Genomic DNA, 140,703 nt, shown 5'->3' on the forward strand with positions numbered 1-140,703 from the left:
AACTGTAATGGAAAGTAATTCGGTTAAAAAAACATCAGTAGTCAAGTTCAGTGAATCTCCATCAGGAACCATCTCAACATGACTAAAGTAGATAAAGATGTCCTCACCCCCTCCTCCAGAAACATGAATATCTGGTAGAGGAATGTTCTTTATGATTCACTTGCACTCTGAAGCCGTGTCTCTTTAATTATTTGTTTTGGGACCTTGATCTGTCTTGTTTCTGATTTTTTTAGCGACTCCCTGTTATAAGTTTCAAAGTGTGTGTCTGGTGCCGTGACTCACACTCGGGCCGGTGGTGGCGCCTTTCCTGCGGTCGGGGATGTCGGCCTTGTTGGGGTTGTTGGCGTTGCCCAGCAGGGGGCTGGCGGGGGGGGCGCCGCGGCTCCCCGGGGTGCTGGGCTTACGCAGCTGGACGCCTCCTTCCTCCTTCACGCTGTTCTCGGCCGTGGTGGTTTGACTCCTCTTCGGGTGAGCCGTCCCCGGAGGATTGTTCTGACCGACTGAGAGAGAGAGAGAGAGAGAGAGAGAGAGAGAGAGAGAGAGAGAGAGAGAGAGAGAGAGAGAGGAAACAGAAACAGAGACGAGTGACTTGAAGATTCTGTTTAAACCAGATTCAAACACTGAACAGGCTTTTTTTAATTCAAGTGCTTTTATCTAAAATGAGACGACCTACATTTGGATTAAGTATAATATCTGAAACTGATTTGAACTGATGAACAGAGACGTCAGCCCATTAGAAAACTGTGCTTTAGAGCTTTGTATATTTATCTATCTGTAAGTATTTATCTAGTATTTTTTTTCATATAATTTAATCCAGTTATGAATCTATCATCTATCCATTCTTGCACTGTTATTACATTAATACTGTATAATATATACTCCCACATAAATAGCTTTAATTTAACAGTTAGTTCATTCTTCCATGCAGATGTTTTCCTGTGGCAGTTGCTGAATACAGATTGTTCATTTCCTGTGAGTGCTGCAGCTCCAGAGGTTTCTCTCTCTGAGTGTAGATGTCTGAGCTGCAGGTCTCAGACAGGAAGTCGTACAAACTGATGTTATTGACAAAGTGTTATATTACAATAGGCAGCACTGAGCTGAAGGTTAAAGAGCCTCCACCGTGTGACTGATTTTACTGCTTTGAACGAGCTCCTGACACAAACCGACCTTCATCAGGAGAGAGAGGCAGCTTCATTCAACTCAGAGGAACAACAACAGCCCAGTGGATAGAAGGTGTTGAGTTAAAATGATGTTTCCACACTGTTAACAGGAGGTGGTCCTGCTCACCTTGCTCACTGTAGCGTCTCTGCTTGTGGTTGGACGAGGCGCTCCTCGACACCTTGAGGTGGGAGGGCGACTGGCCGTTCAGCTCGCTGCTGGGTCTCGGTTTGGCCAGAGACAGGTTGCTGCTGGAGGCCGACTCGCTGGGCTCGTTCTGGAGGAGACGCAGAGAGACGGAGTCAAATCACAGAGTGCACGCTCCTCCACCTTCAGCTCGTGTGGAGTCGAGGCTCAGACAGGTGTTAGGGAGGAAAACAAAAACATTCCGGTATGAAGGCAGTTGATCTTCGTACCTCAGAGGCCTTCCTGCCCAGCAGCAGGTAGGTGGCTGTGATCTCATCATACTTCATCTTGGCCAGAGACTCCTGGATCTCCTCCAGGTTGTAGCCCATCCCCACCATCACATCTGCAGCAACACAACATAGTTCAAATTTAAATCACAGGCACAGGTTTGTTATTTTTGCAGAAAAAGGACTCAAACTTCAAACCATCGCTTCTCAATCTTAAAACAATAGCCAGTACGTTTGCTGGTGATTGTTAAATGATCAATTAACTAATTGTTAAAGACTAAATATTGCAGTAATCTGCATATTAACTGTGTCATCAGCCCCCTGCCTCTGGTTCTGCCTCCATCAATCAGAAAGACTCTGATTGGAGGGTTTGTATGAGAGCACACATGTGCAGGTGAGTGGACACGGACACACGTGACTTTGACATGTAACCCCCCCCCGTCCAGCTGACGTATGTAGCACCACGGCAGGTGAAGCCGTGTTTCCTGCTGCAGCTCCGGCCTTTAAACATTTATCTCTGCGTGTGGTTCCTAGTGCCTTTGTGTGCCCCCCCCCCCCCCCCCCCCTAACATAATGCATCACGTGAAAGCTTTTATTCTTCCATTTCCACACTTCACTCCCCTTATTAATATTTAATAAAACGGTTCCATCTGAAACGTGGCGGAGTCACAGGTCTGAGATGGATTCAGAGATGGAGTCGGCCTCAGATCAGAGGTGTTAAAGTGACTCAGTGATTTGTGACCAGCTCAGATTTCCTGCCGCTGACGAACAGGTTTGTTTTTGTTGTCGTGTGATCAAAACTCAGTGAGTGACAGCAGACGTGTTGGATGCAGACACACAACTGCTGCGCACAATCATTATATCATCGAGTGACTCACTGCCCACCAGCTGCAGACTGTGTGAAATATCAATACTGGGTTTTTAATTTGTCGGGTATCGAATTGAATCTCACTCAAGTCATGGTGTCAGTCTCCTTCTGTACCTGGACACTGACACTAACTCAGTCAGACCAGAGGTAGAACTGAGACGTCAGTGGAAGAGAGAGAGAGAGAGAGAGAGAGAGAGACAGAGAGAGAGAGAGAGAGAGAGAGAGAGAGAGAGAGAGAGAGAGAGAGAGAGAGAGAAAGAGAGAGAAAGTGAGAGATAGTGAGAGATAGTGAGAGATAGTGAGAGAGAGACACAGAGAAAGAGAGATAGTGAGAGAGAGAGACAGAGACAGAGAGAGAGAGAGACAGCGACAGAGAGAGAAAGTGAGAGAGTGAGTGAGAGTGAAAGAGAAACAGAGAGAGAGAGAGATGGAGGGAGAGAGAGAGAGATGGAGGGAGAGAAAGAGAGAGAGAGAGAGTGAGAAAGAGAGGAAGAGAGAGAGAGAGAGAAAGAGAGAGAAAGAGAGAGAGAGAAACTGAGAAAGAGAGAGAGAGAGAAACTGAGAAAGTGAGAGAGAGAGTGAGCGAGAGAAACAAGCTCCTCTGCTGTCACCAGGCAGAATCTGTGATAACCATCTCTTCTCATCCATCTCCGTCACTCCTTCCTCATCGCTCCCACTTTCACCCTCCTCCTCCTCCTCCTCCTCCTCCTCAGCACCTTCTCTCTTCTTCTCAGTTTTTGTTCTTCACAGTTTAATACTGTAGCTTTAGATATTATTTGATCAGATTGTTATAATCAGTGTAGCTGTTAACATTCATAAAACTGTTGATCTGAGTTTTGACTCGTATTCACCAGGACCTGGATGTTTTGGTGTTGAAGGCTTTTGTGTTTCTGCTGAACGTCCGTGTCCATTAACGACCTCAGGCTGTAATTACCCACTGGTCAAAATGGTTTCCAGAATAACCAGTGAAGTTATCAGGGAGCAGATGTGATAGTTAAAGACAAAGACCTCTCTCTCTCTCTCTCTCTCTCTCTCTCGTTCGCATCCTTCTTTTCATCCCTCCTCTTCTCTTTTTTGTCGGCTGATTGTGAGTTCGCACTGACACATGTGCACCGACCGCCAACCCCAGCTGCTGTTATGTAACACTCACCCACCCCCCCCCCCCCTCTACAGCTTTCATCCTGAGCTCGATGGGGAGGCTTCACTCTCTTGTTGTGTCTTTGCTTTCAGCCGCCGCGCTCATGTTTATTTCTTCATCATCACGTTTCATCTCCTCTTTTTAAAGCTCTTCAGCTCTGAAACAATGAGTCGGCCTCTCGGTGGTAAAGCTGTGACCACGCCGACGTCTCCTCACACAGAGGAAGCTGCTTTTTAACTCTCGTGCACTTTGCTGATTGCACAGCAGAGTTTCACGAGGCCGATGGTCACAACGCTCGATAAGATAGATGCAGATATGTGATATCAGCAGTTTGACATGAATCAGTGAAATGTTTATTTTACCTATTCTCTTCTGATCCGTGATGTCGAGCTCGGGTTCAGTGTACGGCTTCATCTCGTCCTCCTCGAATCCTGCGTTGATCCATCGATCCCTCATGATTTGCTGCAAATACAGATTCAGACAGTAAGAACCCGACTGACACCGACTTTATTCAACTGTCACAAAGACATGACGGACATTTTCTTTATCATAAACACAGACATGCACCAACATTTGAGATAAGAAACCAATAAATCAGCTTTTTAAAGAGACTTTAAATCAGGGTAAATGTGTTTTACGGATACATATACTGGTAATTGAGATTAAATAAATTTGCTTCTTCTGGTTTCTTCATTTTCTCTGCGGCATAAATTTCTACGTACTTTTTGGCCAATATAAAAAGCTGTAAATCTTTTATACAGGCTTATAGGAACCTTTCCATTAATTATAATCCCTTAAGGAAGTGAGTTCTCGTTCTTTCTTCTAGTTTCTAATTTCTCATCTTATCACCGAAACAGGACCCGACTGTGAAATCACCACGTTCACATCGAGAGCATCAACCAGGACGAGGAGAAGCTTCCCATCAGAACTGTCTCTGCTGCACGTCGTGGTTCTACAGAGCAGCAGATGTTTTGCATCACGCTGGGTCATCATCATTGATTTAGACCAGAGTCGTAAACCTGAACAGGAGAAGACGAGCGGCTCAATCTGTCCAATCACAGTCACCGGCGTCTCTGAATGACCAGAGTGTCATTTACTCCTCACTTATGTGAAGTTGATGTTCTGAGGACAGATGGTGCTTCAGGCGCAGCAGCACCTAATGAGACATCCCGCCTCTAACAGGTCTTTACTGTGACCGCCCTGTTTGTTACAGCTGCTGTTCAGGGACGTGAACTGTTCACTGTGTTGCTCTGGAGTTACTGGGACGGGACCTAACTTCTTAACTAACTCATTGAGGTTTTTATGTGGCTTTTATTTTGCTTTTACTTTGAAAGGAGAGGCTTCAGTAAAGGGGGTTGATGAATAAAACTAAAAGTCATGTCAGAAAACGTCTGTAGAGATGAAACCCATGTGGCTTCCTGTCCAGAACCTCGCAGCACTAACACCCACATTGTTCTCTGCTGCTCTTTCTTTTTTTTGCAAATACATTTTTTAATTTGCACCTGATCAATTATCTGTCTGGGGGGGGGGGGGGGGGGTTTAAATGAGGACCGAGCCAAATTAATTATCTCTGACCGGGCTCTGATGTAACCGGAGCTTACACCGTTATCCAGGGGGAGCGTGTGGCATCTGAGGTCGACACATGTGACCTCAGAGTCAAAGCAAATTTTAAGTTCATTCACTTGCATTTGGAGCCACAGAATTATATTATTATTAACTAGAAGCAATAAAACTGTTTCATTAGCGAAAAATAACTGTTTTTTTGGGTAAAATGGCTCATCGAAATGTTTATATCAATAAACTTAAGAGTGTCTCTAAACCAGATTCCAGTCATTACCAGTAGAACTTTTTAGAGAAGACTTCCAGTTGTGTGTGTGTCGATGGTTGTTCTGCTCGGTGTCAGGTTGATCAGCAGCTCCAGCTAAAGATAATCATTAACACTTTTCACTGCATGAGATCAGCACAGTAATTGATCTGTGGAACAAACTCTCCGTCCTCTTACATAAAAAACTATTTTAACCTCAGCAGAAGCTCTCGGTGAAATAAAACCTCTGGATGTTTCTCTTCTGTCCGATTATGAATTGTCTCAAATTTTGATTTCTTGTTACTAAATGTTGTAAAAACTTGTGAAGGTCACAACAAGTTTGAGAGAAGCTGTGACCCTGAGCATCGTCTCAGTCACGTGTTCGGTGCAAAGGCTCCATCCATCTCCAACCAGGAAGGACAGATTCGGTCCAAACATGACGATGCATTATTCATGGTTACAACACGGGAAAGGAAAGAGGAGAGAGAGAGTGGGCCGCGCTCACAGGAAACAGGACACTGTGGGCGTCGGAGGAGGTGATGCAGGCGGGAGGTACAGGGACCAGAATGAGGGGAGGAGGGGGGGGGGGGGGGGGGGGGGTTGCTGGAGAGAGTGGAGGGTAGATGGCATTCTCCGATGGTGCAGGCGTGCTGGGGGGAGAGTTTTAAGAACTGAGAGGTATATTTACATTTTCTGCGTCCTCCCTCACCTCGAGAGTTCCCCGCTTGGCCGGGTTGAGCACCAGGAAGCGCTTGAGGAGGTTCTCGCAGTCGGTGGACATGTAGAAGGGGATGCGGTACTTCCCTCGCAGCACGCGCTCCCGCAGCTCCTGCAGAGAGGAGAACCACAAGCAGGAGGTTAGAAGGAGACAGGACTGAAGATCTCCAGGAGGTGGACACTGGGCCTGAAGGCAGCATCGTGACGTCAGTAGAACATGTCCTCACCTTGAGGTTCTGTCCATCGAAGGGCAGCGAGCCGCTGACCAGCGTGTACAGGATGACTCCCAGACTCCAGACGTCCACCTCCGGCCCGTCGTACTTCTTCCCCTGGAAGAGCTCCGGCGCTGCGTAGGGGGGGGAGCCGCAGAACGTGTCCAGCTTGTTGCCCATGGTGAACTCGTTGCTGAAGCCGAAGTCGGCGATCTTGATGTTCATGTCTGCGTCGAGCAGCAGGTTCTCCGCCTGCAGGCACAGAGGGGAAGGTCAAAGGTTACGACCCTTGTTTTAGTGAAGTTTTGATCTGAAGGACTTTAAAAACGTCTTCTTGACTTCCGGATGTGATTAATTCAGTTTCACCAGCAGCTCAAACTGCAGATTAGCAGAGTTCACAGTGATTTTGATAACAATGAGTTGAATTAATTAGTGACAAAAGACATTAAAAAGGCTGTCTTATAATGGCTTTACTGTGGATTCAAATTAAACAGATTAAAACTCACGACCTTCATAGAAAAGCAAAACTCATTAAATTCTTGCCTGTACAGTTGTTTCCTGTGTGAAACTGAAAATGAAACCAGATAATGCTTTTTCTTTACATGCATGTAAAGATATTGATCAAGTCGTCTTGCTCATGGTAAGAAAGATATTTCCTCAAAATTATAAACTATTCCTTTAATTGTTTAATATATAAAAATGGTAAAAAGGAAATGCCCATCACATTTGGTCAAGAGACAATTAATCAAATCACTTGTTCCTTAAAAATCTGTCAGAAACCTACAGATAATTTATTTAAAATGATAATAAAGCAGTAAATCCTCACATTGGGAGATCACTGTCACTGTCAGTTCCCTGTCACTTCAGTTCAGTTCAGTTCGGTTCAGTTTGGTTGGAGCTGATCTAATCAAACTGTAAACGTCTCCTCTGTGAATGAAACTCTTCAAACGAAATGAGGCGAAGACTTCAACACAAACAGCTGCTCCCTCACAGCTGTGGGCGAGAGACTAATTAGGGAGCGGAGACAAAACGAGCAGAAGAGTCCACGGAGCCGGAGGACGTGAGGACGAGAGGACGAGAGGACGAGAGGACGGGAGTGAGACACTGAGACACTGAGACGCTGAGGGGCGTCCGCTGCACGAGGGGTAAACAACACTCGTCACCACTTGGCTGGATACAAGGAGATCAAAAAACTAAATAACGCCTCTTCTCATACGCGTCTCACGAAGAGGATTAAAGTCGAGGCAGCTCTGTGACTGTGGAGACGGTCACGTGTTCTATTTTGCATACGAAGGAGGCGCAGGGAGAAGAGGCTGCTCCTCGTGTCCCCCTCCTCATGGATCATTCATGAAGCTCCACAGAGGACACGGTGTGGACGTACAGAGGCAGAGCGGAAACACGGCCTCCTCTTCCTCAAGTGACGCCGAGATAAAAATACAGAAGCATCAATATTTAAACCTGGAGAGGAAGAGTGCGTCACGGCTGTGAAACGGAGGAGGTTCATTTACACTAGAACACGTGAGCGGGTTCTGACTGCTTGTATGTTTGCAGACGCCACCCCCCCCCCCCGCTCACTGTCAAGGTGGTTGTACGGCTTCGGACAAAGTTGGAAAACGGCGAAGCGGGGACTCGTTAGCAGCAGGTGCTGTGTTTAGGAATCAAACGCACCGTGTTAAAGTCGGGTGGGAATCTGGGAGTTTAAGATGATTAATAAAACACTGACGTCAGCTCTCTACACCGTGACCTTTCTATCCAAAATGAGTCAGAGGAAATCAGCCTCAAAAGGTGGAGACACTTTAGTACTAATACAAAGAATAAATGTGGATTTTAGTTGAATATGAAAATTTATATATGAAGCTCCTGCAGCCTGGAAACATCAGACAGCAAATACTCAGATATAAATCAATAAGTCCTGTTTTATATATTATATATGACAGAACAGCATCGTGAACATGCTTAATAACTAATCCTGTGAAACTGGATGATTTTGGTTAGTTAAGATGAAATAGAAAATGTCATTTATTTTGTTAACACTATATAAATGGTCATTACCCCCAAATCTTTTCTAATTATCACTAAATAAGTAATTTCAGATGTTATTTTTGTTTTTAATCTGCATCTGTGTTTTCATTTTGTGCTTCTTGTTAGATTTGATGCTCCATCATTTCATCCTTCTGGCATTTTTAAACTTTCACCTTTCTCAAAAGACCTGAATCCCAAAGAAAACTGATGTTTCTAAAAATGATGACTAGAGACTTTATTCTTTCCATCGTCCCATCATGCAGCTGCACTATAGAACCAGATCAGAGATAATCTGCTAATGACGAGAGTTCCACCCCGGATGTTTTTCCCTGAACTCACCTTGAGGTCTCTGTGAACGATGTGCTTCTGGTGACAGTACTGCACCGCCGATACAATCTGCACAAGAGGAGAGAGAGAGAGAGAGAGAGAGAGAGAGAGAGAGAGAGAGAGAGAGGAGCAGAGTTCAGTTCAGTCTGTTGCTGTGTTCTCGAGCTGTGATGGAGGATGTGGTGGAGGAGGATGTGAGGTCGACGCTGAAGACGAGAAGCAGGCGGCGTTCAACACGTTGAGGGACGGTTTCCTTTGTGCAGAGCTTCTCTAAACAGTGATTACACATTTTAACAGTGGTATAGAAGAGCTAAAAATATGTGGTTTCTAAATTTACATTAAGCATTGTTTTGCATATTGTGTTGAAATGAATCTGGAAAACTAAACATTCACACTTCTTCAACTCTGTAGAAACACATAGGTCAAAATTAACATCGATCACCATGCCTCCTCCATGTCAGCAGAAGTCCCATCTGCTAACATGGAGGAGGCAGGGTTCATGAACTACACTGCAGCCAGCCACCAGGGGGCGATTGAGATAAATGCTGTAAGGTGGACACATAGATAGTGTTTCATAACAAAGTTTCTTGATGAACTAATTTAGAATCTGTTTCTTTGGCTCCTTCAAACATGAGTCAGTGACTTTGGACTGTGGGGGAAAGTCCTTCAGAGACGTCTCTCATCCGTCTCGTCTCTGCAGCGTCTGTGTGAGGCTGGAGGACGGGGGGGGGACGGGGGCTGAGCCGGGAGCAGAGATGTGAAACCAGAACACTGCAGGCGAAGAAAAGCTGGGTACCTGTCTAAATTTAGCCCTGGCCTCTTTTTCCTTCATTCGTCCGTGTGCAACCAGGTAGTCGAACACTTCTCCTGCAGGAGAGAGAGAGAGAGAGAGAGGAGAGAAGAGAGAGAGTGAGACATGGAGTCAGGTGCTGGAGAGGGAGGAAGACTACGAATGAGAAGTCAGAGCAGTGAGGTACAGAGAGAATCAAAACGTCCGTCACAAGCAGACAGAAAGAACTTCACGATTAAACTTCTCCACGCAGCTGCACCATCACCCATGTGCACGGCTCCCGGGGGTTTGATGACCTCACTGAGGCATCTTCCTCACCGAGCTTCTCCTGGAGGCACCGGGCTGCGGCCGTGTGCTCCAGCAGCAGCAGCCCACACTTCAACACTTCCAGGCAAAACGTGACCACACTTACTCATGTGCTAATTAAACTCGAGTGGCTTGTGTGTGCGTGTACGTGCATCCACATTGATGCTAAAAAAAAATAATAGCACAAAGACGCTTCCCCCGCTTTCCCTGAATCCTCGAAACCCTCCCACTCTCCCGGGGCTGACCTGCAGGGGCGGTTCTGTACTTCACGGCTTCAGAGGAGCAACAATTCATCACCGGTCTCTGACTCAACTGCTAAAGACAGAATGTGCCCGACAACACTTTGCGTGTCGGAGCTGCAGGAGCATGGAGAGGAGAGCAGGGATCAGAACCAGGAAGGAGGAGGAGGAGGCTCCACGATGGGAAGTAGAAGATACTTCGAGTCTTAGTCAGACTTGAATTGGAATCATTTGAACACAAGGTCACATGTCACAGCGGTACTCTGAAACGCTGATGTACTTTACAGTATTCAGATGCAATCTGCACCATCACCACTAGATGAGAATAAATCCCACAAACTGAACCTTTAGAATCGAATGTAATTGGCTTTGATCTGCGTTCCTATCTCAGTGCTAATGTAAGTTCTTCCTCCTCCTCCTAAACTCAGAATTGGACCTTTCCAGGAAATCAATGACTTCTTAGGTTCTGTGTATGTGTGTGTCGCTGCATTAAATAAGAAGCCGTCACACACAGACACACACACTACACACCCCGGTATACCTGCACCTCCACACTCCCCCGCTGACCTGCTCTCACTTTACATGTTAACAATAAACACCAACGCTAATCAGAAGTCATTAGGACACGTTTTGATGTTTACTTTGTGTTTCATTGATTGTTAATTGTTATATTTTAAGGAAACTTTATAGAGTTATCATGAAATAACAAACTCATAATTCAACGTTAGGCTTTACTCAACTGCATTTCTCTGTTTTCTGCATCCAAAGTGCAGTTTAATGTATTTATTTCTAATTTCCTTAAATTAAAAACTTCAGAGTCAGATAAACTCTAGATTATTTTGCATTGTACTTTTTAGAAAGAAGTAGAATCTGCAGAGTACACACTGCTCCCTACATCTCTAAATTATTAACACACACATTTATCACATTTGGTGTTAATAAATTATACCTGGACCCAGGGAGCAGAATGTACTGAGCAGACTTCTACTCATTATATCTGTTCATATCTCTACAGCAGCCGTGGATCTGTATTATCTGTTTGTGATTTACAGTCATGTTGTTTTTCCAGTTTCACACAAAATACATGTGAGTCTTGTTTCCGTCTCACCTCCGCTGGCGTATTCCATCACCAGGTAGAGCGTCCTCTCCGTCTCGATCACCTCAAAGAGCTTGACTGGAAGAGGGACAGACAGACAGAGGGGGAATCATTAACTCAATTAGGTCTAAAGAAAGATGGGAGCGATTCAGACAGAGGCAGCAACGAATTCATGAACACGAACTCAAAAAAACAGACACCAGGAGAATCGGGGGGGGGGGGGGGGGAGGGAGTCACGTGGACCGGTGCGGATGTCGTGATCATCTGAGCCGAGCAGCATTCAATATTTACTGTAGAGCCCAAAAAAACGTTGTTCTCACTGCAGTGTGTACAGCTCCCACATATAAAAGACTGTGTGATGATCGGCTGAGGGCTGCTCTGCTAAATATAGACAAGGTGGGAAGGAAGACAAAGACGGAGTACGTGGGAGAGTGTGTGTGTGTGTGTGAGCCGAGAGGAGCTTAACATCATCATCCTGGTAATTGTACTCGCTTTTATACAAGAGGAAACATAAGAGCAACGGAAATTAAAAGTAATGAGGGACGAATCCAGACCTGCTCTGAATGTGAGTTACTTATTGTGTAACCAGGAGAAAACCTTTGTTGTCTAATAACACAATGTTCCTCGATTCATGGAGATATTTATATGATTTACAGCCAACAAAGAGGTTTTCAATTATCTGTTGCCCCCCGTCTTTTTGACACCAGCGCCAATTTCCGAGAGAATAAGTCATGGATTTTTTTATGACATATTTAAGGAACTCCTTTTTCTCTCTGTGTGTGTGTGTGTGTGTGTGTGTCTGTGTGTGTCTGTGTGTGTCTGTGTGTGCGTGCGTGTGTGTGCGTGGATCCGAATAAAAATCTGGACCAAGAGGATTTAAATCTGGTTTTGAAATGAGCTGTGGTTTGTCTTGTTCGGACCGAACCATTTGCCGTACAAATTATTTATGAAGTAATAAATAATCGAGGATATTCTATTTTATTATTAATTCAAAGTCAGATGCATTAAAGGAAACGTGCAGCGTGTTTCAGGGACAGATCGTCGGGGGGGTTTAAATGTCCAGATGAACCTGTGGTCTCATGTGACCGTCCAGGGACAGAAAGGTCAAAGGTCAAGAGCCCTGCGTGAGACAACCTGTGAAAAGTTTAACAACTTGTGTGAATGCACGTTTCCACTCACCTATATTCGGATGATTCAAGATCTTCATTATTCTAACTTCTCTGAAGAGCTGAAACGAGAAACAGAGAAAATACACTTTTATAATTCACTCTGCAGTTTTCAAGATTCAACAATTAAGAAACATTTCAACGTAGATAACAGGAATATTTAGATTCTAAACAAAAATCAAAACCTCAGGACAGAGAAAAACAGTAACACACATACTGAGACATGAAGCCACAACATTTAACTGTTCAAGATTAAAACAAAGATCCTTTAAAAGACAAATCAATCTGACCAACACAACCCGTGTCACACAGGTCAAAGTTTTTAAATATAGACGTGTGCTGTCTGTCGACCTCATGATGTCACTTCCAAACAAAGAGCTCCACAGACAAAATCCATTTTTAGACTCATTGTCAACCTGTCGTCTTTCTCTAATAAACCAGAAGAACAATGGGGAAACGGATTATTAGACAAATATACAGTTAGAATAAGGTTTCTTATAATAGTTGTAAGTTGCATTTGAATGGAATTTAAGAAACAAAAGAACATAAATATCAGATTAATCACTAATGACAGTTTAGGCGATAGTTCAAGTCCAAATTAAATTGTTAAAGCCAGATCCTTCTGTCCCGCTCTCGTGTCTTAAAGACGATGAGACACATGATCATGTTTCCAAGTCAACATTGCAATTCTTCTTCTTGGCTCAATCCTATTCTTAGACAACAGATCATGTGTTCAGAGCCCAGCACGGGTCCTGGTGCTCGCCCATGTCAAAGCTCTGATCAAGAAAACGTGATCAACTTGTGTCGCGAGGACAGGAGTCCCCGAAGCTCAGGGACGGTTTAATCCCCCCCCCCCACAGGATGGAGAGGAGGATGTGAATGAAGTTAAACATGCAGCGTCACATCTTCCCACCTCTCACTAATAATAACACAAGCTGTGGCCACACGCCCGGCCCCCCCCCATCAGCAGTCAGAGACCAGACGAGCAGATCTGTAACGGCCAGGAAGGCTTCTTAGTCTTCTGCTGTACGAGGCACAGAGAGATCTGAGTGCCATTCATTATTGATCCGCTGTTAACTACACCTCCGCCTCCTCCCTTCCATGGAAATATAAAAAGGCATCAATACATCATGAGGCAGGAGCAGTCGGTGCTCTGGTTAGAGGGCTGAGGAGCAGATCGTGGGGCTGGGCTGCCTGAGAAACCACCAACCATCATCAGAGTCACAAATCAGGTCTTATTATTACTCTAGTGCTTTTAAAAACATATTTTAAAAGCCTTGTTAAACAAAGAACAACAGAAATTTTGAATAATGTTCAAATAAAAGTCATCATGAACTGATCAAATCATGAAGCGGAAACCTCTTTAGAAAAACCTTAATTTGATCTTCTGATACCGAACTTCTTAAATACAAAATCTAGTTTTTTATAATATACAATCCCTGGAATATAAAGAAAACATTGTTTAAAGATGCAGATTCTAAAACATCAAATAAATTCTACGTACTAATATTAATGGTGTAAAATAGAAAATCTCATTTTACAGAGGAAAAATCTCTGAATTGAAAATTATATTTTTGTGTGCTATGAATCATAAAATCCTCTAGTTGTTTATTTATTTGTGACCTTTAACTTCTTGAAACAAACGCCAGTTGAGTGAACCTGGAGCCTGAGCGACAGTCAACAAAGGTTTGATGACAGACCAGCTGTCGGCCTGAGGGGCGAACACATGGTGACAAGCAGCAGGTGATGGTTTCACATCCCATGTGGGGCTGCTGGCTGAGCTGCACCAACACAATGTTACACGTCTCCACTCAACAGAGGGGATACACACGTTAGGTCCGGTCCTGTTCTACTGTGACCCTCCCTCCCTCTGGACCGGGTCTCGAACCTGTGTAACGTGTCCTCAGTGGTTCAGATGTTTCATCCCAACAGTCTCACGCTTCTGGATGAACTTGGTGTTGTCACAGTTCCTTTCTAAAAACCACACAGACCAAATGTCACGAGCTAAAGTTCAGACCACTTTCTGACGGCTTTTAAAAGAATTCTGGGTAATGTCAGAATCCATATCCCTCCATCCTTCTGTTCACGTCTAGAAACCGACCTCAACACAAACACACCTCAGTCTGTATCACTGGAAATCACATGATTCCACATTCGCAGCTTAAACAATCAAATTCTCAGAAGAGCGGCGGCTGTCGCTTGATAATGAGATAATAAATCTAATTTAACTCCAGTTTCAGAGACGACTGAAGGGTTAATTATGAACTCAGGTCAGCGAGGCCTTGGGGATGGAGGCGGCCGGGTTGGAAGCCATGTTAACAAACTGAGCCAGGACGAGACTGGCTGCTATTAAGGAGGAAGAGGAGGAGGAGGAGGAGGAGGAGGAGAAGGAGGAGTGAGCCTGAGGTCTCCAGCTCTCCGCCTTTGATACGGCTCCGTCCATCATTATCCTGTAAATCCTCTCCTGAACTGGCAGAGTCCAGTGGGATGGATCTGGTTTACCGTGTGGACACAGGAACCAACCGTCCCTGCGGCTCAAAGACACAAACTGTCCAATCAGAGGACAAGCTTCAGCTGAGCCGCAGGACAGACGTGATGCTGATCGTCCGTCCATCAGAGACGAGCACACAAACGTCTCTCTTCTCAGAAACTCCACCACTGCCACTGGTTTCTTTTGGCCCAGCGGGTTCTGGCCTACAAAGCAGATACGAGCTCTCCAACACAAACAAGTACATGGGAATACTTTGTCAGGTATGTTGCGCAGTAAACAGAATTAGTGTGGAAAAGGCAACACACACAGAGAGAGAGAGAGAGAGGGAGAGATGATTCACTACATAACACAACCATGAGGTCGAGGACAGAAACCTGCTGGTGCTCCAGTCATACCAGCGCGATGATGCACAGCCGTCCCGATTACACAACCCGTCCTGGGATCAATACCCAGGCAGCTCCAGGCCGAGTGACACACAGGTCTGAGGGTGAGGTCGCTCCTACAGTTGGGTTTCTGGGAGTCCACGACTTCGAGGGAAACTCTCCCCTGCTGCGAGTTCCTGTTTAGGGTTAACGTGACCTGATGGGAGGCTTGTAAACAGAATCCCGTGGGCTCCTCCACGCTGGATCGTTTACTTGATGGTTTTTTTTTTGGTTCCATCCCACCGGGTTCCAGGCTTCGAGTTGAATCACAACAAATCAGATTACGAGGCCCTGCAACATCAGCACTGGATCTCTGAAGGGCCCCAGAGGTTATTTCACTGTAGAGACAAACAACCAGGCTGCAGTTTCACCCTCAGCACAACTTTCAAAGCAAGTTCTGTGTTCCCTCTAAAGCCTGAATGTTATTGTTCTCATCTGAGCAGTTCAACCAGAGGGAAGGAAATCTGTGGTTCAAATGTTCTGCTCCAATCACAACAAGGTTTGGGCACTTTAAGGAAATTGGGGGGGTGGTGGGGGTTCTTCTCAGCCATTTGAAGTTATGAAGAGAAGGATTAGACGCTGCAGGTGTAAAGAGAAGAACCAAACTTCTACACAAACTTTCCTTTTGCCAGTTTAGTAGTTTTGTGTCTGAGTCATGAGAAGTTCAATCAAAGACAGAGAATGGAAAGAAAATAAAACAAAAGTTCAAAATGTTGATGTTTGACCAACATTGTTTTTAGTGAAAATTAACCTGTCAAACCTTTTAAATATAAAAGTACATGTTGACTTAAACCCAGATACTGATACGTCTGAGCCGGCCTGTCTCTAAGTGAAGCTGTAGCAGGAGGCATGAGATGATGGCAGCTGCTGCATTCTGGGTAATTAAGGGGAAACGCTGAGCACATCTTCAACCACAGAAGTGAGGACGACGCCTGCAGTGAAATCTAACATTAAACATCAAAGTTTGATCTCTGCAGATACTCAGCACACTCCTTGTAAAGTGTCCGGTGTAATCGGAAACACCGGTTGTTGTTGTTGTTGTGAGTTTATTACCCGGTGATAAACCCTCGTTCTATAAATGACGTCAGAGGCTTTAGTGACGGCTCCTCCAGCACTTAATGAAGAGAGGAGCCTCCACTCAGGGAACAGAGGTTCACCCGTCTGATCGGTGTTTACATTTAATCAAGAGCTCCTGGTGTCACACTCCCTCTGTGACCTTCGACCTGGACGACCACAAGGAGCCTCTGCAGGCTGAATGAGGACAGAGCAGGAGGAGCAGAGCAGAAGAGGAGAGCTGGAGGAGCAGAGCTGGAGGAACAGAGCTGGAGAGGAGAGCTGGAGGAGCAGAGCAGAAGAGGAGAGCTGGAGGAGCAGAGCTGGAGGAGCAGAGCCGGAGGAGCAGAGCAGGAGGAGCAGAGCAGAAGAGGAGAGCTGGAGGAGGAGAGCTGGAGGAGCAGAGCAGAAGAGGAGAGCTGGAGGAGGAGAGCCGGAGGAGCAGAGCAGAAGAGGAGAGCTGGAGGAGGAGAGCCGGAGGAGGAGAGCAGAAGAGGAGAGCTGGAGGAGGAGAGCTGGAGGAGCAGAGCAGGAGGAGCAGAGCAGAAGAGGAGAGCTGGAGGAACAGAGCTGGAGGAGCAGAGCAGGAGGAGCAGAGCAGAAGAGGAGAGCTGGAGGAACAGAGCTGGAGGAGCAGAGCAGGAGGAGCAGAGCAGAAGAGGAGAGCTGGAGGAGCAGAGCTGGAGGAACAGAGCTGGAGGAGCAGAGCAGGAGGAGCAGAGCAGAAGAGGAGAGCTGGAGGAGCAGAGCTGGAGGAACAGAGCTGGAGGAGCAGAGCAGGAGGAGCAGAGCAGAAGAGGAGAGCTGGAGGAGCAGAGCAGGAGGAGCAGAGCAGGAGGAGCAGAGCAGAAGAGGAGAGCTGGAGGAGGAGAGCTGGAGGAGCAGAGCAGAAGAGGAGAGCTGGAGGAGGAGAGCTGGAGGAGGAGAGCAGGAGGAGGAGAGCGGGAGGAGGAGAGCCGGAGAAGCAGAGCCGGAGGAGCAGAGCTGGAGGAGCAGAGCTGGAGGAGCAGAGCAGAAGAGGAGAGCTGGAGGAGCAGAGCAGGAGGAGCAGAGCAGAAGAGGAGAGCTGGAGGAGGAGAGCTGGAGGAACAGAGCTGGAGGAGCAGAGCAGGAGGAGCAGAGCAGAAGAGGAGAGCTGGAGGAGGAGAGCAGAAGAGGAGAGCTGGAGGAGCAGAGCTGGAGGAGGAGAGCTGGAGGAGCAGAGCAGGAGGAGCAGAGCTGGAGGAGGAGAGCAGGAGGAGCAGAGCAGAAGAGGAGAGCTGGAGGAGGAGAGCGGGAGGAGGAGAGCAGTAGGAGCAGAGCAGGAGGAGCAGAGCAGGAGGAGCAGAGCTGGAGGAGCAGAGCTAGAGGAGCAGAGCTGGAGGAGCAGAGCAGAAGAGGAGAGCTGGAGGAGGAGAGCCGGAGGAGGAGAGCGGGAGGAGCAGAGCCGGAGGAGCAGAGCAGGAGGAGCAGAGCTAGAGGAGCAGAGCTAGAGGAGCAGAGCTAGAGGAGCAGAGCTAGAGGAGCAGAGCAGGAGGAGCAGGAGGAGCAGAGCTAGAGGAGGAGAGCAGGAGGAGCAGAGCAGGAGGAGCAGAGCAGGAGGAGCAGAGCAGGAGGAGCAGAGCAGAAGAGGAGAGCTGGAGGAGCAGAGCTGGAGGAGCAGAGCTGGAGGAACAGAGCTGGAGGAGCAGAGCAGGAGGAGCAGAGCTGGAGGGGCAGAGCAGGAGGAGCAGAGCAGGAGGAGCAGAGCAGGAGGAGCAGAGCAGGAGGAGCAGAGCTGGAGGAGCAGAGCAGTTCTCCAGGAGCCGGTGACAGATGTGAGCTCAGCTCCTCTGAACTATCAAGAGCAGAGGCTGAAAATAAACATGTCGGCTTCAGAGACGATTTCCCCCGCTATCAGCCTCTCGCCAATTCCTCCTGTTACACAACGGGTCAGGACACAGCGGTGCCGGCTCCGGTGCAGGTCGGCTGCTTCCACCGAGCAAACCCAGAGGCAGAGACAAATCTAAAAACTAAACACCAGACCCAATCAGACCCAAACCTTTAAAACTCATCTGAATCTAAACACAACATCGGACAAATCGTGAGCCGGCGATGTTCAGTCGACACAAATCAACCACAGTTTTAAAATAGCACGAGCATAAATGTTTTTAAAAGGAGACGTTTTGCTGTTTTCTATTCATCCTTTTGACTCCATGTCCAAGAAAAGACCAGAACGACACGACCACGGTATTTTTCTAACTTCAACAGCATCACTGTGCATTCGGTTTCTCATGGTGCTCTGTTGTACAGCTGGGCACAAATATTCTAACATGGGAATAATTTGTGTAGATTGATGAAAAATACAAATCTGTGTTAAGAGTTTTGCTTTTTGTGACTTTGTTGTGGTTCTAAGGATTTATTATCATCATCATCTTCATCATCATCATACTCCTCCTCCTCCTTCTATCTGGGTCAGGTCATGTTCAGGACACCTTCGAAAATCATTTGATGCAGGTTAAGTTCATTAAGTTTTCCCACTGTTCCTTTTTGGAAAACCCACAACCACATGTTATATGTTCATTTGTTGAATCTGTACAACACAATGCTCTGGTGTCGAGGGGAGTTGTGTGATATTTGTTATCCAGGACCAGAGAACTTTCTTAAGCTGTATCACCTTGAGAAAGAGTCAAATGAACCTTTCCTCTGTTTCCAGGCGTTATGCTAAGCTAAGCTAACTGGCCTTAGCTTCATAATGACCATGATGAGTTTTATTGATTCTCATTAAACTCAGCATGAAAGCAAATAAGTACATTTCTAAAAAACATGTCAAAGTATTCCTCTAACACGAGTGACCTTGTAGAAATGAACCTTGCAAGATAAGGCCCCAGGCTGGAGGCTCGTGAAAAACAAAAACCACAAATCAAATCCATGTCAGGATTTCCTTCAATTCTCAATCTGCGTCTCAGCCGCCGAGAAAGAAAAAGAGAAAACGGAAACCGAACTTTAAATAGAATCACGTGACAGGAGCGTGAACTCTAATGTGTCAATCACAGACCAAGTACTGAGAAGTATTGTAGTTTCTTTTTTTTCAAGCTTGTTCCAATTCCTCAAAATAACCATCAAAAGGAAATCTGTGTTCCCGGTGGAGCGGCCGGAAAAATAACACCACGGATAAAGACATTTTGTTCTCCTTGACTTTAACAAAGCTCCAAACCTAAAAACAACAAGCGCGGCTGACAAAGGCCTCACGCTTTGTGTGTGTGCGTGAACGGCCGCTGTCATGACTCAGTGTTTTTTTGTCCGTGTGGTGTCACAGTCAATGCCAAAGGGCCCGGGCCTCTGAGATACAAAGAACAGAATCAATGGAGCTTTGGAAAAACTGATGGAAAACCACTAGCCGGGCGCTGGGAGGGCCGAGGGAGCGAGGAGCCGGGCGGCGGGGGGGCCAGCTGAGCGCCAACACCCGACGCCATCACCGTCACAGCAGCACCAGCCGCCGAGCTCTGCCCCGGCCGCTCTTATCTATCTGACAGGCAGAGAAAGCCTCCGGAGCCGCGGCAGCCAAGTCGATATCGCCCTGACTTCCCTGAAATGACTTCCACGCCGAGAGACGGAGCCAGAATGCACAGCGGCACAGATCAAAACAACCACACAAACACACACAGACACACACACATCTCCCTTGCTAATGAGTGTACACATTAAAATAAGGGCATTATGGGCTGACTTCAAACTGGAAAGTGAAACTGGGACGCTGGGGCAACATTCACACTCAGGCCGCCTGAGGAATTAGCATTTTTTAAAAAGGAAAAACCCGCTTCCTGATTTTAGGGGTTTTAAACTGTGCCTCCCAGCTACATGACAGCCGAACAGCGGGAACTGGGAGAAGGTGGATGAAGGTGAAGAAGAAGAATAACAGATGTTCACAGAAACAACATTAATTACCACTTCCAGCAGAAAAGCCTCCAGGGGACAAATCTAAACCTTAAAAAACCTTCTTATTCTTTTTTTAATTGGCTCAAACCCTGGAGTTTGCTCTTCTCTTCCTAAACTGGATTGAACAGAAACAATCTCCTTGCATGAGATCTACAGAAGCTTCATGTGAGTGGGACACTGAGCGGAGCTGAATCATCTCCTCCACTGCAAAAAGCATCCGATGAAATAATAAAAGCTCTTAGTTCACACCGGGAAGCTATAAGGAGAACACACACACTCCGTCCCAGCATGCCCTGCGTCCCACTTACACAATTAATACTCAATCTGTCGTGCGTCATGAATTAGTAAATGAATTCTGCCACAGCGTGAGAGAATAAACCAAGAGAGAGAGGGAGAGGAGGGGGGGGGGGGGGGGGGTAAATTACCTTCTGAAGGCTGTTTGGGTTCAGCTGCGTCTTGTCTATTATCTTAATTGCCACCTGTGGAGAGAAAAAACAGCATTGGAACAGAGCTAAATAGAAGAAGAAGAAGAAGAAGAAGAAGAAGAAGAAGAAGAAGAAGAAGAAGAAGAAGAAGAAGAAGAAGAAGAAGAAGAAGAAGAAGAAGAAGAAGAAGAAGAAGAAGAAGAAGAAGAAGAAGAAGAAGAACTGACATCAGGCAGCACAGGAACAGAAACAGACATTAAGGAGCCGAGGCAAAACCGAAAATATGTTGTTTTCATAGAAAAATCACTTGATACATCTACATTTATATCTTTTAGAGACAATCAGAGACGGTTTCCTCCTCCAGATGAATTCAGGCCGACGGCAGCGGAGGAATAATTAACGACAGAATCAAGAGGGACTCGAGCTGAGAAGAGCGACACTGTCACGTTAAGAGTCGAGCTCTAGGATCAGAAGAACTCTTTCTGTTCATCAATTATAAACGGTTCAAACGCTCATCTTGAAAACATCCATTACTGCCAACAAGGTTTAGAGCCACGAGCCGGGTTGTGTGTACGGAGGGTGTTTGTTTTAATATTTAACTCATTCTCCTCCTGAACACTCTAATTTTTAACAATTCTTCCTTTTGAACACACGTCACAGTTGTTGAATGTGACGAGTCTCACAGAAGAAGAATTTTTAAACTGCAGTCTTGATCGAATGGTTTTCTAAAAATGGAAAACTTCTGAATTAGATTAGGAAGCGACTGATCAGGGAACAAAGAAACCACGTTAGACATCCGAGCAGCTTTTGATGTGACGCGCTGCGGACACATTTCTATCGCCACAGAAGAAGCATTGAGGTTTCATTTCCAGCTCTGGGAGTTGATCTGAGCTTCGTTTTTAAAAAAGCTGAATACGGGTCAATCACTGTGATTCTACCCCCCCCCCCCCCCCGATGAAACTGCTGCAGTTTCAGTGCTGTTAACGTAACGACTCGGAGGAGGAGTCACGACTGGGAATAATTTGTGAATTTAAATCTGAAGTATTCAGGGGAAGAGATCTGTGAGGGGACTGTGGGGCCTTGGCAGAGGAAAGAGTTTAAATTTCTGGGACTTTGTTGGGGTTCTTAGGATATTATAATATTAAAATCATCATCATCATCATCATCATCATCATCAAGCTCCTCCTCCTCTTCGATTTGGGTCAGGTCGTGTTCAGGACGCCCTCAGATAAGAAAAAATATGTCTTCGAAAATCATTTGATGCAAGTCAAGTTCATTAAGTTTTTCCACTGATCCTTTTTGGAAAACCCAAATATCAAATGTAATGTATTTGTTCAGACTTGATTGTATGTGTGCATCTAAATAAAATGGCTGCTGATTGCACACCTCAGTAGAAAGAATAAGAAATAAGTTAGGGTTAGTCTTCTGAAGTAAATGTAAACATGTAATCAATATTTAACGGGTGTGAAACTATTTTAACCAGATTTTCTTGTTCAACCAGTAAAAAGTCGGCTGAACACTTGACCCTGACTTCATTCTCTAGAGCGTCTCGGTGCGTCTCACCTCTCTGCCGGTGAGGATGTGTCGGGCCAGTTTGACCTTGGCGAAGTTGCCCTTTCCGATGGTCTTGAGCAGCCGGTAGTTTCCGACGTGCGGCTGCTGCGGCTCCTCCGAGCTGCGCGTCCGCACGCCGGTGCGGCTGGAGCGCGTGCTGATCTCCTGACGCCCATTACTGTGAGACGTGTGCTGTGGGAAAGAAAGAGACATTACTTTAGACAACTGCAGGTGGTGCATGCTGGGAAACATGTACGCGAGTCACATGCACGGTGACTCGTGGTGACCGGCTGCTCCACTCATGATATTTATAGTTCTTCATCCAGGCGAGGAAGGTAACTTCTATCTTCCACCTGCCGCGGACCAACGAGGAGCTCGGTGTTTACAGGAGGTTTTAAGATCTCAACCGTCAGAGCCTCAGAATCAGGGGAATAATGTGACAGTGAACTTCAGCCACAGACATTAATGTGATAATAATAAATTAACGGTCTAATCATTTGATGTCTGAGATGTCAGAAAATAAGGGGAAACATTTCCATCACAAGTTCCCAGGCTCCTCTGTGACGTCATGTCCAAATAGAAAGATCTAAATCCAGAGATTATTAGGTTAGTTTATTTATTCTCTCAGCTCTGAAACCGTTTAGGAACATCCCTGCTTTTCATTTTTGATCAGATCTAAATGTTCCAGACCAGAATCAACAGTTCAATCGTGGCTTCAACACATTAATGAGAGTCACGTTCAAATAATTGACTAAATTGAAGACATGTGACTCAGGGAGTTTTGTTTTCACCGAACAGGATCAACAGAAAAACTTAGTTACCTTTATTTTAAAAGGATTTTCACCGGTTTCCCAGAGAATATTTCTTGGATCTTGATTAAACAAATCAGGCACATTCATAGGACTACTCCTTATGAGTCTGTGCATTGAGCTTGATTGAATTGAAGGAGCCTGTGGGGCCTTGGCGGAGGTATGAGCTCGGCTGAGTTCCATTCTGGTTGCCTCATGTCAGTCGGCTCACTAATAATGTTTCTTTACTTTACTTTACGCTTCACTCGGTTTCAAATTCTGTTCTGAATGAAATATGCATTTTAACTTGCATTAAAAAGATTAAAACAATAAAAGACCACGTGGCTGTCAGTGTTTGTTCCTGTGGTTTTATGAACAGGAAGCGCAGCAGAGTGAACAGAAACAAATACAAGTTAATAAAAGGTTATTGAAGGGTCAAACTATAGCAACAGACTGGTTTAGAAGCTAATGATGTGATTTACTCTGTGAAAATTATCATGTGAAGCTCGTAAACAACCCGGATCCTGAATTATAATGTTTCCTCAGCTGTGTAATTAGCAGAGGACACATTAAACACCATTAACACTCATTAAATATCTGTCATTTGTGGTGAGAAGCTCTGCTCCCTTTTCCCTGAAGGACATTAGACCTAATTTGTCACCACTGGTTTTATGATTAGTTCTGGAATCCCAGTCTTGAGTTTTTACTGGGATGAATCTTTTGTCTCATACGACAGCAGCTGTGTCACTTTGGGGTTTGTTCTGTTTGTATAAAACAATCAGTTTCTGCCTTTTCAGTCATTGAGAAAATTAATGGAAGATTCATTGATAATAAAAAAGTTAGTTGCAGCCCAACCTGACGTCAGTGTGTATTACACATACCAGTGGAGGAGGCCCAGCACTGCTCCTCACACACACAACACTGGAAAATCCTGTTTACCAACCAGCTTTGTCAGCCTCAGTGAGTCTAAGTGGGATCTGAACTCAGCCCACGTCACACGTATGAGCCCGAAACTTAACTCCTCAGGATATTTCACAAAGGCCGCGAACACACACACACACACACACACACAACCTGGTGCATTCTGGGCCGCGTCCTAATCGGTTTTGATGCTGCACAGCTCTGACAGCACCACCAATGGAGGGATTGATTTTTTTGTGATACCGTGTTCAAAAGCAGCCCCCCCCCCTTGTCCCAACAACTATAAAAACTAAATGTGGTGATCGACTGCCCCTCCCGTCCCCACCCAATCCGACCCCATTCACCCCGACAGCAGTGAAAGGGACTGTGATGAAGTGGGAACCTTAACAATAAGAGCGTCACCCTTTAACTTCTTGCTCCTCTAACAGCAAATAAAGCACGTTATAACTCTACTGCATGTTCTCAATCCACAAAGCACAAACCCAGTTTTACCGTCTCTAGGTGACATATGATTCAATCTATACGATACTGTGCAGATACTACAGATAACACGACGTCTCACTGAGAGTAATGGAGATATAACAGCAGATAGCAGGAGTATCAGGTACAAAGGGAAGACAAGGTCACAGTCAACTTAATAACCGCTGCAGACATTCAAAACGTCCATAATAATATTGTGAAGACATCAGGGGACGTTTAAATAACCATGAAAGTCACAAAAGGTCACTTCAAACTCTCCTGTAAGCTGCAGAGACACACTTTAAGTCACTGAAGGAATATTTTAGGATTCTTCAGTGATAGAGGAGATAACAATACCATCAACTGGGATAAGGTCACTGGTGAAGACCAAGTGGGAAGATCAGATTCTCCCACAGAAACATCTCCTCTAAAAGAAACAAACAAGTTTCCATTTTCCCACATGACATGAAAAGAAAGAAAAGGCCAGTTTGATTTGATCCTTTCCTTTTCAGTGGCTACTCACAAAGCTGCGGAGTCTCCTGGCCGCCTGGGCGCCCGTCATGTTTCAACAGGAGATAGATTCTGCCCCGCTGAGGAGGAGGAGGAGGAGGAAGAGGAAGAGGAGGATGCCCATAGAGATTCCCACAACACCAGATTCCCCCAACTCAAGAGCACCGGTAACCAGACAGAGAGGGAGACAAGGGGGGGGTGCACTGATCCCAGTCAAGCCCCATTACAGGCAGACACACCAAAACCGGACACCAGACTCTGTCCTTTCAAAATAAGAGCTTCCAGTCAGCTGCCTTCTCAAGGGTTGGGGGCATAAAGGCTCCTCTGTGCCTTTGTGTAGGATTATCTTGCAAATGGATTTCAGGACTTAGTAAGAAACTCAGGGTTCTCACGATTTACTCACATTTTGTTTAACTCTGGGAATCGAATAGTTCAGGGAAAATCTGCATCTAAATTCACCGACTGTTCTTTTTATCTCTTTGTTTTCACTGTTTGTTTGTTTTTTTTTACGTTTGCAGCCGGTGAAACGTCTGGTTCTCCACCACACGGATGAATAAAGTTCCACCACATCCCCTCAGCGCTCCACTTGTGCTTTGTCTCCTCTCCAGCTGACTCCCTGCTGCTGCCGTGACGAATCATGAGACTTTGATGAAGTCACATGTGCACGTTACGTGGCCGCGGTTGAACAGGATGTGAGCAGAAAGGGGAGATTATGGTGGATAAGCAGGAACATGAATTTTAAAGTAACGTGAACTCAACAGAAGCACGTGGCGATTCGGAGAGTGAAGGTTTAGAAAGTATTAATTACAGCAATGAAAAGGTTCTAAACAGCTGTTACAGGAGTTAAGGAAACTTTACCAGTTCGCTCAGAATTTAAGATTTGAGCGCGAAGTGCTACAACACTTACAGAATCGATTTCCAGCTAATTCATTATTTGACAATATGATCATTTAAATCATCCAACAACCAAAAAATTCATATATTTCCTCTTTCCTTCACATTAGGAGTTCACGCATTGAACAGGCGGAAGCTGGTTTTTATGAGTAATGAGCGAAAACTGTGAGAAAGATGTTTTTACCGATTTAAATTCTGAAAACTGAGCAGATGTTTGAATTAAAATGACCCAAATATTAAAAACGTCCTCTTTTTTGTAGCTGTTAAATAACTTTGCAATTTGGACAATTAGTTGCACAAAATATAATTGAAAACTATAAACCGAAAAGATTGTTTTAAGTGACAACTTAAAGGTCAAAACTACATATTTTCATGCTCAATCATTTTCCAATTATTTTTACATTTGACTTATTAATAATTCGGGCTACAAAACCTTAAAATAGGTGATATTGATATGTGAGCAGCTGGAATCCATGGATTTGAGGCACGCTTGGTTAAAATAATGAAGACACAAACAATAAATGAATGAACTTAAGTTTCATAGACACATTTTGAGCTCACTGAGAAAATCAGAACTATGTTCATTGGCTGTGTGGCCAGAGAAGTTATACATTATTTAAGTCATCACCACAGGGTCTGTTGACTAAACTGCCATTTTGTTTTGCATCAATTCAAATATTGTTCATTTGATTTGTCAAAATATATAAAATATGGAAAGTAACATTAAAACGTGTGAGGGATTCTATTGGAGAACATTGAATCATATTTAATGTCATTTAAATTTGTGTTGGTTAAAAACAAATTTAAAATACCAACAGTTAGGGACAGATGATTTATCTGTCCATGTACATTATTTCTACTTTTCTGATCATGTGGCCAGAGAAGAACAGTTATCACTGAAGTCATCACTTCCAGCTCTGGTAGTTATATAATACGACTAAAGTGTCATTTATATTTTGTTTTACTGAAATGTATTGTTCATTTTATCTAACAAATTCAAAAATAAGGAACGTATAAAGTAACATTAGAGAAGTGGATGACTCTAGAGGAGAACACGTTTAATTCAAATTCAATTTGTGTTATTTAAAGACAGATTTTAAATACTAATGGATAGAGACATATGCAAATCAGTTCTACTTTAGTTCCGTTTCAATGTGCGTAGTTTCCTCTTTTGAAGGATTTAGAACAACAACACACAGACGCTTTGATTCCTTCTCTACAACGATGCTATTTTTAGAGATTAAAATGATGAAATGTTTTTGTGCGTCAGCGAAGTTTAATTTTGAAAATCCACACCGGAAGCGCTAATCAGCTACATTGAGACGTTTATTTCCCAGACTGAGATTCTATTGGTCACGAGGGGGCGGGACTAACGAGTCCATATTTGGAAGCTGAGCGGTGGAACCCCCTGAGTGACAGCCGGGCGAGCCAATGGGGAGCGCGGCCAGGAACCACTGTTGCCTGCCAGATGAAGCAAAGTGTTGTAGTTCACTTTGTGTTCGGGCCTAAAGGTCCAGACTTCCGGTTCCGATCAGCTGCTCGCACCCAGAACTCAGTGAATAAAACGCAGAATAAAGAGAAACACGCAGCGACGGAGGATTTAAAGTGAAACAATCCGACCCAGTGCAACAAATCACAGGAAGCCCGAGCGAGTGAAGTGGCTCCGCCGCGTCCGGGGCAGTTAGACCGGGACTCGAGCTCTTACCGTCTCCGTCACCTTCTCGTTCACTGTGGGTAATGGAGTTTTGTTGGACATCTTCTCCTCCGGTCCCGGTTCTTACGTCCAAAAATCCGCCGACACACACACTCGCCACTAAGCCCGATTCTGCGCGTCGCCCCTCGGATCGAGCTGCCTCCGCATGGATCGCTTCTCTCAGGGGCAGCGGACGTGCTGGAGCGCACGAGCCGAGAGGAAATCAGCCTGACGTGCGTCCGCAGCGAGCCTGAAAGCGGGTCCGACCCGAGGCAGCGTCCGTGCGTCCGGTGGGTTCGAGTCCCTGAACTCAACTGACGCTCAGGCGCTGTCCAGCGAAAAATGGCTCCGGGCTTTTTCCCTTCCTCAAAAACAGCAGCTTAAAAAGAAGCCATGGCGTCGAGGCCCCGCGCTGCGTGTTTCCTACCGGGCTTCGGACGGCGGCGGCGGCTCAGATACTCGCCGTCGGCTCGGTTTCTTCCATCTCCGGTGGCCCGAAGTGAAGCTGTCTGAGTTAGGTGGAACCAAAATGGCGGCTCGGCGGCGGGGCTGGATTAGGGTGCGTTCACGGGCCGCTCCCAGGCTCCGACATCCCAGCTCCTCGTGAGCCGTCCACCAACCAGCAGTTGTTTTCATTTGTTCCCCTCGATTAGTCGATTAAAAATCCATCACAAGTTCAAATTCATTAGACGTTAGTGGCAAAATCAAGCAGTCGTAAAATGTGGAACGTATTCAAATATAGGGTAATGACTAAAGTGATTTTTCATTAATTCATTATTCCCTGTTAGTCAACGAAATTCATTAAAAATTCAAATTAATTTGTAAAATATCAAACATAGGGACATGTGTCGTTGTGACTACAATGTATTTAAGTTTTTCAAGAATAAGTGAATTCATATTCATTAGAGGTTAGTGGTCAAATTAGGCAGTCGCAAAATGTTCTTTTAAAATTCAGTAGTCGGGAAATTGTGTCCTATAAGTGAAATGTAGGGTTATGACAAAAGTATGTTTCTATCAATTAGTCAACAAAAGCCTTTAGAAGTTAAAACTCAGTTGTAAAATTCAGTGGTGGTCAAATGTAGAAGTAAAATGTGGAGCAAAGCGACGAATAGGGTTGTGACTAAGATGTGTTATCATTAAAATGTTCCGTAATTAGTCTATAAAATAAGTTGGTACTTAAAACTCATTAGTAGTTACAATTCTGTCGTCCTAGACAAAACTTATTTGTCAAACAATGTGACGAGTGGGGTCGCGACAAAATAAATCAAGGGAGTAAATTAGATTGTACGTTAAATCTGTCTCTGTAATTTCAATTGTTGTGTTGACACAATGATATTCATAAAATATATGGTCATGAAATTTGACAAGTGAGTATTTGTAAAATACAGTATTCGTAGATGTGAAGCAGGTTATAATACCAGCGATACATGAAAACAAAAGGTTAAAAACTGTGGCAGCAGATGAAGTGGATCATATCTCCTTCAGAAGTTTATTGAGAAAGTAGCAACATTTACAACAACCAGAGTAAACAACTAATCTGCTGAATAATGAAATGACACTGAAAAGCCTGAGAACACATATTGGTCTTCAGATTGAATGTAAATATGTCAATGGAAGAGCAACACTCAGAGCTAAGTGTTGATAGGAAACAGTTCCAAAGCTTTGGGTCAACGACAGCAAACAAAAGATTGTTCTTACCCCTCGACCTTTGACCCTCGACCCCTGATAGAGGGACAGGATCATTGATTCATCAGCTGATTCAACTCAAACTACATCACAACATTAAAGGTGGAATTTGACATAAATAAATCAAAATAAGCACAAAAAATACAGAAACAATTAAGGATTCTTAAGGGTCAATAAAATGACTTAATGACTGTAATAAACATCAAACACTAACTCTACACACGGTCAGGGTGTGAGATGTGTTGCACAGAAACGTGGGTGTGGATATTTCCCACTGCGCCTGAAGGCCGCGTCAGGAAGTGAGGAAAGCAGCTGAGCTCGGTCTCATTGGATCAGAACTGTCATCGAGTCCCAGCAGCTCCACTGGAAACTTTCTGCTCAGGAACAAACAACCTCCGGGAACCTGCAGGAAACAGACCGACAACAACACGTTCTGTCAACCGGACTCTTTACACTTTACTGACATTTATAAAGATTCTTCACTTTGGCTAATAACTTTTTTTATAGAGGCAGATTTGTTCAATTAATCCAAAAGAGAATAAAAGAGAAATTAAAATCAACAATGATGGAAAAAACGTTCCACTCTTCTCTATATTTACATGAATCTCAGAAATATTAATTTAGTTTAATTGAGCAGAGCACTACTGACTGGGGACTGTTACCTTTTGTGTTGTGATATTACATTTTTTATTTTACTAAGGTACACACGTTCCTGTTAATGAGCGAATAAAACATTTAAATAATGTATTTTGTATATCTGTCGTACCAAGACACACCCTAATTTACAAATATATACATCTTCTTCTGGTACTGGTTTACTGAACTGTGGAAAAAGAGAAGACACACACTTACAACATGAAAGACATTTACAAATAAACCCAAAAAGGAAATACTCAAGTGCAGAACTAAATCACACATCTACACTCGACAAAAATCCTTTTTCTCGTTAATAATATTACAAATATATATGAACAGATTGTGTAAATATCTTCTTTATGTTGTGTTATGTGGATATTTGACTACAATGTGTTTACAACAGTTTATTATATTAACTTCTTGTTTATTTACTTATAATTCATGATATAAACTAGTACTTGTGCTATCTGGCCAATGTGTATGTGTACTTCAGGTATATTCACTGGGCCAATATAAATATGTATAATATGGTCCTGAACTATATTTTCAGATTTCTTTAAACCCATTTGTTCCACAGATCTTATTTGTCACTTAACTGCGGATTTTATTGACATTTTGTGTTGCTATATAAATCTGTGTTGTGTGTCTTTCTCTAAAGCAGATTTGCTTAAATATATATAGATAACATTTGATGTTAACTAATAAATGAATCATTTTGGTTATAAGATCACTTGTTGTATCAGACTGGACGATGTGTAGGATTCTCTGAGGTACAAACTTAAGTTTCATTCAACTTATGTGATGCTTCTTTTATTCAGCCTCATAATTAGCTGTTGAAAATGTGGATTAAAATAAACCATAAAATATTTCTTGCATCTTAAAAACTTGATTTTAAATCCTGTGGATAACAAATATTTTTACCAACAGATGAAGTAGAATTTGATACCCATCAAGTATTCATTGTAAATATAAGTTTGTATTTCACATCATCTCTATCATTTGAACTTATTACTTGTAATATATGTAAAAGTGGAAAAGCACCTGTAATATTTCCCCAAACTCAATCACATTTTCTTATTTCTGACAAACACGCAAAAAAATCCAAATATATTCCGTTTAATGGCAGAAGAAGCAAATAAACACATGAGAATCTTTGACCGGTGAATTTTCAATCAATCTTCAAACAGGTCATCGTTAATATTCTGTCCATCAATGTTATTTTAGAGGTTCTTTAGAATTCAATTCTGAGCTTCAGTAAAAGAAACCTGCATGATCTGAACACACGAGCCAAACGAGTTCAATCCAGAGTCAACGGTCGAGTGTGCTGGATTGCAAAACATTCATTCTTTATTGACTGGAAAAATAGAGGGACCAAAAAATAAAATAAAACACAACAACAAAATGTGCAGTCAAAATGATCCCACAACACCCCTGATTAAAATCCCCAAATCGACTTCATTTCATGAACTCTATAGATCTCCAAAATTAGATTAGCATTAATGTGCAGCAAGTAAAGCGCTATGTTAAGTCATGCCACAAGCGGAGGAGGAGGAGGAGGAGGGAGGGGGGGAGGAGAAGGAGGGAGGGGGGGGGGAGTAGAGGAGGGAGAGGCCAGCCGTTTAGGTCGTACAGGGCAATGAGAGTCAAAGCCACAACACAAGGAAAGCATCGCTGTGGTCAGGAGTCTCAGATTGCATCGATGTCGAGGTCGTCGTCTTCTTTTTGGGGCGCGCCTGTTTTCACAGTCTCCACTTTGAGCTCGCGGGCGGAGGACGAGTACACAACCTGAGGAGAGAGAACACAAACCACTCAGCTGCTGAACGAACACAGGTTCACGTCATCGTGAGGTCACGACCCCGACGATTAACGAGTTCACAACAAACAACGGATTCATGTGGTCGAAGAGAGTTCCTTTAACACGATGAGGATTCACCGCCGTGGACATTTTCCCACCAGATCATAAACTCACAAAACTGGTGTCGCAGAACCACAACAAATATTTAACAAGAAGATGTTTGTTCAGTCTGTTTGCTGAAGCCTTTTTACACATGAACTCAGGAGTCGCTGCACAACCCAGTTCAAACTTTCTCTGATCTTATATCACTCCGCCCGTTTCTGTTTACAGGAAAGTGACACCTGAATCCCCGTTCTGTACCACACCACAGTTAAAACCAACTAATCTACATCTTTACCTCCACGTTCTCATCATCTTCCACCTCCTCTTCTCCTCCGCTGCCCTCGCTCTCCTCCTCGGCCTCCTTCAGCCACTTGACGAAAGGAGCAGCCTTGGCGTGGATCTCTTTGGCCAGTTCCTTAGAGACGTACTTCTTAGAGACCTGGTGGAGAAACAAAGAATCACAGTTGGTGCTTTGAGTAAAATCAAGTGTCTAATGTTCAATGTTTAAATCAATAAGAGACAAACACATGCTTCAGTTTGATTCTGTTTTTTCCTTTGGTGTTTAGGTTCAATATTTTCTGTCTGTGGCTTTTCTAACCAGCTTCACACAACTCAGTGTGATCAGTCTGTTCCAACACTGGATTTGTACAGACAGAGTTTGAGTCAACAAACTTTGAGGAACCTGCAGGAAATGTTTTCATGAAAAGACTTTTACTTCAACTTCTGCAGGAAATTACAAATTTACATATATATATCTATTTGAAAATGACCTGTAGTTTATGAAATACAAGTTCTTTCAGTTTGAATTTTACTTTTATTTTACTTGATGCAGTTCACCACTCACCTTTGTACCACTTCAGGTTATTTACTGGACTCAACTTGACTTAAGTTGATACAAATCCGTATTAAATTAAACGTTAAAAACAGGTTGGACTTTCTTTATTTACAAGTCACATAAGGGTTGAAACTAGCCGCTGGATAAAGTTCAATATTAAACTGAGTCAATACCACCGCTGCTGCTGCTGCTGCTTTTCTAAGTCTGAACAGTTAATATTCACATGTGATCTCAAACTGATAAGAAATAAAGGTCTTTGCCTCGTCACTGCTACAAGTTCACGTTAGCATTTAGGTTTGACAGGATTTTTGAAAAGCTGAATATTTGGACCACAGATGTGTAGATGTAATAAGTTGTTCATATAAAGACAATCTACACACACCTTCTCTGCCCAGGCTAATATGACGTCCTCCTCCACCAGGTCATACTCGTACAGTTCTTTGAGGATGATGGGAACTCGGGACAGCAGCTGGACCTGATGCAGCTTCACGACGCACTCAAAGCCTCCCAACAGATACTTCTGGGCTTTCTTGTTGTTGTGGCAGAACTGGGGAGAAATAAAAAAAATCCCGAGACAGTCAGAAGAACACTCGGGTCATGAAGGGAAACATCTGATGCTACATCTGATCCAGAGGAACGTTAAAGAGGCGCATCATTCAACTCACTCGCAGGAAGTGGCGTTTGTATTTCTTGATCTGGTCACGGATGTTCTCGTTGAAGAGCAGCTCGCTGAGGATGAGGGGGCCCATGGCCTTCACATCCAGACGCTCTGCCTCCGCCAAGATGTCCTTATCGGCCCCGTCGATGGTTCCACTCTCCTTCTTGTACTAGAGGAGGAACGAAAAGATTGGATCATAAGAAATGTTTAAACCTGCACAAGAGGAAAACATAAGATTTGAAGGATGTTTTGCTCCTTTTAACTCAAATTTGTATTTTACTTTCCTTTAATGTCTTACTCAGATCTTTAAGTAGTAGAATGAGCTACTCACTTATTAAAAAAGATCTAAGTTATAATATTAACTTGCGTGTTGGCTGTTTCCACCATTTTAACTAAATGTAACATGTTTAATGAGGAACAGAGGCTGTACGTGAATAAGGAGAATTCTGAATGAGCAGTTTGTGATTCTTACTTTGACAAAGTTGTAGAACAGGTTGACTCGCTCCTCCAGGGGTTTCTCCAGGTCCTCGCTGAGTGTCAGGTTCTTGGCGTGGTCGCTGATCTCCTCCATTCGCCTCCTCTGCGCCTCCTCGGTGGTCTCCTCGGCCCAGTCGTCGTCGTCGTCTTCTCCATCCTGACGAGCAGACACAAACAGATCCATTAGAGACAGACAAACATGCAAGTCTTCAGGTGAGGGATCTTCTACACAGCCAATGTAAAAAATAATAATCTCAAAATAAACTCCAGGTTGTGAATCATGAAACCTGAGCAAACACGACGCCGTTATTGAAGCGTTTAACAATTTATCAGCAAACAAAGTAAAGTTTTAAAGGGTCAAATGATCAGAATGATTTTTGTATGTGTTGACGAGAACAACAGTCAACTAGCATGTGAATAAGTTCATGAAATTCACAGAGCCTGATAACAGAAGTTGCCACCGTCTGTGCGACGCTGATAATAAATTCTGTTTGTGTACTTAACAAAGATAAGCTCTCAACTAGGCCACGGAACTGTGACCAGGGTTTGACAGTGTTTAAAGTAACCTGACTGCTCAGTACTGGTCCCTGATTGGTTAAACAGCTCAGAAAGAAACCCACCACAGCCTCAGGAGCGCCGAAGTCCCCGGTGATTCCAGCCTCTTCTCCGCCGTTCTCCTTGTCCTTCTTGCGGTTCTTCTTATCCTTCTCTTTCTTTGCAGATGCAGTTACAATGTCGGTGCTCTCTGTTGATGGAGAAGCAGAAGAATGTTCTTCTATGAAATTGTCGAGGTTTCTATTTTGATCGTTACGTTCAAAAAACTGCTTGTGTTGGTGTCAGAGTTCCGTTAGAAGCAGGAACACGTTCTCACCTGGTGGGTTTTTGAGGATGAACGTGCAGAGTTTGTGTCTCATGTCGAGCATGCCGCGGTGTCCACAGGCCTTACAGACAGTGCCAATGGTTTGTTTCTTGGAATTGACATTCTGTGAGAGGAAGACGAAGTCAAAACTACAGTAAACCATGACATCCTGGTATATGAATTAAAGATTTAACATTTTAGGGCGATCAGAACCAAAAGGATTTGTGAAATTAGAATGAATTGATTAAACATGACGTCCAGATGCGGTGTGATATTTACCAGATCAGTTTCAGGGTTTTCGCACTCGGTGCACAGCACAAATTTTTTGATGAACCCATCAAGCATGTCCTGCAACTTGTTCGCCTCGTGGGATCCGTTGACGATGAAACGGTCATTTTTGGAATCAAACTGGGTCTGAGCGCCGAGTTCACAACCAAAAAACTTGGTCGGGTCTGCGGAGGACAGCAGAGAAGACGTCAGAGTGAAATAAAGAAAATACTAAACATCACAGTAAGAATAAATAAACCAAATGTCAGCTTCTTTTCAATCTTATCCGCCTGCTTTCAGACAACCGTGTGATCATTGTTTGATTGAAACACTATTGATCCTCATTGTTTCTCTGAAGACATTCAGAAGAGATAAAGAGAGATGGAACAGAAGATACCACACAAGGTGCTACTTACATGTTGGAGGCCTGTTCAGTGCCTTCGCAACATCAACCATGTTGACAATAACTGTCTTAATTCCATTCCCTTTGCCTTCAACCTGAATGGAAGACAAAACACAAGGTTGACACTATTCCCTCTACACAACTTCTTAACAAAATGTTATAAACTTGGATCTGATGGATGGCGGGCAGTTACCTTGGCAATCAGACGGGGCATCTTGTAGCGGTAGAACTGGTCCAACACGCCGCGGTTGACGTTGACAGACATTTTGGCTGGATGTTAGCACTATCAGTAAGATAAAAGGATCTTGGTTGGGGATTTTTTGGGATCTTCTGTCTGGAAAAGAGGGGATGACATAAACGACTGCAAGCGTGCTCGGTCTCTGACATGAAAAATGTTGTGCCGCTGTGGCCGCAAGCTCCTTGCTTGAAGGCTAGATTTCCACCACACAGGTTCCAACGGCTGCGCAACAGCTCTGAAAGAGGAGAGAGGGACAAACGACAATCAATTATTAATGAGGAAAATCTAGAGGCATCTTCGTGTGAGTTGTAGACCACTTTAATACAGATTGAGTCAAAAGAAATGTCATTCAGTTATCTAACAAAATATAAAAACACTGGTTCGAATGCCTAGATGGTTCAAAACGTAAACTGTTGTTCAAGGATCTAAACATTGTGTTTCAAACTGCTGCTGCGACAATTAGAGATCAGTGAAGACTTAGTCTGTAAACCAATCAATCGAGGCACATTAATCATTGCCTTTGTGATCTGGACAGCTCGCAGAACACGAGAACAGACAGAAGCGATTCCTGTGGTGCAAAGTGATTCCAGAGTGGGTGCAGCCATTTCTCCAGAGTTACGAGAATTTCAGGAGGAACCAGAGAGACTCAGAAAAAACTGAGGGACACTGCAGAGTCGGGCTTTGTGCCCAAATCCAGAGACAACCAGGCATCAGTTCCAACATGGCCGATACCTTGATTCCAAATGACAACCAAGATTTCATTGCCTGAGCTCTGAAATAGTTTCTCTAATTACAGGTTTAACATTAAAAACACTCCACGTGTCTATTTAAGTGTTGGAAAACAAACCTGTGTCAAAAGAAGCACAGGACAAACCCACTGAAGCAGCTGGCAACACACAGAACGATTTAAAAGAAGAGGGACGCTCCCTTTTAACTGGTTACGCCATGTCCAGCACATCAGCTGACACCAGGACGTCCCTGGCCCCAGCAGGGACAATTGACGAGTTTGGAGCAGCGGTATTTTGCTGCGTTAGGGAACAGAGACACATAGACAAACCATCGTGGGTCAAAGTTCACCACGGTTGAGGTCAATGTAAATCCTCACTGCAATTTGCCTCGCCCCGGGAAGCAGGCGTTTTAATTTCCCGTCGTTAGCACTTATTGGAAGTGGACGGTTCACTGCTGTTAGATGGAGATACATGTGACCCAGCCCTTGAGCACGGACACTGTTGAATGTTAAATTATTGTTGTTGGATTAGGTTTTCTGTTATAAAGTTTGTTAAGCAAATATTTTGAGTTTTCACTCTGTGTAGTCACCATAAGTAAACTTATATTAACAATACCAAATACTACCTTTTATCATAGTTTAGTTTGAAACTATTATTTTAATGTATTTATTTGCTGCTCCTATTTATGTTTATTCTCGTGTCCATTTCATTGCTGCTCATCAGTATATCAGTCCTTTGTACTTCATGTTCTTGAATGTAAAAAATACTTCAAAGCAATCTGCACTTATCAACCATCATTTTATGTGTTTTAAAATTTTTTTTTTTTTTACCATGGATCAAATCCCCAGAGCTCCTCATTCAAATAAGTCTCCACTTCAAACCAGTCTGAGCTCAAACTCCTGCTTCACCAGTCTGATCGCACATATGACCAAGGGCCAGTTTCCAGCCTGTGCTCCCCCAACATACCGCAAAACCAGCAGATATCGATGGGATCCGGCAGGGGGGAAGCCAGCTCAGCAGATCAGACCAAAGAGGGAACATGAAACCCGACTGGACGCATTGCAGAGCTTTTGTGAGCATGTAAATACAGAAAAAAGCCTTTTGTCTTCCACGCGGGCCTCTGGCTTTAGGCACATAGGGCCTGCTCTTGTTAATAGGTCACAAACAGGAGGCCTAGCAGCTGCCAAACCCGCCCCCCCCCCCCCCCCTTTCCATCCTCCATACTGACGGCTCTAACGGCGGCTCCCCGGGCTGGAGGATGTCAGGGCGGCTCCACATGAGGTGACTCACCGCCGGCTCGTCAGGGGCACCGGGGAGTCCCGGGCCGAGGTGAAGGGGAAGGCCACGGGTCGAGGCTATTACATTACAGTGTGTGGGGGGAAGGAGGTGGAGCTGGAGGCTAGTTAGCTTAGCTGGATGCTTGGTGCAGAGTGCGTCATCCAGACACTGCACACGAGTGACGGGAATGGGAGACGCCATTTTGATACAGTGGCACGGAAAACATGTCATACTGCGAACAACACGCACACACACACGCAGAAGACACACACGACACATTTATCACACAACCTTTTACCCCCCAAAAACAGGTTATAGACGGAGCCCCGGGCACTCACCGTTTTCGCAAAACAAAGACATAAACACAACGCTGATCGTCCAGGAGACGCAGTGAACGGAGCTGGAGGCTGCGGCGGGTGGCGTGTGGGTTGCAGCAGAGATGCTTGGTGGTCGAGCGGCTCCGGAAGACGAGTCCAACACCCGAGAGCGTCCAACCGGTGCAGGTGCCAGGCTCGGAGACGGAGGCAGGGCTTCTGGGTCGTCCTCGCGGGGTTTCGGGGGGGACCTTCGGGGGGAGGGAGAACACACTCACGTTACAGCGGAAGCCAGAGCGTTCGCATCGTCGCACGTTACAATCGTTCTCCGTGGCTGTCACGACACCGAGAACCACGCAGTCGCCGAAAGTGTTCAGTTAGCCTGACGCCACAACGTAGCTCGACGGGAAGCTAACATGCTAGCCTTTACACGTGTTCCCAATTCACCCCCCAAAAAAAACCATTGCGACATTAATCCCTCGATAAATGTTCGTAAAAGTGAAGTGACGTCACTTTGTGTTGCGTTAGAAATTCACCGTAGCCCGTGGTGGTACACGTCGCCGTGTGTCGTAGCGGGGCTGGAACTCCTGGAAATAGCCAGAGCCCAGATGCTAACGCGACGTCAGCTATTAGCCCGGGAGCTATCGACGCGCCGCGATGAAAGTACCGCGACGGGTTGTATCTTTAGCTTTAGCCCGGTTAGCTCGCGACTCGTTCTCCGGGGAGACGCGCACACGTGTGGGGAACCTACGTCCGGACGAAGCGGTGGACACTCGGGGGATGTTTTAGCCTCCGCTCACCTCTCGAATGTTCTGACGCTTCTCTGCGCTTCGACTCGGAGCTGGAGATCAAAGCCGAGGCACGAGCACACACTTCCGGGGCTGAGCGCCCGTTTCAAAGTAAGAGGTCCCGGGTGTTGATGGGGTTGAAATAAGAGGTGACGGGACTTGACAGGAAAAGGTACGATACAAATGGATAATAAAACATAAATAATAATAATAATAATCACTTTATTTGTATAGCACTTATCTAAACAAGGTTACAAAGTGCTTCACAAAAACAGTCAATGGAAAAAAAAGGAGAATGCGTTACAATAAAAGATTAAAAGGCAAATCATAACATAATAAACCCAAAACCTTTATAGTTTATAAAGAAACCCAACAGTTCCCTCAAGCAGCACAATGAGAAGCCAGAGAGTGTGTGTGTGGGGGGGGGGGGGGGGGGCACATTTAAATTCTGTAAGACTGGTTGTTGTATTGAAAATAATAAGTACAGTCTTCAATTGTACCTTGGCATCATCAGGTGTTTCAGGCTTTTAATCGCAATAACGTTAAAAGCTGAGGCTGAGGGTCAATCTGACGGGCTACTGGCTTGTAGAGCGATACAAAATAAATGGATATAATATCGTATAAATGGATACAATACGATACAATTTGAAATGAATGGATAAGATAAGATACTTTTGTTTCCCTGTTCTCATTCTGCATGAGTTCCGGGTAGTTGTGTGTCTCTTCGGTCCAGGGGCCAAGACAGCGCTAATGCTTCAGGCCCCTGTTATGTGGGCCCTCACCTTTTTCCGCACGTTTACTTTGAAAGGCTAACAGGAAGTATCACACCCAGCTTGACTCACGCGCCGACGTCCTCCCCTCTGATTGGCCGACGCGCTGACGTGGCCCGTGCGTAGACGCTTCCTCAGGTCGAGTCTTCTCGCAGCAGATCAGAAGATGGTGAGTATGAAATGGCGAAAAGGCCTCGGCCTCGTTTGATCTGCGTGTTTCCAGCTCGGTTCTCCAGATGTTGCTCAGACTCCTCGTGGACTCAGCTTCGTGTTTTGAATCCAGATGTTTCGACAGCGAGGCGTCAGAGCCGAGGCGGACCCGCGGTCACATGACACCTGAACAGTTTAGTCCCAAACAAGCAGAGAACGCAGCTGCAGCTCACTTTCTCCTGCTCCGAGTGGCTCCTCACTTTGTTTACTTTGTTTACGAGTCGTTGTTGTGTTGTGTTCTGTTTTGTTGACGTCGCGACCCTGCTGTCACTTTTCCTGTTTGCTAACCGGTTAGCTTCAGAGCTAGCAGGCTAATAGGCTAACTCTAATGTAATGGGGCTTCCTCCCTGTGCAGAAGTGATGATGTTTAACCAGAACTACAGGCTCCAGCTTTTTAACATGATTTTAAATATATGTTCAATAACATTAGAACCAAATCATCCCGTTATACATTCAGTGTTTCATTCATTCACTCACTTTTCTTCTCCCCACTTCATTTGGTCACAGGTTGGACACTAGTTTGGAGAAATTTGACACAACATATTAATGTGACGATGAATATCTCAATTTAAAGTTTAGTTACTTGATCGTTACAGCTTCCCACACTCCAACAGGACATCTTCAGATTTCTTATTTTTACTGTTCAACATCCGAACTGTCACAATATTCAGTTTGCAGTCATATGAACGAGTCAATCTGAAGATATTTATAATTTAAGAGCACAAACAGGCACATTTTTTACATTCCTTCACCAGAGTAGTTACTGATAAATTATCTGACCATTGAGAAATCATTTCACCTTTAGTTTGGATCAATATGAATTATTATATTTTAAATAACAACATTTCTGATCTGCTTTGATCGGTCATTTTTTTTTTTTTTTTATCGTGTTCCGATAAATTAAAGTGGATTTTATTGTGAAAACCTGATGTGCTCACACTTAAAGTGGAATTCTGGTATTTTCAACCTAGGCCCTATGTTTAAAATGATTAGTGGTTGTGTAAATGAATAGTACTTGCAAAAACTTTTGTAAGGGGTCACTCATTATCTACTCACCACTATGCCAATAGAGTGTGGGGGGGGGGGGGGGGGGGGGGTCGTAGTGTTTGAAGTCTCAGGTGTAAACAGCGTTGCAGCCAAATCCAATACAATCAAAGTGAATAGTGACAGATTCTTCACCACCTGTCGCAAGCTACAATAGAAAAGGAATTTAACTCATTAAAACAAGATTAGAAACATAGCTCATGATAGTCCACTATTCAAACACACATGGGATATTGTACAAATGTTATTAGTCTGTACACAACATGTCATACAACAAGTACTCGTGCTGGAGTCGCTCTGACAACATGATTTTGCATCTGCTCACAATCAGACAGAATTGATTGCTTCATCATCATCATCATCACTAACCCTCCGCCATTAACCAATGATCATCCACATTGTTGTTTTAATTTTCCTATTTGATTTTGAATTATTAATATCTGTCTACTTAATCCATCCACCTTTTTTAATTTCTAATTTCAGTTTCCCCCTCTTGTCCCAACTCTTTCTTCTCTTGTTTTTTCTTCTGTTTGTGTTTTTTTTCCTCCTCAATCTTTGGCCATGCGTCGTCGTGTCATTCTCTCCACGCACATCCCGCCTTCCTCCCTCTCTCACCCACCCCCCCTCTCCTTGCGTGTCTCCAATCAACCAGGCTGGTCACCGGGTAAGTGCCCTCGCTCTGTGTTGGAATCCTTGTTTCTGCTCATTTCTCTGCCTGACACACTAACACGGGAGAGGGGGTTTCACGGCCGCTAAATCAGCAGCTGCAGCTCGGTGATGTGGCGCCCGACACTCGCTTTTAGCTGTTATCATAAAGAAAAACAGACTTATGACTCATTTAGCCAAATCAATACAGATTCAAGACAAAATTAAGCTTCAATACTAGATTTATCTGACACGGGGGGGTCTAAGGAATCGACCAAACATTCACAGTGAAGGTTTTAGTGGCAGGGTTTATGTCCTATACTGCAGCTGGCCACCAGGGGGCAATTGAGATGGTTTGGAAGCCGCCATGTCGTCCATCTTTTATCTAATCTTTAAAATCATTCCTATAATCACACACAGTTCCTGGTTTTCACCTCAACTGACATTTGAATGTACAATGTGACCTTGAAATGTCTCCAAAGTGTTAACATGCAACCATAACTAATATTTACAGCATCTCTGTGATGCTCAGTGGAATTTTACTGACACTGACGGGTTTCATTTAATTATGAGACCCTCAGGTTTGCTGGTGTTTGATTCTCGTGATGCTGTGTCATGTGTCTGAAATCCAACCGATTGAGTCCATATTTTATTTTATTATATTTGTGCTCTGTGTTCTGTTTTTGGAATAAACAAAAAGTCAAGTTTGACCTTTAGGAATTGAGCCTGTTTGTCCAGTGCACTAAATCAGTCTGGAGTATGTTGTTGTTCGGGTGTACGAAACTAAAGTTTGGTTATAATGAAGATGGAAGACAAACTAATAATAAGAACTAATGATTCTAGTGGAGCTTTGTTTGCATAATCCTCGGATGTGAAGATGACCAGTGGCGTCCCACAGGGTTCTATCCTCAGCCCACTTGTTTTTTTTTAGATGCCACAACATACAGTCAGAACTCTCCAGGGTCTCATTGGTTTTCAACTAACCTGTGTGTGTCTGTGTGTGTGTGTGTGTCTGTGTGATGCTATCAGTTGGTCCTGGTGCTAGGTGACCTGCACATCCCCCACCGGTGCAACACGCTGCCAGCCAAGTTCAAGAAGCTGTTGGTCCCGGGGAAGATCCAACACATCCTCTGCACGGGGAACCTCTGCACCAAGGAGAGCTATGACTACCTGAAGACGCTCGCTGGAGACGTCCACATAGTGCGAGGGGACTTCGACGAGGTGAGTGTGTGTCTGTAGACTCGGATATACGCGTTGTGTAATCGTTAGGCGGGGGTGCTGACACAATCCTCACGATTATGACTATCCCAGTTTCACAACATAGCCGGCTTTCGTGCTATTGTGACATGCTAGCTCTAAATGCAATGCTAAAGAGGAGTACATGGGAAATAAGATCCACACCCACGATGAGCACACACCAGGTTCATCAGCCGCCTCTGCTTCGGCTTTAACGTGATTTAACAGATTTAACGTGTGAGTCTTGACGTCTTTGTTTGTGTGTTTTGTTTCCGCTCACAGAACCTGAACTACCCGGAGCAGAAGGTGGTGACAGTGGGCCAGTTTAAGATCGGCCTGATCCACGGCCACCAGGTGATTCCCTGGGGCGACATGGCGAGCCTGGCGCTGCTGCAGAGACAGCTGGACGTGGACATCCTCATCTCCGGCCACACGCACAAGTTCGAGGCGTTTGAGAACGAGAACAAGTTCTACATCAACCCCGGCTCGGCCACAGGAGCCTACAGCGCACTGGAAAGGTTAGAGATTAACATTTATATTAATAACTGATTTAATTAGATATGAAAGACCCTGAAACCCATCTGTGTTCTTTCCTCACAGCAACATCATCCCCTCCTTCGTATTAATGGACATCCAGGCCTCCACTGTGGTGACGTACGTGTATCAGCTGATCGGCGACGACGTGAAGGTCGAGAGAATCGAGTACAAGAAATCTTAAAGACGTCATGAGGAGAAAAGTTGGGTTAACGTGGCTCAGTTTCGCATTTCATTCCTTTTTCTAACGGGGAGACGGGGGTGAAGGCCACCCCACGCCTCCGACCCCTCCCCCCCTCCCTTCCCCCCCGCCCGCAGTCACCACGATGTTAATCCAAACTTTACTCTAAAAGAGCTGTGTATTATATTGTTTATATGTCATCAGCAGTTGCTTGATTTCCAAGCTGTCATCTGGTCGCTGTCGAGATGCAATAACATCACATGTATTTGTTATCAAAAGAAATATTTGGTGCCATTTTCTGTCTTTGATTGTCTTTTTGTTTTTTTCACCCCTCGTGTCCTGTTCATGTAACCAACGGGACTTTAGCTTCGTGTAGTCGATCATCAGTCTGTTGTTCCCCACAATAAAGATCTAATTTCACTCTGTCCTTGTTTTGTCGTAAAGTAGAACAACAACAATATGCATGAAAACTTACACTTCATCGTGAAGCTCATTGTTCACAGTGTCTTCTCTGGAGTCTGAGCAAAAGAGATTCTTCAGTCAAACTTCTTTCACAGTTACAATCTTGAACTTGTAATAATTTAGAGCTCAGACTTTCAAGATGTTTTATTCTAACACGGTTGTTAAAAAATATGATCTTGAAAAAAAGTCTGTAGCAGAGTAAGAATAACGTAAAGTCAAGTAAATAATCAAAGTACATAAGATAAGATACATTTATTGGTCCCACACACACGACATGCAAATGGGGGGAAATTTGTTCTCGGCTTTTGTCCCATCTGGTGAACACAGGAGGACACACAGAGCAGTGGGCAGTAAGGTGTATGGGGAGTAAGGTGCCTTGCTCAGGAGCACTTAGACAGTAGGGTGGGGTAGGCACTTAGACAGTGGGGAACAGATCAAGGTGTTGTCCGTCCAGGTATGTTTTTGTGTTGTCCCTCCGTGGAGTCGAACCAGAGACCATTATAAGATAAACATACAGAAGTATAATTAAATATATTTACAAGCTGAGACTGCTCAGTACAAACACAGAGGATCAAATGAACGGTAACTATGATATTAATAATATAATAACACTTGTAAATACTAAACAGTCTTGTGTCAGGGTTCATTGCAATATTTATATCAGAGTTTTCCTCATGTGGTCTCATGAATCAGAGGAAATACACGAAGGAATTATCATTTGAAGGTTTAATCGTGTGAACAAGTTTCATCGAAGACGTTTTGTCCCATCGCTCATTATTTGTCAGGACGTAGTTTCCTCTCGGGGACACCGGAGGGCACCAGAGCTTCTTCCTCGATAACCTTCTGCAAACTGAGCAGCTGCCAAATGATCTTTATCTCAAACTCCCTCACAAACCAAAATGATTCAAATTAGAATATAAAGTTCAACAGAAGTTATCCAGTGATTCATGAAAACTGAGGAACATCTACACAAATACACATATTCAGTTCATACACAGATGGTAATAGGGATTTTATGATTTTATGTTTATATACAAACACGTATTGTTACATGTCTGAGCTGCTCAGGGTGTTTAAGATCTGAGAAGTCGCAGAATTGTCTTCATCCTCCTCCTCTTCCTCCTCCTCTTCCTCCTGCCAGCAACCTGATCCTGGCTCCTGTAGCAAAAAGAAGAAAACAGGACCCAACAGTTGGTTATTAAAGAAATAAAACAATCAAATATATTCAATTATACAGTAAAGCAACCGTTTTGGTCACAATAGACTTTGATTTTATAGATTAAAACAGATTTTGTATACACACACAGGCTCCATAGCTCAGTGGTAGAGCACTGGTCTTGTAAACCAGGGGTCGTGAGTTCGATCCTCACTGGGGCCTGAAGGGTTAAACACCATTTATGAAAGGCGGTGGACTATTTGCAGAAATTTGGCCTATGGTTGGAAAAGTTTATTAGATCAATAACAATACTTGATTTAATGGTAGGTATTTTAATAGTTTCTGTCGTATAATTATGGTTAAGAGAAGGTTAAAGGTTAAAGAGGTTAAAGAGGTTAAAGAAATTGATTAATTAACTATCAGTTCAGCACTATATTTCTTACTATTGTTTCAAATATGTCTTTTTTTTGTGTTTTTCTTTCACAGGATCTAAAAAAGCCTTTTGACAAAGCCTGGAAGGACTACGAAACTGAAGAGTAAGAATCTAAACAACTTTTAGTGAATTTGTTAAAATAGTGTTCAGGAGTTCAATCCTAAAACTAATCCCTATCTGTGATGCCATGTGTCGAACTGAAATGTGCCGTTTGTGTCTTGTCTCTGTCCGACTTGTCTGGACTAACTCTCCCTCTCTAATCTCCCCCTGTGACTTACTGTCAACACATCCCATGAGCATTCCATTGAGCATGCACAGAACACACAACCTTTTATAGCACTTTCATATATTTTACAAGCTGCAGAGGACATTCTTTACTGAAAGGGTAATAATGCCTCTCGTCTCCGAACCGTTTGGATCGGACAGTGCAGACGTTGTACTGGCGTTCAGAACTCAGCCGGATGCTTTGTGACTGTTCCTCTTCGGCCCGACTTATTCTTTTGATTTGACTCTATATTTGACTCTATTGATGGGAAACTGAAGCCGCCAATAGAGTCCAGCAGTTGTCTGCCTGATCTGAAAAACCATCCGAACCTACCCTGTGCTGTCGCTCTTCTCTATCAGGGATCTCTCTGCTGTCTACTGTCGCTACACAGCAAGAGTTTATTTTCATATCACAGCCACAGAGAGATGAAATTGATTTGATTTCTGACTTTGCCTTTTTTGGTTTGCGTGCATCCGACACTCAAGTTCTCCAGATTGGAGATCATCTCACTTTAAATGCTGTCGAGTCAGCAGAAAGGATTATGTAAGGGAAATATAACGTGACCACAATATGATCATGTTTATTTCCCCTTTGATTGATCATGTCATGATTGAATCTCTAACGATGTGATTCGACGAGGTGAGGTTGATCATGCTGTTTCCTGTACTACTGAATGAATGAAATTGGCTTGATTTTGGCCTGAATTTCCCAGGATGCCTTGCACTCGTACTCATCTTGGCCCTGTGCTTTGCCCTGGAGGAAACGACTGAGTGGTTTATTGTTAGACGTGTTTCACCCTCGTTCTCTGAGGTCACAGAGGTCACAACCAGGTCGTCACTGTCGGGGTTAAACCCTGAAGCCAGAGTCACGTTATGAGTATATGTACTGAAGAAGAAGCTGCTTTAATCCAAGTGGGATGACTTTTCATAATATACAATATAAATTATGATTTAAAATGTTGTGAGGCAAATTTCTCTTTAAATTCTGCGGAACAGGACAAGAAATAAAGAGAATCTGCTGCTAACATGGATGAGTCAGCATTTTTTTATTCACAGTCTATGACGCCGACGCTAATGTTGCCCAGAATCAATGTTCTCATTTCCGACATGGTAATCAGGAGTTTCCCGAGGGGAGCGTTGACGGACGTGAACATGTGGCCTCAGGCAAAATGTGGTCGAGCTGAAATTTACAAGGAAACACTAACGTAAACCACATTGTTCAGATTTTTCAGGTTTGACTGTTGAGACTTTAGACTTTTTGCAGATTTCCTGGAAACTTGCGTGTGAATAAGTTGTATTTCTTCAGCGGTCTTATCGATCTCTCAAAGCTCCTCACAGTTCCAGTCGAGTTCACACCGGCTCCTGTTGATCACACACTCCTCAGGCTCTTGTCCAGTAACGTGTCCAGTGAAGACGATTTGTCTTTGTCAAATTTCATTAAATACGATCCGATAGTCGTCAAAAAAACATTTCACTCAAAACCAAAAATTATCAACCACATGGTGGCGCTGCGAGAAAACTTCAAAGGAGCCATAAGAGTCAGTAGGATTCAGCCTCTGGGGACCATGAATGTCTGACACAGCTTAAATCCTTTAAAACTATTCATCTTGCAAATTTCACCTTTATGGGACTAATAAAGGATTATTTAATCTTATCTTATTTGATCTCATCTCATATCATCTTATCTCATCTTAACTTATCTTATCTTATCTCATCTTAACTTATCTTATCTCATCTTATCTTATCTTATCTTATCTCATCTCATCTTATCTCATCTTGTCTCATTTTATCTTATCTAATCTCATTTTATCTTATCTTATCTTATCTTATCTCATCTTAACTTATCTCATCTCATCTCATCTCATCTTATCTTATCTCATCTTATCTTATCTCATCTTAACTTATCTTATCTCATCTTAACTTATCTTATCTCATCTTAACTTATCTTATCTTATCTCATCTTAACTTATCTTATCTCATCTTATCTCATCTCATCTTATCTCATCTTAACTTATCTTATCTCATCTTAACTTATCTTATCTTATCTCATCTTAACTTATCTTATCTCATCTTATCTCATCTCATCTTATCTCATCTTAACTTATCTTATCTCATCTTAACTTATCTTATCTTATCTCATCTCATCTTATCTCATCTTAACTTATCTTGTCTTAACTTATCTTATCTTATCTCATCTTAACTTATCTCATCTCATCTTATCTTATCTTATCTTATCTCATCTCACCTCATCAGTGATGTTTTTCCATTAAGCAGTTTCCAGTTAATGAACTGGTTTTTACGGCTGCAGTTCACTGACCCTCTGTCGCTCTCGCTCTCCAGAGGGGGGCTTGTAGCTGTGGCTCCGTCTTCCTGAGCAACATCCTTCCTCACACACACACACACACACACACACACACACACACACACACACACACACACACACACACACACACACACACACACACACACACACACACAAAGGAAAGACACAACGGGCTGACTGTAATTCTCGGCACACTCACTTCCTTCCCTTCACGCCTTAAAAACAAGAAACTTCAGACACATCGATTTCCGCTCCTTCACTAAAGAGCAATTATTTCCCAGAATTGTTCATGAATGATGTTGATGTTGACGCTGAGTGGAAGAACTCCTGTTGTTTGATCAGTGGTGTTACCTCTCCCCCGATGAAGAGTCAGTGATGAAGAACTGGAGCCATTACAAGCCTTGACCTCTGACCTTTGGGAAAAGCCACATTCTGGTTTTTGGCTGCAGGGACGATATCTTTCCCTGTGACTCCTCCTAAACTACATGCTCATGAATTTAACCCTTCACCTACTGTTTAGAGTAAATGTTGGTACATGGTTCTTAACGAGGCTTAACAAAAGGGATTTATTAACATAAATAACTGAAACACAACAGAGGATTATCAAAGGAATCAGTAATATCCAGGATGTATGATGTGTGGAATACTGTGATACTACTACAACCAAACCACACTGAGGTTTTACCCACTTTATTTTGAAGCTTAAATTATTTTAACACAATATTCTCTACGACACAAATCATGTACAAATATACACAAGAGCAATACACTTGATCTTGACCTATTTTCTGTAAACAAAATAAAATACACACAAACTGACCTGATGGGTTTTAGCAGTAAACAGCACCACGTTTGCAAAGTTGAGTTTGTACATTCATACAGTAACTACACTCAATAATACTTACACACAAACACTGAAGTTCATAATACTGGACATTAAATGAGAAATCCTGCTCATGTGCAGGTTGATAAATACAACGTGTGTTATTACTTTTTTACTATTATTGAGGTTCCATGCTCTAATGCTCAGTAAACACTTCCCTGTCCTCAGACGCTGCAGCTCACTTCCACTTCCTCACTTCACCTGAACTTTGGAGAAAAAGGACCGTGAGCCGGCGCCGCTGCTTTCTCTCAAAACGTCCGACAGAGTCAAATTGACCTTTCTCCTGTCGGCTTTGGTGATGTTGGTCTTGAGCTTGAGCAGAGCCACCACGTGTTTATCACTGTGGGCGAGGGGGGGGAGAAAAATCCACATTTAGCATCAAGGAAATTGGAAAAACGACAATTGAACCAAAGACTGAGACGCAGTTTTAACGTGTTATAGTGACTCAGGGCTAAAAGCATAGGACAAAAACAAGTAATACAGCAAATCAAACTCCACACACACAACTCTATGCACACAAACACGTCACAAACCAGCTCCCTCTCTGCTCTCATCGACTCTTAGAACAGGGCGAGCTTTGAACTCTTGATATCTTCCTGTGTGTCCTTCTTGGCTCAGTTCACTTTCTGCTCTCTGGTTTTATTTATCCTCCCCGTGCTGTCATGTAAACGACCCACATCCTCTGTCCATATTCGGTCACTTATACTTATTTATTTATTCACCATAAACAAACGAGGCCTCTGCATGTCTTTGTGAGATATGCATCATTTTTTGTTGTGTTAAAGTTAATGTGGGAAATGTTACCTCAGGTCAGGAAAGGCATTTCCCAGGGATGCTACTTGCATCTGGATGGCGGGAAGATCCTGGAGTTTTATCACTTCTGCAATCGTGGTGAGGATTTCCTTCAGCCAGTCTTCCTTTGAGCCCTGCCAAGACGGAGCAGTTACATTAGTGCCCGAGTTTCCCCAATCACCAATCAGCACATCTCGTGACCGAGGCCGGATTCTGATCCCGAGGGGCCACGGTGGAGGAGGATCCACTCTGGAGTTTCCCCTCGGTCACAGATGAGTCACTCGCTGCTCAGTCCAGTGAAGCTCGTTGTGAAATCAGAGGGAGGACATGTGTGATAAAACGCTTGGGCAGGAACCGAGTCTGCTAGTGACTGAGGACGTCTGTATTCTAGAGATGTTCATGTTTATAAGAGCGTCTGCTCATGTAGAATGTATCTGAAGACCACTCAACAGTTTCAGGATCTCTTCTCTGGAGACAAGACAAGAATGTCTGAGTGAGCTCCACCCGAAATGTTCCCCTAACTTTTCCTGCAGCCCTTCAGGAAAATGTCCAGAAAACGTCCCAGTGGCCGAGTGGGCGTTTCTGATATGTGACGGATTCAAAACTGGAAGAATACAAATATCTCAGGATGGAGAGGAGCAGCGATACTGCCGTGGTTCTGCCGTGACACCGGATATTTATGTTTGTCTGTGTATTTTCGTGCCTGCACCTGGAGAAACAATCACATTTTCTCCAAGTCTGATTCTCCGTCTCTCTCTGACGTGGATAGTTGTTGGTGTTTTGTAATCTATTGTGTTATCTTGTGTGTGTCAGGTTACAATAACTAATAGAAACAGAAACAGACCTTCCTCCTGTAACCACAATAATACAGAAGTAAGAGGTATCTGAACCAGATTTAGTTTGGTAAAAGCATTTCTAATTCATATTAGAAGCTCCGCTGATTTACTGGTGTCGGTCCACAGCACCTGCCCACATGCTTTTAGTTATTGAGGATGAATTCTCACCATTTCGATGAATATCTCGTGCAGACTGTGTGCGTTGTCTTTCACCATCATGCAGGCTCTATCCTGCTGGCTCTTGTCCTTCAGCTTGACTCCTCCCTTCAGGAGCCTCCTCACATATTCCACTGTCACCTCCTGATAAAACTGGCACATCAGCTCCTGGGATTAAAAAACAACACACACCATTATGTTAGTTTCATTTCTTAACTTTTTATTTGTAGAAAAATAGCCTATTTCTTATGCAAAGATTTATACTTCTCTATTCTTTATTGTTTTATTTTGAAGGGTAGAGTGTGTTCGATGCTTTGATCAGTACCTGGTGACAGGATTCCTTTGAACCCTGAAGCTCTTTGCTCTGCGTCTGGATGCTGTCCAGCAGCCTCTCAAACTCGGGCTTGTTCAGCCACTCACTGGTTCCCAGTTTGCGGTAATGTGGCTGCATGAGGAAGAAATATGATGCAATGACCAGTTAACACTTTCATCCAGAGCAGAGAAGAGTCAAAGTTACAATTACAAACATGGGAACTGGGTGAGTGCAAACTAATACACCTGTAAGGATCTGTGGTGCATATGTCGCATGGTGCTGCAATTCAATATTTATGTCTATTTATCTCTCTTGTGTTTGTTGCTTTGTGTATTTATGAAAATAGAAATACTCCAAATAGATAATAAAACTAATCTTATTCTCCCAAGATATAAATTATTCAGTGTTTCCATATGTGTGGTGCAAAAAACAGTGTATTTAGTGAGTGATGGAGAGTACATGTGTAAATAAGCTCACCTTGAGGACGTCGTGCACGGAGCTCAGTAAGTACGTCTGTGCAGATTCCTTCATGTCGCTCAGAACCTTCAGACAGTTTCTCCTGGCGTCCTCTTGGAACAGGTGACCATTCTTCTGGAGAACATTCCTGCAGATAGAACCCAGAAGCTACGTCAGCTCCCACTGAAACCTGCAGACGTGCCATCGATCAGGATTTTGATTTGAAGCCTCAGAAACGTACGTGAACTGTTGGACCCCCCCGAGGTTCGCCTTGATGACGGCTTTCCTGTTGCTTTGGTTCTTCTTCATGACTTCGTCCTGGAAGAGCTTGAAGCTGCAGGAGTTTGTGTTTGAAGGAGAACAGTTGATTTTCACCTCCACAGTCGTTTCATGATGTAAAGAGTGAAATGTCTTTGAAACGTTACCTCTTCATCAAAGTGTCCAGTTCACTCGTTATGCTCCGGGCCTTGTGCAGGTCTCCCACCACTTTCTCAGCTAGAGTCACCATCCCATTGATGAACTACAGAGGGAGGGAGAACACGATAAATAACAGCATCCTCCACATCCTTCTTAAGACTCCCAGAAGTGACCTGATGCCTCCCGGGTGGAGAATCACTGTGAGCGACCTCCGGGATGCACGATCATACAAATACTGATTATGATCATCTCAACATCATGCTGTCGTGTTGATGATGTACCTGAATGATGTCGTAGGACACAGGACTGTTGTAGCAGCCGTCCTCCATCTCCGGCTCCTCTCCGTCTTTCCACTTTTGTTTCTCTTGCTCCAGAACGCGGCGGATGTAAGTCGTCAGTTCGATCTGAAAACAAGACGACGTGTTACACAGTCTGAAAACACATTCTGATCCAGATCTGAGATTTCTCACCGACACTAGGAGCTCCTGTTACCTGTTTAGTGCTCAGGTATTGTTCTTCCAGAGGTTTCAGGTGCTCCTCAGACAGCAGCTTTCCCAGCGGCTCAACACTGATCTCCCCGACCAGCTCCGGCTTCAGAAAGAGTCTGACAGAGGAGGAGAAGTCACAGCTTTCACTCGTGATCTCTTTCTGTGAGTTTCACAATTTCAAACCCACCCCAGGCAATGACTTGTTTAAATATGAAAGCAAGCAAGAGAATGAACAGACACAGGAGTTAGGGATGGAAAAGGTCTCTTAAACTGGGACCAGGACAATCCAAAGGGTTTCTCCTCTGGGAAGCATGACTAAACTCATTAGATCAGTAGGTTAAATTTGAATAATTCTTTGGTACACGCGCAGGTTTTGTCTCAAATGTGATACTAGAAAAGAAAGGCATTAGAAAATGGTGGGCACCGACAACACTGGAGACCGTGAACACTTTGGTTTTATCAAAGAAGAATTGTGTGAAAAACAAAGAGCCATCAAAATGGCATCCTCCTTCTTGGATCTTGAATGTTTCTATGAAACTGAAATAAGCATTCAGATATTCTACTTTGGTAAAAGTAGTAAAACCACAATGTTGACTGTATCCTCAACGTGATAATTACTTCAAACACGAGTTGAATCCAGGACTCACCCTGGATAGTACTCGTTCACCCAGCGCAGGAGGAACGTACAGTCCTTTATCCCCAGACCGAAGTCTGCGAGCTTCTTGAGCCTGGAGCTGGTTTTTTGGTGGAAAATCCTGGCGTAGAAATCACAGATGTTCACATGTGCTGGGTAGCAGGTCTTCACCACACCCACCACCAGCTGCAGGTCGGCCAGCAGCTGCCGGCCCATGCTGCAGACGTCAGCCTCCACAGAGGACTGCTCCACCTGGTTGGCAGGAGGAGTCGAAGGATTGTCCATATGATCCTTCACCAAGCGGCGGACAGTTTTGTCGTGGAGCTCCATCCAGCCCCTGGCCCTCCAGCTGGGCGGGGTCCCATCCCTCTGCTTCCACAGCTGGTCCTGCTCGTCCTCCTGGTAAACGGCCTTCACAGCAGACCTCAGAGCCTCGGTGCTGACCCCCCCCGACTTGAGAGACAAACTCTGCTGTAGAGTCTCCAGGATGAGGCGCTCCAGGGCTTTATAGTCAGCAGCGAGACTGTTCACCTCCTCCTCGTGACCTTGAAGCCCCTCGGCCTCGGGGTTCTCACTGAATAGACGCTCCTCTCTCTCTATCAGCTGCTGGCTGGCCTCCCAGAAGCGGCTCTGTTCAAGGTTCTGCTCGAATTTGAGGATCGCTGGGAGAGAAGAGCAAAGACAAGGGCGCTTTTTAAACTAGGGCCGAGTTTAAGATGAAAATGATTTGTGTAAACCTCAGAGATGAACTGCAGATTAGGGCTGCAGCTAAAACATTCTGTAAATATTGCAGATATCACAAACTATGCAGGCCACCAAAACAACAGAGAGGTCCCGCTCCTGATGTAGATATGAAGTATTTTAATATAAACGGCCCATTCTAGGGTAAATAAAACAACAATTTGTACAATTTAGATGAAAAACACTAATGAAAATTTCACTAGAATGAATTTATATTCAATATTCAATTGATCCTTTCATCGTAATCATCTACACTGGACCTTTAAAAAGAAATGCAGCAGTAGTTGATTAATCGTATTAAACCTATTTGAGACCTTGTGTGTGGTATTTCAACATATTCAAGACTTTTTAAGGCTTAAAATACAGATGATTGAATATTAGACCCCACACAAACAATGTATAATATCAGATTGTGTGTATTAATATATGAGTATGAATTCAGCTGCTGTACCTGGTGTGGGAGGCCTCTCGGGGCCGCTGGGCAGGGGTTGGCTGTCGGGGCTGGTGATGTTACCGGGGATGTTGCCGGTGGTGTTGCCGCTCTCCTGACCTCCTGGCCGTCGGAACAACTTCTGGAACTTCCCGTTTAACCAGCCTCCTCTTCCTCCTCCTCCTCCTCCTCCCTCAGAACTCCCCCCCTGGCTGGGGAGGAAGTTGCCCTCTGACTGCGTGGAGCTCGACCGGGTCCGCATCCTGAAGCAAGTGAGGAAATTGGACCAGCAACCTGCAATTGAGTCAACGAGTCAGTGAGGACGAAAAACCAACAGTTCACGTTCGTCAGGAGAAATCAAGTTAGTGGAAAACAGGAGATTTCAGTGTTAGCTTCTTAGCTAATTAGCACTAGCTCACCGCATTAGCAAGCTAGAATATTCTTATTCAATTAGATTTTTCAACAACAATACATTTCTTGATGCTTTCCTACTTTTTAATGTTTTAAGTATCTCACAAGCTACATTTTAAAATGACCCTAAAGATATTTTCTTATATTTTAGATAGAAAAACAAACCTTAAAAGCTAGCTTTAGCTAAATAATTATAATTGCTGCTAACACAACTTCCTGTAATACTTGAGAAATAAAACTCCAACAAAATAGCATTTTTCCACCAAAGATGAAATGAATCATCAAGTTAAACAGAAACATACTTTAGAAGAGGAATATGTATTTCATTGAATTAAAGCACAACTTCAACATCCTCATCCCAGTTAACCACAAAGGAGTAGTGAAAAATACAATCGTAAAAAAGTCATATGATTCAAAGGAGAGAGTATCCCATGAATACAACAAAGTGAAAGTGCGGTACACAGCACATTGGACTTCAAGCTAATCATAATCAATAATCATGCAAATAGCTTTTAAAATCAGATGAATTAACAATAAGCAGCTCAGAGTGAATCTCACACAGTCATTACAAACACGAAGTCACAGGAACACACATGATCATTCGGTTCGGACACGCAGATAAAACATGTTTGTGTCTGAGCTTGTCGGGAGGAGCTACTCACCCTGGTCCTGCTGCTCTGTGAGCTGCTCTACAGCTGCTCTGCATTATAAAGGCAACAAGCTCCTCCTGCTATGTGACTGATGGTTCCAGGGAGGGGGAACACACACTCACACACACACACACACACACACACACACACACACAGAGAGAGAGAGAGAGAGAGAGAGAGGGAGCTGGTCTTTTTTTAGACACACCAGCACTGAAGCAATGCTGGACACTCTCTCACTCTGTTGTTTTTACTGTGTCTTGAAATTTCCATTACAGACACATTCGTTGTGCCTGTAGAGGAATCTTTAGCGCCACCAACAGGTCAAAGGTTCCACTTGTCAAATAGTAATTGATGACAGGATACCTCGGAACACAATGCCCAACTTCCTGCCAGAGATATGTGTTTGGAGGTTTTCTATGTTTGGAGAACTGTTCATTTGTGCAGCACTTTATGGATTTTAACTGTCCACGTGTTCTCAGTTGGTCATTAAATGATCTTTAAAACATCTGTGGGTTAAATTCCCATTTGAATTGATCATTTACTGTCATTTAACATCAAGGAAAACCAGCAAATCCTCTGCTTTGAATAGTTCCGTTTTGAAAGATGAAGATGAAAACAGCTGTTGACTGTCGATCGTGACGTTTCTCTCTGTTCTTACAACATCAAACAAATAACTAAATCCAAACCTATAGGGAAAAAAATGAACACAAACATTGGAACTACCTGAGAAAAGAAATGCTGTTGTGTATTTTGATCCTTCTGTCTGGTCCATGGCCCATCTGCTAACATGGAGAGGACACAGTTTATCACCACCACGTTTCTGTTTGAAAAATCATCCACTCCGCTTCAGATTCGTCTTCCGTCCACACAGCTCCAGAGTCAGAGAGACGCTCGATCGGCTGTTTTCGGTCACAAACAAAGCCGTTGCTGATTCTCGAAGCTCAGATCCGATGAATCTTCTCCCTCAGTAAACAACCAGCAGTCATGTTCCAACAAGCTGCCGTGTGTCTTTGTGTGTTGAGGCCGAGGGAATAATAGCTTCCATCCCTTACAAGTAAAAGCAGAATAGCAACTTGTCACTGTAACACCCCCCCCCCCCCCGCACGAATCCACCAATCAAGACCCGGTTTCATTCCCAGCTTCCGCAGGGTGACCTCAACCAGACCAGACCGGAACTGCAGTGGGAGCCTGTCACATTCACGTGAGCTGACCGATAAGGCGTTCTGTTGCTTATCTTATCTCACACTGGGGTGGGGGGGGGAGTTCCATTTTCCCAAATTATTTCCATCCATTGTTGAGCTGCTGCTCCCCTTCCCTTTCATTTCCGTCTTCTCCTTTCAATAATACGTATAGACTCCGGAGGCAGTGTATTAGACCCACCTGAACAAAGCTCATACAGGCCTGTGATAGATCCTTCTTCGCTATGATAATTTTAAGGATGTGGTTTTGCGGTGTTGCTAACTGACCATATCAATCGTGATGAAGGGAGGTGTCACTCAAGAACTGATCCATAAAGAAGTGTTATACAGACGAGGTGATGTTCTCTGGTAACTCAGTGAAGAAGTTTAAAATCAGATAACGTGTATTATTCATGACAATCGAATAATACGATCTTGCAGCACAATTTCCCACTAAACTTATAGTTCTGTTCAGTAACCACAGCTCTTGTCTGGTCCAGATTACATCAGCTTGTTTGTTACCAGCCCAGGATCAAACTGTGTATTACTGTCAGAATATAAACTGGACCTTAAATCCCTGCAGCCTGTAGATAACTTAGTTTACCTGTTTGATGCTGTGTTGACTCTTTGTAGGATCTTCTGGGGAAACATCTGCGACACATCCTGAAGGCTGCAAAACTCACAGGTGACAACTCTTGTGTCTCTGCAGCAGGTCGACCCGACACTGAGAAGATATTTGTGGTAATGCAAATGACAGGATGTTATTTAAATCATGAACGCATGCGTTGCTTTCCGTTCGTGCACCTGCACATTTCCTCTTATGGGCAGACACATGAGAAAACCTGAACTGTTGCGTAGCTTCTCATCCTGTGGTTCAGGCTTTATTTTAGAAATCATGTGACTTCACCTTCTGCATGAGGACAAAATCTATTGATAATTAATTGATTTTCCAAATTTAATTAACTGCTAATTTAAATAATAAGTCTTGAATGGTGAAATTGTATGTTAAAGTTTTTACTTCACTAGAAAACAGATAAGTTCAAGGCAAGTCCAGGTTTTGATTCTTTTCTCCTGAACAATTCCTTGTATTTTCACGACCTTCTCCCTTTGAGGAAACCGTTATAACCACTGCTCGGCTTCTTCAGGAGACGTGTCAGGACTGAAACATGTGACTGAGAGTCGCCAGGAGACGTTTTGCATCTAAAAACTAGAAGATGGTGGAAGATTTTAATCATTTTATAGCCCTGATATTTAAAGATATTACATTTCTTTCTAGTTGGTCTTAAATAGGCTTTGATTTAACTCGGTGGTGTGATGAACTTTGCAGAGAAGACCTGTCTGGTTATTGTTCTGTTACATATTTACATTTTGAAAACATTCATATTTCGCGTTTATTGTTTGTCTGGAGTTAAGATGCCGTTTGGCCTGAACTTCATATTTCTACACTTGATGATATTTCACTTTTTAAAAACTCAGAACAAAACTATAGGGTGTGTCACATGATGGAGTTTCCCTTTTCAGAGGCCTGTCCAAACCTGCTTCTAGGCTTCATTATCTTTTTAATTGCCGTACACAGATTAAACAGACAGTCTGTGTATTTGAAGACTGATGAGATATATTTGTGTATATCATGCCCCTCACATTTCCTGGAAGCATATTTAGATATGTATTTATTTAACCAAGCAGCTGTTTTCCTGTCTCGGTTCACAACAGAGGAAGTGACTCATGTTTCAATCTTTTCTGACTGCATTTCTTTCCATAATGACCCAATCACTGTTTGCCAATGGGACAAAGTATATGTAAACACTGTGTTTACCCCACCATCCAATTGTAAAGTGAAAGTATGAGAACATCCCCTGCTCAAACTTGCATCAGTGCAAGTGATAGACAGAAGGTGTCCGGGGAAACAGAAACTTCACAGCAACCACAGGTTCAGCAAGTGGAAACATGTTACTGAGAATAAGGTGTTTATTATGCACTGCAGATGGTTTCAGTTTTATTGAGGGCAGGTGACGTTTTTTTTGTCGGTTATGATGCTCTGATTAGAGGAGGTTTGTCTCTCTGGACCACAGCAGCTCACCAGGAGTAAAGGTTCACGTCTGTAGATATAAGACTCAGAGAAACATGCAGAACAAACCAAGACTATACTTTCAGGGATCATTTCTATAGTTGTTGACTTGAGAAATGTGTTTCTAAAGAGTTTGGTCTCGCTGCCCACGATGAAGAGTGAAGATGTTTCCTTCAGAGCAGGAATCTGGTGGAAGAGACTCTTGGTTTTCTCCACTGTTGATGATTGTTCAGTGTTTCTGGTTGAGTCACTGGAGGAGGAAACATGTTCTGAGTGGTTCTGATACAGATGTTTAAAATACAAGGTTCCTTAATGTTCACTTAAAGCTTCAGTCCAGAACTAAATGTAGTAACATAAAGGTTTGAGGTTCATAGGTATCAGTAATTAGTTTTGCTGTTAGCAGAACCTTTATTCTGAAATTGATACCCTATATTAGGTTTGTTTTCAGTGGTGAGTTGATCTTCATGTGTATTTGTGAGTCTGTGTCACAGCGATTATCAATGATGTGAGTCTCAGATACTTTTTGATTAAAGTCTAGTTGACCAAACTGTTGTCAGACTCAACAAACATTATTTTTTACACAAACTTTCAAATTTCTTAATAAATGACAATAAAATCCAAGATATATCTAACTCTATAAATACTATTCTGATATTATTGTGTAGTGTTTGAAGGAAAAACAAAACTCTTCTTCAGAACATGGTTTGAAAACTATTGAACATACATATAAATGGTTGAATCCACATTATCTCAACTACACAACGTCTTAGTTGTTCTTTTGGCTTTGATGACTGATCAGTTATGATTGTTATGACAGCAATGAGCCACAGCAATCAAAGTGTAACATCTGATTGGAGGAGGTTTGTCTCTCTGGATCACAGCAGCTCACCACGAGTAAAGGTTCACGTCTGTAGATATAAGACTCAGAGAAACATGCAGAACAAACCAAGACTATACTTTCAGGGATCATTTCTATAGTTGTTGACTTGAGAAATGTGTGTCTAAAGAGTGTGGTCTCGCTGCCCACGATGAAGAGTGAAGATGTTTCCTTCAGATCAGGAATCTGGTGGAAGAGACTCTTGGTTTTCTCCACTGTTGATGATTGTTCAGTGTTTCAGGTTGAGTCACTGGAGGAGGAAACATGTTCTGAGTGGTCAGCTACTGTGACTTTCAAAATGTTGAAATTATGTTATATAATATCCAATAATAAGACAAAATAATTTATTTGCAAAATTAAGTAAATTGAACCTTGAGAAATGTTCTCCTCATTATGCAAATTTTGCAAGTGTCTTTTTGTCATTTATGAAATTTGGTCCAAAAATCGTTGACTTTTAGTTTTGTTTTAAAAATGTTATCAGCAAGAACTTTCTCTAAAGTTCTATCATTGTTAGTTTATCTTGATTAGTTTACAAAGTTCCTGTTTCCAGTTAAGATTCAAACAGGCTGTGTGTAACTGTCTCCACTGGTTCACTGTGGTTTCTGCTGGTTCCACTTTTAGTTTGGGATCTGATGCAACTTTGAGTCCGTCATGATTTGTGTTCAACACTATCTGTGGGTTGAAAAGTCCCTGCAGGCAAAATGAGTTTGTTACAATACTTCAAACTAACATAGTCCACTTTCTCTTCCTCCTGCAGAGACACCTGAGTGTCAACACAACATCTGATTGGAGAAGGTTTAACTCTCTGATGCAGCTCACCAGGAGTAAAGGTTCACGTCTGTAGATATAAGACTCAGAGAAACATCCAGAACAAACCAAGACTATACTTTCAGGGATCATTTCTATAGTTGCTGACTTGAGAAATGTGTTTCTAAAGAGTTTGGTCTCGCTGCCCACGATGAAGAGTGAAGATGTTTCCTTCAGAGCAGGAATCTGGTGGAAGAGACTCTTGGTTTTCTCCTCTGTTGATGATTGTTCAGTGTTTCTGGTTGAGACACTGAAGGAGGAAACATGTTGTGAGTGGTTCTTTTACAGATGTTTAAATTATAAAGGTTATTAATGTTCACTTAAAGCTTCAGTCCAGAACTATGACTAATTAGGTTTGCTTTTATGAGAACCTTTATTTTGAAATTGAGACTCTGTGTTAGGTCTGTTTTCAGTGGTGAGTTGATCTTCATGTGTATTTGTGAGTCTGTGTCACAGCGATTATCAATGATGTGAGTCTCAGATACTTTAGGAATAAACCCGACCTGCCCCCTCTGTCCAGCTCCAGCGACTCTCAAGCATATAATGACAGGTTGCAAGACCAGCCTCTCAAGGCCGCTACATCTGGAGGCAAAATCAGGTCCTCAAGATCCTGGCTGCAGCACTTGAGACCAAGAGGAGTGCAACCAATTCATTACCTCCAAAAACAAGCAATCCCGTCAAAACAACAACATTCATCCGGGAGGGACAGAAAAGGCCCAAGCATCCTCCTTCGAAGCCAGAAACTGGACACCTAGCCATGGCCAGGGACTGGAAGATGCTTGTCGATATTGGCCAGCAACTCATTTTTCCACCTGAGATTGCTTCTACCAACCTTAGGCCAGACATGGTTCTCTGGTCTCCTTCACGAAAGGCTGTGTACATCATAGAGCTCACAGTCCCGTGGGAAAACTCTGTTGAAGAGGGCTACGAGCGTAAGAAACTGCGTTACACAGAGTTGGCAGCAGACGCAACTCAGCGTGGCTGGAATGCAAAAGTCTGGCCAGTTGAAGTGGGATGCAGAGGTTTCGTGGCTTCTTCCACCATCAGGTTGCTGAAAGAACTTGGAATCCATGGACAGGCTCTGCGACAGACCGTCAGAGCAGTTTCTCAAGCAGCTGACAGAGGCAGCCAGTGGATCTGGATCAAACGGAAGGACCCTTGCTGGGCTATAACTTCATGACCCCCCACCTGAGAACCCAATTCAGATCCCTCCAACTTTAGGAGGGCATATGAGGTATGCGGTCAGCTGTAGGGCTGGCTCAGGGAAGAGGACGCCCCTGCCTTGCATAGTCCCGTGGGAAATCTTAATTGGGCATGGGACACAAGCTAAGGCTTGATCACCCTTTAGCTGGCCATGAGGATGTTTAGTGATTAAAGGTCGAAACACCCACTGACTCGAAGGCACACTACTGAGGATGTGTCCCAAAATTGACATCTTAACCCAGTCTAAGAAATAAACCTCCCATGCCACTCTGTCAACATCGCGGCAAATCTCATGTGAGAGCAAAACCATCTATTGGCACAATGGACAGTTTTAACATCTCGTCCCGTGTTTTATGATTCTTTGTTGACCAAACTGTTGTCAGACTCAACAAACTTTATTTTTTACACAAACATTACAATTTCTCAATAAATGACAATAAAATTCAAAATATATCTAAATCTATAAATACTATTCTGATATTAACTTGTAGTTTGAGAAGGAAAAACAAAACTCTTCTTCAGAACATGATTTAAAAACGATTGAAATACATATAATCTGTTGAATCCACATTATCTCAACTACACAACGTCTTAGTTGTTCTTTCGTCTTTGATGTGTGATCAGTTATGATTGTTATGACAGTAATGAGCCACAGAAATCAAAGTGTAACTTGTGATTGGAGGAGGTTTGTCTCTCTGGATCACAGCAGCTCACCAGGAGTAAAGGTTCACGTCTGTAGATATAAGACTCAGAGAAACATGCAGAACAAACCAAGACTATACTTTCAGGGATCATTTCTATAGTTGTTGACTTGAGAAATGTGTTTCTAAAGAGTTTGGTCTCGCTGCCCACGATGAAGAGTGAAGATGTTTCCTTCAGAGCAGGAATCTGGTGGAAGAGACTCTTGGTTTTCTCCACTGTTGATGATTGTTCAGTGTTTCTGGTTGAGACACTGGAGGAGGAGACATGTTCTGAGTGGTTCTGATACAGATATTTTTAATATAAAGGTCATTAATGTTCAGTTAAAGCTTCAGTCCAGAACTCAATGTAGTGACAGAAAGATAAAGGTTTGAGATGTTTCAGTAGTAATGGTGCTCTGCTCCCTTCACTGGTTACCAGTGGCTCTATGCATCCACATCAAGACACCAGTACTTGTGTACCGTTCTCTGAACGGATCAGGTCCAGTCTAAATCCAGGTCTTGGGTAAACCTTCCTCCTCAGCCCGTCCACTCTGCTCTGCATCGGCCCATCACCTTGCTGCTCCCTCACTGCGAGCTAGCTACTGAACAGAATCATGACTGTTTGATGTCCTGGCTCCTGATTGGAGGAACGAGCTCCTCATTGACATCAGGACAGTAGAAGTCAATACAAGAATAAGACAAGTCCTGTTCTGACATAGATGAGAAAGTGATAAACGGGAGGAGAGCAGCCTGGAAAGACTTGCTTGTGTTGATCTGATGCCCGTCAGCATCTTGATGCTTGTGAACTCAGATGGTGAATACTGAACTGAGCAGGTTGATTGTTGTGACATAGAAGGACATTTTGGGATAAGAGGTTTCAAAAATTCCCTGCAGGTCAAATGAGTCTGTTACAATACTTCAAATTAACACAGTCCACTTTCTCTTCCTCCTGCTGAGACACCTGAGTGTCAACACAACATCTGATTGGAGGAGGTGTAACTCTCTGATCCTGCTCACCAGGAGTAAAGGTTCACGTCTGTAGATATAAGACTCAGAGAAACATGCAGAACAAACCAAGACTATACTTTCAGGGATCATTTCTATAGTTGTTGACTTGAGAAATGTGTTTCTAAAGAGTTTGGTCTCGCTGCCCACGATGAAGAGTGAAGATGTTTCCTTCAGAGCAGGAATCTGGTGGAAGAGACTCTTGGTTTTCTCCACTGTTGATGATTGTTCAGTGTTTCTGGTTGAGACACTGGAGGAGGAAACATGTTCTGAGTGGTCAGCTTTACTTTATAAATATGTGGAACCAGAGATTCCTCTTTAAATCCACTAATTAATGCTCTCACCTTCCCACATCAGTTCATTGTCTGTGTAGCATTAGCCGTCAGGCAGCAGGAAGCTGAGGCAGGAGAACGGCAGATTGGACAGACAGTCTGTGTTGTTGGTGACCTGCATGTCTCCAAACAACACTTGGGTTTTGTCTCCGCTGGCGTTGACCAGTTTCTTCTTCAGCTCTGTGAATCTCTGCAGGATGAGCTGGTGTTCTCGACCTCTCATCAGACCTCTGAAGTTCAGAACAGCCACCAGGTGCCTCCTGCTGCAGGGTGTGAAGAACAAAACAGACCAAGTACAGATAAAGTTCATGCTTCTTCATCACTCAACAACTTGTCTTTATTACATGAAGATTTCAGGTCATTGAGCATTTTCTGAAACAGGATTGTTATGACAGCAATGAGCCACAGAAATCAAAGTGTAACTTGTGATTGGAGGAGGTTTGTCCTCCTGGATCACAGCAGCTCACCAGGAGTAAAGGTTCACGTCTGTAGATATAAGACTCAGAGAAACAAGCAGAACAAACCAAGACTATACTTTCAGGGATCATTTCTATAGTTGTTGACTTGAGAAATGTGTTTCTAAAGAGTTTGGTCTCGCTGCCCACGATGAAGACTGAAGATGTTTCCTTCAGAGCAGGAATCTGGTGGAAGAGACTCTTGGTTTTCTCCACTGTTGATGATTGTTCAGTGTTTCTGGTTGAGACACTGGAGGAGGAAACATGTTCTGAGTGGTTCAGATACAGATGTTTTAAATATAAAGGTCATTAATGTTCAGTTAAAGGGGTCATATTATGAAAATTCCACTTTTGTACTGCTGCTACACGTTAATTTGGGTATCTGGCAGGAAAAAAACAACTCCCGCGATTTGTTGTGGTTCCTCTATGAAAGAAACGATACGCTAGAGTGAGGCAAATAGGATAACGACAGAAATAAACGTCATAGTCACACCATGCCCATGTAGGGAGTCTCGCTACGTGGCCTTGGACGAGCGAGTTAACGCTAGCCGGGCTCCACCGGCCCGGTAAGCTCGCGAGCTAACGCTAGCCGGGGAGCCCGCTAGCCCGCGAGCCCGTCATCCCTAGCTCCCTAGGGGCTCCCCCCGGCTAGGGAATTCCGGCTCCCCGGCAAGCGTTAGCTCGCGAGCTAACCGGGCCGTTAGAGCCCGGCAAGGGCGGGGCACTCAAAACAGGTCAATCTGAGGAGGGCTGTTTTAGACAGGGTAAAAAGGTGCTGATTTAAAGGATCCATATGGTTTTTTGACCAAAATATGTTACAGACATCTCATTAAGACCCCAAGGAACCATATCAACTGTGGTAGAATGGGCACAATGTGTCCCCTTTAAAGCTTCAGAACTCAATGTAAGGACAGAAAGATAAAGGTTTGAGGTTCACAGGTATCAGTAATTAGTTTTGCTTTTATGAGAACCTTTATTTTGAAATTGAGACCCTGTGTTAGGTCTGTTTTCAGTGATGAGTTGATCTTCATGTGTGTATTTGTGAGTCGGTGTCACAACGATTATCAATGATGTGAGTCTCTGATACTTTTATTTTTAAAGTCTTGTTGTACCAAACTGTTGTTTTTTTTAAAAAAACTTTAAAATATCTCAATAAATGACAATAAAATCCAAAATATATGTAACTCTATAAATACTATTCTGATGTTAACTTGTAGATTGTGAAGGAAGAACCAAACTCTTCTTCAGAACATTGTTTAGAAACTATTGAACATACATATAAATGGTTGAATCCACATTATCTCAACTACACAAAGTCTTACTTGTTCTTTCGTCTTTGATGACTGATCAGTTATGATTGTTATGACAGTAATGAGCCACGGAAATCAAAGTGTAACTTGTGATTGGAGGAGGTTTGTCTTTCTGGATCTCAGCAGCTCACCACGAGTAAAGGTTCACGTCTGTAGATATAAGACTCAGAGAAACATGCAGAACAAATCAAGACTATACTTTCAGGGATCATTTCTATAGTTGTTTACTTGAGAAATGTGTTTCTAAAGAGTTTGGTCTCGCTGCCCACGATGAAGAGTGAAGATGTTGGAAGAGACTCTTGGTTTTCTCCTCTGTTGATGATTCTTCAGTGTTTCTGGTTGAGACACTGGAGGAGGAAACATGTTCTGAGTGGTCAGCTACTGTTCTGTTGAAATTATGTCATAATATGTAATAATAAGACAAATAATATATTTGCAAAATGAAGTAAATGGAACCTTTAGAAATGTTCACCTCATTATGCAAATCTTGCAAGTGTCTTTTATTCTTCTGTGAAATTTGGTCAACATTTTTTGACTTTTCGTTTTGTTTTGAAAATGTTGTTATCAGCAAGAACTTTCTCTTAAATTCTATCATTGTTAGTTTATCGTGATTAGTTTACAAAGTCCCTGTTTCCAGTCAAGATTCAGACAGACTGTGTGTAACTGTCTCCACTGGTTCACTGTGGTTTCTGCTGGTTCCACTTTTAGTTTGGGATCTGATGCAACTTTGAGTCCGTCATGATTTGTGTTCAACACTATCTGTGGGTTGAAAAGTCCCTTCAGGCAAAATGAGTCTGTTACAATACTTCAAACTAACAATGTCCACTTTCTCTGCCTCCTGCTGAGACACCTGAGTGTCAACACAACATCTGATTGGAGGAGTAACTCTCTGATCCAGTGAACCAGGAGTAAAGGTTCACGTCTGTAGATATAAGACTCAGAGAAACATGCAGAACAAACCAAGACTATACTTTCAGGGATCATTTCTATAGTTGTTGACTTGAGAAATGTGTTTCTAAAGAGTTTGGTCTCGCTGCCCACGATGAAGAGTGAAGATGTTTCCTTCAGAGCAGGAATCTGGTGGAAGAGACTCTTGGTTTTCTCCTCTGTTGATGATTGTTCAGTGTTTCTGGTTGAGACTCTGGAGGAGGAAACATGTTCTGAGTGGTAAGCTGCTGTTAGTTTCAAATAGTTGAAATGATAGATGGTACAACGAAAGCCTCCGGGATAAAGATCAAGTGCAGCAAGTAAGGCAGGACATTGCCGACGGTCTTGAGAACATCAACTAGACCCTACTGCCTGGGAAGCTCAAGCTTTGGTGCTTATAGTTTGGACTTCTCCCCCGGGTAATGTGGCCACTCACCGTCTATGAGGTCCCAATAACAACATTGGAGAAAATGGAGCGAACCATTACTTAATACGTGAAGAAATGGCTGGGTGTCCCATGATGTCCGAGTAACATCGGCCTCTTTGGCAAAGGGATCCTTGAACTACCTCTTACAAGTCTAACTGAGGAGTACAAGTGCTCTTAAGTAAGACTTCAGATGACCAGACCATTAGCAAGGCTGCACGTCCCCTACAAACTGGATGGAAATGGACATCATCCAAGGCTGTGCAACAAGCAACATCAGCCCTGAGACATCAAGACATTGTGGGGACTATCCAGCGTGGAAGAGGAGGCTTTGGCCTGGCAGCAAGCGAACCAACTTTCCATAAGGCAACAACATCTGAACGCAGGAAGCTGATGGTCGAGGAGGTGCGCAGACAGGAGGAGACTGCAAGAAGTGCAAAGGCTGTCTCTCTTGCTAAACAAGGACAATGGACGCGGTGGGAAGGCCTGGAGAGGAGAAAGATCAACTGGAGTGAGCTTTGGCAAATGGAGGCAAGCAATATCAGCTTCATCATAAGAGCTGTTTATGATGTGCTTCCAGCACCAAAAAACCTACATCAATGGTATGGCGAGGACCCGACCTGCCCCCTCTGCCCAGCTCCAGCGACTCTCAGGCATATAATGACAGGTTGCAAGACCAGCCTCTCTCAAGGCCGCTACACCTGGAGGCACAATCAGGTCCTCAAGAACTTGGCTGTAGCACTTGAGACCAAGAGGAGTGCAACCAATTCATTACCTCCAAAAACAAGCAATCCCGTCAAAACAACAACATTCATCCGGGAGGGACAGAAAAGGCCCAAGCATCCTCCTACGAAGCCAGAAACTGGACACCTAGCCATAGCCAGGGACTGGAAGATGCTTGAGGAGGGCATATGAGGTATGTGGTCAGCTGTAGGGTTGGCTCAGGGAAGAGGATGCCCCTGCCTTGCATAGTCCTGTGGGAAATCTTAATTGGGCATGGGACACAAGCTAAGGCTTGATCACCCTTTAGCTGGCCATGAGGGTGTTTAGTGATTAAAGGCCGAAACACCCACTGACTCGAAGGCACACTACTGAGGATGTGTCCCAAAATTTACATCTTAACCCAGTCTAAGAAATAAACCTCCCATGCCACTCTGTCAACATCATGGAAAATCTCATGTGAGAGCAAAACCATCTATTGGCACAATGGACAGTTTTAACATCTCGTCCCGTGTTTTATGATTGTACAGTGTTTCTGGTTGAGACACTGGAGGAGGAGACATGTTCTGAAAGGTCAGCTACTGTTCATTTCAAAATGTTGAAATTACGTCTTAAAATATGTTATAAAAGGTCAAATTGCTGCATGTGCCAAATGAAGTAAATGGAACCTTTTGAGATCTGCACCTCATAATGAAAATTTTGCAAGGGTCTTTTGGTCATTTATGAAATTTGGTCAAAAAATCGTTGACTTTTAGTTCTGATTTAAAAATGTTATCAGCAAGAACTTTCTCTAAAGCTCTATCATTGTTATTTTATCTTGATTAGTTTACAAAGTCCCTGTTTCCAGTCAAGTTCAGACAGGCTGTGTGTAACTGTCTCCACTGGTTCACTGTGGTTTCTGCTGGTTCCACGTTTAGTTTGGGATCTGATGCAACTTTGAGTCCGTCATGATTTGTGTTCAACACTATCTGTGGGTTGAAAAGTCCCTTCAGGCCAAATGAGTTTGTTACAATACTTCAAACTAACACAGTCCACTTTCTCTTCCTCCAGCTGAGACACCTGAGTGTCAACACAACATCTGATTGGAGGAGGTGTAACTCGCGGATCCAGCTCACCAGGAGTAAAGGTTCACGTCTGTAGATATAAGACTCAGAGAAACATGCAGAACAAACCAAGACTATACTTTCAGGGATCATTTCTATAGTTGTTGACTTGAGAAATGTGTTTCTAAAGAGTTTGGTCTCGCTGGCCACGATGAAGAGTGAAGATGTTTCCTTCAGAGCAGGAATCTGGTGGAAGAGACTCTTGGTTTTCTCCTCTGTTGATGATTGTTCAGTGTTTCTGGTTGAGACACTGGAGGAGGAAACATGTTGTGAGTGGTTCTGATACTGATGTTTGAAATATAAGATTCATTAATCTTAACTTAAAGCTTCAGTCCAGAACTCAATGTAGTAACAAAAAGATAAAAGTTTGAGGTTCATATATATCAGTTATTAGTTTTGCTGTTATGAGAACCTTTATTTTGAAATTGAGATCCTGTGTTAGGTCTGTTTTCAGTGGTGAGTTGATCTTCATGTGTGTATTTGTGAGTCGGTGTCACAGCGATTATCAATGATGTGAGTCTCTGATACATTATGATTAAAGTCTTGTTGACCAAACTGTTGTCAGACTCAACAAATATGATTTTTTAAACAAACTTTAAAATATCTCAATAAATGACAATAAAATCCAAAGTATATCTAACTCTATAAATACTATTCTGATATTAACTTGTAGTTTTCGAAGGAAAAACAAATATCTTATTCAGAACATGGTTTAAAAACTATTGAACTTACATATAAACTGTTGAATCCACATTATCTCAACTACACAACGTCTTAGTTGTTCTTTTGGCTTTGATGACTGATCAGTTATGATTGTTATGACAGCAATGAGCCACAGAAATCAAAGTGTAACTTGTGATTGGAGGAGGTTTGTCTTCCTGGACCACAGCAGCTCACCAGGAGTAAAGGTTCACGTCTGTAGATATAAGACGCAGAGAAACAAGCAGAACAAACCAAGACTATACTTTCAGGGATCATTTCTATAGTTGTTGACTTGAGAAATGTGTTTCTAAAGAGTTTGGTCTCGCTGCCCACGATGAAGAGTGAAGATGATTCCTTCAGAGCAGGAATCTGGTGGAAGAGACTCTTGGTTTTCTCCTCTGTTGATGTTTGTTCAGTGTTTCTGGATGAGACACTGGAGGAGGAAACATGTTCTGAGTGGTTCTGATACAGATGTTTAAAATACAAAGTTCACTAATGTTCACTTAAAGTTTCAGTCCAGAACTCAATGTAGTGACAAAAAAGATAAAGGTTTGAGGTTCACAGGTATCAGTTATTAGTTTTGCTGTTATGAGAACCTTTATTTTGAAATTGAGACCCTGTGTTAGATCTGTTTTCAGTGGTGAGTTGATCTTCATGTGTATTTGTGAGTCTGTGTCACAGCGATTATCAATGATGTGAGTCTCTGATACTTTATGATTAAAGTCTTGTTGTACCAAACTGTTGTCAGACTCAACAAACTTTATTTTTCACACAAACTTTAGAATTTCTCAATAAATGACAATAAAATTCAAAATATATGTATTTCTATGAATACTATTCTGATATTAACTTGTAGTTTTCGAAGGAAAAACAAAAATCTTCTTCAGAACATTGTTTAAAATCTATTGAACATACATATAAACTGTTGAATCCACATGATCTCAACTACACAATGTCTTTGTTGTTCTTTCGTCTTTGATGACTGATCAGTTATGATTGTTATGACAGCAATGAGCCACAGAAATCAAAGTGTAACATCTGATTGGAGGAGGTTTGTCTCTCTGGATCACAGCAGCTCACCAGGAGTAAAGGTTCACGTCTGTAGATATAAGACTCAGAGAAACATGCAGAATAAACCAAGACTATACTTTCAGGGATCATTTCTATAGTTGTTGACTTGAGAAATGTGTTTCTAAAGAGTTTGGTCTCGCTGCCCACGATGAAGAGTGAAGATGTTTCCTTCAGAGCAGGAATCTGGTGGAAGAGACTCTTGGTTTTCTCCACTGTTGATGATTGTTAAGTGTTTCTGGTTGAGACACTGGAGGAGGAAATATGTTCTGAGTGGTCAGCTACTGTTACTTTCAAAATGTTGAAATTACGTCTTAAAATATGTTATAAAAGGTAAAATTGCTGCATTTGCCAAATTAAGTAAATGGAACCTTTAGAAATTTTCACCTCATAATGAAAATGTAGCAAGTGTCTTTTTGTCCTTTATGAAATTTGGTCCAAAAATCTTGACTTTCAGTTTTGTTTTAAAAATGTTGTTATCAGCAAGAACTTTGTCTAAAGTTCTATCATTGTTAGTTTATCTTGATTAGTTTACAAAGTCCATGTTTCCAGTCAAGATTCAAACAGACTGTGTGTAACTGTCTCCACTGGTTCACTGTGGTTTCTGCTGGTTCCACTTTTAGTTTGGGATCTGATGCAACTTTGAGTCCGTCATGATTTGTGTTCAACACTATCTGTGGGTTGAAAAGTCCCTGCAGGCAAAATGAGTCTGTTACAATACTTCAAACTAACACAGTCCACTTTCTCTTCCTCCTGCAGAGACACCTGAGTGTCAACACAACATCTGATTGGAGAAGGTTTAACTCTCTGATCCAGCTCACCAGGAGTAAAGGTTCACGTCTGTAGATATAAGACTCAGAGAAACATGCAGAACAAACCAAGACTATACTTTCAGGGATCATTTCTATAGTTGTTGACTTGAGAAATGTGTTTCTAAAGAGTTTGGTCTCGCTGCCCACGATGAAGAGTGAAGATGTTTCTTTCAGAGCAGGAATCTGGTGGAAGAGACTCTTGGTTTTCTCCTCTGTTGATGATTGTTCAGTGTTTCTGGTTGAGACACTGAAGGAGGAAACATGTTCTGAGTGGTTCTTTTACAGATGTTTAAATTATAAAGGTTATTAATGTTCACTTAAAGCTTCAGTCCAGAACTATGACTAATTAGGTTTGCTTTTATGAGAACCTTTATTTTGAAATTGAGACCCTGTGTTAGGTCTGTTTTCAGTGGTGAGTTGATCTTCATGTGTATTTGTGAGTCTGTGTCACAGCGATTATCAATGATGTGAGTCTCAGATACTTTATGAATAAACCCGACCTGCCCCCTCTGTCCAGCTCCAGCGACTCTCAAGCATATAATGACAGGTTGCAAGACCAGCCTCTCAAGGCCGCTACATCTGGAGGCAAAATCAGGTCCTCAAGATCCTGGCTGCAGCACTTGAGACCAAGAGGAGTGCAACCAATTCATTACCTCCAATAACAAGCAATCCCGTCAAAACAACAACATTCATCCGGGAGGGACAGAAAAGGCCCAAGCATCCTCCTTCGAAGCCAGAAACTGGACACCTAGCCATGGCCAGGGACTGGAAGATGCTTGTCGATATTGGCCAGCAACTCATTTTTCCACCTGAGATTGCTTCTACCAACCTTAGGCCAGACATGGTTCTCTGGTCTCCTTCACGAAAGGCTGTGTACATCATAGAGCTCACAGTCCCGTGGGAAAACTCTGTTGAAGAGGGCTACGAGCGTAAGAAACTGCGTTACACAGAGATGGCAGCAGACGCAACTCAGCGTGGCTGGAATGCAAAAGTCTGGCCAGTTGAAGTGGGATGCAGAGGTTTCGTGGCTTCTTCCACCATCAGGTTGCTGAAAGAACTTGGAATCCATGGACAGGCTCTGCGACAGACCGTCAGAGCAGTTTCTCAAGCAGCTGACAGAGGCAGCCAGTGGATCTGGATCAAACGGAAGGACCCTTGCTGGGCTATAACTTCATGACCCCCCACCTGAGAACCCAATTCAGATCCCTCCAACTTTAGGAGGGCATATGAGGTATGCGGTCAGCTGTAGGGCTGGCTCAGGGAAGAGGACGCCCCTGCCTTGCATAGTCCCGTGGGAAATCTTAATTGGGCATGGGACACAAGCTAAGGCTTGATCACCCTTTAGCTGGCCATGAGGATGTTTAGTGATTAAAGGTCGAAACACCCACTGACTCGAAGGCACACTACTGAGGATGTGTCCCAAAATTGACATCTTAACCCAGTCTAAGAAATAAACCTCCCATGCCACTCTGTCAACATCGCGGCAAATCTCATGTGAGAGCAAAACCATCTATTGGCACAATGGACAGTTTTAACATCTCGTCCCGTGTTTTATGATTCTTTGTTGACCAAACTGTTGTCAGACTCAACAAACTTTATTTTTTACACAAACATTACAATTTCTCAATAAATGACAATAAAATTCAAAATATATCTAAATCTATAAATACTATTCTGATATTAACTTGTAGTTTGAGAAGGAAAAACAAAACTCTTCTTCAGAACATGATTTAAAAACGATTGAAATACATATAATCTGTTGAATCCACATTATCTCAACTACACAACGTCTTAGTTGTTCTTTCGTCTTTGATGTGTGATCAGTTATGATTGTTATGACAGTAATGAGCCACAGAAATCAAAGTGTAACTTGTGATTGGAGGAGGTTTGTCTCTCTGGATCACAGCAGCTCACCAGGAGTAAAGGTTCACGTCTGTAGATATAAGACTCAGAGAAACACGCAGAACAAACCAAGACTATACTTTCAGGGATCATTTCTATAGTTGTTGACTTGAGAAATGTGTTTCTAAAGAGTTTGGTCTCGCTGCCCACGATGAAGAGTGAAGATGTTTCCTTTAGAGCAGGAATCTGGTGGAAGAGACTCTTGGTTTTCTCCACTGTTGATGATTGTTCAGTGTTTCTGGTTGAGACACTGGAGGAGGAAACATGTTCTGAGTGGTCAGCTTTACTTTATAAATATGTGGAACCAGAGATTCCACATTATTTCCACTTCTTAATGTTCTTCACTTTCCTCCATCAGTTCATTGTCTGTGTAGAATTAGCCATCACTCAGCTGAAGCAGAAGAACGGCAGATTGGACAGGCAGTCTGTGTTGATGGTGACCTGCATGTCTCCAAACAACACTTGGGTTTTGTCTCCGCTGGCGTTTCCCAGTTTCTTTTTCAGCTCTGTGAATCTCTGCAGGATGAGCTGGTGTTCTCGGCCTCTCATCAGACCTCTGAAGTTCAGAACAGCCACCAGGTGCCTCCTGCTGCAGGGTGTGAAGAACAGAACAGACCAAGTACAGATAAAGATCATGCTTTTTCAACACTCAACAACTTGTCTTAATTACATGAAGATTTCAGGTCATTGAGCATTTTCTGAAACAGGATTGTTATGACAGCAATGAGCCACAGAAATCAAAGTGTAACATCTGATTGGAGGAGGTTTGTCTTCCTGGATCACAGCAGCTCACCAGGAGTAAAGGTTCACGTCTGTAGATATAAGACTTAGAGAAACATGCAGAACAAACCAAGACTATACTTTCAGGGATAATTTCTATAGTTGTTGACTTGAGAAATGTGTTTCTAAAGAGTTTGGTCTCGCTGCCCACGATGAAGAGTGAAGATGTTTCCTTCAGAGCAGGAATCTGGTGGAAGAGACTCTTGGTTTTCTCCTCTGTTGATGATTGTTCAGTGTTTCTGGTTGAGACACTGGAGGTGGAAACATGTTCTGAGTGGTTCTGATACTGATGTTTGAAATATAAACTTCATTACCGTTGAGTTAAATCATATGTCCTGAACTCAATCTAATAGCTGTAAGATTAATATTTGTCCGAATAGAGATGTTGTACCTATAGAGTAAGATTAGATATAGTCACTCATTAGAGACGTTCATCTAATCATGCAGCAGTTAGAACTTATTTCTTTCTGCCGCAGGAGAAAATCCCAGCACATACAGAGCAAGAGGCACAAGTCCCCAGTCTGTAACTGGGGTCACTTAACAGTCTCCAGTTCCCCTCCCTCGATCTGCATGTGTTTGCACTGTGGGAGGAAACAGCAGGAAACAGAGAAGAACCCACCAGAAACTAAGAAAACAGGCAAATTCAAAGGAGCTTTGTCTTTGTTTCAGTGAGAGAATTGAGTTTTAACAAACATTACAAAAAGAAAGAGATACCCTACAGTGACCAGCATTGCATCACTGTTTATTTTGCCTGTTTGATTAACTAACCCTCTCATCTGACTGCAGCCTTGTGCCCCTCAGCTGTCAATCAACCACGAGGACCTCACACGTCTCCAGGCTTCTAGGTAGAACAGTTATTAGTCCACGTACACGCCCTGTTTTACTCGAGTTGAAGGGAGATTCAAATGATGTTTAAGTGATTCTGGGTAAAGTTTAAGCTTTGAAACCACAAGTCCTGCTTCCTGTTTTCAGTTGCATCAGACAGAGAACATGACCGATGCAGATGCTGCCTGGGTTTGGACTCCAGCCAAGGTTTTCTCTAGTGAAATATTTTCCACTGGTCAAAGAAACCCAATAACACCCACTAACTTCTGGCTTTTGTTTGCAATGAGACTGGATTCAATCGAACCTCACTCCTGGATCAAATTACTGCTCTGGACACAGAGTTTTATCGACTCTTTTTCTATTAACACTGATGGAAACACGACACCCGAGTGAACGCCCCAGTGGTCGTGCACTTGTGACGTCGAACACTTCATTCCTGGGAAAACCCACAGAAAGCAAAACTGCTTCCTTGGCAAAGGGAAAGTCGCCTGTTCAGAGGGTTTACCAGCGTTTACAGAACCTGGTTAAACGTCTTAGCTCGAGTGTAAAAGAGGTTTTAAAAATAGGAAGTTCCTGTCCAGCGTTAATGTGACGACCTCTGAGTCTGTGAACTGAGTTCCCCCTCGCCACCGTCACAAAGAGGAAACTCAGACAGGTCTTTCAAAAACATGAAAATCAGGATGTAGGTCAAATGTCTTCATGTTGGATTTTTTCTTCTCTGTTGATTTTGACTTGACTCAACAAACGCCTCTGTGTTTCAACACGGACATGTTACCACACGCTGAGAAACTGAGAGTTTCACTTCCTGGTGTATTAGAAAAGAATTGGTGTTGCTTGGGAATTCCCCCGCTCCTCGTCCCCTAGCGTGACCCATGCCCGGGCTCGTTAACTGCTGGATCAACACCAGCCCCCCCCGAAGGTCAGTCAACACTGACTGTGTTCAGTGTTGCGTCACCTGAAAAGTTCACTCCATCTGTTTTTCTGAAGTTTTCCCACCTGAGAGTCTGAACCAAGCTGCTTGTGTTTGTTCCAATGTTCGTAATTCAGGGAGCAGGTAAGAATATTGTCTGACATACGTGAGCTGCGTGTACTTGTACTTGACTTTGATTGGTTTGTAGATGGCACAAGTGTTTAATTCTGCCTCAACTTCCTGTGTTTGGTGTAAAGCTGCTAATTACAAACAGGTGGTTTCACAAACAAACCGAGACCATGGTTCAGTTTCATCCGGGCCGAGACCTCTTTTAATCGGACTAGATGTTTGTTTGTTGGCCCCGAGGAACCGTTCAAAAAGAGAGAAGTCTGAATGTCCAGGCCGAGCTTCCTTTGTTAGAACAGCCTACCTGAAGTCCGGGTAGTTCTGCACCACAGGTTCAAGATGATCCTTTATGTCCATCTTGTTTTTCTGTCCAATGATGTCACTCAGGTCGTGTCCCACTGAGTTCAGCCACTCGTGAGTCGATGGCTAGAAATATCAAAATAAATCCATGAGCTGCTGCAGATGTTTATCTTTGAATAGCAATTAAATTTAACACAAGGTATATAATGATGCTAATATAAATCTTTTTATGGTTTTATATTCATTAATGTTGATAAAGACTTATTGTTATTAATATTTATTTTACCGTGTCCTGAAACACATCGACCAGTTTCCCCCACTGCCGATGGATCTCGGCTGCTGCCTTCTCGTGCTTGCGATTCTTGCAGGAGTAGTTGTTCTTCATGAGCTGGCCGATGTACTCCTTCACCACGTGGTAGTGACAGTGGCTCGCAAACTCCTGTGTCCGGGAAGCACACACAGACACACACACACACACACACAGACACACACACCGCTCAATAACAGGATAGGAAAAAGGAGGGATTTGAAGTGGATTCGGGAGGTGCTCACATTTTTCATAGCCCTCACATGAGTGATACTGATCAGGTCATTAGCTGGCACCTCCACTTCCACCTATTCATTCCTCCCCCGTTCACTCCTCTGACTGAAGCGGCCAAAGACAATGGCCGTCCCACATTGATTCACTGGAACTTCCAAACCGGTCGTGAAAAAGTAAATCAGCGTTTTCCCGGCACAGTTCGAGAGGGAGTTCAGAGAAATGAAGAAACCGAACCTCTGACGTAACTTTCGATCCAATATTACGCTTCTTTTATGCTCATCAAACCAATAATAATCTTAATTAAAGCCCTCAAAAAGCCAATAAGTTTAATCGGAAAAAAAAAAAAAATAATAATAATAATAATAATAATAATAATAATCATTTCAATTTCAATAGGGCCTCCCACCGATTTCGGTGCTCGGGCCCTAAATATACAACCCTAACTATCCTGATGAAATTTATATATGTATTGAAGGCCTCTGTTATATTGAAATGAATTAAATCTGCATATTTTGGGCCAAACGGGGAAACAAACGATCATTTCAACACTACGGGTAGAGACCTTAGCACGATTAACCCCTTATTGCCTGGATCAATTTCCAATTATATAAAAAAAAGTATTATTTGTGTTTTTGGCTGTCATACAGATGCTAAATTAAGTGGAGATTGTTAATTTCAATATAGCATATACAGTAGATATAAAATTAAGGTATGAGTCAAATTAGCGACATTAGGCATAATGGGGCATAACCTTAAATTAACAAATTTTCCAGTCTCTGGTATGTAGATTATTATATTGATGCTGCTTTTGATTGAAATTGAATAACAACATATGTTTCTGTACAATCATGCTGTTCCATCATCACAGTATTTCAAATACAGCTTAATGCCTCAAAATAACTTTGCTGCACAGTCCAAAGGGGCTAGTATGTATTTTCCACGCCGACCACTAGATGGTGGCAGAGTGATTCCAATACCTTCCTCGGTATGTGTAGTATTTGCACCATCAGGCACAACCGTCACCCTGGCGGCATTAAGACTGGAATGGGGTTTGAGGCAAATTCGTGACATTCGTCTACAAGGGGTTAAGGTGGAAATCTTCTCGTTGAAATATCAATAAAGTGCTTTCGAGTGCTGGATTTCCCCCGACGTGTTTTCAAACCAACCTGGACGTGTGGCGGCGTCATGAGGCTGCACTGGTCTGAGAGCTGCACTGTGAGACGGTAGAGTTGCTTGAAGTCCTCGTCGCTGGTGAGCCACTTCCTCGTCATCATCCTCCTCAGGAACGGCTGGAGAAACGGCACAGAGAGAAAAACCTCACACATCTTTCTCAGAAACAGTGACTGGACCAGAGTTCTCTCTCTCTCTCACTCCCCACAGGCCGGAGGGATGTTTGGATTAATCCTCCACAGCTTTGGAAAAACGTTGACCTGGACTCAAGGATGATCTGATTAGATAAAACTCTTATTTGCCTCTCGAACTCGTTAGTGTAAGAACGCCTCGAAAGACTCAAAGGTTATTGTGACCTTGTAACTGTCACGACTCAGGACGACCTCGAGAGAATCTGGAGCAAATACTCACTTAGAAACAAAAATGAACTGATTCCATTTCACATTTCTGTGGCCACAGGTCAGAAGTCCCAGTGACCTCATATCAGTCTGGACCAGAACATCACTGAGACTGAAACTGGGCTGGTTTAGAAGCTGCATCTCAGCGGGTTGGATTTTAAACTGTTGAAGTTCAGAGGCTTAAATGTTCAAATGAATTATGTTGTTTCCAAGAAGCGTCACATTCTGAGTTTGGATTCACAAATAAAGGAAAGCACTGGTTCTTCTAGAAGGAGCTCATTATAAAGAAGAGAAGCTTTGGTTTCTCTGTTTGTTTCTTGCCAACGTTTCATTTAACCACGACTATTTCTCTGGTTTTACCCAAACTGGTTTTTGTGCCTTTAACCAAACGTTAACTAAGCAGCTCACCTGTTTTCTTTTCTAGATTAAACAATGTATTGTGTTGAGAATTCAATCCAATGAGGAAATTGCCCACACTTACGTCTTGCACTGGCTTATTAATGGTGTTGGGTAAAACGTGTGTTTATTCTTAGAGCTTCAGTTGAGGAACATCCCTCTTCCAGTTCCCCTTTTCACAACCACAACAGAAAACAGCAGCTGGGTCAGAGGAGGTGAATGGAAATGAAAGGGAAGCTGAACACGTCCACGCACCTTCACGTCCTCTTTGAACTGGTCCTCCAGGCCCTGCAGGAGCGTGACGATAAGCCACTTCACCTCCTTCCTGAAGTCCTCCACCTCCTCTGGACAGGCGCTCAGGTGTCCCTCCATGTGCCGCCTGCAGGGGGGGGGGGGCACACAAACATCGGGTTCTGAGCAGAGATCGTAAAATACAGATGAAGCCAACGAGTCTGGCTAGCTGCAGTATAGGTTATAAACCCCACCTCCTCCATGTTAGTGGCTGGGACATGCACCCCAGCCGATAAGTGAGACCACACGTCACGTAAATGTTTCTCAAAGATGGTTTCTCCCATTTGAGGGGGTTCTCTTCACGCTGGTTTTCATGTTTCTGATCATGTGGTCACCTGTGGTGCAGATCTGGACCAGTTCAAGTTTGACTTCCTGGCCTCTTGTGGCCTCTTGTGTTTGACCCATCGATTCAGAATAAAAATGTATACCGAATGTATATTTATATATGATATATATGACATGACTATTATGGCATGTGCATCAGTGTTTCTCTCAAATCCAGTACTGTGTTTTTACTATGTTTGCACTAACACACCGCCCTCTGCACCCCCCCCCCCCCATCCTTCAGCAGCCTGTCACAGCCCACGTCTGCTCGTGTGTGACTGACACGAACAGCTGAGGAGGTTTTGGAGGTGCAGCAGGCGACTGTGTCCTCGGTTATACTTTCTCTTTCTCAAGCTCGTTTCACTGCCAGCGTTTCTCGCTCGTGGCCCCGATTCCCCGAAACCACGTGGGGTGCAGGCCTCGGCTCTGCATCCCATTAAACCAGTCTCTCTGCAAGAGAGTGACAGAGAAATGTGTTGGCAGCCGCATTGAGAATCCTGGCACGTTCCAGAATAGCTCAGTGATGAATCATCCTGACAAAAGGCCTGCAGGACTTTCTAACTCTCTCAGTGTGCTCCTCAGTCTGAGTCCTGAGCTGAATCTAAAGTGGTGCATTTATTCATCAAGATACAGAAGCAAGGCATCACTCAGCTGAGATAGAACGGGATCATTCACAAAGGATGTTTGTGAAACTGTACAGATTTATATGAAAGTAGTTTATGTCGATGAAAAACTAAAATCTTGTCTCAAGATCTGAGCTCTTCATGGGTCTGTGAACCACCTGGTGCTTCTCTGCATGTGGAGATGAACTGACTCCAGACCAGAGGAGGAGGATGGTAGAAAAGCAAATATGTGGTTTTAACTTTCATATATTAACACAAAAGTTTACACCAAGAATAATGACTTCACGGAGGATGTTCTCTGAGCTCTGTCCATTTGTGTGTCAGCAGGATTTATATTGATGTTTAGAGAAGTGATATAATGTATGTATGTAATTTGAATTTAAGGGGAATATAATGTGTTTAACATGTTAGTAATGCAAACATGACCTATCCATAAGAAGTCTTTAATTGACTCTGTTTCACTCGTCTCCTCCTGCGACGAGCTGGGAAACGAGTTTATTTAAAATCCTTCGTCTTTATCTCCAGACTCGTTCTCTCCTCTCTGCTCGAAGCAGGAAACGCCCTCTGTTGACTGTGGTTCCAGATGTTCTGGTTGGTGTCTGGTTTCACCGCGCCCGCACTCAGACAGTCACATGACTTACTGTAAAGCAGTGAAGCAGTTGATGTAGGTGATCTGATAGTGCGTCCACAGCAGTGTTGGTTTGAGAGCGCCACAGAGACGCTGGAGTGCCGACACGAACCTGCAGCAAAAAGAAGAGGATACACTTAAGAGGGAGACTCACACATACAAAAAAAATTTACCGTTTAACCTCATGAACATTTAGAAAAATCAAGTTTATCCATAATTATAATAATCAAAGTTGGTCTTAGGTGAATTTACAGATACAGGCCAACATGTAGATTTATAATTAGTTCCAATACAAGTGCCATTAAAAAAAAATCTCCAAATAAGCATAATGGAAACTCTGAGAGAAAGTGAAATAAAAAACTAACTCTGAGTAGAAACTGAAACTAAAACTTAAAAGCTCAGTGTCTGCAGTGCAGTGTTGGGGAGAGGCTGTGGAAAACACAAAGCTGCTGTGGTTAGGATTGGGAAAGTTCACTGGAAACTGAACTTTACTCCATGTCCTAAGACAAATAAACACAAATGTATATTCTGTAACACAGTCAGGGCAATATGGGTACTAAGGCCATGTTGACAAAATTCATTCTGAGGTTACAAGAATACAATAAAAGTCTTGATTTTCCAAGAATAAAGTAGAACTTTCTTAGAATAAAGCAATACTTAAATATGACTCGTATTACTATTGTTATTATTGCGGCCTGGTTCCCAGTAAGGAGACGTTTTGGGCCTCGACTGAGGAATGTTTCCTGCTGCAGAGGTGACATGTGACCCGAGGAGCAGGAGGAGGGTTTCTCCTGCTCTCTGTCTGAGATGCAGAACGATGTCGAGCGTGAACACGCGACCATCAGGTGACGTTCAGAGGGATTTACCAGAAGAGTCGGGTTCGGTGATTCTGCTAAAAGCTGAAGAGGGAAATATTCTTACTTTGCTAAACAGGAAATTCACACAACTGTGGTTGTGTCACAGGAGCTGGATCCTGTTTCTGGTTTGTCTATATTTGTTTTTTTCTGCTCCTCGGTTGGCATGTCTCCCCCCCCCCGACACACGTTCACCTTCCTCTTTCACATCTCTATCGCTGCTTCTAGATTCACGCGGATTCTATTTTGTGCCACGAAAGTCTGACTCTTCAGGATCATTTACTAATTCCTCCTGCTCTCCACTGACTTTTGACCTTTGACCTCCTCACTGATTAATGTGAGGAGCCTCTCAAGCACTTCCTGTCCGAAGCAGGCTGAGGGGGCCAAAGAGCCAAGAGCTCACGGGCCTGGACCAGAGCTTGTGTCGCTGACTGTGACTGAACCAGTTGTCAAATGTAAAATAGTGACTTTAATTTTAATATTTAGTTTATGTGCCGTACATTAATTACTTTTTGTGCATGTGACTAACCTTTGAGGAAAATCCTTCAGTTCCTGGAGGCAGGAAGTGACGACTTTCTGTTCCAGCTGAGCATCGATTCTCGATGAGTTCAGAACGTTTCCCTTCACTTTCTGCAGAGACGGAGAAAAAACCAGGAGCTGAACAGTCGTGTGTGAAGTTCTCTGCTGCCCCCACGTGGCCACAGCACGCTGTTGTAGATGAGTGACGTAATTTAAAGAATATTATTTATATCAAAACCCAGAACCTAAAACTAGATGAAAACCTATTTACCCACTGATCAGAGTATATCTGAATCATCAGCAGGCCTTTTTTTGTTAATGTGTTTCTAAACAGTTAAGTCACATAAATACATTTCCTCTACTATGTGAGACTATCTCGTGTGTATTTTTGGATCTTTTATGATTTTATTAATGTTCAGTGGTGAAGTGCTGTGACAGATGCTGTCGTACCGTCCAGATGTCAAAGTGGATCTGAGAGTTGAGGAGTTTCTCCTCCTTTTCTGGCTTCTTGCTTTTCGTCCAAACGTCTTCATTTTCCATTTCAATGATTCTGTCAAGTGAAGATCTCATGTCCACCTGCAGCAGCAAACACACGGGGAGAAAAACGGTTCCACAGTCAAGAGGAAGTGGAAAACTTTTATGTCTCAAATCCAGTAAATTGTGTCTACTAAGGTAAGGTAAGGCTACTTTAATGTACCTGTGGGTAGATTTGTTTTGCAGCATTAAAAAGAGTTTGATTTAAGAAGAAGTTGAAGAGTTAAAGGGTTACATTTGACAATAACATAAGGTTATTAATCCAGGAGGTTTAGAAATGCAGTGACAAACATTTACTAAACAACAAAACACCAGGAGAATCCGTCAGCTCACTTAAAAGTGTCATTTCTTTCGTATTTTTAAATATTAGGTTTTTAATTGAAAGTACTGAAAGTCAAGTATACAATAATTAAATGTTTTCATCAAATTTCTTGAGGGCTGAAATAAGAAGAGTGAATTAATGGATCCTGGTGTAAAACACTGGATCTAAGTGAGGATCAGACCTTCACTCGGCTGCAGTATGTCTCCTTCAGCTGCTCCAGGAAGTTTTCCTCCAGCTGCAGATCTTTGCTGTCGTCCCCGATCTCCGGCTGCAGAGACTCACTTCCCATGATCCTCTCGCTGCGGAAACAATAAAAGACAGAAAATATATCACAAATATTTAAAAAACTGTATAATATTCAAATTGTGGCTGTTATTTGAATCTGGAAAAGATCAAATCAATTTAAAATGAAATGGGACAAAGTTCTACAAGCATTGAAAGCTTTTATATTTATAATACATGGAAGTCTCTGTTGAAAGGGTAAATTATGTCAGTACTCAATATAAATGATTATATATCTACATGTCTATGAATATATGAGCTGGTCAGAACATACTGGGTTGAGTTTGTGTTTTAAAAGTTGTTTGGTTTTGTTTAGACAATGTTGTGGGTTTTTTGTTGAAGTGGTTTATAATGAGAAATACAAAAAAAAGACACTTTATTGTCGCTTTGTTGCTACAAACAATATTTGAAAATAGCGATGAGATTTAGGGAATATTATAAAAATATGTATTTACATAAATAAAAATATAAACATGTAATAAATATAAGGTGTAGAAGTAGAAGTTGAATGTATAGAAGGGAATACATAAATAAAGAAATGTGGATTCATTCAGTGAACGGACCATAAATATATAATCAGCAGCATTATATGAAGAATTCATAATTTCTTCAAGTTCATAATAATTCGATCAATTGCCAAAGTTAAGTGTTTATAATAATATCTTGAATCTTATCTGTATTGAATGTTATAAAACAGTATATTCAAAGGTTTATATTTTATTAAAACATATTTAGATGCTACTTTACATAATCTGTGAGAAATGTGGGCATGACCTAATTTCATGTTTCCATCACGGCCTCAAGAGAGAGTTGAGCCACGTGTTCTTGTTTCAGATCAGCTGTTTATTTATGGTTCCAGAATGTTGTTTCTAGCACAGCTTTTATTTTTGTTGGTTTGTTATGGCCTGATTCTGCCTCTGTTTTTATTAACTTGTTCCCCTGATGGAGCGGGGGGGGGGGGGGGGGGGGGGGGGGGGGCAAACATCTCTGCACCATCTGTGAGCTGATCTTCACGTGGGCGGTGGACAGGAGTTCTATTACATGTGTTTGTGTTTTATTACATGTATTTGTGTTTTATTAAATGTGTTTGTGTTTTATTACATGTGTTTGTGTCTTATTACATGTATTTGTGTCTTATTACATGTGTTTGTGTCTAATTACATGTGTTTGTGTCTTATTACATGTGTTTGTGTCTTATTTCGTATGTTTGTGTCTTATTACATGTGTTTGTGTCTTATTACATGTGTTTGTGTTTTATTATATGTGTTTCTGGGTATTTCCTGTGAGTTTAGACAATCAGACGTACTTCTGTTACTTTATGATATATGTATGAGGAATAATATTCTACTATAACTACTATTATACTGTTATAATTATGCTCTCCTTATTATTTATATTTGGATGATATATCTTTACTTTAATTTCTGTGCTTTTTATTAGCATTATGATATTTTTAATGCTAATTCGATTTTTCAATTGATTGATATTTATAAACTTAAGTATTTTTTTATATTCTTCATACTTTAGGTGTTGGTCATGATTGTATAAGTATATCTATTTTAGTTATTTTTTATACATACACATAAATAAAAGCTAGAACCACCACTGTGTTTACCTGTATGAATATATGTATTATATACCTATAAAAATATGATCCAGATTGTAAAGAGGTTGTTAAACCATTAACCTCTTTAAAGTCCCAGGATTCACAGCAGACAGGTTTTTAAAGGTGTTAAATCCAGCGGATGAGGAATCCTGAGTTTGAATCCCTCGTGAGTCGATCACCTGCTGGAACCTCGGTGGTTCTCATTCTGTGCTGTTGATGGTTTTTGATATTAAAAGGAAGAAAGAAGCTCTTTGGGGAAACAGAGGAGAAAAAGGAAAGTGTGTGCGTGTGTTGTGTGTGTCTGTGTGTGTGTGAGTGTCTATCTGTCCGTCTGTCCTCTGCAGATCTAAAGAAACTTTTCTGAAGGTTTGTCAGATCCTGCTGAGCCTTGGTTGGTTTCAGGAACTTCCACGTTCTCCTAATCTTTTAGACCTGGAGTCCTCGTCCATGTTTTATATTCAGTTGATGGCTCCTGCACTGATAGCATCGTGTTGAGCTGCCTGCTGATACCTGAACCCTGTGTTCTTCTGAAACCCGGGAGCAGAACCCTCAGTCACTTGATGGATGAGAACCTGTCACTGACCTCTTGTAACTGTTGATGATCCAGTTCAGCAGAGCGTACAGGTCCTTCGCCTCCGTCACCTGCTGCTCCAGCTTCTTCAGGTGCTGGCCCACGACTCTGTGGTAGCTCCTCACGTAGGTGCTGAACGCTCTGAAGCTGGGGGGGTAGGACCAGCGCAGCTCCCTCTTCACGTTCTCCAGGTCCTCCACGATGGCCTTCCCCAGCAGGCCCAGGTGAACGGCCAGCCAGGAGGTGTTCTGCTCCTTCTGCTCCAGGTGAACGCTCGACACCTTCACCTGCACGCCCTCCCCCACCGCCTCCCTCCAGGCCTCCATCCAACTGTCCGGCAGCCCCCCCACTTCCTCGGCTCTCCTCTCCTCCTCCTGGATGATGCGGGCCACGGGGACCAGCAGCCCCTTGTTCCTGGAGGGAAGAGAGTTGGCATCACGCACTATGCCGTTGACCTTCTTCCTCAGGTCCCCGTAGAGGAGGTTGAGGTCCTTCTCCTTCTTGACCAGCTCTATGGGCGAGTCCTCTCCACAGCGCTCCAACTCCTGCTGGAACTCCTGACGCAGGGCGAGCAGGTTCAGGTACGCCTCCTCCAGCACCTCCATGTCGATCAGCTTACTGATCTGCATCACTGCAAAGACACACAGTGGAGAGTTGATGTCACTCACACACACACAAAACACGACAACAGCAAAGACTAGTATAGAAGAAATAGAGCAGATTCTGCTTTTGGCCTCAAGTTCTCCAACCTGTGATCATGTGACTGGTCAGAAACGTTTGTAGAAGAATAGGAGGGGAGAAAGAGGAGGAAGAGGAGGAAGAGGAGGAAGACGTCCATGCAGCTTAACTAATAAAGGGCTGAACAAGAGGAGGAAGGAGGAAGACAGACAGTGAGTCAGTGTCTAAACTCGAGCTGAACCTCTGTGTGTAAGATTCTTATCTTTGCCTGTTGCCAAAACAGAGGCAGATAAAGAAAAGGTTGAATGTACGGACAGAGAACGAGTCAGGAAGTGAGAGAAGGTCGTGTTCCTGAGAAATTAAAACATAAGGAGTTAGAGAAATATTCCTTAAAGGGGCTTCTACACGTTAATTTGGGTATCAGGCATGTCCACCGTCCCAAAAACTCTGGAAAAAAAGAACTAGAGGTTCCTCTATGTCAGAAACGATACGCTAGAGTGCGTCCAATGGGATTACGACCAAAATAAACGTCATAGTCACACCATGCCCATGTAAGGAGTCTCGCTACATGGCCTTGGACGATAACGGTAGCCGGGCTCCACTCGACCGGTTAGCTCCCGAGCTAACGCTAGCCGGGGGGAGCCCCTAGCGAGCCCGGTCCCCCGGCTAGCGTTAGCTCACGAGCTAACCGGGCCTGTGGGGGGGTGGGGGAATTAAAACAGGTCAATCTGAGGAGGGCTGTTTAGGACAGGGTAAAAAGGTGCTGTTTTAAATTATCCTTGTGGTATTTTGACCAAAATATGTTACAGACATTTCATTAAGACCCCAAGGAACCATATCAACTGTGGTGAAATGGGCTTAACATGTCCCCTTTAAGTGCAGTCGAGGCTTCTTCTCAATAATTAAATCAACGGCTGCCGTGTGAATATGGTCCAGACAGTTATTCTGTGTCTTGAGTTATACTCTGGAAAATTCAGTCTGTTGTTTTCAGCCCATTTGGAGCAACTGACCTCGGACCTGATTTGTGTTCTCACATTCAGCCGCTCTGGAACATGTCTGGACTCAAGGTCAGGTCTGAGAACAGCTTTTGTTTCACGTCTCTGTGTCAGTGTGTGTTCAGTGACCGCCACCAAGGTGCCTTTGAGCAAACCCTCTGTTATAAGAACCATATGGTACCTGACAGAGGTGTGTGGGGTAAGTCTGGCAGCGTGTACATCTCCTCTAACTCCTCCTCCACCTCCTCCTCGGTCTTCTCCTCCCTCTGCTCCTCCTTTGGGCCCTCGCTGACGGTTGGGAGCAGCTCCTGGCGGCTGCTCGGCTCCTTGTCCTTCTTGGAGACCAGATTCAGGCTTCGACGTAACGACCTTCTCATGAAAGACTCACCAGACGACGACATGTTGGGATCTGAGGATGGAAAACAATCAATGACACGCTGGTACTGACCCGGGAAGGATTTCTGGTCTTGTGATTGGTCTCACTTGTCTTCGAGCGCTTTATAGGATGGCTCGTCTGTGAGGTGGCATCGCCTTCGTCTTCCTCTTTTCTCTGGAAGAAGCTCCCGATGTTCTTCAGAGGAGAGACAGCCTGAGAGCCAGCGCTCGGACCTGAGAGAGAGAAGTGAAAACACCTTTCAGTCCGAGTGGCTCGACAGCTCCTGGTCCCACAATCACATCAAGTTTCATATTTACACTTCAGGTGGTGCGTGTGTGATTTGGCTTCACTCTCTCAACTGTGACCTGGAGATAAACCCTCTGGGGAAGCAGAGGCTGAGTCATGATGAAAACTCTCATGTTTGTTTGGCTCAGACCCAGAATGAAAAGTAAAAGTCACCAGTGGAGATTTGGGCTTTTCCTCCATCACTGTCTAGTTGTTATAGTTTCAAAACTAGAGATGATAATAATTTCTTCATTATATAAACTAATAATTATACTTTAATAACACGTAACAAGCAGTACTTGTATGCATCTCGCCGTGTAAAACAATCTTCCTGGATCCACCCTTTTTATCTGGATCAACTCTTTCCCAACCTCGGCAAAACATGTTATTGAAACCAGTTCTGCAGTTTGTGGGTAAACCTGATAAACAACCAATCAGGAGACATCAGCTCCATGGCTGTGGTTAGTAAAAACCAGTTTAAAGTTTTCTACAGTGATATTCAGATGGTGGAGGTCAGAGAGAGGTTTCTAGAGCAGCAGCAGGTTGTGTGTTTTAATGGTTCTCGTGTCTTTTCTCTTCTTGATGCACCACGTTCCCACTCTGTCTCTCCTCCCACTCACTTCACCCACAGCTCCGTGGAGAGGGTTCACGTTCTGCTCAGAGGCCGAGGTGTGAACGTGTTCATGTCAGGAGAGTCACTGGGAGGCGGCGCGTTGGAGCAGCGGTTTACACTGTCCCCTCACGGCAAACAGGTTCTGGGTTCAAATCTCAGTTTGTCGTTTCTGTGCAGAGTTTTAGTTTCTCATTGTAATTTAGGGAATAAAGAATTGAGTCTGTCACACGTACGTCCTGTTGTCATCACCTATGTGGACGGAGTCTACCTGTACTGGACTCTGATTGGTCCGTAGACGGAGGCTGACGTGGCGTCAGTTGAATGAAGAGCTTCATCTGGTTGCCATGGCAACATCATGACGGTATTACCAGCAGAACCAGCACCTTCAGGTACTCCACTGTACTACAGTACTAAAGTACCCCACAGTACTCAACTGTACTTCAGTACTCCACTAACTTCAGTACTCCACTAAAGTACTACACAATACTACAGTACTCCATAGTAATCCACTGTACTACAGTACTACAGTACTCCACAGTACTACTGTAATACAGTACTAAAGTATCTCACAGTATTCAACAGTACTCCACAGTACTCCACAGAACAACAGTACTCCACAGTACTACACAATATTCTACAGTACTCCCCAGTACTACAGTACTCCACTCCAGTTCAAATGCACCAAATGAACGTACTCGTGATTCAAACATTATATCATTGGAGGTGAAGACTGTAGCTTCTTCTTCTTCTTCTTCTTCTTCTTCTTCTTCTTCTTCTTCTTCTGCCTCTTCTTCTTCTTCTATTATTTAATTCTGGGATTTCTGGGATTGGTCCAAAAGTACAAACTATCAAAGCAGTGTTTTCACTGGTACCGAACAGAACCCTGGTTCAGTTTGATCCAGACCCAGAACTCCTCTTCTGCTGTGAGGAACCTTTCACACCTGATGTTTTGGGTCTGGAACCAAACAAGCTGTAAAACCCCCGTGACACTAAATCCTGTGAGAAGTGAAGTGACTGAACTTTCTGAAGCTGTTCTGACTGTTTACCAAACAAGTCTTCAGACTCTGAATGTCTCCTCATGTGTCCTCCTGCTGACCTTCAGAGGACCTCACTGTCCCTGCACCTCCTTTCACAGCAGCTTTCCATAACAACCCTGATGATACTCACTGGGGGACGGAGGCGGCTGCGACCCCGACTCGTTTCCAGCTGTCTCTCCTTTACGCGTGACCTTTGACCCTTTGCCTGGTGACAGTGGGCTCTTCTCCGCAGCGCGTCGTAGGCTCATCCTGATCGACTGCATCCTGCCCAGTGGCTGCTTCCCGCCGCCATCAGTCGGCGTCTTCCCGTTGCTCTTGAGGGACACACTGTCCTCGTCCGGGCTCTCAGTGGAACTCTCCTTCATGTCTGACATCTCAGTGCTTTAAAAATCCTCCAGCTGTGAGAAGAAGAAACGTGACATGAGAGGTTAGAGGCAGCAGAGGAGCAGCTCTGACACGAGCCTGAGGGAAACTGAAGCTGTGGGGTTCTTAGTCATCGTGACTCTGATCGGTTTGTTTACAGAAAACACGACAACCTGCCGGAGCAGTTCCTCCCAACATCCTGGTGTGAAGAGGAAATCTATGGAAACAGTGTTTTAAACTCCAAAGACATTTACACAGAAGTATGATACCTCAGATTTATAGTTTAAAATCTCCCTGTGGCCTCAGAGTGTCCAGAGAAGAGTTGGTGTCTCTCTTTGTGTAATGAGATTTATTTAAGGTTAAATCGACCACAAGTCTCATCATTAATTTAACATATAGACATTAATATTGTTCCTGAGAAGTTTAGTTCTGAACCCTGAAGCAGTGTTGATTCTTTTTATCTTTAATTTCATCAGTGTTTCATTGAAGCTGTTCTTACCTGCTGATTTGTTAAAGTTAATATTCTCATATATATTATAATATTCATAAAGTCTCTATTTTAAGCCAACATTTAACTGTCTGTCTTGTCTATGAACGTTTTTAAATATGTGAAAACTGATAATAAGTTTCTATGATATAATTTAGTTTTCACATATTTGACACCAGTATGTGGTTCTAAAATTAATATTGAACTTTATTTGTATAGCCCTTTAAAAAAAAATCTCAGCAATGTGCTTGACAGACGTAAAAACTGAAAATACTTGCAATGCAAATACTTAATTCAAAACAATAGATTGAATAAAGCCATTTATTTGAATAGAAAATATAATTATAATAATATTGTTTATTTTCTATTTACTTTCAGTTTTCTTTTTTTCAGTAAACAACGTGCAGCAGTAAAGTCTTATTTTAACTGTGACCGTAAACCAGCACTAAGCTGAGTTGTGTTTCACAGGCGTGTCTCAACTTGTCTTTATCTTTAAGACAAATATGAATCAGCGGTTTAAAAAAACTGAATCTGTACCTGAACAGAGCAGCATTGTTTTTCCAGAGCGTCACTGATTAACCAAACCTGTCACCCTTTCTAAAACCCTCTGGACGTACAAGCTCTATTAAATAAAATATTTAACTGTGAACAAACCAGTAGAAATGCACTTTAACAAACGTGTCTTCTTACCTGTGTGTCGCTCAGGTGAGTAACCGCTGCCACTGGTTCTTCCTCTTTTGAATCCTGCACTTTCACTTTCTGTGAAAACTGGATTCAGGTGGAGTGAAAGTGTCAGAGCGAATGGAAAAGAAGGAGGTTAGAGTTTGAGGGTTAAAGAAAAAGCAGAGCAGCCAGTGTGTCCTGATTCAAAGATCAGATCCTGAGTCAGCCAGAGGACGAGTTAATGATTAGACAGAAATAACCTGAAGGACTTTTTCTTCACACGGTTGAGATTCACTGCAGCAAACCTTTGTCCAGGTTTGTTTAAAACCCAGATCAGTTTACAGGGAGATTGTGTTTTCATTCCTCTTTTTAAACCTGGAATGTGGCTTGAAAGCATGTGACCGTGTTGCCTTTAAGAAACCCTGTAAACTCCTGTTTCAAGGTTACGAGTCATAAAGGCTTTATTAATAAGTGATGAGTGAAGGACTCAGGTACCTGTACTTGTTTTATTCATTCAGGATCTTTTATGCTTTTTTTACCCTTCAGATTTCTTTATTTCTAAGATTGTTAAGAGAGAAGATTAATAATAATATAGAAAAAATTATAATAACTTATATTTGTATGGCTTCTTTTAAGGGAGCTTAGGACACTTTACATATTTAAGGGGAAAGGACAAATTTAAGGCGACAGAGACGAGGACAGATTGAGATGAATCAGAGAAACAAGCTGGATTGTTGGTCCAGTTTGTGTCATTGTGTGTCTTTGCCCTCCTCCCCCGCCGTGTGAGGTCAAAGTGTCGTCCTGGTTGAAATTATACAAACCACTCAAGAGGATTCCACCTCACTTCCTCCACCAGAGGGTGATGGGGGCCATGTTTGATTCAGCCCCAGAAGATGCTGCTGGTGTGTGCGTGTGTGTGTGTGCGTGTGTGTGTGTGTGTGTGTGTGTGTGTGAGGCTCCGTCCTCGTCTTCTAATCCCAGCAGATTGAAGTTAGCTCCAGTTCCATGGAGACGCTGAGACCAGTTTCCTGTGCAACACAGATCTGACATCAGCTGCAGTCCAATGTTTCCGGTCCAGACGAAAAGCATCGTGACCAGCTGCTCCATCATGTGTGTGTGTGTGTGTGTGTGTGTGTGTGTGTGTGTGTGTGTGTGTGTGTTTGTGTGTGTGTGTGTGTGTGTGTGTGTGTGTGTGTGTGTGTGTGTGTGTGTGTTTGTTTGTGGGGGGGAATACAGTGAGCGGATTAAAGATCTATGGAAGTGAACCAGTTGTCCAGCTGGTATCTATAGTGTCAGCAACAGCTTAACAGGAAGTCACCACTTCCTGTTTTCATCCTGATCCCTCATCATTTATTAATGAGACTCAGTAGTTTCATATCAACTTTCATACAGAAAACAAGTGACAGATTTTTCAACAAGTTTCTTAAGCTTTCAAATTAGTGCAGGGGAATAAAAAGTTAAATTTTCCTTCTGAAATCAGAAACCGACTTTCCACCACAGTTGAATAACAACAATTGACACTACAACCAAACATAACTATGATATAAAATCTCTTATTATTTAAAAGTGTAAATGTCTGCGGCTACTGGGATGTTTAAAACACACTTACTATATTTAGTTTTGTCTGATGTCAAGAGTTGTATCTTTAAATCATCTGTACTTTCTTATATGCATCAAATCTAGCTCTTCATATTCATTGATCCCAACCTGGGAAATCCCTGAAGTAGTTCTTATAAACGAGGTGATTTATCTGAAACACTCTGAATCTAAATTTAAAATCAACAGTAGAGCAGAACCTGAACTTCCAGCTACATTTTAATAATCACTTACATTCACCAGTTTGTTTCTGGTGGAACTGGTTCTGCAGAGAATCCTGGGATTTCCACCGTGGCAGCTGTAGTGCACAGGCTTCAGATTAGTGTTGCGTAATGGAGGCAAAGCTGTGGCGTGAATGATGTGTGTGTGTGTGTGTGTGTGTGTGTGTGTGTGTGTGTGTGTGTTGTGATACACACAAGCTTAGCTCATGGTGAATGTTCAATTGCAGCTCTATAAAACCTGTATTGTTCTTATCTGAGCAGAGAGATGATGATGTCCTTGTGTTTGTTGTGTTGTGTTGTGTTGTGTTGTGTGAAACAAACAACATGTGATCCTCGACCTCAGTGATTTACTCTGAGTTTCTATTCATTCAGACACCAGGGTTCATTTCATGATTTTATTAAAAAAGAATTTCAAATTGGTTTGAAATTTGAATCCCCCTGGTTTAACCTTGTGGTCGAGTGTAGATGAATGTGTACTTTTGGATTGTGCGAGTGAAACAAAGCCAACAAACCTTTTGTGTTGTTCTCTCCTAATAAACTAATATGTTGAATTATTCACGACGTTGTGTTGGATTAGACTGAGCTGCTGTGAATGTGTGTCATGCTGCAATTATCTGGTATCCAAGTTGTCAGAGTGGCGGTTCTGCACCCTGACACCCACACACACACACAGACACACACCGTCTGCCGCCCACAGCTCGGTGTTGTGTCACCATGAACCCGTGGGCAGCCCCGGAGCGAAGAGGAATCCTGACACTGGATTATTACCAGTTGAACGCTCTGACCATCGATATATCAACCAGCGTGGACCACACTGGTTCTGGAAAAGAGACACAACTGCTCCAAAATATATATATAAAGATATATATATATATATATATAGATAGATATATAGATATAGATAACTCTTTAAATTCAGGCTGGATGTTGCTCGGCTGTCTGGCACCGTTGTCTTGAAGGTTTACTCCCCCCCCCATGAAGCTGTAAAACCCTGTCAACCTTCCCATCAACTTGCCCGGGGGCGTTTCAGCTGAGTTCCAGCCGTCAGTCTGTCTGTCACCCCCCCCCCCCCCCCCAGAGCTCGTCCTTCTCCTGACTGACTCCCGGTTGTTCTGCATCTCAGCCGTCGTGATGCTGAAGGATGAAGTGAACATCTGTGGGAAGAATGGAAGAGTTAGCATCATCAACCTGTAGCTTTAGCTCAGTAGCTTGTGTGTCAAGCTTCAACATTCAGAAATGAGATATTGAATAGATTCCAGATGAAAGTGAAAGTCAACATGGGGCTGATGACGGGAGAGACTCAGCAAAAACAAACTGAGTGAAAGACGAGAGACGTTCTTCTTCTGTTTCACTTTTCTGAGCTCAGGGGAGAAGAGAACCCCCCCCACCCCCCCGCTGTCGGAGATGGTTTATGAAAATAGATTTTTTTATTTGGGGGGGGTTAAATATGCAAAGAGAGGAGAAAAGTGAAGGAGATGAAACGAGAGAGGAAAGTGAAGCAGAGGGAAGGGAACAGGTGGAGGAGACGTGGCGCAGGAGGATTTATGAAAACTGGGTTACAGGGAACTTTGTGTTTCTTGCAAATGAGTTCACACCTGAGTCGGTCTCCGGATGACGTGAGTGCTACACACAGACAATACATAACCGTAAGAAAAAACTCACCACAGCTTTTTGGAACAGGTCCAACGTGTGATAAGAATAAGAAAACAAGAAGAACAGATTGTTTTGTGTATTAATCTTTGTTTATTAAGTTAAAAATCCCTCATTTTCTCATTGTCGGCCATAATATTGTTACCATCCAAGCAGACAATGATGTTAAATTCCCCTGAAGAAGATATCAACCTAGTGAAATGTGTTTCACTACCCACAATCCTCAGGTGTGGTAGCAGGTCCCTTATGGGCGGAGCTAAGTGCTACCGAGGAAATGTTTACAACAACCATGAAAACCACGTCCGCTACGATTGGATGGTTCAATATTACTACACTAGGTTACAACTACTATATGAAACATTACATACAAACATATTCTTTTTTATTTTGCAACCAGGTTAACTTCAACTAGAAGAAGCTGGAAGTCGCTGCAAAGGGATCATTATCTTTTTTATGTTTATTTCTGTCACATACAAATACTTCTAAAATGAATTTCAGCTCTTCGGAATATAATGTGAATATAATGAATAGATTAGTGAATATAAGATCAGCACCACAGCACTGCAGTGTGTCACATACTGGACATGCAGTGTGTCAACAGGACCAGGACAAGGACCTGGGAGTAGGACGATGGTGTGAAGTGTCCCCGTCACTGTGGAGGTTGTGTAGAGATAATGATTTGTTGCGTGTTTGTCAGCCGCAGTGTTTCTGCAATTACAACAAAATGTGACCTGTTAATTATTCAGTCATTGTAATGGTAACAGCTTTGTGTTGGTTTTGTGTTGTGTGTGTGTTTGTGTGTTGCTCTAATGAACCTCCTCCGTGGTCCTGGTATGTCACCGTCATTAACCCGAGAATTTCCTCTAAAGGTTAAAGACGAAGTTTGTCCGACAAACAATTTGTAATTTAATTAAAGCTTGTGTCTGATGGAAAAACAGAAGATTAATGACGATTGAGAAATGTTTGGAATTAATGGAAGAATTCATTGTGGATCAGTTTGAACAAAGAGCTTCTTCTGAATGTTGTCCTATAGACTGTGTCCTCGAAACACAACTGAACGCTGGATATTACCCATGATCCTCTGCTTCCTGAACCCGAAGAGCTGCAGCTGTAACAAATCCACCAAACTCTGTTCTTCATATTTTAACAGTTTCCTGCTGAATATTGAAGATCTTTTTAACTGATCTCCAGTTCAGCTTCACTCTTCAGCTTGCTGTAGCTGAATTCATTATAATACAGATTTTTACAAACAGCTTCCAAAGGGCAGGTTCTTCTAAAACTCTGGTTTTTGTGTATCCACGTGTAGATCTGAGCATCAGTAAACCGGTTTCACTGCAGCTTAATTTAGCATCACCTGGATTCTGCCCCGCCCACTATTACGTTAATCTTCGGTATCTGACAGAACATTGTTGTTGACTCTATCGCCATCTACAGGAGGTTTGATTGTTTAAGGTTAAGGTTGTGTGTTTTTTTTTAAGGAGGGAACAGTTGTTGTGCAGCTCCTGTGTCGTCAAAGACATATTTTCTCACATGTGAGGGAAACGTTGTGCGTTGGTGGAAGAAGTTTCAGAGAGAAAGACCCGGACGTCTCAAACGGAAACATTGATCGACTCGTGATGAAAAGAGAGACGAGCTAAACAAGATGGCGTCCAAATCGGAAGGTTGTCGGTTCCACGCCCTGAGCAGTGACCTGAGATCCCTGACACCTGAGTTGAGAGGCTCGGGGGAAACACAGTCTGTCACTCAGCTGAAGGGCCTCGGGGGTGTGACCTCTTCCTGCCGGCGGCCTGGCCCCCGCCATTTCATTACCAACGGGGTTGTCATGGAAACAGCCATTGGGAACTGGGCCAGCTGGAAACCATCAGCATCTCCCACAGACAGTGAACTATTGTTTCTGGAGCCCAGTTATGAGCCTAACACGAACTGAAGATTTAAAATGAAATCTCATTACGACACACACACACACACACATAGTACTGCACTCACACACACTCACACTCACACACACAGACACACACACACAGTAGTGAGACGTGCCAGCTTTCTTGCGTTGCTCCCGTGTTGCAGCATAAAGAGTTGTTAGTAAAAACAGAGCTGCTTATGCAATAGTTTGAGGAGTTGTGAGTCAGTCGGATTTAATAAAGTGTGTTTATCAGACCTGAGGCGGAAAGATGGAGACAGAAAGTTCAGATCAATTCTAACGTGAAATAACTTGAGATGAGATGATGTGCGTGCTTTTGTAAAATCGTATTATAAAGAGTATAAGAGTAAATATTCATGCTTTAGATATTATCAGTTGTGTTTAGTGTTCGTCTGGATTTTCACAGAAATCAAAAAACGTTCCTCTACTTCCTCCCACTGTCCAGAAATTAAGCAGAAATGATCCGGGACACGAACTTGTTGCACTGGTGATGTTTAATTGGAGCATGGAACATGTCTCCTCTCTGGAGGGGAGGGGAGTCTGACCCCCAAGAGAACCAGGGTTAGACCAGAACCTGCTGGAGGGTCTATGCCCCCCCTGCTTCCATGACCAGATCCTGGAAAGTTAGTGGACAAACCTCAAAACTAAATTAAAACATCCTGGACACAAACGCTTCCATCTTGACGTCATCTGGGGACTCAGCTGATGTCCAGATCCAAAATATGATGAGATGCTTTCTGAGGTGAAAACATAACCTCCTCTATGCAGGTCATGAACTTGTCTCCTTTAATTACGTTTCCAGTTACACTTCTTTATCTCTGTGAACCACATCGAATCCCCTTTGTGAGTCTGTGATCGTGTTGTACAGATGAACCTTTGTTTCCTCTCCTCTGTGCTTTGGGCTGCGAGTGAAAAACGAGTTATCTCTGCTGGCCTCACACTCAGAGTCTGGATGAGGAGCTCAGACATCTGGAGCTTCGGAGAGGAGGCGCTGCTCCTTTGCTTCGCCTGATAGGAGCCGGTGGAGCTGGTTCAGGCGTCTGATGAGGATTCCTCTCGGAGACTCTGCAGAAGGGAACCAGGGAGTTACTGTGTCCCTCATCGGGCTGGAGAAGAACCTCGGGTCCCTCAGGAGGAGCAGAGGAGCGACTGGAGTGGTGAACACCTGCTGCTCTGTGAACAGTGAAGAGGCAGCAGGCTGGAGAAGGATGGATATGTAAAGCCGGGTGTGCACTCTGGGTTCCAGCCCAGTTTGATCTGATATCTGAGTCATGCAGTGTTCAAGGTGGGGGAATCAACAGATGCTCCTGAAAGATGGAATTACTCACATGTCAGAAATGTTGTTCATGAGTCAATTCCCACAAATCAGCGACAAAAACCCAACAGTAGGGAATGTAATTCATGGCTAGAAGGGATTGAACATTAAAAAATAAAAATATTCAATGAACGGATTGTTACATTACAGGATGTAGGTAGTGATTTACAATATCATCGTCTCAAAGGTCATTTACTTTCTTTCTGAAAATGGTCTCAACCAAAATGTGTGTGTTTATATGTCCAAGCCTCTTTGTCTCTCATGTGATCAATTCAACATTTCAGTTTGTTAACAGAACCAACAAACTTCAAACTGAGTTTTAAATAACTTTTTAATGTATTTTACAGTATTTCATTAGCAGCATTTGTGTTTCTTGTGTTCTATTCTTGGATCATCAGTCAATTGTGAAGCACTTTGCACTGAACTAACACTAGAAAGGTGTTCTACAAAGATTGACTGATTGATTGATTGATTGATTGATTGATTGATTGACTGATTGATTGATTGACAGACTGACCATTGAAAACGGTGACGCCTTCTCTTTCTGGCGACTCCTTTCTGAAAACATGGACCTGAGACCTGCAGTCACGACTGTAACTTCATCTCCTCCTGTTCATTATCCAGACAAACAGATCCTGAATCTGTCGGAGATGAGATCAAAGCTCGTCAACACACAGTCTCTCACCCCAATTTGCACAAATCCATATGTCACCGCTGTGATAATGAAAATCTAACTTTAACCTGGTTTCCTCTGTGATAGGTGAAATCAACCAGGGACTCTCCACCTGTTCTCACCTGTTAAATGAGATGAACCTCTGAGTATTAATGTATTAATATGAATAAACATGCAGCTGTAAGTTTAACGTGTTCACTGGAAGTGGTGTTTGACATCACAGGTCTGCTTTCAAAGTCCTGGTCCCTGTTTGGAGGTTGAACCGCCGCGCTGGTGAACACATCAAACGCACATTCTACCTCAGATGTATTTTTATTCCCTCACCCCCTCCCCCCCCCCCCCCCCCCCCCCCCCCTACAGACACCTCAAACACACAAAGACACACACACACACACCTCAAACAATCACTCCCCTTGTCCACGCTGAATAGATCCTTTAAAGGATTTTGTCTGACCACTTTCTTTATTCTCCCCAACCGGAGGCTAATTGAGGTTGTGAAAATTAACAGAGGGAGCTGTCAGACGGGGGGGGGGGGGGATGTTGGGTGGTGGTGTAAATGAGCGCTTCCTCCTCTTTGCTTCCCAAAATAACCTGCACCCCCGTGGCTCCATCGCCCCACTGCTAAGGGCCGGGTGTCCCAGCTGTGAGACAGACTGTCACTCACACACACACACACACACACACACACACACACCATGGTTTACTTACTGCCTCCATTTTTATGTTATTACATTTTTTACATTGCTGTTTGATGAGGACAACGACAATGACCTAGGACACATGGACAGAAGAACACGGACCCTCGTGAACATGTGATCGTGAACACGTGATGCTGTAAGTTAAGGTTCACGTTTTAATTTAATGTCAAAGATGCAAATTGTTGATCAGGAAATTCTACACAAGAGGAAAAGTTTGCAGCTTCCAGGTAGAACCATGTCCTCGATATCCAGAAGTGGAGCAGAACCAATCAGAAGGTTTCACGGGGAGTCGACCCTCCTCAGGAAGGTGCTCAGCTCGCGACCCGGAGCTCGATGGAAGTGAAGGTGGAGCGCCACCTGCTGGGCGAGCTGCTCCAGGTGAAGCTCCGAGCTCCTGAACTCACCTGGACGCCTCCACCAGCAGATGGACGTCACCGGGGGGAAAGTGTAGCGCACCACAGGGGTTTGTTACAGGTTACACATCCTCTGTCTTTAGATTGTCTGCTCGGTGTTGACATGAGCGTTACACATCGAATCAAAGAAAGGATAATAATAATACTTTTAACATTAATGGGATTTAGACATTACAGGAGACATATTCCGCTCATATTCAGATTGATCATTTTTAATTAGTGTTGTTCCTGGGCGGCTGTGGCTCGGGAGGTAAAGTGGGTCGTCCACTAACATGAAGGTCGGAGGTTTGATCTCCCCGACTCCCCAAAGTGTCCTTGGGCAAGATTCTGAAACCCAACATGCACCTGAGAGCTGCATCACAATGAGCTGCTCTGTTTCCTGTCCGGGGGGGGGGGGGGACGTCTTTATGAAACACTGGAGGAAAGAAAGTTTCATACGTCTGCTTGAGGTGAAGTTTCACTAGTAGTAGAGTCCAGCAGGTCTCTGATGGACATGAAGTATATCATGGTATTTTCATATTCATATAATCCCAGACAACATGTATCTGCCTTCCATCTCATATCAGAAGTATTATGTGTACTTTTACAGGGAGGCACACATCTGCATTTCTGAACCTGAGTGGACTCAACATGTAAATAACAGGAGGTGGTGGATGTGCTGTGAAGTTCAGGATCAGTTTGAACTTTTCCCGAGGAGCAAATCACACAGATATCACTAAATTTAGAATTTTATAAATATTAGAATTTTCTGTGCAGGATTATCGCAGGATTGAACTGATACAAGATGAAAGGTCAGTTACCAGTTACCTCAGTTCCACCCGGTGCTGTGGGGAACATGCAGCTCTGTGGAGGAGGTTACCAGAGGCTGCAGATTGAAATGTCGTGATGAACTCTCGAGCTGGAAAGACTCTAAATAATGGATGCAGCGTCATCAGCTCCGTGTCGTGAGGACGGGAGACGAGAGGCGGAGACTCAGCCTGAGACGCCCCGAGGCCCCGAGGCTCTTTGTGACCCGCTGCGTCTCCGAGGCTGTGAGAGGAAGACACCATGATATTTACTTTACAGCAGAATAGGTCAAGAGAACCGCTCGGTAAATGTCGCCTGCTTCACCTGATCTGTAGCAGCAGCAGCTTCATGAGACCCCCCCCTGATAGAAAATGATCCTAAAGTAAAAAAACAACACAACTTTCAGGTTATGATCTATTTTGTGTCTTCTCCTCTGTCACCAGTCTCTAGTCAGACGACACCAGGACATGAAGGAGCCGTGTCACCACTCCACTGCAGTGTGACATCCCACCATCATGGTGTAAATGGAGAAATGTGTTAATGTGTTGAGCTCTGTGGCCCTCAGCGTCAGGTCATCCCCCCCCCCCACGCTGTCGGCGGGTGAATCTGTGGCTCTGCGGCCAATCACAGGCCATCTGTGGAAAACTCATGTCTGCTTCCTCTCAGCCAGCGGGTCACGGACGAGTCTTCTGGACCGAAAGTTGTGCGTCTCCAACAGATTTGTGTTTCACAAAGTGGTTCCCGGTGGATGAAGGTTGTTTTGTAATGATGTTGCTTTTCAACTTTAACAGTTTATCAGAATAGAAGGTATCAAACCAGATTCAGAACTAAAAGATGAAGAGTTCTCCAGATGTGTGAGCTACACATTTCTGGAATTAGTTGTTTCATAATTATTTCAATGGTTTTAGAGTTTTAAGACCAAGACAACAACAAATCTAACTTGTGTCACATCATCACAACAACGAAGCTCATGATGAAACCAGGTGTTTCTCTCAGACGCAGATATTCAGACTCTCTCAGTCTCAGTCTTTATAAAAGCATCGTGTTCAGTGGGTGGAGACAGACCCCCCCCCACCCCCCCCCTCCACCTGCAGAGCCGCCCCATCTAAAATTGATTACAGTGACATTTACTATTCATAGAGAAGGTTACTAGAGTAACCCTGTGCCGTGACGCAGGCTTGAGTGGAACATTATTCCCAAACAAGTGAAGAGGAGCTCTCTTCTCTCAACGAGTGTGTGTCAGAGCTGAACAACACACTGGTTGTGTAATTATGAATAATGTGCAACACACAGTTGTTCTGTTTGTTCCTGGATCTGTCTCGAAAATGAGAAAACAGAAAGATGGAGGAGACGGTTTAAATTATTACTGGAGGATGAATAATGTTGTGTTTTGATCTTCTTCACACACGAGACAACACATTTACAGCGAGTTGATTACAACTTCTTTGTGCGTTCACCTTGTGACTGATTTGTTTTTCTCTCACGGTTTAGAATATAGAAATTTGTATTTAGAGCTTTAGAGGATTCAGGCTCCTGATTGGTCCAGTTTAACTTTACATCAGCGTTATGTTAAGTATTAAACCTCTGATCTTTACACAGGCGGAGGGGGGGGGCAACATGTGTGTAACCATGGCATCAACACTCATCCATCCTAAACGAGCACAATGAGCCACTAGAGGAAAACACACTGTTCTGTTTGCTCTTTTTATTTATGAATTATTATTGAGTTAAAAGATCCGTCCTGTTTAATTCCTGCTGGTTCGACAGAGTTTCCTCTAGCAAAAACATCTCGATGCCCCCTGGTGGCTGACTGCAGTGTAGGTGATGGTCCCTGCCTCCTCCGTGTTAGCAGATGGGACTTGGACCATACCAAAAAGTGTACGTACATGGGATATACATTTAAATATGATTTTATGCTATAAAGGCAAGAAGGTTTCCAGTTTGAATCCTAGGCTTGTTCTCCTGAATATCTGATTAATCTCACAATGTTTGTTAAGCATGTCACCATATTCGATTAATCAAATGAAATACTATTAATAATACTTCATTTTAAACAAGAACTCCCAATGAGACGACTTTTTATATTTAACTAAACTCTTGGATATATATTTCTAATATTGAATTTAATTCTATATTCTCCACAATACCTTTGAGTAAAAGCTTCATGATGTGGAGGAGCTGGGAGACGACGGCCCCAGTTGAAAGAGCCGTTTGAAGCCAGCGGGGGAGAGAGATGAAAGTCCCGGCCCAGCTCACTTTGACATCATCACAACACAACTCCCTCACATCACTCAACTCTAATGGCTGCGTTAAAAGGTACTTTTAAATACGCAGGTTTACAAGTGGCCGCCGGCTCCCTCCGTCGGGTCTTTGTTCCAAATGGAACATGAATGAATTCTGCATAATGAAGCGGAGGAGAAGCAGCCGGACAATGAGGAGGTGGTTCACGTCCGGCCCCACGGAGCTGAGGCAAAAGCTTTTCAGGAGAAATACTCAAATCCTTCAAAGATGGAAATATACAAATACATGGTGGAGACATGCAGTTTGGTTCTGTTGCATTTAATTTGAAATTTGAATAAAAAGAAAGGAAGGGAACAAGGAGGAAACAAGGAAGGAAGAAAAGAAGCGATGGAGAAAAGAGGACAGGACAACATTAATATTAATTGAGAATATTAATATGAATTAATCCTCCCGAGGACATGTCTGAAAAGGACTTTATTCAGACTATTGTCTTAATCCTGCTAACATCAGATTATTGGTGTCGATGTAAACGTGCTCATTGTCTCTCTGGCCCCTTCACGTAAATGTTCCCACATCTGATGGAAGCAGAGACTCATCAGATCATAATTTACTTTAATAAACTTTAATGTTTATTTACACTCTGTTGATCTTCACAGTGAATCTTGTCTCAGGGTTTTTCTCTCTGATCCCGGCGGCGTAGAAACAAACGTTGAAAGCTTCCACCTTTGAGCGAATGATGTGTGAAGCATGATCGAGACACTTCCTCTGGAAAACAGCTCCTGACATTTGAGAGATAATTGACACTGTACCCCCCCCCCCCCCCCCGCCTCGTTCTCCCAGGAGTGACCCCACTTGCTCCGATGAAGTGCTCTTCACGAGGCTGTCGCCCGTCAGCCCAAAGGTCAGATCCAGAGAGCGAAGCAGGAAATAAGATGAAGATGAATCCATCCATCGCCCCCCCCATGCATCCAGACATCAATCTGACCTTTAACTGTGGATCAGCAGCAACAGACCATCAAAGTGCTGGAGCGCCGGTCGTCTGAGACAGAGACCGGATCACAAACACCCACAGATCTGATATCGTTCTCTTCTAACCTGACTCACATGATCAATTCACTGTTTTAGTGTCTTTTAAAACTAATAGTGTGAAGATCACAAGCTGTGGGGCAGCAGAACGGAGACATGTCGATTATAAATCTATTCTATAAAAAACACAATGTCTTTCTGGGACAAGAGAATATTTGTTATATTTCTCATGATGAATTAATCATCAAAATTATTCTAAGATAATCAGTGAATCATCTTTTCTTCACATCCTCATTTTACAGCTGATGTTTTTAATGTGATTTGGAAAAATATAGAATCTGATGAAACGATTGATAACAACGAGTCTCTGAGGTAAGTTTTTAAATCACTTCACAGCACTTTGTGGTACGTTGTGTATCTTTGTGGTTATGTTGTGTCTCTTTCAGGTTACATTGTGTCTCTGTGGTTACGTTGTGTCACTTTGTGGTTACATTGTGTCTCTTTGTGGTTACGTTGTGTCACTTTGTGGTTACATTGTGTCTCATTGTGGTTACGTTGTGTCTCATTGTGGTTACATTGTGTCTCTTTATGGTTATGTTGTGTCTCATTGTGGTTACATTGTGTCTCTTTGTGGTGACGTTGTGTCTCTTTGTGGTGACGTTGTGTCTCTTTGTGGTGATGTTGTGTCTCTTTGTGGTTAGATTGTGTCTCTTTGTGGTGATGTTGTGTCTCTTTGTTGTTTTCATACTGATCTTTATCCAAGTCATTAAACTACAGATGAACATGTTGGATCCAGATGTGTCTCAGCGTCACTAGAACCCAGCAGCTGTTCTCACCTGATGTTCCACAGACGTCTTTAAACGCCACAGACTCACAACCAGTCAGAAATAAACCAAGGTTCAGAAACTGGGACATTAAATCAACATTTAAACCATTTAAGAATTTTCAAAAAAGTTTATTAGTTGTGCAATAATTTAGGTTTCCAGTATGTTTAAAAAATGTCATGTCAGTAACAAGCGAGTCACACTTCAAATACACTGGTTCCTGTTAATTCTGTCGTCTATAACAAAATGTGCTGCTTTTAAATTCCTATAGCTCAAACATCTTCAGTTAAACAGAACACGGTTACTTTCCCTTTAGGTCCTACTGCACGAAGACGATGCCTACACATCAGAATATATCATAGAATATAACAACATCAAATAAAGTGACAGATTTGTTCTTCATCAAATTCTGCTCCTCAAAAACACCGTAGCTATTATCACAAAGTGAACAGTGAGACCAGGATCACCAGACTACAGCAGTGAGCACTCCACACACAGAGAGGTCACTCACATCTAAGAGTGAAGCCTGTGATACAGCAGCTACCATCAGTAACAGCAGGCGTATGGCACAGAGGACTTAAGACTTTTAGAAACATGTGTCCAGATGTGGAGACGACACCGTGGACACCTGGACGGAGACGGCTCGGAGCCAGAGACAGAAAATTAACTTTATCAAATAAAAAAAAGGTTTGTTGTTATAAAAATCACAGAGCTGGAATGTGACAGGGAAAGTGGGACATTAAAACATGTCGGCTGCCAAAAGATCTTTTCCTCATTTCCCACAGAGCCGGACCGATCTTTAAAGATTCAACACGATAACAAGGAGTAAAAAATCTTTGAAAACCTGATCAGCTGATATTTGTATTAAAAGAATTGGCAGTGATTTCTAAGATGTTGTTATCAAACCCTAAAGATACAGAAACGAAAATAACCATCAACTTTATAATAAATATCTATAAATAAAAATAGTCAAATACAACTAAATATATAAAACAAAGCAAATACACATCATCATCACACAAAGTACATCTTTTCTCTAATGTTTGTTCATATCATAACGCTGATTTGTCAGTGAGTTGATTATCGGTTTGTTTCTCATTTTATCGGTCGGGCTCTAACTTCAAGGTAATTTAGTCACCAGGTCCAAAGTGGTGATCAAAAGGTTTCAGGAAGTGAACTTGGTCTCGTCAGTGATTTTATTATCGAAACACGTGTCAGTAAAATCTCCTTCGTCTGCACAGAACATGAAATCAAGGTGCCGACTGGCCTCTGGCTCCAAAGCCTGTGAGCTGGGGTCTGGGAATCTGTTAGTCTACCTCCTCTGTCTCCGGGTCGGTCTACACACAAACAGCTCGTCTACTTGGTCCGCTCCTCAGAGGCCGGACACACTCACAGTGACGCTGGGTTTCACAGAGTCGGTTCAGTTGGAGTCCTGCAGCTCCGCCGCTGACGCCTCATCGTCCACGCTCGACTCGTCCTCACCTGGGAGAACATGGAGAAGATGTGTGGTTCATCAGATCTTCTAAATATCTATGCTTAGTTTGCACTTGTTGTAAAATGTCTGTTTCATTACGTCTGGAAACATTTAAACTGGACGACCTGGATCTCTTGGAATCCGGCGGTGAATCTAAATCAATCAGAAGACACAGTTGTCCAGACCTCTGAGGCGTCCTCACCTCCAGCTGGCTCCTCCGGGCTCTGTCTCTCAGGTTTGGCGTCCGGGGGGGTCGGGGGGGTCGGCTCGTCCGGCGGCCAGCGGAGCTCCCCACTCTCCACCTCGGCTCCGTCCATCGGCTCCACCACGATGGAGGGAAGCCTCTTGGACAACTTGGGAAACCTTTCATGGGCGTCTGAGAAGATCTGGTGACAGCTTAGTTAAGGTCAACGTCTGGGTGGAAACCACTCGCACCACATGAGGAGAACAACAATGCGGTGAAAATGGAATAAGAACCTCAGACTGTTTATCTGAAGCAGATTAGCAGCTGATTTGTTCCTTTGATCTCCGTCTCGTCAGATGTGCTTCAACTTGAGATCAAATCATTTCTGATATTATCTTAACGTGTTGTTGTCATCAATGATCTGAGCCACAATGTTAAAAATGGGACTTTGAAACATGACAGATTCATTTAGTTTGGTCCATGGCTCATCTGCTTCTTCTTACCTCTACTGCAGCCGGCCACCAGGGGGCAGATTCAGATGATTCGGCTTCACTGTTGTGGAGCTGTAGTGTCGTCCATCTTATATGAAGTCTAGTGTCTTTGTTTGAATTACTATATTTTAATGGAACTTTGTCATATAACAAAGAAATGTCATTGAAACTGTATAATAAATAGATAAAAGAAAAATAAGCAAATAAACATTTCTCAACGTAAAAATATATAAACATGTATCTTAACCCCCAACCCTAACCCCCCCCAAAAAGAATCTCTTACTAAAAACCTACCTCATCAGAGAGAAGCTGGGAGAACCCAACACGTGACTGAGGTCATACAACACGTGACTGAGGTCATACAACACGTGACCACGCTTCACGGTTGTTCATGATAACTCACTCTCCGGTGTTTTGTCCACACACCACACACACACACACACACACACACACCTGGAAGGATACCGGGCCCTCGGCTGCGCCTGCTCCCCCCCCGCTGAAGTCCTCGGCCCCCGGCTCCAGAGAGTTCATCACCTCGGTCATCCTGCAGGAAAACACACACTGAATCTTTTGGCCTAGTTTCTCAATTTAAAACATCACAGATCTAAAACAAAATAATTATGTCTTTGTATAATTTTGTCACCATTATCAAAATACTTTACACCCCTGATGATTTGTGTGAATCCCTGAGGTCCAAAAATGTTTTAAGTGGACGTCCTCAAACGTTTGAAAAGCCTTTGTCCTCATATTTTAAAACCTGTATTGCTTTGATCCATATTTACAGAACGATCTGAATCTTCTTCACTGAAACAAAATGCCAAAACATTATCAAGAACGTGATCTTTTCTTTTCCGATTCCTTTACTTTCCGAATGGGTCGATACCGAGAACCAGTGTTTGAGTTCACCTGTTGCATCTGGAAACCAACCTCCCTCCTCTTGTTGCTCTGGTTTTGTTCTCCACCGACTCCCGAGGGAAATATCTGTCTGTTCAGCTGCTAAGAGCTCAGATGATGTCTCACCCTCTCAAAGCATTAAAGCCACTTCCGTAAAGACTTTGTGAATCTGCAGATTGACACGAGTCTCATTTGAACATTTTCGTTTTTTCTGGATACTTTTGCTTTTATTAAAAACGTTTCTCAGAGCTGCAGCATCGGCCCCAGAGGCCTCGTCCATTATTTCCGCAGGACAATCACAGTGAACACACAATCACAGTGAACACACAATCACTGTGAACACACAATCACTTTGCACTGATTGTAATATTGTAAAAAATCAGCCTTTTGCATGTGACAACTTTTCAGAAACGCCACTTTCCATACAATCAGAGCGGCAGTAGCTGTTTCCCTGGGGACGAGCGGTTGAGATTTCACGCCTGTGATTGTCGTGCACGTTGCCTGAGTGCACGTTGCCTGAGTGCACGTTGCCTGAGAGCTGATTTCAGTCTCTTCATGTTTGGCGTTACGCAGCAATTACCGACCGGCAGGACGGGCGCCTCGTTGTTGTGAGACGTCTCAGTGAAACCTGGGATTGCTTCTGCCCAGAGAGACAATCAAGCCTTTATTCCTCATCACAGGCTGGTATTGTTCCTCCGGAGAGAATCTGTGTCTCCAGAAACTCTGATCTCTGGCTTTTTAAAAGAGGAAACGGCTCAGTGGCTCTGAAGCTGCAGAGGAGGCCGGCGTCTCCGCTCATGATTTCAGCCTGATCGTGTTTCTGAGGAGTGAAGTGAAGCGTAACACGGGGATTTGAATGTCGATGTCAGACGTGAAGCTTCAGTGTTTTCTCCTTCAGACGAATAATGATTCCTTATCTGAGCCGTTAGGGGTGAGGAGGTTTACCCATGTGTTAATGAGTGTGTGTTTACCGGAAGACGCCTCACTCGTTTCTCAGCAGAAGAAGAAAGGAGGAATCAAACAGGTCACTTATCTCCCTCTACACATTGTGAGCACTAACGTACATATCATCAAGAATAGAATGAAAAAGACTGAAAAACGCAGTTTTCTCTTCAGATTTTCAGGTATTTGTATCTTGTCTAGTAGATGTTATTTGATTAAAGCAGTAAATCAGAACTTGAGAATGTATTAAGTTGAAGGTAACAATTTTCAGTTCAATTAGATTTCAGTTCTCTCATTTTAATCGATTTTCAACAATTCACTCAAACGTCGGTGGGAAATATATTTAAGATTTGTTGGAATTAAAAATAAACCGTCCAGAAGCGTATCAGACCGTCTGCTGAAGTTTGCTCTTGGTCCAGCAGAGGGCGCTCACCAGCAGCTTGACCTTTAGCATGCTCTCTTTACCTATCGGGTAAATTAGTCAATAATATTCCGTTGATTTGCGAAACCCGGAGGGTCCGAGAAGTGATGTGTGTAAATTGTTTGGGTTCTAGACTGACGACGGTAAACTAACGAATAAGAGATGAAGCAGTTTGTCGACTTGAGGTATGAAGAGAGATTGTGAAGCAATATGTCCACTAGAGGGCAGCGTTTCTGACAATAACAGTCAAGGCGACAGGGGCATAAATGAGGCTTTACTCATTAACAACAATATATACAAGTTTGTATTAAAACGACTTGCGTGTAATATCAAATTTATTTTAAAAAGGAGATATCTGGCTCCCTAGCTAAATCTTCAATTATGTTCAGAAGTGGAACAGAAACTTATTAATCTATAAAATCAGATCATAGATTGTAAATAAAGATGGACGACATGACAGCTTCCAAAAGTGAAGCCAAATCCTCTTGATGTGGGTCGACTGGAGTAAAGATCCATGTTAACAGATATTAAAAAGTCTAAATATCCGTTAAACAATTTTTTCTCAAAGATGGTTTCTGTCTTTTTCAATATGTTCCAGTGTTCACGTTTCTGCTATGTTTGGTTTTATTTTGTTATTTGTTTTTTGTTATTTGTTTGTTATTTTGTTATATCGTTATATAACTACTTTCATTATTTGATTTTAAAAATATTAAATAAAGATGAATTTAAATGAATAATTGACTAACAGATCCGTCACTAAACTGGTATGAATTCTAATATTCTTCGATAATTAACTGAATCTCTTTGATTGGATTAAACTAAATAATTGATTCATGGATCATTTTGCTTTTTTTAGTGAAGCAGACAAGAAATACAATTAAATACTAATCAGCTGCAGATCTAGAATCCAGTATAAAAGCCAAACTCCCACAGAATCCCCCTGATGCTCTGAAGAAGAATCACTGAATTACAGATGTGCGTTTGCAGCCAGATGCTTCGCCACCGTCTCCTCACTCTCTCACTGTCTCCTGTCGGGAGAGACGTGCATCTGGTGTGACCTCACGGATCAAAATTCCTCCTCTCTCTTCTCCGTCCATCATGAGATTCATCATGGTGGATTCGGTCCAGTTAAAGGGGAAGCTGATCCCAGACCTGGCATCCTCCGGCAACACCAGCAGATCAGCTCCACTCCTCTAATTCCAATTTCTTCTAATACCAAACCAGATTGAGTCTGATGAATTCCAGGAAGGATTCTGCTTCACTTCCTCAAACACAGGTTACGTGACTGAATAAGTTTTTACAGCCCGAGGACATAAAGAATCTGATCTGGGGCCGATAATGGAGAGAATTCTTCATTTCTCACCATGAAGCCGCCTGAATATGATCCACTGCTCTGGTCCTGTTGACTTCAGTTTGATTCCTCGACCCAGATTCTCATCTCCTCTTCTACCATTTCACTTAAATGCACTTTGCTGATGATCTCATGGAACAGAAACTTATCCTCATGCATCTTAATGCATTTTAAATAAATGATGTGTTCAGTTTACCTCCAGGAACACAACAGGTAGCTCCCTGCAGGTCACTGACGGTATTAATAGATTTAAGTATAATAACCACAGCTTCTGCTCCACCTCCACCTCCACAGGCTGATTCCTGCAAACAATCCCACGCACCGAGCATCACAAGGTGAAACCGGCTGGAAGGATTCTCTTAAACCTCTGAGCTGCAGTTTTAAAAAATGAAATGAAATAATAATAAAAGGCAAAGTAAAGAAAGCAGATTCAGCTCCAGTGTTGGAAACAGAGGATGGAGGTTGTGTCAGAGTGGTTAGGATGAAATGAAAGCTCTGTACCTGTCTGTGGGCTGATCCAGTGTCTCAGAGCAGGAGGGTCTCTGTCCTCCGCTGCTTCATCACACTGCTGCTGCTGAGGAAGAGGAGGAGGAGGAGGATGGTGCTGATGATGAGGAGGAGGAGGAGGAGGAGGCGGATGGTGCTGATGAGGAGGAGGAGGAGGAGGATGGTGCTGCTGATGATGATGATGGTGCTGCTGTGGGCGACAGGCGGTGCTGATCCACCGGTGAAGTTGCATCCAAGTGTTCAGAGCATGCGCACTGGAGAGGAAGCTGTGCTGCTTTCAAAGACTGTGGGAAACTGTGGGATTGTATGTGCTATCAAGGGAAGGTCACGTTTATCCGCCAATTCGAACCCTAGTATAAGTTATAAAGCAAAATAATTAATATACAAACCTCGACCTTTGAATTTCTTTCTTTGACTGTTTCATGATGTTATGTTTGTGGGCACATCATGCTAAACGTGGGGAAATGTATTGGAGATTCTAATTTCTAAGCTTTATGTGTTTCATTTCTTTCTCATTCGTTTTCTTACACGTTAAATGGTCTTTTCATAAGATGCAGGTTTCTCTACATCCAAGTTCTAAAAACAGGTCAACAGGACTTGGTTGAGATTCTTGAAGATGTTTGACTTCTGGTCCAAGAGGCTTCTTCACTGCGAGTCCCAGGTCTTTAACATGTGGGGTTGTTGAGGTTACCTGCAACCAACTGGCTTCCTGTTTGATAAACGCTGAATTCATACCTGGTGAGGGATAAAGAAATATTCCCATTCTCAGTCTGCTTGTCAAGAAACTCGTTTCAGTGTCCGTTTTAGTTTAGTTACCCGATTAAAAAGCTATATCTCCTGGGTCGTGTCGAGAGTAGAATTTACGAGGTGTCCCTGAAAGCAGCACCCAATCAGAAATCAGCCGAGCAGCTGTTGATGGTTTTAAATTTGTGTGACGTCATTCGCCGAATTTGTCAGGTAACGTCCCCTGAAGATTAAAACTTATTTATTTATACTAAAACTTATTGGAAACTGGAACGTTAACGTTGTGACGTGAATGTAAAGTTAGTGACGAGTCGACCCCAGGATCTGACGTCAAAGTACAATTGATCACCTGTACCTATGTCCAGTATTATAGATGTATACATTTACTATACTTAAATAGAAACTTGTACATTAAGCCAAATAATTCACATTTTGTATTTGTTTTATTCCCAGAACACAGTGATGGTTCACTTGTGAACTCTGTCTCCCTCTAGTGCAAATACATGTGTATGAATGCTCCCTGTGTCAGTGCTGTACATCAGATGATAACCTAATGTTGAATATATACTTTTAGTCATTTCATATTCATAAATCAGGCATATCTGGTAAACCACAATAATTTTAAGGCATGGTCTGACAAATTTGATACACTAACATGTTTAAAAACAACATTTACATCCTTAAATCAATTGATCTATGAATAAAATTAACTAAAAGACTCACAAGCAAAAAAGATTTAAGAAAATACAAACCCTGTCCGTCAACACATTGTTGATATTATAATCTTTATTTATTTATTGTGTATAACTCTGCTAACACATCAGGTTAAAGCCTTTTCGAATACAAACAGGAGCTGTAAACAAATAAACTCCAGAGGTCGTTGAAAGCTATTTACAAAGCCAGCTCAATATTTGACAATAAAAGAAAACACAATATAATCATTTTATCGTAGCAAATTAGGTTCTAAGTAGCAAAGTATTAGTACAAAATATATTTGCAGCTGCAGTACAAACATATACGTGTTTCAGCTTTGCATTGCTTTTGTTTCTTTACATTTTAGCTATTTAAGAATATCTTGGTGATACATGTACACATTCCTTTTTTTTTTAACATTTACTGCACTGGTGTATTTTTTAGGTGTTTTCTGCTGTCGACTAACTTTACATTGAAATGATCGTAAAAAAACGGTGGAATGTCGGTAACATTGATTACATTTTTAATGAAACGCGCAGATTGTTCAACATCGGATTAATAAGAGCACAAGTAACTCCGATCGGAAATGTACGTTAAAAACTATGAAACCACAGAGATTAGGTTCTGATGAGCCAACGACAGCTGAGTTTAGTCAAATACCACAAAGCAAACATATCGGTGAAGCCGTGACCTCATGTAAAACAAGGTTCTTCAGTTACTCTGCTTATTAACAACGTGATCACATGGTCACCGAGACGTGAACGAATCACTTCAGAGTCAGAAACATGCAGCCGGAGGACAGTTACACTTTAAAACGACCTTCTACACACCTGTTCCTCTCACGTGAACATCACCAGTGAAACCTCTCACCCACCAACCCTCTTTACACATCATTTACAAGTTGGTTCACTTCTCGGCTCCGTCGAAGAACCTCATTTTGTCCGAGTGCACAGAGTCTCTCAGTCGCTGGACGGATGTGGCCGCGTCACTTGAGGTTTCATCCGAGGATTCGAACACACGTGTAATTTGTTTGGTTATGACGATTGTTTCCTTGCTCTCACTTCTTTCACTCGATGTTTCTCGAACAAAGTCGTCGCCGAAGAGCGACCACTTGTCGAGTGAATCTTCGACCGCCCACGAAGCAGCTCCCTCACCCTGTGACTGGAGGGGAGATCGGAGCTGAGCACGTCTTCCGAGCTTTGCCGTGATGGCGTCTAAGAATCCAGGATCCGGTCTGAACGTGTCTTCTGATGACGATGAAACTTCCGATGACAGGATGGTGATTTTCTCGGGCAGGTGTGGCTCTAAGGAAACCACTTGGGTCCTCGTGGTTGAAGTAATGACGTTGCCGTGAATCTCCTCGAGGCTCAGAGCAGCGCTGGGATCAGAGTACTTGACAGTGACCTTGGTTGTAGAAGATGTGGACGGGCCGCCGAGCTCGCTGGTCATTGTGGAGCTGATGTCAGCAAAAGCGTCTGAGGACTGGACGGAGCAGGTGGGGCTCACTTCCTCATCCCCGGTTTCTGGGGTCGTTCCATTCTTGTGCTCGTCTTTTTCCGGCGTCTTGGCAGTTTCCGATGGGGAGGACAGACCAAACTTGGGGAATTTAAACCACCCTGTCCTCTCGGGACTTTTGGGAGTGTCCTCCTTGGCGTTTGTTTCCTTTTCCTTTGCATCCAACTGCTTTCCACTGGGCTCACTGGTCTCATGAGATTCCTTTGAAGCTTTGAGATTGTCTTCCACTTTGTCTGTTGGTGAAACATCAAATTCAACATCAATGTTCTTGAAGATTTCACCAATAGCTGTCAGAGTCAGGTTTGGGGATTTGGTCTGTTCTTCTCTTTCTGGCTGAACTTCTTGGCCGTCGTGGTCACCATGTTCTTCCTCAGGTTTGGGTTTTGAGAAACTCAGCTTCGGCATTTTAAAGGATGGTAGTTTGAATCTACTCGGAGATCCATGACCCGCACTGTCAGTCTCAGTCTTTGGTGTCTCAGAGTCAGTTTTTATTTCAACACCTGGAGCTTTAATCTCAACAGGAACATCCTCCTCAAGTTTAGCTCCATCTATTTCAGCTTTGTCTGCGTCAGGTGCTTCTACCGTGACATCATAGCCAGCACCTCCAAATTTCGTCATTTTCACTGATGGCATTTTAAACTTTAATGGCGATCCTCCAGCATCAGTCTCCACATTAGCAGAAGATTCCTTGACTTCCACTCCAGGGAGTTTGACTTCTGCTTTAACATTTGTCAGTGTCACATTGAGTTCAGGAGCTTTGATTTCCATTTCAGGTTGGATGACTCTTACTTCTCCTTCTGGAAGAGAAACGTCCACACGTGGAGGCTCAGCACTGACTTCAGGTATTGTTACACTTTTTGAAAAAGAAAATTTGGGTAATGAAAATTTAGATTTCTTCACGTTTCCATCGAGTTCTACAGCAGGTGGCTCTTCCACTGAAATAATCCCTGAAGGTTCTTTGACTTCAACGTGTGGAAGACAAACTTCTGCTTCCAGCTCCGGTGATGCCATATCAGCTTTTGGTGATTCAAGGTTGACATCAACTTCGGGGGCTTTACCACTCGTTCTTGAAAAAGAAAATTTGGGAAATGTCCAGCTTGGTCGTGTCGACTTGGCTTCCGTCTCGACTGAAGGTGCATCTGGCAGTGACATGGCTCCTTCAGGCTCTATGATCTCAGCACTGGGCAGAGTGACTTCAATTTTACCTTCTGGTAAAGTGACATCAGAGCGTTTCTTTGATAAGCTCAGATCTATTTCAGGCCCCTTTACCTTTGGCACTGTGATTCCAAACTTTGGCATTTTAAACTTGCCTCCTTGTCCATCAATTTCTGCTTCACTCTCAGATGGTTTTACATCTATTTTTGGACCTTCTGGGATTTCAACCTCAGCCTTGGGTTGTGTCACATCGGCATCTTTCTTGGAAAAGCTTAAATCAATATCAGGTCCTTTTACTTTTGGCATTGAGATGCCAAACTTTGGCATTTTAAACTTGCTCTCCTGCCCGTCTAGTTTGATATCAACTTCTGTTGGCCTCAGATCCACATCAGATGTTGTAACTTCAACATTTCCTTCTGGAAGAGAAACATCAACTTCTGGAAGACTGACATCAACTTCATGATCTTTTGAACTTTGCTTTGAAAATGAAAATTTGGGCATTGAAAACTTTGGCTTTTTCAATTTGGCATCAAGGTCCGTGTTAGCTGCCCCTTCTACTGAAATGCTTGATTCTTTGTCTACATCTGGAAGATGAACCTCTGCTTTGACCTCTGGTAGTGAAACATCAACCTTTGGGGTAACAAGGTTGACCTCAGCCTCGGGGCTCTTAATGTTTGACTTTGAAAATGAAAATGTTGGTAATGTCCAGCTTGTCTTTTTCACCTTTGCCTCACCCTCTGCCATATCAATTGATATCGATCCCTGAACCGGCTCCTTGATTTCAACACCAGGAAGTTTGACCTCAGCTTTAACTTCTGGTAATTTCAGATCCCCCCCGTCCACTTTAATGTCCACATCAGGTACCTCCACGCCGACCGGTGTTGAAGAAGCTCCAAATTTCGGTAATTTGAATGTTGGCATTTTAAACTTTGATGGTGATCCTTCAACATTACTTGCGTGAACTTCAATTCCAGGAGCTTTAATTTCCACTCCACTGGAAGATGGTTCCTTCACTTCAGCATCAGGGAGCTGAACATCGGCTTTAGCTTCTGGTAAAGTCACATCTACACCGGTCTTTGATAAGCTTAAATCCACGTCAGGGCTTTTGACTTGAGGCACAGAAAAACTGAGACTTGGCAGTTTAAACTTACTTCCTTTTCCTTCGCGTTCAGTTGCTGTAGTTTTCAAATCTATCGATGGACCTTCAGTATCAATTGTTGGTGCTGCAATGTCCACTGCAACAACCCCTTCAGGAATTTCAATGTCACCTCCATTGATCTTTACATCTTTGTCCATATCGGGTACTTCTATGCTGGAGCTTGGAGCGCCAATTCCAAATTTGGGTAATTTGAATGTTGGCATTTTGAATTTGGATGGCGATCCATCTGTGTCCTTTGTCACAACTTTGATCTCAGGAGGTTTTATTTCCACCTCAGCAGACGGTTGCTTCAGATCAACGTCAGGGAGTTTGACTTCAGCTTTGGCCTCTGGTATTTTCACGTCTACATCTTTATTTGATAAACTTAAATCCATTTCAGGCCCTGTCACCTTTGGCATTGAGATGCCAAACTTTGGCATTTTAAACTTGCTTCCTTGTCTGTCAATCTCTGCTTCCACTTCTGGTGCTTTCATATCCACTTCCCCTCCTTTCACTTCCACCTTTCCTTCTGGAAGTTCAACGTTCACATTCTGAACACTGACATCCACTTCTGGGGCCTTCACACTTGGTTTTGAAAAGGAAAACCTGGGCATTGAGAACTTTGGCTTTTTTATTATTGCATCTACCTCAACCTCTGGCTGTTCGATCACAACACCACCCGACGGCTCTTTGACTTCCACCTCTGGCAGGGAGACCTTTCCTTTAACTTCCACATCAACATCTGTGTCTGGCACAGATATCCCAGCTCCATCAATCTTGATTTCGTGTTCTGCATCAGGTACTTCAGCGCTGACATTTGGAGTAGCACCTCCAAATTTGGGGAATTTAAATGTTGGGAGTTTAAACTTTGAAGGTGATCCTTTCATGCTGCCCACCTGAGCTTCAATCTCAGGAGCTTTCACCTCCACTTTTGCAGAAGCTTCCTTTAGTTCAACATCAGGGAGACTGACCTCTGCTTTGGCTTCTGGTAGTCTGACATCTACATCTTTCTTTGATAAGCTGAAATCAAGTTCTGGTCCTTTTACTTTTGGCATTGTGATCCCAAACTTTGGCATCTTGAACTTGCTTCCATGTCCGTCAAGTTCAACCTGAGTCTCTAATGATTTCATGTCCAGTTCAGGTTTTTCAACCTCCATCTTTACATCTGGAATTGAAACTTCTGCTTTTCCAAGCTTAACATCAATTTCTGGAGCGTCTGGGAGTTTAAACTCAGCCGTAGCCTCTGGTGATTTGACATCTTTCTTTGAGAAGCTTAAGTCAACGTCAGGCCCTTTTACTTTTGGCATTGAGATTCCAAACTTTGGCATTTTGAACTTGCCTCCTTGTCCTTCATATTCAACATCAGCCTGCACCGGTTTAATTTGCACTTCAGGCTTGTTAACTTCCACTTTCACTTCTGGTATCAACACTTCTGCTTTTCCAAGACTAACGTCTACTTTCAGGGCTTCTGGGAGTTTGACTGTTGATGTGATGTCTGTGTCTTTCTTTGATACGTTTAAATCTATATCAGGCACTTTGACTTTAGGTTTAGAGAAGCTAAAAGTCGGCATTTTGAACCTTGAGGGTGATCCACTTGTATCTTTAGCTGCAACTTTGATTTCAGGAGCTTTCACCTCCACTTTGGCAGAAGGTTCCTTTAGTTCAACATCAGGGAGACTGACCTCTGCTTTGGCTTCTGGTAGTCTGACGTCTACATCTTTCTTTGATAAGCTGAAATCGATTTCTGGTCCTTTTACTTTTGGCATTGTGATTCCAAACTTTGGCATCTTGAACTTGCTTCCATGTCCGTCAAGTTCAACTTGTGTGTCTAATGATTTCATCTCCAGTTCAGGTTTTTCAACCTCCATCTTTACATCTGGAATCGAAACATCTGCTTTTCCAAGCTTAACATCAATCTCTGGAGCTTCTGGGAGTTTAAGCTCAGCCATAGCCTCTGGTGATTTGACATCCACATCTTTTTTGGATAAGCTTAAATCAATTTTGGGCCCTTGCACCTTTGGCATTGATATTCCAAAACTTGGCATTTTGAACTTGCTTTCTTTTCCCTCACCGTCAGTTGCTGTCATCTTCACATCAAGAGATGGACCCTCAATATCAACCTTCTGTGCTGCAATATCAACTGTAGCTTTGTCTTTGTCCATATCAGGTACCTCCGCAGTGATGGTTGGGGTGCCAACTCCAAATTTAGGAAATTTGAATGTCGGCAATTTAAATTTTGATGGCGATCCGTCCACATGACCTTCAGTCTCAGAGGCTTTAATTTCCACTTTAGCAGAAGGGTCTTTGAGTTCAACATCAGGGAGTTGGACTTCTGCTTTGGCCTCGGGTAGTGTCACATCTACATCTTTCTTTGAGAAGCTTAAGTCAACGTCAGGCCCTTTTACTTTTGGCATTGAGATTCCAAACTTTGGCATTTTGAACTTGCCTCCTTGTCCTTCATATTCAACATCAGCTTGCAAAGGTTTGATTTGCACTTCAGGCTTTTTAACTTCCACTTTCACTTCTGGTATCAACACTTCTGCTTTTCCAAGACTAACATCTACTTTCGGGGCTTCTGGGAGTTTGACTGTTGATGTGATGTCTGTGTCTTTCTTTGATACGTTTAAATCTATATCAGGCACTTTGACTTTAGGTTTAGAGAAGCTAAAAGTCGGCATTTTGAACCTTGAGGGTGATCCACTTGTATCTTTAGCTGCAACTTTGATTTCAGGAGCTTTCACCTCTACTTTGGCAGAAGGTTCCTTTAGTTCAACATCAGGGAGACTGACCTCTGCTTTGGCTTCTGGTAGTCTGACATCTACATCTTTCTTTGATAAGCTGAAATCAAGTTCTGGTCCTTTTACTTCTGGCATTGAGATTCCAAACTTTGGCATTTTGAACTTGCCTCCTTGTCCTTCATATTCAACATCAGCTTGCAAAGGTTTTATTTGCACTTCAGGCTTTTTAACTTCCACTTTCACTTCTGGTATCAACACTTCTGCTTTTCCAAGACTAACATCTACTTTAGGGGCTTCTGGGAGTTTGACTGTTGATGTGATGTCTGTGTCTTTCTTTGATATGTTTAAATCTATATCAGGCACTTTGACTTTAGGTTTAGAGAAGCTAAAAGTCGGCATTTTGAACCTTGAGGGTGATCCACTTGTATCTTTAGCTGCAACTTTCATTTCAGGAGCTTTCACCTCCACTTTGGCAGAAGGTTCCTTTAGTTCAACATCAGGGAGACTGACCTCTGCTTTGGCTTCTGGTAGTCTGACATCTACATCTTTCTTTGATAAGCTGAAATCAAGTTCTGGTCCTTTTACTTCTGGCATTGAGATTCCAAACTTTGGCATTTTGAACTTGCCTCCTTGTCCTTCATATTCAACATCAGCCTGCACCGGTTTAATTTGCACTTCAGGCTTTTTAACTTCTACTTTCACTTCTGGTATCAACACTTCGGCCTTTCCAAGACTAACGTCTACTTTCGGGGCTTCTGGGAGATTGACCGTTGATGTGATGTCTGTGTCTTTCTTTGATACATTTAAATCTATATCAGGCACTTTGACTTTAGGTTTAGAGAAACTAAAAGTTGGCATTTTGAACCTTGAAGGAGATCCACTTGTATCTTTAGCTGCAACTTTAATTTCAGGAGCTTTAATGTCTACTTTGGCAGAAGCTTCCTTTAGTTCAACATCAGGGAGGCTGACCTCTGCTTTGGCTTCTGGTAGTCTGACGTCTACATCTTTCTTTGATAAGCTGAAATCGATTTCTGGTCCTTTTACTTTAGGCATTGTGATCCCAAACTTTGGCATCTTGAACTTGCTTCCATGCCCATCAAGTTCAACTTGAGTGTCTAATGATTTCATCTCCAGTTCAGGTTTTTCAACCTCCATCTTTACATCTGGAATCAAAACTTCTGCTTTTCCAAGCTTAACATCAATCTCTGGAGCTTCTGGGAGTTTAAACTCAGCCGTAGCCTCTGGTGATTTGACATCTTTCTTTGAGAAGCTCAAGTCAACGTCAGGCCCTTTTACTTTCGGCAGAGAGATTCCAAACTTTGGCATTTTGAACTTGCCTCCTTGTCCTTCATATTCAACATCAGCTTGCAAAGGTTTAATTTGCACTTCAGGCTTTTTAACCTCCACTTCCACTTCTGGTATCAACACTTCTGCTTTTCCAAGACTAACGTCTACTTTCGGGGCTTCTGGGAGTTTGACTGTTGATGTGATGTCTGTGTCTTTCTTTGATACGTTTAAATCTATATCAGGCACTTTGACTTTAGGTTTAGAGAAACTAAAAGTTGGCATTTTGAACCTTGAAGGTGATCCACTCGTATCTTTAGCTGCAACTTTAATTTCAGGAGCTTTAATGTCTACTTTGGCAGAAGCTTCCTTTATTTCAACATCAGGGAGGTTGACATTTGCTTTGGCTTCTGGTAGTCTGACATCTACATCTTTCTTCGATAAGCTGAAATCAAATTCTGGTCCTTTTACTTCTGGCATTGTGATTCCAAACTTTGGCATTTTGAACTTGCTTCCATGTCCGTCAAGATCAACCTCAGTCTGAAGAGGTTTTATTTCCACCTCAGGTTTTCCAATTTCCATCTTTTGCTCTGGAATAGAAACATCTACACTTCCAAGAGTGACATCAACTGCAGGAGCTTCTGGGAGTTTGACATCAATGTCTTTCTTGGACCAGCTAAGATCAAATTCAGGGCCTTTTATTTTTGGCATTGTGATTCCAAACTTTGGCATCTTGAACTTGCTTTCATGTCCATCAAGTTCAACTTGTGTGTCTAAGGGTTTAATTTCCAGTTCAGGTTTTTCAACCTCCATCTTTACATCTGGAATTGAAAATTCTGCTTTTCCAAGCTTAACATCAATTTCTGGAGCGTCTGGGAGTTTAAACTCAGCCGTAGCCTCTGGTGAGTTTACATCTTTCTTTGAGAAGCTCAAGTCAACGTCAGGCCCTTTTACTTTTGGCATTGAGATTCCAAACTTTGGCATTTTTAACTTGCCTCCTTGTCCTTCATATTCAACATCAGCCTGAACAGGTTTGATTTGCACTTCAGGCTTTTTAACTTCCAATTTCACTTCTGGTATCAACACTTCTGCTTTTCCAAGACTAACATCAACTTTCGGGGCTTCTGGGAGTTTGACTGTTGATGTGATGTCTGTGTCTTTCTTTGAAACGTTTAAATCTATATCAGGCACTTTGACTTTAGGTTTAGAGAAACTAAAAGTTGGCATTTTGAACCTTGAAGGTGATCCACTTGTATCTTTAGCTGCAACTTTAATTTCAGGAGCTTTCACCTCCACTTTGGTAGAAGGTTCTTTAAGTTCAACATCAGGGAGGCTGACCTCTGCTTTGGCTTCTGGTAGTCTGACGTCTACGTCTTTCTTCGATAAGCTGAAATCAAGTTCTGGTCCTTTTACTTTTGGCATTGTGATTCCAAACTTTGGCATCTTGAACTTGCTTCCATGTCCGTCAAGTTCAACCTGAGTGTCTAATGATTTCATCTCCAGTTCAGGTTTTTCAACCTCCATCTTTACATCTGGAATCGAAACTTTTGCTTTTCCAAGCTTAACATCAATCTCTGGAGCTTCTGGGAGTTTAAACTCAGCCGTAGCCTCTGGTGATTTGACATCCTTCTTTGAGAAGCTTAAGTCAATGTCAGGCCCTTTTACTTTTGGCATTGAGATTCCAAACTTTGGCATTTTGAACTTTCTTCCATGTCCGTCAAGATCAACCTCAGTCTGAAGAGGTTTGATTTCCACCTCAGGTTTTTCAACTACCACATTTTGCTCTGGAATAGAAATATCTACGCTTCCAAGAGTGACATCAACTGCAGGAGCTTCTGGGAGTTTGACATCAATATCTTTCTTGGACCAGCTAAGATCAATGTCAGGCCCTTTTACTTTAGGCATTGAGATTCCAAACTTTGGCATTTTGAACTTTCTTCCATCTCCGTCAATTTCAACCTCAGTCTGAAGAGCTTTGATGTCCAGCTCAGGTTTTCCAACTTCCATCTTTTGCTCTGGAACAGAAACATCTACGCTTCCAAGAGCAACATCAGCTTTGTCTGCCTCTTTCTTTGAAAAGCTTAAATCGAATTCAGGACCTTTTACTTTTGGAAGATGTGGCATTTTCAATTTGCTTCCTTGTCCAACCTGATCAGCTCCAGTTGTTTTCAGATCTATTGAAGGACCCTCAATGTCAATGGTCGGAGCTGGAATGTTAATAGCAGACCCCTCTTCTGGGATTTTCAGGTCAGCTCCATCGATTTTAACATCTTTATCGATATCATGTGCTTCTACCGAGATGTTTGGAGCTCCCATTCCAAATTTTGGTAGATTGAATGATGGCATCTTGAATCTTAATGCGGAACCTTCTGTACGTTTTTGTGTCACTTTTATCTCGGCTGTTTTAGCTTTCACTTCAGGGACTTTTACTTCAGCTTTGGCCTCAGGAAGTGTGACATCTTCATCTTTCTTTGATAGACCAAAATTAATCTCAGGTCCTTTTACTTGTGGCATTGTGATTCCTAGCTCTGGCATTTTAAACTTGCTTCCTTGTCCGTCAGGTTTACCGTCGATCTTCAGGGGTTTGACTTGCAATTCAGGGTTTGGTATCTCCATCTTTTGTGCTGAAAAAGAAACATCTACATTTCCCAGACTGGCATCAATCTCAGGAGCATCTGGAAGTTCCCCGTCAGCTTTAAATTCTGGTAGTGTGACATCTGCGTCTTTCTTTGAAAGGCTTAAGTCAAATTCAGGGGCTTTTATTTTTGGCATTTTGATTCCAAACGTTGGCAACTTGAACTTGCTTCCTTGTCCATCAAGATCAACCTCAGTCTTCAGAGGTTTGATTTCCACTTCAGGTTTTTTGATTTCCACCTTTTGTTCTGGAATAGAAACATCTACAGTTCCAAGAGTGACATCAACCCCTGGAGCATCTAGGAGTTTGACCTCGGCTTTAGCTTTTGGTAGTTGGACATCTCCATCTTTCTTAGACAAACTCAAATCAAATTCAGGCCCTTTTATTTGGGGCATTTTGATTCCAAACTTTGGCATCTTGAACTTGCTTCCTTGTCCATCAAGTTCAACTTCAGTCTGCAGAGGTTTGATTTCCGATTCAAGTTTTCTAACTTCCACCTTTTGTTCTGGAATAGAAACATCTACTCTTCCAAGAGTGAGATTGACCTCAGGAGCTTCTGGGAGTTTTACTCCAGCTTTAGCTTCAGGGAGTTGTACTTCAATGTCTTTCTTGGACGAGCTAAGATCAAATTCAGGGCCTTTTATTTGGGGCAGTTTGATTCCGAACTTTGGCATCTTGAACTTGCTTCCTTGTCCATCAAAATCAACCTCCGTCTGCAGAGGTTTGATTTCCAACTCAGGTTTTCTAATTTCCACCATTTGTTCTGGAATAGAAACATCTACGCTTCGAAGAGTGAGATTCACCTCAGGAGCTTCTGGGAGTTTGACTTCAATGTCTTTCTTGGATGAGCTAAGATCAAATTCAGGGCCTTTTATTTTTGGCACCTTAATTCCAAGCTTTGGCATCTTGAACTTACTTCCTTGTCCATCAAGTTCCACCTCAGTCTGAAGAGGTTTGATTTCCACCCCAGGTTTTCCAACCTCCACCTTTTGCTCCTGTATAGCAACATCTACACTTCGGAGACTAACACCAACATTTGGTATTTTATACTTGATCTCATCTCTTCTCTGAAGTACTTTTATCTCTGCTCCATCAATGTTTATATTCTTGTCCAGCTTCTCTGGTCCAACTTCTTTGTCTTCACCTCGGATGTCTGCAGAGGAGATGTCCGCCCTTGGCCTTGTAGCATCAAGATGAACACCAAAGCCTCTGAGACTAATGCCACCACCCCGTTCAGCTGGTGAACCACCTACTGAATCAATGTATTCGATGCTATCGAGTTCCGGTTCTTTGACGTCAGATATGACTCCTCCTATCTGCCCCTTGTCTTTCCTTGTTTTAGTTTGTGATGTTGTAACTTCTTGGAGCAATATCGTCCTTTCTCCTAAAATCCCTCCATCCTCTTGCCCAGAGATGATTTGTTTTGGTAATTTAAATCCAAACTCTTTCCTCCCACTTTCTTTGCCTGGAATTACAATGTCCTCCCGTTTATGGATTTCACTTTGCATCTCGTAGTCACTTTGTTTTGTCGTGATGTTGAAGACTTTTTCAGGTTTGTTGTAATCTACCTTGGTCTGAATCAAAAGTTCGTCAGAGGTTAAATCAGCAGCTGCTAGGTCAAACTTAATAAGATGAGCTTCATGTTTTGATCTTGCATCTGCGACTTTAGTCGGTGTTTTCACTGATATTCTCTGAGCGTTTGCATCTATCACAGTGATCTCTTCAGGGATTGGCATTCCAAACGTGTCCATCTTTGGCAGCTTAAATCCGGGCAATTTCGAAACTGCTTCCTTCACGCTGTCAACATCAATTGACATTTGGACATCTTCGGTTTGAATGTCTTCATAACGTCCTGTTAAAACCGCTTTAGGCTCTTTAATTCCTTTGGCCTTGGTTCTCAGAGACCTGTCCTCCATACCTGGGATCTCAATGTCTTCACGTTTGGGAAGTTGTGTCCTGGACTGACTGCTTTTGGACAGTCGGTCGTAAGGATCATCTTTCAGCGCTGGACCCTGAACGATATGCTTTTCCATTTTAGTCGGGCATTCAACATGTACACTCGTTTGTATAGTTTCCTCAGTTGTTATGTCACCTAGGCCGATTTTAGGCAGTTTGAATGATGGACATGTCTTTGTTTCCTTTTTTTGTTTCGCTTCCTTGTCCTTCTTTGCTTGTTCTTCACCTTTCTGGTGAGATTTTCCAAAAAATGTGACATCGGAAATATCCAGTTCAACCTTTGGTACACTCATTTCCATCTGTGTGGTCACCAGCTTTGCCCTTGAGGCTTCGCTGCTGATCCTCTGGGAGTTGGAATCCAGTGGTGGCTGATCTCTCTGCAGTTCTGTGTGGGAATCTGATTTTTCCTTCACAGGTTGATCTGCTATTTCAATACTTGCCCCCAGAGTCTTCAGCCTTTTCGGGGAGGCCTTTGCTTTTGAATCCTTCTTGTGTGATTTATCCTTCCCCAAAATTTTAACCTTCAACTCAGACTTTTCCTTCTTCTTTTTCTTCTCCGTTGGGGACTTGATACCAGAGGAGCTTCCCTGATCAGCCAGAGCCACAGTTAGATCCGTTGTTTTCAAAGTGTTGTCTATACAGATGAGGTCCACCTTGTGTTGAGCAGTTTGGGGATCAGTCAGATCCTTTTGGTCAAGTCGTAATTCTTCGGTTACGTAGACTTGAGGTGTATCTCCTGAGAGGCTGTCGAGGCATTCAGGCTCCAGCATCTCTGAGGCCGTCTGGTAAACGTCGCTACTGGTTTGTCCGTTTGTTGGAGCGTCCGTGTCTTCAGATGAACTTATTCGGCTTCTCTTTGTCAGGAGGGACAGCTTCATCTTGTGCCTCTTCTTGCCTTTCAGAGTATCCTGGGTCTTTATCGGTGATTCTGTGTCACTTGTTGTGGGACTGAGCTCCAGCTTCCTCTGCTCATCGGCCTCCGAGGAACTGTGAGACCTCGTGAAACGGGTCTTCCGCCCTTTTCCAAAGGAGGGAAACTTGGGCCAGGAAATACGAGCATCCCCACGCCTTTTGGTTTTTCCTTGTTCCCTCATCTCTGGAGCGCCAAGCTCTTCCTCCTGTTGGGCGACAGAAAAGTGAGATGTCAGAATCACCTAACTACCTGACACCGAGAGTCTGAGCAGACAGCTTTAATGTATTTACAGGGATGACGTCCGACTCCATGGCTGCCTCGGTCTCTGTGATGTCTGGTTTGCGTTTCAGGCAGAGCTCGACCCTGTAGGCCTGAGCGTGCTCCAGAATCTGAACGGCGTCCTCGTACGGCACGTCGTCAAAATACACCGTGGCGCTCAGGATCTGATCACCTGCGGAAATAAGAGGGGAAATATATCAGATGAAGAGATTTGAGTGATTTAAATGGAATGAATTAGGTAAAATGAAAATAACAATATATATATATGTATGATTAGTCATTGGAATAAGTATACAACAAAATACAAAACAAGACTTGCAAGTACTACAAATTCTCCAATGAGCCCAATTGCAAGTTTCATTAATCCGACATTTCTCCGTCTGATTTATTTATTATTAGTTTACAAAGTGAACATTGTGGTTGACCTTCTTTCAGTTTCAGACTTTTCGAGGCCGGGGACTCGGGCACCATTCCCTTGATGAAGATCCCCTCTTTGCCGCCTCCACGGTAAACGAGGCCCTCGGCACTTCCGTCTGTGGTGGTTTTCACGAACACCTCAGACTCGGGGCTGTGAGCTTCCTGCCAACACATCGGAATAGAGAGGAGAATCATTTTACCTCTCGCTGTGCTCTTCCCTGCTGCAGCACATCAGCCTGGAGGGATTCACAGGAAGAGGAAGAGGAGGAGGAGGAAGAGGAGGAGGAGGAGGAGGAAGGAATATCTCACCTTCAGTTTACTCATCTTCGGAGTCGAGCGCTTTTCAAACATGGACCCAAGCCCAGACTTTTTACTTTTCTTTCCACCTCCACTCTTGAGCCGTGGGTCATGCTCCGCTTCACACTGAGAAGAAGGCAGAAGGAAATCGTTGAGATCTGACTTCACGTTGTTGTTGTTTTTAAAAACACTAATGATGCAGTCAGGTCGTGTGTAAACAGAGGACATGACAGATATTTCATCAACAGGCTGATCTACTGTTCAGACATTCCTAAAAGGGAGGAGCCGAGTCGGAGGCTTTTATTGGATTAAGCAACAGTAAACAAAGCAGAGATCATATCTGACACTGCTGATTGGACATGCTGATAAGTTGACATTGATAATTTGTTGATAATTTGATCCTCACAACCGCGACTTGTGCACTCGACTTTTTATTTAATCACCAATTTAAATCTTTTTCAGTTTTTTCATTGGCAGCTGCAATGTTGTGTTTTTAATGTTCCTCCTGTTCTTTGTTTTCAAGGCTACAAGCACAATTTTCAATTTAAATCTCAACACATATCAGTCGAAGATTAAAATAAAGTGCACGAGAACAAATTATCACAATTAATTACACATCAACACCCGTCACTCAAGTTAATGTTCAGGTTTGATTATCATGTTACAAACGAAACACAACTGCAGTGAGAACACAAGTGATTTCAGCTCGATAAGCTCTGATCCTTCTTTTTATTTATTTAACGGTACATCCAGGTTACACACGTGTCTGATTTACTGTCTTGGCTGGTTTCCTCCTGCTGTCTGGTTTGTTGTGTTTGAAGTGACTCATCAGTTTGTGTGTGCTCTTTACCTCTTTGTCGCCGTTTGTGTATTTTTCAGGAAACTCCTCGACGGGGGACGATCCCTGAGGCCGGGGTCTCTCTCCCTCGGTGAACTGAGACGGCTCGTCACATACCTGCGAGGACACGTGGTCGGTCAACACTAACGCTCACTTGCACTGTTTCCCAACACACACACACACACTGCATCACCGCACTCATGTGTTTTCATCTGCACAAACACTATTGTCTTCAGTATTATAACGACAACGACGGTTTGGAGAAAACTGGATCTCAACACAATGAGATGACACCTTGTTGTGCCAGGTGCAGCACAGACTGTCTCTTCTACTGTTTGGCACACTGGTGGTTTCTGGTGATGGGAACACTGGACTGAGTGATTATTATTGAGTTTGTTTATGACATTGATAGTCACCAGAGGATGAATCCTAACAACTGAAGTTTAATTTGAGTTTGTTAAACCTTTGTTTCACTTACACGCTGGGTGTTAATATGTTAAGATGCTAATTACACCTTCACACTGGCAAATATAAGACTGGCAAATTATAATCAATCATTAAAAGGAAATCTTGGAGAATTATTGGTTTCTGGGGGATGTAAGTAATTATTGTTAGTTTTTTTAATCAGGCATGTGAGCTATGAAAACCTCAATCAGGCAAAGCAAAGTTTTATATTGTAAAAACGTTTTTTCATAATTACGTCATTGGTCGATCTGAATAAACTGTAGATCGTGTCTCTTGATTCATTTCAAGATTTGTAATCGTTCGTCTTCATAGTGACGTCACGATGACATAATTTCTACCATATGATCATAAATGATTTCATATGAGCTTCAGGTCTGGTCTATAATCCTGTAAGATGCATGATGTCATTGTCTGACTTCATGAAGCCACACGTGGTATCATATGATGGGAAATCTTCTGATCAATATGAAATTCTGTTTTGTTTCTGAAGATAACTTTAACCTTAATTTTGTTGACCTTTGACCAAATATACCCAAAACTGTATCGTCTGGAGAAACTCTTCTGACCAATATTTTCTCAAAGATTGGTGAAAATCTGTTCATGACTTTTTGAGTTATTTTGTACACATACACACACAAAAGTGAAAACAATATCCAGCTTCTCACTACGTTGGTGCACAGGTGAATATTAATAAAAATAAATCAGCTAAAACCAATCAATGCCAATCAATGATTAAAGCAACAGAATCATCACAGAAACTTTCTCACAGCGACAAATGAAGAATTAAAACTGAAGAATTAAAACTGAAGAATTAAAAATAAAGAATTAAAAACTGAATTTCTCTTCCAGTCAGCATGACTCACCGAGTCGTCCTCTGTCCCGGGCTCCGGTGCTCTCAGCCTCCGACCAGCTGTCCACAAACACAGAAGACAAAACCTAAATACACACGTTTACATCTGACTTGACAATAACACGTTAGCAAATAACAAAACGAGAAAAATAAGTTAAAATCAACGTTATATATTAGAAACACACACAACTGTAGGGAAAGATGCAGGAGGTAATATCACAGAGCAGCTGAAAAACGTCCACTTACTGGAACTTTAAATAAATAATCAAATAAAAAAAATCAATGTCATGTTTTACAAAAGCTTCAAATCAAAAGCATTGAACCAGAATAAGTTTATTTGTATTATAATGTGTTGAATGACATTGAGAGCAGTCGGTTGTGTGTCTGTTTGTGTTTCCTGAGCAGTAAACTGAGACTCCAGGTTGTGAGGCGGCTCAGAGTCACTGGAGACGATGATGAGACTATTCAGAGTTCTTCCCGGCAGAGCGGCCTCCGGGGGGGGGGGGGGGGGGGGGGGGGCTCCTCCGTACATTAAGTGCTCCTCGTCATCGACTCGGAGAGAAAAGACTCGCTCGGCCGAGAAGGGAAAGTCTGACTCCACGTGAATCAGGTTAACGTCACATTAGTGCTGCTGCTCGATATGATTCCATTTTAATTGAGCTCTTTGGATTCAGGCGGATCAGTGAGAGGTCGACTGTCTCAGGATTTCCACTCAGGGGAGTCGCTAACTGGCTTTTCAGCAAATTCTGGGATAAAAACATTTCTAGAGACAATAAATTTCAGAGCTATAAATAAAACAGAACTAAAAGCATCTTTAACTTTATATTCAAAATGTCTCCATAGCAGATATAATGATTGAGTCTCTTTTGTGAGTCAGCTGATGAAGTGTGGGAGCATTACTGAAACTGATCAAATTAATAAATTCAAATCAATTAATGCGATTAACATTAAGTATAATGTTTATTTTTCATTATTAATAGTCGAGGGGGAGACATTTATCAGGAATTAAATTAGTGCCTGAACAAGCAAGGAAAAAAGTTTATGAAAACATAAAACAAATAACTTAAAATACTTGTGCAGTGTTATTGAAATCTTTGTACTCGAGGTGAATCCTCATCCTGTCAAAAATAATAATAATAATAATAATAATAATAATGATAATAATAATAATTAATAAAACACGATTACAAGGTAAGTTACATATAAATGAAGAATTGACAGCAAAGAAAATAGGAAACAAGCAATTTGAAAATCACAAATTAAACATAAGAGTAAAAAAGTTCCAGTTGAGAGAGTGAAATAAAGTAAAACATTAAATTATTAAATTTATCATCAGATCAGAGGCTGGATACAAATATTGTGTAATAAACACGTTAAAACATTTTTTAAAAGCTCTAAAGTTAAACCAAGTTGTTCATTTTGTGAATATTTCACATTACACTTGTTTTGTCACAGATACCAGCGTCATGTGACCACTTTGAGCGAATCGTGTCTGAGTGAAACCTTGTGATAGAAGTTAAATCAGCTCCACAGGAAGAAGAATGTCAGATTCCAGACACTCGGGTGAAGGTTTGAAACCCTGGGTCAGAAGTCAGAGTCTGAACCGAACCGTGTATTTAAAGAATCGTTGCTCCTCCTAAATTATTTATTTAACTTCAGCACCTTTTTGTTTTCTCAGCACAAACAGTGACCCCCCCCCACACACACACACACACACTGCAGCACAGTAATGTGGGTCATGTGCAGAGCGCTCACAGCCTGTGGTTTAGTTAAAGTAAGAAGAACTTCTGGTTCAGGGCGTGTCGCTGCCTCAAGGTTCTTCATCCAACATGCTAATCACATGCTTACTTCAGAACAAACACTGAACTCAACCTGTCGTCATAGATTCACACTCAACCGTCTCATATCAGACGGAACAGAATCATTTACACTGTGAGTGAAGCCTCCACAGTCTGGACGTCAAACAGAAGAATGAAGTCTGAGCAGCAGCCCACACTCTGCACCTCATCATCATCATCATCATCATCATCATCATCCTCTTTCACACCTGCCGAGCAGAGACGGCTGTTCCAGGGCCCGCTCACCTACCTGCTGCTGCTGTTCCTTCAGCTCGAGGTGTGAACCACTCGTCCTCCAAGCTGCTCTCGAACCTTCCTGCTGCCACTGAGTGAAGTGATTTGATCACAGTGTGGTGCAGGGAGGAGGAGGAACAGTGGCAGTCACACCTTAACTAAACTTCACTCCCAAATTAAAAGAGTCCTGAACTCTTTCCACCACGTACTCCTCAAGACCACATCCCATTAGATCTGCTGAACTGTTTAATTCATTCTGCAAATTACTTAACTTTCAAGATGATCTGAAACAAGTTTTATGTCAAACAATGACAATTTGAACCGCTTTAATCACAAATTCCCTTAAATTTAAGTTTAAATTAATGTTACATGGATTGCAAACTTCCAATTCTTCATTTAAAATCTTTTCCAGGACTCAAAGCCTAACTGGTCCTCAGATTCAATCCAGCTCCATAACTTGAGATCCAAGAAATATTCTCTCTGAAATTATTCAAAATGCCAAAAACCTGCTTGGCAGAAAATACATGATAAAGAGAAATAAGATACGAAACAGAGAGACTGAGAAATCATTGCATTAAAATGTTTCACTGTCCATCAGCTGATCAAAGACACTGTGGACTGTCTGCGGTATAGGTCCTAGACCTCCTCCATGTTAGCAGATGGGACGTGGACTAAACTAAAGTGTGAGACGCCTGGTTCATTCACTGTGTGTGAGTTGTGTAGTGAAGTTCAGGGACATAATCCGAACGTAAGATGATTGATTAGGTGAAGCTGCTGAGTCATGTGTCCTGAGCCACGTCTCCTCACAGCAGCAGAACATCATGAATCCGTGTTTGCAGGAGGATCATTGAGATCCAGGCTCTGGACCTTGATGCAGATCTCGTGTTATTCACCACGTTGCTCAGGCGGATGTCCAGCGCTCCTGCCCCGGCTGCAGCCGTCACTCATACCAGACCTCCCTTCTCAAATATTTGCCATGTGGGCGCTGCAGAGGCCTTGATAACAACTCTCCCTGCGACCGAACCTGTCAAAATAAAATCACTTGTGGGCTGTTTACCTGTTTGACTTGTCTTAGATTAGATATCGTTTATTGTCATAAAGCTGCTGCCTCCTGTTTTAATTTGACTTTGGAGGCAGTGCTCTGCAGGTAAACAAGCTCACGCTGCAGATGCTTGAATCTATTGTGGTGCATGATTCATATTTGGGTGCAACTGCAGCCCTGGATGTGGGTGTGGCTCTTCCCTCAGGGCGTCAGCTGAAGTGCTGAGGTTTCTAACCTGCTCTGATGCAAACACCTAAACTCTTTGGTAGCAACACAGGGTTGTGACAGAAAACCTAATGTGACTGGAAACACAGATCCTGGTTCACTTGACTCTGCAGCAGACAGAGCTTTTTATCGGCCGAGTTGAAACGTGACTCTCGGGTTGAATCACTCATTTTTGTTGTTGAGACGCTGCCTCTGTTCTTTTTCTGTGATGTGATGACACATTGACCTTCTGGGTGTTTACGTGTAAATAACCATGAACAACATGCATCTTCTTGATCCTGCAAAAGCTTCACAGGCACAACGAGAGCTTGTGACATCGAACAAGACGCAACAGGGAACAGAAATAGAAACTCATTTCCTGACAATGGGAAAAGAGCCTTTAAGGGTTTTTGCCCACATTTAAAAAAAACTGCGTATATCTGCTAATTTGGGTCTAAAATAGGAAATATAATGTAGTTGCTTCTAATTTATAGATAGAAGAAGAAATAGAATATCAATTTCCAGAAATCCGTCTGCTTGTGGAACAAAGATCTTTTACATCCTGTTGTTAGAGGCCAAAGGAAGTGCACGGTTGAGTTTGGAGAATTTTTGACACACGTGACACATTCAATGGTCATAAACTGTAAACAGTGAGTGACACTGACAAACAAACATCAGCATGTTCACGACCACCACGACTGATTCTCGGGTTCAGGTCACTTTTTACAGTGTGAGACGGAGAAGCTGCTCATCACGACCAGGTTTAGAAGCAGCAGTTGACTCAAGTGGAAAATCTTACAAAAGCAAAAATAGGAATCCTCGAATTACAACAGCTTGTGGATTTCCTCGTGACTGAGAATAATTACCTGTCCTCAGCCTGCTCTTACGTAATCGCTCTCTGCCCCAGTTTGTTTTTCCTGTGTAAAAGCACCTGGAAGGTTCACTTGCCCCCCCCCCCCCTCCACTAAACTAATATAAAGTAATACAGCTCATTATTCCTCCTCTCGGATTTACATTCTGCTCGACAGACACAGACACAAGCTCCTTTCACCCGAAGGTCGTGTGTTTGGATTCGAACTTATAATGAGATTTAAGAGAAGGGAAGCAGAGTCATACAGACATGAGACTGAGAGGGCGCATGCTTTCAATCTGTTAATCTGAGTTTCATTCAGCTCTGGAACTCGGATGTTAATCTGCCCTCGAAGACGAGGAGTTACAGTTTTATGTCAGGTCTGAAACACACACACACACACACACACACCCGGGTGGAGCTGTGCTGCTGTTTGTTCTGCTTCAGCTGACTCATGTGTGGTCATGTTGTTGAGCTTATGAATTGTTTCTATTGAGAGGAAGTTGTAAAAGTTGTAAAATCGATCTATCTACACCCACGTGATGGTCCTGGAAAACCAGTTAGCTCGATGTTCTCCTCGTCTGATGTCCTGAAGAGGTTTCTGAGGCCATTTTGTCTTTTTGAAGCCAAAAGTAATTTGCAAGGAGAAGGGGGTGGAGCCAGACCCCCCCCCCCCCCATGCATCCGGTGCATTATGGTCTATTTGACTCTAAATGATGATAATTCATTAAATGAACATAAGCTTGAAACTAGACATTGAGACATAAACTCTTTATAAAGTGAGAACTAGAGTCATTTACTTCTAGAGCAACAACCAGTGGAGTCGCCCTCTGCTGGTCATTCATAATAATACAGGTTTCCAGCACCTCTGTTTTGGCTTCACTTTCTACGTCCACGTTTAGATTCAGTCAGTGTTTACAAGACGTCCTTCATGGGACGAATAAAGGACAATCTCACCTAATCTTAAACATTATCGGTTATTGGATCAAGATCCCAGAACCAACGCTTGTCATAAAATATAAAGTAAAGTTGTTTCAGTTCTGCAGTGAGTGACAGCAGCCGTGCACATAAACTGTTGAAGTGGCGTGATATCGATTAGAGCCGGTCCGACTGGCGGCTGCTGGTCGGTAATGGATCAGGATCGTCTGCTTCTGAGGCTCCACTGTCGAGCAGAAGGACACCCCCCCCCCCGTCTGTCTCACTTCCTCGCAGTAGGCTAACCTCTCTCTCTCTCTCTCTCTCTCTCGCTCTCGCTCTCTCTCTCTCTTCCTCTGACCTTGAGCGCCTCTTGGATCCGAACCCTCCTCCAGACGCCTTCAGGCAGATTTCATTCAGAGCAGCAGCAGAGACAACGATCCATTATTTTCTCTAATTGAATAATTTACCACACAGCAGAAGGCCACGCCTCCTTTTACAGTAAACACCAACCTGTGCTTTTAACCTAAACGTCGGCCCAACACTGGAGTGTGTCTACGATATAACATGAGACACTGTGATATCCACACGTTGTAGATTCTAGTAACGTTTTCACCTGATCCTAAACTTTAAATTATCTGTTCATGTTCACATTCAGGGAGAACATAGACAGGGGAATCGAACCGGTAACCTCCTTTCACCACCGTGCCGCCGACCACACCTGCTTTGTTAAACCATGAGAAAATCATTAAAAGCATCAATGATATTTTATCTACATGAACTCGTTCACCATCAAACTTCACCGTGAAGCAAACACACAAATATTTGTTAGAAATTTGTGTTTATCTGCAAAATCAACTTTCATCCATCATCCTTTGTCTTTCCTGGGTCACAACAGGACCAACACACAGAAACAAACACACACACTTGTAGCAAACACACAAATAAACGACACAAACTCTGTTGAAACCAGTGTCGTCTACGAAGCATCACGGATTCACACGTTTGATTTACAGAAGGAAATCAGCTTCTTCCCGCATCGTTTTCTGATTTCATGCAATTTGCTCGGTCCTGATTGGAATTGGTTTCGCACATACGTGACTCTCGTGTTCCACATCGCGTGATCAGGCACGGCTTATTTACATGCGTGTTAACAACAAGACTGACTCCAGTAAAACTTGGATTTACAACTGTGACATGTTTATAAATCAATCAATCAATCAAATTTAATTTGTATAGCCCGTATTCACAAATTACATTCGTCTCATAGGGCTTTAACAGGGTGTGACATCCTCTGTCCTTAACCCTCAGCAAGAGTCAGGAAAAACTACTAAAAACCCTTTAAATTTAAAGAGGTTTAAATGGTTTTAAGGTTTCATGATCCTCAATTTTAAGAGATTTAAGGTTTGGTCAGATGTAGAATCTCTCCTGCTTGTGTATAAAACCTTTTAAAACCACATTGGGAATAGTTTTGTTCCCACATTTCAGTGTCTTTCTCTCATCTTCAGCCACAGTGGCTTATCCTTTTACCACTATTTTTAAAATCCTGATTCCTGCCCTGCTCTCCTCTTTCTCCCTTTCAGCCTCTGCTTCACAGCGGGAGGAGCGGAGCAGCGCCGCTCGACATCCCAGACGATGATCACATCCTCAAACTCTCCCCTGCGCTCTGCAGACACACCCAGCGCTCACTGCAGGTCAGACACACAACTCAGCCTCAGCACCAGGCGCCGCACACCCGCTCACTGCCTCACTCTCTTCATCACAAACACACACAGACACACACACAGATTGATGCGATCTCTCCTCACTGCACTGCCGAACCCTTTCTGCTGAATCAGGGAATTGCTCGGGGTGAAGCAGCACAGACACAGTCACAGACAGAGAGAGAGAGAGAGGGAGAGGAGGAAAACACAGAGAGAGCAAATAGAGCGATGCCCACCCGTCCCGGAGGAGGCGGCGTGCCAGTTGGGGAAGGCCAGGTGGAAACAGTCGCACATGATGGCAGCGGTGGAGGAGTCAAGGTCCTGGACCAGGCGGGCAGGGGAGAGGTAGGGAGGGACGGTGGTGGAGGAGGTGGAGGAGGTGGTGATGGAGGCCGGTGATGCTGCTGCTCCTCCCGAGACGTCCTGGATCCCCCTGTGTGTTCAGGTCCCAGCGGAGCGAGGGATGAGTTTCAGAGAAGAGAGTGAGAGTGAGAGCTGCTGCTGCACTGTCCACCGAGTGAAGGAAACTCCCTCGCCTGCCCGGTAAACATGGACCTCCAGCACTGCACACTAACTTAATCATGGGAGGAGCTGCCCCCCCCACCCCACCCCATCAACTCACACAGGACACATCCCCTCAGTCCTCCTCCTCCTCCTCCTCCTCCTGCTCCTCTTCCTCCTCCTCCTCCTCTCTCTCTCTGTTCAGCCTCATTGATCGGCCTAATCGGACAAGGACAATCACCATGTCAGCTTCTGGCTCCACCAGTGGTGGTGGGGGGGGGGGCTTGAAATACTTTATCGACATGGAACCATAACTCAATTTGACGCTGTGTACACTTAGTTTGAACCCCCCCCCCTCGTTGTGGACAGGGAGACAAGATGATGGAGATTCCTGCTGGGAAAGCGTGAGAGTGAAATCAGTACAGACACAGCCTGTCTGTCGTCGTGGCCTCGGAGGCTGAGTGAGAACAAACAGAAACATTATAGAGAATAAATCAATAAATCAATAAATCAATAAATCGCTGAATTGATGGACAAACAAATCTACTTTCATAATCGATTCGTTTGTTAGTTTGTGTTCCTTCATCTCCTGAAAAGATGATTTAAAGATTAAAGATAAAATCAGATTAGACAAGATGATCCCTCACGATCCACAAGGTTTACATTTACCACGTTACAGCAGTAAAAAAAAGAATAAATAAGTAGAAATACAACGTAAACATAATGAGATATAGAAATAGACATGTGAACATAGAGCAGAAATATACAATTAGCAATATAATGTTTATAAACATCACATTTAATTAACTTTAATATGAAGTGAACAGGATTGCACATAGAAATATATAGAATTAGCCCAAGTTACATATTGACAGTTTTCTTTCAACTAAATATCAACATTAAGATATTGAAATGTGTTGCTTCTTTCTGTTCTATATCTATTTAATGGAGCATGTGGGTGTTTTGAGCAGTTGATTGGACGAAAGAAGACATTTGAATTGTGACAGTTTTTCTATTTGTGCCGTTTTTATGGACCAAACAATTAAAACAATGAGTATAAACCAAACATTTGAGAGAAGAAGTGCAGGAGTTGATCCTTGTCCTGGTTTTTATAATGATGTTATATTCATTTTGGTGGTTTCCTCCTTCTAACAGACATTTTGGCTTCGTGGCTGTTTGCTCACATCCCCCCCGTCAGCATCAGGGTTTATGAGAACATCTATTAGGACTCTTTACCTGCCCACTGGGAAACGTCCCACAAATCTTCACAGATCCTCGCTGCACCCCCCCACTCCTCTTGCTGTTGATCATCCGGGCTAAGTGAGGTGAAGCTAGCGGTGCATTAGCCTCGTTGGACCCGGATCAATACCACAGAGAAACAGCCGAGGCAGCACTGTGGCGACAGGAAGCTTGTGTATCGGATAACTTTTATATTTTTTTTTACAAGTGTTTATAAAAAACCACTGAAAGGCAAGAATAGAACAAGTATAAAAACACGAGTTCCGCAGTATCAGCGCGTTGTGTCCGCAGAGCTTCATATCCAGGACGGGCGTGTCCACAGGGCGAGGATCTGATATCATCAGGTATCAGAACAGATATTTTTAGGCCCCAGTCTCAGACTGTGCTCGGTTACATCCCAGGGAAGCAGCAACTCAATCCAATAAACAGAACATGTGCAATTATTCAAATGATTGGGGAATAAATACCACGAAATGATATCCCATCATGCATCAGGGCTCACATTTCGGTTGAGAACTGATTTGAGAACTCGGTTTTCGATCACTTCCAGACAAATGAGATAATCTCTCCTCTTCTCTTTATTCTCCTTCTTGGCCACGAGTCGCCCAAAGTGACACAGCATTTAGTTTTGGCCTCAGTTCAGAAAAAAAGAAACCTAAATCAATTTCTGACCGGAGAGAGAGAGAGAGAGAGAGAGAGAGAGGGAGAGAGAGAGAGAGAGAGAGAGAGAGAGAGAGAGAGAGAGAGAGAGAGAGATGTCCACCAGGAACCGAACAGCTTCATCTTTCTCTGTCACTTGTGGTAAAAACTGCATCGAAGCTATTTGTTCATTTTCTCATCGTCATTGTCTCACTTTACATCTGTGGAGCGTTCATCAGGGAACATGTTACCTGAGATTCAAAAGACACAAGTACAGGGAACAATGTCCCACAACAACTGATTGTGCTGTTCTGTGGTTTGTCTCTTATCCTCCGGTCACATGTCAGATTCACATCGGTCCTCTAAATATGTCTGATTTGCTGAAACACATTATTCAACAATGTTAAAGACACAATCCTGGATTTCTTGACCATGAACAGCTGGAGTATTTCTGGCATGTGGAGTAATTCTGTGAAATCGAACCTTCTGAGTCAGTGTGTGTGTGTGTGTGTGTGTGTGTGTGAATGACTACGATTCCCACACTTTCCTTCCAGTACAGATGTGAAAGTCCCTCCCATTATCTTTATGACCCCAGCGATGAGGAAGATGAGGAAGATGAGGAAGAGGGAACTTGTAACGATGCACGTAGCAGAGTTGACTTTTTATTAGAAGGTTATGTTTTGTCTTTGTGTTATTCAGCAGGATTACACAAACAACTACACAACAGATTATTGTTATGATTCCACAGTGGATCAGGAGAGAATCCATTACAGTTTGGGTTCGGATCCGGATTAACAGGCCGATCCAGGAGTTTAGTTTCACTTTCTCTGCAGCGTTTCCCTCAGAGTTCATTCTTTTTATTTCATTAATGGAAAACACTGATTTGAATCAATACTGAATCAAATGAAGGCGACTGATACCGATGAGTTTGTGCAAATTGGTGCAAATTCTGTTAAAAATCTGGATCTAATTCATTTAAATCTGGTTTCCTAATGGGACTGTTGGGTCTTTGTGTTGGTCTGTGCGTTGCAAACACAAAACAAACACAAAACAAAGACTGAATGTAGTGTAAATACTCTGTGTTCATCCTGAGACTCTTCAGGTCATTTCATCAGATAAAACAAAATACTGGAAACATCTCTGCTTGACTGGGACAGCTTCCTTCCTTTTAGAATTTAAAATAGTTAATAAACTATTTGCAATAAAAATCCACTTTCCTCTTGTGGATGTGCAGCTGAATCGGAGAAAGAGGAGAGAACAATTTAAAAGAGTTCGTTCCTTGTGTCTAAAATGGTTCTGATGGATTTGTTGCAGTTACGCTGATGTGAGAGAAAGTCACAGAAGGTGCACGACTTCAGTTCCCAGAGAATTACACCTGAAAGCCTGACGATTCCCAAGAGCCAGAGTCACATGGTGCCTCATAGTGCGTACACACACACACACACACACACACACACACACACACACACAGACAAACACACACACACACACACACACCCACACAGACTGTAAGATGTTATTCCAGATCTTCATACTTGAGGTTCCTGGGGGAAAGTGTGTGAATAGATCCTGACCCGTGTTCTCTGTGGGAGTCGAGTGTGATGAAGAAAAACACCTCATGTTCATCAGTGGAGAACAAACACACAATCATCTCTGTTCCTTACAATAATTATTTAAAGATAATTGAAGACACTTTATTTACATTTAAAAGCACGACACAAGATCAGAGGAGACCAATGAGAATAAAAGGTAAAGATGAGTAAAGAGTTAAAAGATTAAAGGTTTTAGATTTGATTTGACAGCTCTCTTTAAGATTTGACAGGAAATGAGAATAGAGCGTTAACTGGGATGACTGGGAGTTCTGGTTCTGGTCCTCGGCGACGCCCTCTTGATTCCATCAGTTGAACCTTCTGCATGTTTCTATGAGTGACTCCGCCCGTCGAGCTCTGAGGGAAAAGAGAAGCAACCGGATAATGTGTCTAAAACAAACATGTTGAGACTTTCGATTAATTCTTTTATTTCGTCTTTGACATGCGACACATTATTTTGCAGCACAAAGTTGTGTTAAAGGACAAAGTTCCTGTTTGTTAGTGGGTTTGTTGAAAAGCGTTTGAAAAGCAGACGCACAAACGGCTTGAAATCCTGATTTTCTCTTCAGTTATCTCCTCCATCGTAATAACTGGAGATGTGTTCACGTCCCGGCTTTGAGGTTTTGTCGAGTTCACCGAAGCGAATTAGTTGTGTTAAACATTCCAGTTGTAGTGAGTTGTGTAACAGCGAACGTGGTGTCACGCTTTCTTCTCGGCAGCATCGGAATTCTGTCTTCATGCATCGAGCATCATTTCATTCTCCATGGAAGCTGGACAGAAGAGGACGTGTTCAGGAAACCTTCTGTCCCTTCACAACATCTGAGCTGCATTGACCTGGAGTCAAACTATCAGGGTCTGAAAGTGTGTGTTTGTGTTGCTTTGTGTGTCTCATGTTCTGTGTTGTTGCTGCAGAGATACTAATAAAATGTTGCTCTTAGTGTTTGTGTGCTTAGGTTCAGGAGAAGGTCCGGATTAGGGTTAGGGTTAAGTTAAGGTTAAGGTTAAGTATTAGTTTTATGTTGTGTGAAGGTTAAGGTTTAAGTTAAGGTTGAATTCAGGTTGGGTTTGGCTCATAGTCAAGTAGGGTTCGATTCCCATCATCCCAGTGGCAGCTCGATGAATTGTGTTGCAGTGAATTGATATTGTTGACCTGCAGGTGTGTAACTACAATCAGTGATGAAGGTGATCACAGTTTAAAATCTGCTGCTCATCATGTGACGACCACACGGACGACCTCTAATTACCTCTGCAGCTTTAATTATAATTCATTTGAGAGAAAATTAGATTCCACCGCCGGCCGCTCGGCCACAGTGTCGCTCTTGTTTCTGGACTTTAATTCGTTTTCAGACAAGACTCACAATCATCATCATCATCATCATCATCAACAACAACAACAACAACAACAACAATTTATCACGTGAAAACCACAGAACATAAGTTTTTATATTCTGAAATCCTGCAACGCTTCGACTCATTTATTTATAAAACAACTGAAATGTGGGAAACAACCTTGAGATGAAATATTATTAATAAAATAATGAAGTTAATTATCAACAGTTTGATGATCTATTGATCACGTATGATCGAGTTTCCTGCTTTTCTCACGTCATCGTGAACCGAACATTTTAGTGAGATATTTTCCACCAGTGCGTTCAGATTAATGTTTGATATTGTGACGAATGTGCCTGATGGTGCAAATACTACACATACCAAGGAAGGTTTTGGAAGCACTCTGCCTCCATCTAGTGGTCGAAGTGGAAAATACATACTAGCCCCTTGGGACTGTGCAGCAAATATATTTTGAAGTATTAAGCTGTATTTTAAATACTCTGATAATGGACCAGCAATGATTGTACAGAAACATTTGTTGTTATTCAATTTCAATCAAAAGCAACAACAATCTACATACAAGAGACTGGAAAATTTGTTAAATTAAGGTTATGCCCCATTATGCCTAATGTCGCTAATTTGCCTCATACCTTAATTTTATATCTACTGTAAATGCTGTTTACAATCTCCACTTAATTTAGCATCTGTATGACAGCCAAAAACACAAATAATATTAGTTTTCTAGAATTTGAAATTAATTCAGGCAGTTAATCATCTTAATCATTTTATTAATCCATTATTTAACCATGGGACCCAGGATTGTTCCAACTTTTCATTGGGAATCTTTCAGCAGTGATAACTTTGTGAATTCCCTTCTCGCCGAGGACACGAAATCGAGCGGATTCCACAATATCTCAGATATTTTCACACCAGACTGGGTTTTACTATAATATCTGATGACACATGATCTTCAGTGTTGATTCCAAAGTCCAATAACATTAAGATCTTTGTGCAGAAATACTCATGTGGTAAAGTTTGGTGTTGGTTTGTTGTCAAGGATGTTTGGTTTGTTTGTTTTGCCAAAATAGTTTTTTTTTTTCTAAATGTTTCCAC

At 42.9% G+C, this 140,703-nt stretch overlaps 7 protein-coding genes, 14 non-coding genes and 1 pseudogene across 26 annotated transcripts in view; 16 read left to right on the plus strand and 6 right to left on the minus strand.

The window, feature by feature from the left end:
- Nucleotides 1-27,898, minus strand: part of mark3a (MAP/microtubule affinity-regulating kinase 3a) — a 38,377-nt gene extending 10,479 nt beyond the window's left edge. For both annotated transcript variants that reach the window (XM_053434213.1, XM_053434212.1), the window contains exons 1-13: nt 27,376-27,898; nt 22,108-22,290; nt 20,545-20,598; nt 12,270-12,318; nt 11,103-11,168; nt 9,456-9,526; nt 8,672-8,728; nt 6,326-6,562; nt 6,091-6,210; nt 3,940-4,039; nt 1,575-1,687; nt 1,288-1,435; nt 283-500 (exon numbers count right to left, since the gene is read on the minus strand). In XM_053434213.1, the coding sequence (XP_053290188.1) occupies nt 283-500; nt 1,288-1,435; nt 1,575-1,687; nt 3,940-4,039; nt 6,091-6,210; nt 6,326-6,562; nt 8,672-8,728; nt 9,456-9,526; nt 11,103-11,168; nt 12,270-12,318; nt 20,545-20,598; nt 22,108-22,290; nt 27,376-27,426 (1,467 nt within the window). In that variant the 5' untranslated portion in view covers nt 27,427-27,898. The remainder of the gene's footprint in view (nt 1-282; nt 501-1,287; nt 1,436-1,574; nt 1,688-3,939; nt 4,040-6,090; nt 6,211-6,325; nt 6,563-8,671; nt 8,729-9,455; nt 9,527-11,102; nt 11,169-12,269; nt 12,319-20,544; nt 20,599-22,107; nt 22,291-27,375) is intronic.
- A 2,887-nt stretch (nt 27,899-30,785) lies between these two features.
- eif5 (eukaryotic translation initiation factor 5) lies at nt 30,786-38,531 on the minus strand. Of its 2 annotated transcripts, none has more exons than XM_053434884.1 (12): nt 38,440-38,531; nt 37,664-37,890; nt 35,275-35,554; nt 35,095-35,176; nt 34,691-34,863; nt 34,424-34,535; nt 34,173-34,297; nt 33,548-33,709; nt 33,083-33,244; nt 32,800-32,964; nt 31,878-32,021; nt 30,786-31,470 (listed from the first exon to the last, which is right to left on the minus strand). In XM_053434884.1, exons 3-12 carry the CDS (start codon nt 35,344-35,346, stop codon nt 31,372-31,374), a joined length of 1,296 nt encoding a protein of 431 aa, XP_053290859.1. In that variant the 5' UTR covers nt 35,347-35,554; nt 37,664-37,890; nt 38,440-38,531; the 3' UTR covers nt 30,786-31,371. The 2 variants fall into 2 exon arrangements, with proteins under 2 accessions (XP_053290859.1, XP_053290860.1); XM_053434885.1 differs by lacking the exon at nt 38,440-38,531 and adding an exon at nt 38,391-38,405.
- Nucleotides 38,532-39,277: 746 nt separating this feature from the next.
- vps29 (VPS29 retromer complex component) lies at nt 39,278-43,467 on the plus strand. Its single transcript, XM_053433860.1, has 4 exons — nt 39,278-39,366; nt 42,126-42,317; nt 42,615-42,850; nt 42,933-43,467. Exons 1-4 carry the CDS (start codon nt 39,364-39,366, stop codon nt 43,048-43,050), a joined length of 549 nt encoding a protein of 182 aa, XP_053289835.1. The 5' UTR covers nt 39,278-39,363; the 3' UTR covers nt 43,051-43,467.
- Nucleotides 43,468-44,815: 1,348 nt separating this feature from the next.
- On the plus strand, nt 44,816-44,887 carry trnat-ugu (transfer RNA threonine (anticodon UGU)). The gene has a single exon. It is a non-coding gene; the product is annotated as a tRNA-Thr (tRNA).
- A 3,472-nt stretch (nt 44,888-48,359) lies between these two features.
- LOC128450427 (tumor necrosis factor alpha-induced protein 2) lies at nt 48,360-56,833 on the minus strand. Of its 3 annotated transcripts, XM_053433857.1 has the most exons (13): nt 56,675-56,773; nt 55,616-55,671; nt 53,853-54,125; nt 52,674-53,322; nt 52,031-52,142; nt 51,820-51,942; nt 51,547-51,641; nt 51,363-51,455; nt 51,143-51,269; nt 50,678-50,797; nt 50,365-50,520; nt 49,373-49,494; nt 48,360-48,908 (listed from the first exon to the last, which is right to left on the minus strand). In XM_053433857.1, the coding sequence occupies exons 1-13, from the start codon at nt 56,719-56,721 to the stop codon at nt 48,761-48,763; spliced, it is 2,121 nt and encodes a 706-aa protein (XP_053289832.1). In that variant the 5' UTR covers nt 56,722-56,773; the 3' UTR covers nt 48,360-48,760. The 3 variants fall into 3 exon arrangements, with proteins under 3 accessions (XP_053289832.1, XP_053289833.1, XP_053289834.1); XM_053433858.1 differs by lacking the exon at nt 55,616-55,671 and having other exon boundaries at nt 56,675-56,833; XM_053433859.1 differs by lacking the exons at nt 55,616-55,671; nt 56,675-56,773 and adding an exon at nt 54,905-54,972.
- Nucleotides 56,834-58,208: 1,375 nt separating this feature from the next.
- Nucleotides 58,209-58,416, plus strand: LOC128451975 (small nucleolar RNA U3). Its single transcript, XR_008340487.1, has one exon. It is a non-coding gene; the product is annotated as a small nucleolar RNA U3 (small nucleolar RNA).
- Nucleotides 58,417-59,085: 669 nt separating this feature from the next.
- LOC128451984 (small nucleolar RNA U3) lies at nt 59,086-59,293 on the plus strand. The gene has a single exon (XR_008340496.1). It is a non-coding gene; the product is annotated as a small nucleolar RNA U3 (small nucleolar RNA).
- A 599-nt stretch (nt 59,294-59,892) lies between these two features.
- On the plus strand, nt 59,893-60,100 carry LOC128451983 (small nucleolar RNA U3). Its single transcript, XR_008340495.1, has one exon. It is a non-coding gene; the product is annotated as a small nucleolar RNA U3 (small nucleolar RNA).
- Nucleotides 60,101-61,797: 1,697 nt separating this feature from the next.
- On the plus strand, nt 61,798-62,005 carry LOC128451974 (small nucleolar RNA U3). Its single transcript, XR_008340486.1, has one exon. It is a non-coding gene; the product is annotated as a small nucleolar RNA U3 (small nucleolar RNA).
- A 699-nt stretch (nt 62,006-62,704) lies between these two features.
- exoc3l4 (exocyst complex component 3-like 4) lies at nt 62,705-91,907 on the minus strand. Of its 2 annotated transcripts, XM_053433861.1 has the most exons (16): nt 91,793-91,907; nt 90,784-90,990; nt 89,990-90,067; nt 88,580-88,847; nt 86,622-86,747; nt 86,320-86,547; nt 84,478-85,096; nt 82,188-82,305; nt 81,601-81,726; nt 81,161-81,261; nt 79,791-79,889; nt 78,167-78,290; nt 77,114-77,236; nt 75,693-75,845; nt 75,411-75,532; nt 62,705-63,305 (listed from the first exon to the last, which is right to left on the minus strand). In XM_053433861.1, the coding sequence occupies exons 4-16, from the start codon at nt 88,821-88,823 to the stop codon at nt 63,086-63,088; spliced, it is 2,403 nt and encodes an 800-aa protein (XP_053289836.1). In that variant the 5' UTR covers nt 88,824-88,847; nt 89,990-90,067; nt 90,784-90,990; nt 91,793-91,907; the 3' UTR covers nt 62,705-63,085. The 2 variants fall into 2 exon arrangements, with proteins under 2 accessions (XP_053289836.1, XP_053289837.1); XM_053433862.1 differs by lacking the exon at nt 62,705-63,305 and adding an exon at nt 72,140-73,054 and having other exon boundaries at nt 89,990-90,990.
- On the plus strand, nt 62,781-62,988 carry LOC128451973 (small nucleolar RNA U3). The gene has a single exon (XR_008340485.1). It is a non-coding gene; the product is annotated as a small nucleolar RNA U3 (small nucleolar RNA).
- LOC128451976 (small nucleolar RNA U3) lies at nt 63,568-63,775 on the plus strand. The gene has a single exon (XR_008340488.1). It is a non-coding gene; the product is annotated as a small nucleolar RNA U3 (small nucleolar RNA).
- Nucleotides 64,997-65,182, plus strand: LOC128451987 (uncharacterized; annotated as a pseudogene).
- LOC128451978 (small nucleolar RNA U3) lies at nt 65,769-65,976 on the plus strand. The gene has a single exon (XR_008340490.1). It is a non-coding gene; the product is annotated as a small nucleolar RNA U3 (small nucleolar RNA).
- On the plus strand, nt 68,052-68,259 carry LOC128451982 (small nucleolar RNA U3). The gene has a single exon (XR_008340494.1). It is a non-coding gene; the product is annotated as a small nucleolar RNA U3 (small nucleolar RNA).
- LOC128451985 (small nucleolar RNA U3) lies at nt 68,937-69,144 on the plus strand. Its single transcript, XR_008340497.1, has one exon. It is a non-coding gene; the product is annotated as a small nucleolar RNA U3 (small nucleolar RNA).
- Nucleotides 69,822-70,029, plus strand: LOC128451981 (small nucleolar RNA U3). Its single transcript, XR_008340493.1, has one exon. It is a non-coding gene; the product is annotated as a small nucleolar RNA U3 (small nucleolar RNA).
- On the plus strand, nt 70,631-70,838 carry LOC128451980 (small nucleolar RNA U3). Its single transcript, XR_008340492.1, has one exon. It is a non-coding gene; the product is annotated as a small nucleolar RNA U3 (small nucleolar RNA).
- LOC128451977 (small nucleolar RNA U3) lies at nt 72,536-72,743 on the plus strand. Its single transcript, XR_008340489.1, has one exon. It is a non-coding gene; the product is annotated as a small nucleolar RNA U3 (small nucleolar RNA).
- Nucleotides 73,317-73,524, plus strand: LOC128451986 (small nucleolar RNA U3). Its single transcript, XR_008340498.1, has one exon. It is a non-coding gene; the product is annotated as a small nucleolar RNA U3 (small nucleolar RNA).
- Nucleotides 91,908-104,746: 12,839 nt separating the features above from the next.
- On the minus strand, nt 104,747-106,018 carry si:dkeyp-72h1.1 (uncharacterized protein LOC799956 homolog). The gene is made up of 3 exons (XM_053434758.1): nt 105,941-106,018; nt 105,003-105,186; nt 104,747-104,808 (listed from the first exon to the last, which is right to left on the minus strand). Exons 1-3 carry the CDS (start codon nt 106,016-106,018, stop codon nt 104,747-104,749), a joined length of 324 nt encoding a protein of 107 aa, XP_053290733.1.
- A 5,915-nt stretch (nt 106,019-111,933) lies between these two features.
- On the minus strand, nt 111,934-134,587 carry LOC128450992 (neuroblast differentiation-associated protein AHNAK). Its single transcript, XM_053434759.1, has 9 exons — nt 134,530-134,587; nt 127,521-127,567; nt 126,205-126,309; nt 125,367-125,480; nt 125,066-125,219; nt 124,652-124,812; nt 122,936-124,566; nt 115,570-122,869; nt 111,934-115,356 (listed from the first exon to the last, which is right to left on the minus strand). Exons 1-9 carry the CDS (start codon nt 134,585-134,587, stop codon nt 111,934-111,936), a joined length of 12,993 nt encoding a protein of 4,330 aa, XP_053290734.1.
- Between the last annotated feature and the right edge of the window lie 6,116 nt (nt 134,588-140,703).

The sequence above is a fragment of the Pleuronectes platessa genome, chromosome 11, assembly GCF_947347685.1.
Source record: "Pleuronectes platessa chromosome 11, fPlePla1.1, whole genome shotgun sequence".
NCBI classification, from domain to species: Eukaryota; Metazoa; Chordata; class Actinopteri; order Pleuronectiformes; family Pleuronectidae; genus Pleuronectes; species Pleuronectes platessa.

Bases quoted from the DNA above. Each gene is read 5' to 3' on its own strand.
- eif5 (XM_053434884.1), bottom strand. From the start codon at position 35,346: ATGTCTGTCAACGTCAACCGCGGCGTGTTGGACCAGTTCTACCGCTAC. The intron at 34,298-34,423 runs GTGAGAACGTGT...CTCCATCAACAG, and splicing joins CATCCTCAAAAACCCACCAG to AGAGCACCGACATTGTAACT. The intron at 32,022-32,799 runs GTGTGTGTAGAT...TTTCTCCACCAG, and splicing joins TATTAGCCTGGGCAGAGAAG to GTCTCTAAGAAGTACGTCTC.
- vps29 (XM_053433860.1), top strand. The intron at 42,318-42,614 runs GTGAGTGTGTGT...TTCCGCTCACAG, and splicing joins TGCGAGGGGACTTCGACGAG to AACCTGAACTACCCGGAGCA. The intron at 42,851-42,932 runs GTTAGAGATTAA...CTTTCCTCACAG, and splicing joins GCCTACAGCGCACTGGAAAG to CAACATCATCCCCTCCTTCG.
- LOC128450427 (XM_053433857.1), bottom strand. From the start codon at position 56,721: ATGTTTCCCCAGAAGATCCTACAAAGAGTCAACACAGCATCAAACAG. The intron at 51,642-51,819 runs GTACATCATCAA...CTCCCTCTGTAG, and splicing joins TGTCCTACGACATCATTCAG to TTCATCAATGGGATGGTGAC. The intron at 51,270-51,362 runs GTACGTTTCTGA...TTCTATCTGCAG, and splicing joins GGGGGGGTCCAACAGTTCAC to GAATGTTCTCCAGAAGAATG.
- exoc3l4 (XM_053433861.1), bottom strand. From the start codon at position 88,823: ATGTCAGACATGAAGGAGAGTTCCACTGAGAGCCCGGACGAGGACAGT. The intron at 81,262-81,600 runs GTACGACAGCAT...CCGTCTCTGCAG, and splicing joins TCCACTTTGACATCTGGACG to AAAGTGAAGGGAAACGTTCT. The intron at 75,846-77,113 runs GTTGGTTTGAAA...TCCCGGACACAG, and splicing joins TGACGCCGCCACACGTCCAG to GAGTTTGCGAGCCACTGTCA.
- si:dkeyp-72h1.1 (XM_053434758.1), bottom strand. From the start codon at position 106,018: ATGACCGAGGTGATGAACTCTCTGGAGCCGGGGGCCGAGGACTTCAGC. The intron at 105,187-105,940 runs GTATCCTTCCAG...AGCTGTCACCAG, and splicing joins CAGGCGCAGCCGAGGGCCCG to ATCTTCTCAGACGCCCATGA. The intron at 104,809-105,002 runs GTGAGGACGCCT...ATGTTCTCCCAG, and splicing joins CCCGGAGGAGCCAGCTGGAG to GTGAGGACGAGTCGAGCGTG.
- LOC128450992 (XM_053434759.1), bottom strand. From the start codon at position 134,587: ATGTGCGACTGTTTCCACCTGGCCTTCCCCAACTGGCACGCCGCCTCC. The intron at 127,568-134,529 runs GTGGGCATCGCT...GTTTGTGGACAG, and splicing joins CGCCGCCTCCTCCGGGACGG to CTGGTCGGAGGCTGAGAGCA. The intron at 125,481-126,204 runs GTAAAGAGCACA...CCTTCTTCTCAG, and splicing joins ACACAAACGGCGACAAAGAG to TGTGAAGCGGAGCATGACCC.